Below are 144,179 nucleotides of genomic sequence, written 5' to 3' on the forward strand. Positions count from 1 at the left end.
AATCTCACCTAAAGTAAATTACTTTGTTTTTCATTTGGCAATTTTTTTTTTTTCTCTTTCCTTGCTCATTTCCTCCTGTCGGCTGGCCTGCCTAGAAGGGCAGCTTCCTCGGGCTCGGTCGGTAAACGGGGCAGCGGGCAGCGGGCAGCGGGCAGTCGGGCCTCTGTAAGGAGATCCCAACCCCACGCCCCTGGACATCTGAAACCTGAAGTTGAACTACTTGGAGGCTGGTCGAGTTCTCCCCCCAAAACCTCCAGCCACAGGATCGGGGTGGGGGACACCCCCTGCTTCATTTCAGAGCTGACGTTTGCCACCCTGGGGTCTAGCAAAAACCAGAGGCGAACTCTCCGCGCTCTCCCGGTAAATCCGCATCCACTCCGGGGCGCGAAGCTGAAGGGCAGGGCGTGCTCGGTGGCGAGCCCGAGCCGGGGCGCTCGGGACCCCGCTCCCTGCGCGGGGGGTCCGCGCCGGGCGGCCGTGTGCGCTCCGGGGGCCGCTCCGTTGGCCTCCAGGGCGGCGCAGGGGGCACGCGCGCCTAAGGTGGGCCACCTGCGGGGAAGGAACCGGGCGGTGAGGCCGCACGGGCAGGGGCGCAGACCGGGGACCGCGCGGGGCCGGGGAGCGCGGGGGCGGGGGCGGCGGGGCTGGCGCACGGGCCTCGCCTTCCCCAGCAGGGGGTCCGCAGGGGACCCGACCTCCCAGCCTCGCCGCCCAGGCGTCCCCCAGCCCACGACCGGCCCCACGCTCCCGGCCGCGCGGGTCCCCGCCCCCGGAGCAGCGGCGCCGCGGGGCGGGCGGGCCGGGATGCGCTCGTCCGCTACCTGTCGGCGGGAGGCGAGCACCGGGCGCCCGCACGCCGCGCCGGCGGGACTCGGGGCCGCAGCGGAGCGCGCCGGGCAGCAGTGGGCGCTCGCGATCCTCCGCTGCCCTGCGCGCTCTCCCTCAGGGCCCGGCCTCCTCCGTCCCCTCCTCCTGCTCCTGCTCCTCCTCCCGCTCCTCCCCTCGGCGGGACTGCTCGCCTAGCCTCCCGCCTGCACAGTCCCCGGCGCGCCGGCAGCCACCAGACGCCGCCACCGCCGGGTCTCCGCGGGTGCCCGCGCCCCTGCCTCGGCCGGCCGTCCCGAGGCGCCCCGAAGCTCGTCCGCCGGCCGCCGGTGCTCCGCGGCCCTGCCCATGGCTCAGCCCCAGAGCCGACTTCGGGCGCCGGACCGGCTCGACAGCGGCGCGGCTCAGGTGAGTGCAGCGCGCTTGGGGCGGGGGCCAGCCAGCCTGGGGAGTGGCAAGACGGGGGGGGGGGGGGGGGCGGGGGGCCCTCACCTGGCGTCTGGGACTTGGAGCGAGCGCAGAGCCCAAGGTGAGTCGGGGCTGGAGCAAGTGGAGTGGATGTTGGGGGAACGAGGAAGGAGAGACCCGGGGTTTCCCATCCTTCTCACCTTCTGCTTGCCTAATAAGCTCTGCAAATCTTGAGGGACTGTTTTCTGTTTTTTTCTTTCTTTCTTTTTTCTTTTTTTTTTTTTTTTAATGGACAGACATTCGGGTCTGTGACTTTGTGCATTGGATCCTCTCCCAGCCGGGTCAGGGGGCTCGCTGGTGCCCGCCGCATCTCCCCAGGACGGTGCAGGGCAGCCGGAGCGCCGCGCGCAGCAGAGCCCGGGTACCGCTCCGGCTGGGAACCGGGGCCAGGGATACAGTCAGCAAAAGTCAGTGAGTCGAGAGAGCATCCCGGGGGGGGGGAAACCGAGGTCTGCTTTGCCTTTGCATTTGGCCAGAGTGGAGGAGAAGGTGGGACACCTCCCGAGGGGCGGGGATGCTCGGGAGGAGAGAGATGAAGGCTACGGGCAGTAGGTCGCCTCTTTTCCGAATGGCAGTTCTACACCGTCCTGCTTTTCATTTTACTTTTTACCTATTGTTTTTTTCCCCTGCGTCTTTCTATTTGGAGCACCTTGGGTGGTGGCGGCAGGTGAGGGTCGGGGGAGGCGTGGCGCCCACCCGCGGAGCGAGCGAGTGGACCCCTCTCGGCCCCAGCGGCGCACTCGCACGCCTGCCGTCTCCAGGTGCGCTCTCCCAGCCGGACGCGGACCGCGCGCTGCTCCCCCTTCTGGCCCCAGCCTGTCCCGGGAGCCGGAGGGCCGGCTTCCAGAGCCGGGGAATAGGATGGAGAAGCGGGGATGCAGGACGCGGGTGCGGGGTGCGCTGGGCTCGGCGGTTGAGTGCCGGCGCTCTGCGCCTCCCAAGTCACCTCCTCCGCCGCCGGGCGCCCGCGCTTCCCCGCGCACCCAGGCCGCTGGCTCGCGAGCGGGGCCGCATCCCTCCTCCACCCTCCACCGTGCAGGACCAGACGTTGCCTCGCGGTGCCTCGCCTCGCGCGCGTCTCGCTCCTCCCCCAGCATTATCCGAGGGCTATTTTTATCCACTACTTGCGAGAAGATGCTTTGGGGAGATTCTGGGGAGGCGACTCCAAATCCACTCTCTTCGCGCTGCGCTCCCAGCAGCGGCACCCTGCTAGCTGGGAGCAGCTGCAAGGAATGACCAAGGGATTGCGGGTGGAGTGTACCGGGTCCTCCTCCCTCGGTCAGCGCTCTCGAAACCCGGCACCGCCCTCGGCTGCGCCGCCCGCCGCTCGCCTGGGCAGCCGGTCCCCCGAGGGGTCCCTAGTGTCCCGGGCTCTTTCCTTGGCCGGCTTCTATGGCTGCAGCCCGGGCGCACGCAGGATCCTTTGGGTCCCAACTCGTGCGTTCTCGCTCTGCAGCCCAATCGCACTTTAAAAGATTGAAATGCAATGATCAGCTTCCACTCAAGGGTTAATTCCAGGAATTCCGTCTTAAAAAGGAGCGGGGTGGGGGGAGGGGGAACTTAACCTAACTTCTGCCTGCCTGTATTTCTAAAGCCCATCCTTTGGCGCTTGGAATTATTCTTGCTTTCGGCGTTTTCAGTAAAGATTGGGTGCAGTTAGAGTAAGTCTGACCTCGAATAAGCCTGACCTCGTGAAATTCCAGGAGGTGGACGCTTCGGCTGCAAATCCGCATCCCCGTGTTACCCTTTTTTATTTCCAGGGCTTACGTTCTTTTATTCCCATAAAATTGAAGAAGGAACGTGTTCAAATGGACCATTGTGTTACATAAGGTTTTCTCCAGCGCTGGGAAGAAAAAGATCAGTTTCTTAAGGAGCCTTTCCGGGCTTCCGTGGGTCCCTCTAACTCTCAGCCGAGTGTGTGTGTGTGTGTGGGGGGGGGGGGATCAACAACTTCGTGACTGCGCACTCACTCCTAAGTCCCAGGAGTTAATTAGGACAGTAGCATTGAGTGAGGGTTGGTGAGGCAGCCTGGTGTAGGATGCACTGCAGCTTTAAGATGGGAATTTTTTTTTTTTTTTCCTTTGGGAAACTGGTGAGAAAGAGTGGTACGTTAAACTTGGATTTGAGATCTGGAAAAGCCCAGGGGTCTTAGTTCTGTCATTGGGAACCCTGGTATGAAGCGATGAATCCTCCAGCTTAAAGAGGTGCTTTGCACAGCGTAGATGTTCAGAACCCTTTCCTGGGACTCCACAAGACAGTAGAGGCTTGTGCTTTTGTTGTCAAAAGAGGAAACTCCTTTGCTGGAAAGGCCTTGAAAGAACTCTTTGAAGGGAAAGCAATGTGGAAGCTTTTCTTACCTGGAATCACCGTTTGGTGGTGACTGGAGGGGCTGGAAACATGGACTGCTTTTCCCTCTGCCAGGGCATCTACCCAGGGTAGCACATACCCACCGTGAGTACTGAGTCTGTTCTCTCTGTTGAGGCTAGAGATTGGGGAGAGCAACACTAAAATATATTGATGTCCTGATGGAGATGATGGAGAAGTCCTGATGAGTCAGGGCTCAGACAGCAGGTTGCAGGGCTTGTCTCCAAGCTAGAGTCCTTGTTCAGAGAGACAGTCTTAGTCTTGGAGGGGGTGAAGGTGAAGCTGGGGAGTGGTAATGTTCTAGCTGCTATGTAGGAAATGCAGGAACTTTTCAGGGGGTCATTGAGTTGTTTCCCACAGCTTTGATCTATCTTCCTTCAACTCCACCAATGACCCAGTGTTTCCCTCTGAAACTGCCCTAAGTGGGGAGGCTGGCGAGCCTGCTAGCTGGATTTGGAGCCAGCTTCTTGCCCTAGACCCGAAGCAAATTATCTTTCCCTCTCTCAGGGAGAAGATCTCTCAAGATTCTTCCTCTGAAAAATAGACTGAAAGGTTATTATGAGAAAGTGAGAAAATGTATGTGAAGAGCATTTCGGCAATTCTAAAACCCTGGTGGAAAATGTTCAGGGCTACTTAACGTGCTTTTCCTATTGGTCTATTTTAATGTTAATTTTAATTACAATTTGTGTATGTCTGCGTGAATCGCATATGCTCAACTTTAAATGGAGAGGATTTCATATAATGGTCCAGTATCTCCTTGTGATCACCTGAAATCCATTAGTGCCAGGCCTCAGTGCTTCTCAGAATGGTTAGTTTCCTGTTTTCAGAATCAGAGTTAAATTTTTTTAGAGTTTTTTTTTTCTTTTTAACTTCATGGATTTTATATGTCCTAAGTCATATCTATATATCTATATCTATATAACTATATCTATATGGAGGAAGGGCCTTGATGCTGATTAATCAGAAACGGAAGATAGTTGCAGATGAGCGTATCAGTTGGGGAAAAGTGATACATGATCAGTTCCAGGAGATGACCTGAATCTCCCTTGTCTAAAACTGTCATCAGCATAAAGCACAGGCTCTCATTTTCGGTGGTCCAGATTTGCCCCCAAGACCTAGCTAAGTGCCTAGCCACTTAATAAAGGCTCCATAAGTATTTTTTGAAATGAGTGAATGAATGCTTGAATGGAATCTTCACAGCAACCCTGTGCTGTGCATGGGCAGATGGCATGATTTCTATTTTAAAGATCTGGAATCTGCAGATCAGAAGGAAAGTTAACTGATTCTCTGAAGGTACAAAGGATTCCAGATTGGAGTTCTGGTCTGTCTGTTCTTGTTCTGCTCCGCTGCACTGTTTGCATTGCCTATCCCTCCCCTCATTACCTAAAGTCCTCCTCATCTGTAGTGGACTTCAGCATGTTGGTAGGTGCTCATGGAGGGACTTTTCAAGAAAGCTCATGGAGCTTTCTCTCTCTCCTTATTGTCTCCCCGGGCCCTGAGCCGAGGTCCATAGGATGATCTCACCTGGGACCTGGCATCTTGAGGGACTAGCTAAAGGACACAAGGACAGCTAAGTGTTCATTTACCACCCAGAGTCGTGAATCAAGTGGCGTCAGCAGCAGCATGAATATCTCAGGATTTCCCCGGGGTGCTGTTCCCATGGCATGATCCTGACATGTTCCCTGACACTAACTAAGGTTCCCTTCATTCCTTCTCTTTTAACAAGCCTGGCTTTTCAACTTCTAATCAATTCCTAGAGGTAATCCTTAGTCTTCAAGTAAATTCCTTTTTCTCTTTGAGTTAGCCAGCATTGTAGCCAGCTGATGGACAGCCTCTCCCGATCCATCTTCAGGCCTGCCTCCGGCATGAAGCTTTCTCAGCCTCCTCTACCCACAGGGAATTAAGCTCATAGCATTTTCAGGCCGTTAGAATAATATTTACCGGGCCATAGTTTGTCAATAGTTATGTGGTACCACCAGAGTTCTAGAAAAATGAATACATTATTCTTCCGAGGAATGGCTTGAACATAACAGAAATAGATCCCAGTGGCATCTTTACTTTTTTTCTCCATGTTGCCTGCTTTTTGGTAACTTTCCAGCAGGGGTCGCACACCGAAATGCATTCGGAGGCCAGGCCTGTCACAGCCTGAGTGAAAGGGGCCTCAGGACCTGGGCCTGGGCCAGAAGTGTGGCCACTGGAGCTCAGACCCAACCTAGGGTTGCCAGTTGGACCTCCCGCCAAGCCCTGCCACATCTTATTTTCCTTTTTTTTTTTTTTCCTCCTAAATGGGCTGTAAGTTCACAATTTTAGATAGAACCTACTGAGTTTTAAGTGCCAGCAGCTAAGTCAATATTTTAAAGTAATATGTGGGCCAAGCAGAACTCTTCAGTAGGTAGGCCTTATATCTGTCCCACAGGCCTCCGGTATATGGCCTCTGGTTTCTGGGGTTAGAAGAGAAATTGGTGGGAATATGAGACTCAGTAATATTAGTTACCTGGAATGTTGGGGCAATGTTGTATAGGGTGTGCTGTGTAGATGGCAATCCAGTGAGTTGACCTTTGTGTTTATGGAGTGTTTGCTTGTGTTGTTCCTGTCCCCTGTTTTAGGAGGCAGTTACAACAATCACATTTAGACCTTTAACATGTGCGTACTGAGTTCCGACCATGGACCAAGGATCCTGCTACTCGCCGGTCATCAGTAGGGGATAACAGATGGAAATCCTTGCCCTTGTACTTGCCTTCTAGAGGACGGGACAGACAAAAGCAAAATAAAGAAGTATGATCTGTCCTACATTAGGTAGTGATGTGCTAAGAGTAAATCAGGGGAAGATCCATCTGAGAATCCAGGGTACCTCAGGCGGGTAGCCAGGGATCTCAGTTCAGTCTCTGACTCAACATATTCAAAGCACAATGTCATTGTCTGACATGAAAGATTTCTGCGTGTTGGAGGTTGAACCCTTGATTATATTCTCGGAGTTGCTATTGTGGGTAAACTCCTGATAGCAGACTGTTCTCTTAATTTTAATGAAATTGACTACTGAGCCCATTTATTGAGTGTCCACCTTGTGCCAGACACTGGATTAAGTGCTGGAATACATTCATGAATGAAACCCATCAAGGACCAGTCCTCAAGGAAATTGTAGACCAGCATGGAAGACATTAATAAATGATGACAACAGAGTAGGTAACTAAGGTGAGCAAGTAGCGTAGGAAGGCTGTCTTTACTGCTGAGTTTGTGATATTCGGCACCTTCTTTTTGTTTTTTTTGGACTATATTTATTGGGATGCCTGGGTGGCTCAGCGGTTGAGCGTTCTGTCTGCCCTCGGCTAAGGGCTCAGGGCATGATCCAGGAGTTCCCAGATCAGGATCCAGTCCCATATCGGGCTCCCCGCAGGGAGCCTGCTTCTCCCTCTGCCTATGTCTCTCTGCTCTTCTCTCAGTGTGTCTCTCATGAAATGACTGTATTTATTTATTCATGAGAATATTTTTATTTCATTTATTCATGAAGTATTTTAAAAATTGGTTCTATGTGTGAACCGTACTTATGCCCTTTGAAACCCTGATACACCCTCCCCCAAACTGCCCCAGGCTTTTGGATATTGACTGTCGTCACCATGGTGGCAGTTATGCAGGAAAAAAAAAAATAGGTTTTCTCCTTATAGGGAATTTACAGTATGGCAGTCATATAAATTAGCATGTTTTTGCATACAGGTGGGGTGGTAAAGGCCCTGTGCTTGGGCCTCTGCTTGTGGACAGACCTTTCCTGGAGAACACCTCCCTCCAATCACTGTGTTTATTTCTTTCATTGCAATACTTTGTCTCATAGCAGGATTTGTGGCAGTAATGTTTATCTTGCTACTTGTTCCTTCCTCGGCTGACTTGCTTACCCTCTCTGACTCTCCATCAGAATCCCTGCCCCAGGGGAGCAGACATCTGGACCAGCACCAGTGTTTCTCCCACCAGCTTCTAGAACAGTGTGCCTCCTTCCAAGTGGTTACTCAGAAAAGAAACAACAGGCAACGTTTCTTTCTGGGGGAACTAGGGAAGGTTTCATGAGGGAAGAAATATTTAAGGAAAGAGAGAGGCATGGAGAGAAGAGCCAAAAAAGGATGATAAAACAGAGTCAACATTTGTATAGACCCCCCCCCCAAACCCTCACTGAGGCCTCATTGGTCCCCATTAGGGATTCCCTGTGTGGTCAATCCAGGTGAATAACTGGCATCTTTACACCCCCCTCCCACTTCGCTGAACAGATCCTGGCTGTGCAAAAGCACTCTGGCATGCAAAGAATGAAAGAGATTTTAAAAGAATTTTTTAAAAATGGGGGGAAAAGAAGAGAAAAGAATGAAACATCTAATAATTCCTTATTTCTGTTTAGTGTGATAAGTCTGGGCAACTTTTCTCAGATCCTCAGGAGGAGGACGGACGGGAGACCCCAGATCCACAGCCGCGATTCTCCTCCACCTGCAGTGAGCAGATGGCTCAAGGTGGAACTCCTTAAGTCCCTGGAGGACCAGAGGAGCCCATATTTTTATATAAACGAAGAAATATATTTAGATTTAAAACATTCGCATCTCCTTTCATTCGTGGAGAACTTCCATTTCAGCACTTTCCGAGATGCATTTTGTGTCTTGTTGAATTTCCCCTAGAATTCCTGCCGATTAGGTACACCCTGCAGTAAGCTGTTTTATGTAAATGTCTCCACTCCTTAGTTTAGTAAATCAGAGTCCTGTATCAGCAGTTAAATACAGCAGGAGAAAGGTGATTGCAGATGCAGCTGAAATGAAAAGCATGCTCGCCTCGCTGTGCTCAGAAAAATAAATACTCGAGTGGCGAGGAGCGAACGCGGGCTGGCTGCCTCCTCCAGAAAACTCGCTGGCACTTTATTTAAATTACGTCTTACACCAGATTTTTTTTTCCCCCCAGTGTCCTGGATAGGAAGGAGGGCGAAGGTGACAGGGACAGATTTCTGGGATTAGATTTTGGAGTTCTCCCTGTGGTGGGGAGAGCAAGGCTTTTGAAGTCACATCTGTTTGAATTTGTCATCTCGCCCTTACGGACTGTGTCATCCTGAGATATAGACAATTTTCTGGGCTTCAGTTTTGTCGTCGTTCTAATGAGAATGATAGGAGAGTGCCAATATGCAACGCTTAGCCTAATGCTCAAGAACACGTATGTTCTTGTGTGGCATTGCCAGGTTTTACAACTAAAAATACAGGACATCCAGTTAAATTTGAACTTCAGAGAACCGACATGTAATGTTTTAGCACAGGTGTATCCCAGATTCTAAATATTAAGGGATTATTCCTTGTTGTATGAAATTCAAATCTAACTGAAGGCCCTGCATTTTATTTTTTTATTTAAACATTCCTATTCTTGTGGCGACGGTTCTGAGTGATTACTTTGGTGAAAGTCCTGGAACTTTAGGAAGCTGGAACAGGGAGGGCACAGTAATCTTGATGGTGATGTCATCTTGACCTTGGACCAGGGTGTGGTCCAAGGAGAAAAAGGAAGGGTTGTTTTCTCTGGTGAGCTAAGCAACTGATCAAAGCAAGGCAAAAGCTTATTTGTTTGCTCAAAGAAGCAAAAGAACTGTGAGTCCAATGAGGTCTCACAGTGCACTTCGTAAGTGAGACAGATTCTCTCCCAAGGGGTGACAGTGTGCGCCGGATTATTCCCAACACCCTCTGGAAGACAGTCTTTCCACCCCATGAGGTCACCAGGGTAGCGTCTAGTCCACCAATGCAGTGCCTTATTCCACACAAATACTGCTCCGAGCACGTTCCTGTAGGGCTGGGATTGCAACGACGAGGCCCACACAAGGGCTCCATTGAGGCCACTGAAGGAAACTTTGTGCTTTGAAAACCCACACCTGCAAACGCTCCCTCATCCGCTGAATCCAAAGCTAATAAAACTGTTCCGGGGCATTCCAGACTTTCTCCTCCAAGTAGATGACCTCAGGTGATAAATTGAGTCAGAGAGCTCCCCTAAGACCACTGGAGTAGGTTGTTCTGAGGATGGCTGTGAAAATGTTGCGTTTCCATTTTAGGTAATAACCTGGTGGGGAACTAAATTAACAAGGCTTCTGTTGCATGTGGACTTTCCAAAGCAGTTTTAGGCTTTCCTAGGTACTGAGATATTGCTCATGCCCAGATCATTAGTTTCTGTTGCAGAGAACATTACTAAATCCGCATTTAACCCGAGATGCTCACTAGCCATGTGCTTCTGCGCAGCCTGGACCAGAAAGGGGGCAAAATGACACAACAGTTAGCACACAGGCTTCTGCAACTTGAGATCTGGTTAGAATCCACTTTGCCGCTTCTCAGCCACACCGCAGGGGGCGAATTACTTCTCATCGCTAATAAGCCTCCATCTCCACATCTGCAAAATGGGCATAAATTTAAATTGTTGCAGATGATCGTTTAGTGCACATTAAACCAAATGAGTATGGCAAGCATTGCCACAGTGCCTGAATCATGGTTAACATAAAAAGAAAGGCCGTTATTGGGATGTCAGAAGCCAGCCGTAAGCTCTAGATTGCACAGGGTCACGTCAGAGACCAGGATTGATCTCACGCATCATATTCATGGGAGAGCATCTGAGACTTTTGCTCTTTATTTCTCTAAACTTAATTTGTATAATTTAAGCAACACTTATTTCATTTTCTGAGCCAAGAGATGAAAAACAGGCATGGAGAGAAGGTATAGAAGGGGCTGTTAGGGCAGGCGTGGTAGAGAGAGGAGGGGGATCCCAAGCAAGAGAGAAGGGAAGAAAAGGAACTGGACAAGCCAGGGCAGGGAAACTATTTAAAAAAAAAACAAAAACAAAAACCATAGAGACTTTTAACACTGGGAAACACACTGAGGCTCACTGGAGGGGAGGTGGGTAAGGGATGGAGTAAACTGGGTGATGGACGTTAAGGAGGGCACGTGATGGGATGAGCATTGGGTGTTATACGCAACTGCTGAATCACTGAACACTACATCTGAAACTAAATATGTACTTTATCTGGGGTAATTGAATTTAAATAAAAAAATAATAATAACCAGAAGAGTTCGAAGAACAGGGAAGGCCAGGATGTGTTGTAAAGAGGCAGTCTTCAGGAGACTTGGTCTAAATCCCCATGGTGTCATTTAAGTACATGCCATCTCCCCACCCTTCCCCAGGGCTTCTCAGGACCCCAACTGAATGCCCATGCCCTTGAGGGAAGGACACAAAGCTGTCTTGGCGAGATGCTGGGCGAAAACAGGGAATGGGATATAAAAAGTGAAGCTCAGGCCTCTCTCCCGATCTGTGACAGCACAAAGTCACAGATAAAGACAAAAGACAAAGGGACCCAGTGCCATCTTGTGGAGGGACTGCCCATGGTGCCTTTCATGGTCCTCTCAACTGCAAGGGGGTTTGTTGCTCTTGGTTTGGTTTTAAATCTGCATTTGTTAAGCATCAGCTCTTCTAAAGAGGGTTTCAGGGCGGCGTCTCTCCTGCCCTGTTACTCCCCGTGAAGTGGTTTCATGCTTTTGATCTCTAAGCCCTGTCTGCACACAGCATAGGAACCGACCATTTCCATGGGGATGGGCCCATCCTCCTCAGTCTTTCTCAAGGGGAGAGCATCCTCTGGAGATTGTGGTGACTCTGGCCACAAGAGGATCCCCCTTGCTCCAGAAGGGAGCTTATTATATGACTTTGGAGGAATGATTTTGTTTTTGCAAACCTTAGTTGCCTTACCTGTTCACTGGATTTGTACTTCCTCACGGGCTTTTGTGGTGAGAATCACATGATGTAATACATGGAAAACACCTGTTTGAGCTAGTACAGACTAAACGTCCATAATGCAGTAGTTCATAGCACCTGTTACCTTTTTGTGCTGGTAAGGCTGATTTTATTTGAAAAGCAGGGAGGTCCTTGAGGATCTAGCTGTGTATCCCTTTCCAGCCTGCTTCCTCCTCCTGGCTGATCCCCCTCCAAGGAGTGAGAGGGCCGTGGTGTTCCCAGGTGGCAGTGGCCCCTCTCATCATCCTGCTCTAACTTAGGAAGTGAGCAAGGTGGGGGGAACTCTCTCCTTTTAATCGGGGAAGGAAATCTTTCTGAAAAGCCTGTGCAAGATTCCCGCGTAGGGGGACGGCTGGGTGGCTCAGTCAAGCACCTGCCTTCTGCTAAGGTCCTAATCTCAGGGTTCTGGGATCAAGCACCAGCTTGGTTGGGCTCCTTGCTCAGTGGGGAGCCTGCTTCTCCCTCTCCCTCTGCCCCTACCCACACCTCCCTCCGCGCTTGTGCACTCTCTCTCAAATAAATAAATACAATCTTAAAAAAAAAAAAAAAACCAGTAGGTTCCATTTGCCAAAAATTTGCTCACAAGCCCACAGGTCAGAATTACAGAAGAGGAAATAGAGGCACACAGTCATTTGAAATGGTGGAAGAGAGCAATTAATTGAATACAGTAACCCCGAAATGGTCTCTCTTGCCTTTGAGCAACTATTACACTCCTGTTCGTACCTTGCAGTCCTTGCAGCAGACGATTGGTCCTGCTCAGTTTCATGACTGAGCTGTCTTCAGCTGAAATACAAATCTTCTATTCTTCTCCTTTCACTTTGATTTTCTTTCCCAGCTTTGTAACTTTTACTATCTTTTGCAATCTGCAGTAGTTCTCTACGTTAATCCCTCCCCATGACCCAAGCAAATTTTGCAAAACCTCATCAGGTCCCTGCCCTAACCCCTGATGTTTAGAACCTAATGTCCTGGATCCCCATGACTTAGGGCATTAGCATTTCAGTGCAGGACCCTTAAACACAGGGAGAGATGTGGGGCTAGCCACGTTGATTCATGGCAGCATCGCCTGGGGCAAGGTAATAATCTCTAAACTTCACGTAGTCTTCATGACTTTTAATTATGCATTTTTATACACTTACCTATTTAATGTTTAATCTGTTTCAGTAGATTAAATTGTAGGAGGCTGGAGATGTTGTCCAGAGCTCCCAAAGCTGGATCAAACCTGAACCTGCCTGGCAGACAGTTGGCATCCAAGAAATGATTAAGGATACCCTGTGTTTCGCAGTTGTGGGGATGAAATGTGGTGATTCCTACAGAGTATTTAATGTGCTCAGTGGATGATCAAAGAAGGCTAGCTTTCCTTTTGTTGTTTTGTTTTTTATAATAAAAGTAGTACCAATTCACCTCCTGCAGCATGGCACTCCGGTTCCCATCTTTCAAGCCTCTCCCTTGCTGTTACCTGTTTTACAGGACACCTCACCTTCAGACCACAGCACAGCCACCCCGAGTCCCCTCAATCAGTCAGGATTGTGGACATTCCACCCTGTGTGGTGGGAGTTGTTCCTTCTGTCGTTCTCCCCAGGCTCAGACTATCATTCTCTCAGGCTTGTCTAGGGTGTTGTCCCGATCCACTGCCCCCACTGCGTGATGAATATGCTCCTGGTAGCCCTGTGGACCACCCTAGAGTTGTGCTCTGTTTGAAGGTCAGCATGGCCGTGTGACTTGCTGTGCACAAAGTGAAGTGATGTGTGTCACATCTGGCCCAGAGCTTTGAGAGCCGGCTCATGCCTTGTGCATTTGCTTTTCCCCTCTGACTCGGTGACATGCGCTATTTGAGACAGCAGGTGCTCTGTCTTTCTAGGTCTCTGCGAGACTTCACTGAGCAGAGGCCTGCCACCAACCCACATGCGACAAACAGCTAAGGGAGGAAGTGCTGCTTGAGGAGGGGGTGTTTATCTCGCTTAGCCTAGCGTGGCCTGACTGGGGCCCTGCCTTTTCAGTCGTCCTGGAGCGTGCCTTCCCACACAGGTGACACTGGTGTAATTACTTGCCGGCCCAGCTGCATCCCTCAGGAAAAAGCTTCCCCGGAGGGCAGGACACACCACTGCTTCTAGAGCTGTGCACCCCCTCATGCCGGGTCTGGGATGTCGGTGCAGGATTGCTGAGGGATAGGGGGACCTTCATGGTGAGAAGGGGTGGGAGGGTCTCCTCCGGTGGTGGGGTTGGGAAGTTAAAGTGCCATTATGAGAAATAGAAATAGTTTCTGAGACGAGGCTGGTGTTGCACTTCCTTTCTCTGGAGCTTAGATGGGTGACTATCCTATGTCCCCCACCAGGGAATTAGGGTGTCCGAGAAAATGTTTGCTGGGTAGAGTCACTGCTACCCAGGACCCTGCCTATCTCAGCCATGACCCCAGCACATCCCAGCAGGACCCCAGCCTCATCCAGTCCTGTTCCAGGGACATCTTTACACCTTCAGTCTTGATGCTCGGGCCTGCCTTGCAGGCTTATGATCACCAGCCACTCATCCTTCACCACACAGATTCCTGAAGAAGCAGCAGAAGGGCTGTGGGTTGGCATCGAGCCTCTTGTTAGGATCCTGGTTACACAGGCCACAGGACCTGCTGATTTCAACTCTCCCATGTGTTCACAAGTGCCTTCACCTGCTGCCTTTTCTCACTTGAGTAGTGCTTTATGGTCCTCTGCTAAAGATGGCACAAAGGCTAATTATCTCATAATCGTTGTCCTTTAAAAACATTACATTAAGGGCCACTTTATGCTTTGAATTCTGGCTTTTTCTAATCATTTGCATCTCTCTGCATAGCTATCTACACAACAGAATTTTCTGCTTTCACCGAAGAATGCTCTTTTTCTGATTTGCCAATTGGTGGAATGTTGTTGTTCTTTCTTATGACAATTATTTATTTAAGCAGACTAGTTGTTATAAAACCTAAATTATGGCTATTAGTGTCCTTCTGTTCTTCTCTTCAAGCCAAGGTCATCAAGCTACTGCTGATTGAGCAAATATTATTGAGGTCCTATGTATTAAGGATCGACCTATCCTGTGTCAGATGGGCTAAGGGTTTTTTTTTTTTTTTTTCCTATAATACCTTATTTAATTCTTATAGCCACTCAGGATGATAGAAAAAGCATTCCCTTTCTTTGGTGGGGGCCCAGAGAGGAAAGTGACTTCTCCATGGGCGAATAACTAAGACAATCCCAGTAGATCTGAACTCACTTGCTTAGATCTTTTGTCACCATTCTCTCATTTCCGTATGTCCTTTTCATAGGCTTTATGTCAGATTTTGATTAAAAGCATTGAACTTGATTTTTGTCCAACCACCAGACCTCAGAATGTTACTCAGGGGTCTCTTCCATGAAGCATGTCCCAAACTACCCTCTTCTTGGCTAATTTTGAAGTTGCTAAAATAGTGTCGATTTCATAACCTCATTGAGTTAGAAGTATTTGTTTCCATATCTCTCCTCCTAGACAGTGGGACCCCTGGGGGCTGAGAGGGGACCCATCTTCTTCCGGTGTCCCTGGTCAATGCTAGGGAGAGGGCCAGCATTCAGGAGGCCTGAGGTCTGTGTCCTGGGCCTAGACTCCTGGGCAGTGTCTGGGGAAAGGAAGAAGGAAGATAGTATTCATAAGAGGAAGTCCCCTTGAAATCCAGTTTTCTAATCCATTTTGGTAACTCACATTATTCAATGTCTTTGTCTCTGTGACTCTAAGCATTTGAAGATGAATTATGGAAAGCCAAAACCAGAAATCTCAGTATGATCCTCAAAGCCTCATTTAATTGGAACCATTTTTCCTTGTCAATCCTACTCCTTTCCCATGACATATTGGACACTAATGAGCCTGCTGGTTTAGGATTGGTACCAATCTGGAGACAAGACCCTCCTGCATGTTCAGACCAGTTGGTGGGGGGGATGAAAGTGGTTGTCAAGGTTAAAAGGCAATGTAGCCTCAGTCACTTTTGTTCTTTTGGCACCCCTGGAAACTCATTGTCTTAGAAACATCCTATGGGCTGGCAGATTGCAGGGCCTCAACATTCGTGTTGGCTTCATTAATGTGTTAATGGCCTTGAGGGATGTTAGAGATCAGGAAGTCTTGAAAACTCAGTTCATCATTGGAGCTGTCACATAGGTGCATACACACATGCCTATAAACATGAACACATAAGTACTCGCAATCACACGTGCACACTCATACAGATTTTGGCCAATAGATTCCTTTTGGGAGGGATTGGCTGGGGTCCCTCATGAGAGAACCCTACTAGGGTCCCTGCAAACTCAACTGACATAGCTCCAAGAAGGAGTAATATAGAAAATCCCACGCAGACTCCTGTTTCTCCTTCACTCCCTCCCCAGCTAATAATGCCTTTGTTTTTTCCTTCTGGTTCACCAGGAGTTGGAGAAAGAAGTGCAGTCAATGGAACATGGTAATGCATTCTCACATCATTTTTCATTGATCTTGAAACACAAAAATAAACTATTTCTAAATGTCAGTCTGCTACAGTTCTTTTTAAAATTATTCTATTTATTTATTCATGAGAGACACACAGAGAGAGGCAGAGACACAGGCAGAGGGAGAAGCAGGCTCCCTGTGGGGAGCCCGATGCGAGACTTGATCCCTAGACCCCGGGATCACGACCTGAGCCACAGGCAGACGCTCAACCAGTGAGCTACCCAGGTGTCCCTGCTATAGTTCTTATCTCATGACACATGAATGTGGCCAGATGGTTTTAAGTGTGATGCATGTATGGACATTATTCTGTTGTCTGTGAGTCTTTCTGCCCTGCTAACAAGCAGCCTGGCAGGAGCTCCCTTACAGACCTAACCCCAATGCATTTGCCACACTCTTTGTGCGCCCTTCCCCACAGTTTCCACCTGACCCCTGCAGTGTTGCATGAGGCATTTGAGGGAAGGGACAGGATGTCAGTTTTGTCTCCAATTCCAGTGCCTGGTACATAGCAAGTCTATTTAGATCTTGGCTCTGCTTTATGGGTATCCTGGATGGACAGATGCTTTGGTTTTCTCAGCATGCTAATATTCTTCAGAGGTTTCTTCTTCCTTTATTTAGAGAGATTCTGAGTATTCTATGTGGTAAGAACCAAGTAGCTGGACTCCTGTGGCAGGCTCTCATCCCTCTTCTGTTGTCCTAAGCAATTCTGCTCACTCATATCTCACTCTAAGCAAGAAAAAACCCTGGGGTAAACTCACTCCATACAGCCGGGAAGGTTTTTAAGTTGACCCTTTAGGGTACAGTAAAGGGAAATCTTAGCACACTACATGCAACCCCTCTGCCCCAACCCCAGGCTGAAGGGCTTCTTATAATTGTATATTTTATTGTCACTGAGAAACATCCCATATAATGCTAGTCATCTTGTTTGGTTCCAGTAATGGCCAAGCATCCTTCATAGATTATCCCCAAATCTAATTGACCCACCTTTTAATCAGGTCTTAAGTTCAATTAATATTCATTGAAGGAACACTGAATATGATCTGAATAGAACCAAAGAAGCAGGTGCAGTTAGGGAGATCCTACTCAGGGGAACCGTCTTTTCCTGCTAGAAGCTCTATTGTTTCCCATTATTCAAAAGACCTCAGCAGTGTAGAAATTTAATATATGTTGCCACCTTTAACCTTTGAAGTGTTAGACTGATGCCAGCACAAGTGATGAAACTATATGGTTTACTTTCATAGTAATCATTTTGTTTGGAGTTTTGCATAATAGTGTCTTGCCATGACAAACAGTTTTGTTTCTTGATTCTCTAAAGCCCTCACATTTTAGGTAGATACAAGAGGGCAGAGGATCTTCGAATTTATGACCTGAGTGTTTCCTGCTGTAAACAAGACTTACAGTAATTCTGCGTCCTTACCAAGGTCACACAGAAATCAGGGAAGAACTTGGGGCAGAACCTTACCTCCAGAAGCCACAGCTCAGCATCCTGTTCACTTGTGTGTATAATGGGCTCTTTTTTTTTTTTAAGATTTTATTTATTTATTCATGAGAGACATAGAGAGAGAGGCAGAGACATAGGCAGAGAGAGAAGCAGGCTCCCCGTAAGGAGCCCGATGTGGGTGGGACTCGATCCCAGAACCCTGGGATCACGCCCTGAGCCAAAAGCAGATGCTCAATCACTGAGCCACACAGGTGCCCCTAATTGGCCCTTTCAAGCAAAGAAGACTTTGCAGAGATGCATTTTATGTGCCCGGAATGATCTGTGCGAGCGATATTGAATGCCTGAGTAGGACCTTTCTCAGCGAGAATGTTGGAAGCCGGAGATCAGTGGCAATGATGACGTTTGGCGAGGGTTTTCTTATTAGCGCTTCATGTGTTAAGTTCCATTTAATCTTCATGACGGTCTACAAGGTTGACGCTGTTACCAGCCCTACATTTCAGGTGACAGAACGAGGCCCACAGAGTCACATAACTTGCTCTTGATCTCCAAGGGGGAGAAAGGGATGAACCAGAATTCAAACCCACCCCCTTAACCACCAGCCTCCCCCATCTGAGCTCTTATAATTCATCATGATTCCCGAATGTCTTCCCCTAATGCCAGGTTGTTTCAAATACTTTGTCATAAGAAGTGAATAATATTTTAAAAGTACAAAATGCAAATCATTTTGCATCAACATTCAGAAAGAATAAGTGAGCGGGCTGGTGATGCTTTAACTTCACATGTAGTATGATAGTTAATCTGACGATACTGAAACAAGGTGACAAGAGATCCCGGAGAAGGTTGTGTCAAGTGTGAGGTCTAGGTGTGCTTCTGGGTAGATTACACAGCCCTTCAGGAGCGAGATAATTAGACAGGTCCTCCCTGGTCAAGTAAACCCTGTATAGAGAAAGTAAAGCTCCAGTCAGAGGCAGATAAGACACCCATTTTGTAGAACTTGGAGCTTCTGAATAAAGGAATATTCAACTTGATTGATGTTTTTCACGTTTGTCAAGTGAGGGATAGAAAGACATCATAGTCGCATGTGCATGTGTGTGTGCAGTAGAGGAAAAAAAAAAACAAAACCTGTGCTGTTGTTTTATTCAGGGCCATCACGTGAACAGCAGCTATTTAATTCAGGACGGGATGAAACACGGGTGATACAAAATCAAAACCAGCGATGGCAGCCCGCTTTAATTGTCCCTATGTGCCATTTCCCCTCAGCTCTTCACAGGCAAGGCACGCTTCTTCCTCACTGATCCGCTGGTGCGTTTCACGGTGCCTGTCAATGCCAAGTGCTCACTTCAGTGTCTGTTTTTAAATGATCGTGTTAAACCAAGAACAGGCATAACTCAAAAGGAAAGACAAAATCTTGGGCCAAACATGAGCAGCGGTTTCCAAGATTTTCCCTTCACTCTCCCCAACTTGGAGCGCGTAAGTGATGTCACTGAGAGTTGGGCTCAGGACCTGGCGCTTCCTTCCATGGCTCTTTTCCCTCCTGTCTTTCTAAATCCCTGAGCCCGAAGCATCTCCAGATGCCACACCTGCAGGCTGGTGCAGCTTTACACCTGCCACTGTGTCCCACAGACCGTACCTCCCAACCAGCCCCAGCGTAGGAGCAGACCCCAAGTCTCCTCCCAGATGATGCCAGGACATCCGTTGTCCTCTCCAAGGGATCATATAGGGGCTTCCCTGCTCTTCCTCCATCCATCTCAGTGTCACCTCCGGGCTGTCTCATAGCTGTGGCCAGATCTATGGTCACACTGACCATGGTGAGGACTCTCCTTCTGTGTGTGTCTTCTACTTTACAGGGTGCTCTGAGGACAACGGCTGGATCGTTTCTATATCCCCCATAACTGAGAACAATTTTAGAAACATTGTGGGTGCCTTGCAAAAACAATCACCTCTGGGCAGAGTCTGGACCTCAGGCATCATCAGTGTGCAGGCTTACCTGTCAGTCTTTTTTTCCCCACCTTCACCTTATGTGGCAACTAATACCTGTCTGTGATACTCATGAAAATCAGGAGTTTTCACATAAATATCCATAGCTGGATCTTGAAAACTTCAAAGATCAGGCGCTGGTCCTTGGTCTCCAACATCTGGGCAGTTGACAGAAGCTGGGTCCTTAAGGCAGATCCATGCTTGCTGCAGTCCCCACCAGCCAGCCAACTTTGTCCCCAGATATCACCTGTTACCCCAAGAAATACGCAGCAGTCCCAGGGAAACCTCTTGTCTTTGCTTTTCCCTGTTAAGGGCTGTGGATTATTTGGCCTGGGCAGCTGTAATGAATACCATTGACGACGTGGCTAAAACAACATACATCCCCCGCCCCCCACCATCACCACCCGCCAAGCCCCCCCAGTTGTGGTGGTGTCTGGGAAGTCTGAGATCAAGATGCCCTCAGACTCCGCTCCTGCTGAGAGCTCTCTTCCTGGCTTGCAGGCAGTGTCCTCGCATGGCAGAGAGAACACCCTGGTCCCTCTTCTTATCCCATCACTAATCCCGTTGTGAGTCCTTCCCTTATGACCTCATCTAAACCTAGTTATCTCCTGGAATCCCTGCCTCCAAATACTATCCCATTGTGGATTAAGACTTCAACATATGAATTTTGAAGGAACACAGACACTCAGTCCATATAAACTGGCTTAAGAAATGAGGTAAATCCCCCCTCCACTTTGCGTCTAGGGGAAGAATTTCCTTTGTTTGCTCACATTTATTTCCAGCCCCAGATTATCCTAATGTCCTCTGCCCTAACACAAGAGATGCACAGATTTCCATGTGTCTCATGTCTGCTGGGGTGGGAAACAGGAGACCTGGATTTCCAAGTTGGTTTAGCCTCTGCACTCTTGACCTTGAGGTTCCCATGCTCCTCCTACCTTACCCATCCTGCAGGGATAAGGACCAGACAAGATGATGGCACATGGCCCTTGGGCTTCTGATACCCTGTGTGTTTGCTGGCTATTTCTGGGGGACATGCTAGGGATTTGTGGCTGCTCATCACCTGTTGGGGGTGGGGGGCGGTGATGACTCTCTGGGCTCAGAAGCTCCCACAGTCACATGACCCCTGTTGGGGGTGGGGGTGAGCCCACCTGGAGCAGAGACTGAAGCTGCACACCCCCAGGTACGTCAAGGCAGTGGGCCTCCCTGCCTTCTGCCTACCAGCACGGCCCCTTTCCACTCAGCTGCGCCGAGTAATAAGAGAGGCCCCATCCGCCCTCCTGTCACAGAGCTGCGCCATGTACTGCCTGTGCCAGCGTGTTTCTGCTTCTAATGAAGGATTTATTTAGGTCACTGCTGCCTTCTGTGCACAGCCAGGCAGATTAAACACGTTGAGCAGCTCCTCCTCCTCTTCTCTCGCTGGGGCCTCACCGCTGCACACACCTGGCCACTCCTCGCTCGTGCAGGTGCAGGGGGTGTTGAGGGAGGACCCACTGCATGGCCCCTTCCCAGACAGACAGCCAGGAACCTTTCTGCATGTCACTGTCCTCTCTTCCTTGAGCTCCTCTTTGGTTGAGTCACTGCAGTACTTTGGATCATGAACAAATGTGTTTGACTAATTATCATCCCCAGATCCCATTTATACCCCACAGCCTTTCTTTTTTTTTTTTTAGGGACAAAAATAGCTACCATGATTTGAGGGCTTGCCATGGGCCAGGCAATATGGCAATATCTTCAGCATCCACATAGAGCGTTTTAGTTAATCCTTGCAATTAGTATATAGAGCCAGTGCATTGGATCTAAGGCTCCAAGTTTCAATGCTGTCTTGTGGATTTGAAATTATAGAGCTGTGGTTTGAACCAGCGTTTTTGGCTCTAAATCCTCTGTTAATTTCAGCATGTTCCCTCTAACCCCCTCTGCAGCTAATTCCACCTCTGTAGCCAGGCTGGTCCCTCTCTATTTTGTCTACCATGAATAGTTTCCAGTCCTGGAATTAAAAACAAACTGCCCCAACAATAGGAAGAAACAAAAACCAAAGGAACATTGGCCGTCCCCGGCCCAAGGCCATGGCGAATAGTATCTGAACCTGAATGGGCCCCGGGCATTTGGAACTCATGGGGTCCTTACCATTCTAAGGGCTTAGGGTGGCCAGGCCAGCTCCCCCAGGGAGCTTGTTAGAAATACAGACTCTTGGGCCTCTCTCCAGACCTCCTGGATCAGAATCTGCATTTTGAACTATATCTCCAGGGGACCGGTGTGCACGTCTGAGTTTGAAAAGCACTGTGCTAGGCAATTACAATGGGGCATCCCGAGCTCCTGGGAAGGACACTGTACTCACCCCCTACCAGCAACTATTCATTCAGGTCCTTTGGCCCTAATCTTTCATCTCCTTGGAGAAGAATCTTATGTGAACTGGCTTCAGACTTCCTATGGGACACGTTGCATTTTTCATCCTCATGGTTTTGTGGAGTTCTCAGAGGCTCAGAAACAAGACTGTGATAGAAATATTGTGGCCCCAAATCCCTGTCACGCCGTGCTGCCCTCCCTGGCTTGCCCAGATACCTTCTTCCTTCAGTTCTCCAGAGTTCTGTTCGTTATCCAGGTAAGCTTTTATAAATAGGGAGAACTCCCAGCACTGCTGTGGACACCAGGCAGCATAGTAAGGCTGGAGGAAACAGCGTTCGAAAAGTCCTCTTCGTTCTCAAGGGGAAAATGGACCAATTACACCTCCTTTCCCCAGACAGTCGATGTGACCCAGGGAAACTTATTTACATTATGTGGACTGACCTTGGGTCTTTTCTGCCCTGAACCCTTTCCACCCCATGTGAGGTAGGCCTCACAGCAATTACCATAAGTAAATCCAAACAAAAGCGGGTGTCAACATTTGTTGAAGAGTGTCATGTGCAGGCAATTTCAAGAAAATAAATATTTATGTAAGTCTTGAGATATCACTGTCCTTTCATAGACTGACAGGCACAAGCTGAATCTATTTCCTCCTTCTTGGTTTCCAAGCTGACCTGCCAAGGATGGAAATTTGACACCACCACGCTGTGCTCTTCAGTAGTTGTTTAAAGGTGAAAGTGAAGATGTTTTTGACTCCTAAAGTTGAACAAAAACACTTACTCCGTTGATTGCTCAGAAGTTTGGTTGGGTATGGAAACGGCAGTTCTGTTGTTCTTACTGAGGTTTCAGTACATTCCAGAAAATTAAATCACTCAGCACCCTTGGATGCTTGTTCTTGTCTGGCAGTATAATCTCTCTCATCCTTTCTACTCTTCTCATCTTCGTGGATAAGCTCTCCCCTCTGTCTGGAATGCATTTCCCCTGCTGCCCACAGGGAGATACCACCACTCAAAGGAAAAGAAGCACAGCAGGCTTTAGAGATGGCCCATGGAATGTTCGTTCTCTCACTTCCTAGGTCTGTGACCTTGGGAAGGTCGTTGAACTTTAATAGCTTGATCGAATATCTGTCATGGGGAGAAAGGCAGGCCATTCACATTTGTTGAATGCCTGCTGTGTGCCAAGCCCTGTGCTATATATTTGGCAAGGGTAAATGTCCTTACCAACTTAATGCCAACTTAATGTTGATGGCCTCCATATGGAAGTAGGTTTTGCCCATTTTACAGAGGGGTATTTTGAGCCCTTCTCAAAAGGGCTGCCGTTCAGACAAGGAAGACACTTACCTGAGTTCAGAGAGCTATAAGGATACCATCCTGAATCTGCCCAATTGCAAAAGCTCTTTTTTTTTTTCCCCACTACTGCACATTACCTTTTTGTTGCTTTAAAAAAGGAAGATAAAATGAGAATAACCACCTCCTAGTTTTGTTGCGAGTATTAGAATTCTGAGTTCATTTGTGTACTCATGCTCACTGCCTGGAACACCCTGAGCACCCAGTTAGTAATCTCTTCCTTTCCAACCCTTTCATTATATCCCTTATGGGACTTGTGGTTGAGCATTTTGAGCCTCCTTGCCATCCAAGAGGAGCTACTGGTCTGTGCCAGCTGTGCCACTAGTATTTGTTGAGGGGCTGGAAAGGTGTCCATAGACAGAGGGATTATAGGCAGCACTATTTCTGATGCATTAAATTTACCTCTCGTGGAATATTCTAGTTATTTCTCTTTATCCATGAATGTGTTGCAGTGGTGGGACTGAGGGAATATATTGTAGTTAATTACATTTGAAATCTAGGTCATGATGTGAATTATGTAATAAGAAGACTTAAGGAGAAAATTAAAATATTTTGAAGGGTTATTTCACTGCTTCCCCTCCTTTTTTAATTAAAATATTTTCTAGACTCTCAGGTGATCTTGTCCAGTCACCATTAGAAATCTTGAGACCCTCTTTCAACATCTGGTTTCTGCCTGACTCTCTCGGGATGAAGAAGTAACTACCATCTGATACAGCCTTTTTCATAGACAAACTGTTCAGAATGTCCTTCTATTGAATTAAGAGCCTTTCTCAGTACCTTGGGCCATTTGCTTAACCTTCTGCTACATCAACGTGTTCATTCAGCAAATAGGATCGCTAGCACCCACTGTGCACAAAAATCATACCAGGCCCCAGGGGATGCAGCAGAGAGGAGTCAGGACACCATTTGGGAGGTTCTGATATTGGCATTGCAAACAAGCAAATATAGTTCTGGATAGTACATGAGGAATATAAAACAGGATGATGGGAAAGAATATGGTTAAAAGAGAGCAGGTAGGCCCGTGTTGTAGGGAAAGCCAGTGTTTGAAATAAAATCTGAATGACAAGAAAGAGCCAGGCCCAGAAAGCCTAAGCCTCAGGATGCTTAGAAGAGAGGGAGCAGCAAATAAATGCCGGAGCCCAGAGCTGGGAGGTGTTCAAAGGAACAGAAAGGTCAGTGGGGTGGGAGCTTGGCTTGAAGAAGCAGATTGAGGCCAGAGGGATAGGCAGCTCCCATCCTGGGGGATCCCTGGGCCTGGAAAGGAATTTGGATTTAATTTCGAGTGCAAGGGAACCTCCATCTGAAAAATCCTGTGGGCTGTCCCTGTGTCACCCATGCCTGGCATGCAGTGAACACCTGCGTGGTAGGGCCCAAGGAAGCCTAATGTTACTGATGGGGAAGACTTTTGCCTTTTTACATTTTTGCAAATCAGAGCTTGGCTTATCACTGCAGGACCAAGAAAACAGCATCTTTGATAAAGGGGAGTGAACGGAGAGGGGGCTAGATCTCTCTTTGGAACCTTTTAATCCATCTACAAAGGGAAGAGGAGGGTTTGTTTTGCTCATCCTTCCAAGAAACCCTGTCCCTCATCAAAAGATCGTTACCAGATATGAATGTTTGACAGGACCAGAGAAGCATATCGTCAGGCCCAGCAACTACATGTACCCTTACTCCAGGCATCACCAAGGAGTGAAAGGGGCAGCGACATCCCTGACTTTGTCTGCTCAGGTGGAGTTTCCTAGCTCAGCCTCTACCTTTCTGGACAAGGCCCTGAATGTCTCTGAGCCTCACTTTCTTGCAGGGAGATCAGTTCTGTTCAAGACTTGGCAGTGAGCATCACAGGGGCCCAGTGTGCGAAGTTGCCAGCCTAGTGTCTGCTCAGTAACAAGTGCTGCAGATGGGAGCTGCCATCATTGCTTTTGGCAAAGCAGGAGGCCTGGGCTCCAGGTACAGTTGAGCATTCTTTCATTGCCTGTGCCAGCTCAGGGCTTCAAACTTCCAGAACGTTCCATTTGTTCAATATTACCTGGTTCGCTCCTGGAGAGAGGATGATCAGTTTCTCCTTATCCTGCCTACAATTTCAACTTGGCTTCCTCCTACTTTGTGAGTGGGGTGAAGGGATCTGACTATTCAGAGAGCACTTTCTCCACTTAAATTAAGAATTGCAACTCTGCTGAACTCTGTGTACCCCTGCGCTCCCATTTCAGCTGCAACCAGCCACATATGGCCTGAGATGCGCTGTAGGAGTAAATGGATACGCACTGGATTCTGGGGACGTGGTGGAAAAAAAAAAAAAAAAGCAAAACATCTTCTTAATTTCATATAGGGATTATGTGTTGATGAGATACTGTTTTGGATGTTTGGGTTAAGATAAAAGTATTTCTTTTTCTTAATGTGACTCCTGGGTCATTTGAACACTTATAATAAAAACTATAATAATCGATGCTTTGTCACAGGGCGAGAGATGGCTAAGTGTCAGAGACACTGAAATAAATGGTGGTTACTGCCACCTTTAGGAGGGGTGACTGTGGCCTTCATGAGCATCTCTTGATTGCCTAGAAATGCTGGGATTTTTCTGGGAATGTAGTAAAACTCCATGTTGTGCTTTTATTTATATAACTCACCAGCTGCATGACTATTATGGGGCAAGGGCTGTGCTTGGTGTTACGGAGAGGAGAAAGTATTGGCAAAAATGGAAAGTTAATCTTATAACTCAGTTAAAATGTCAGATAAGTAGCATAAGTTCCATAAATTTTGATATTTGTCTGATAAATGAAAAAAGTGCCTATGTGGCTCACATTAATATTTCTATTGATGAATGCCTCTAGATACAGGTCACCTCAGTCCAGTCTCAAGGAAACCATTTGAGGTGGTGCACTTGTTACCATTATACAGGTAAGAAAACTGAAACCAAGAAGGGTCGAGTTGCTTTGACCAGAGGCAGGATTTCTGACCCCACAGCCTGGCAAATCCCTGTTGCCTTCCCTCCTGAATAGAACAAACAAATGAATCTGACCCTGTGCTATTCAGAAGTCCCTACCCTTTGTGTGAGCGGATTCCAGACTCGCTGGTCTGGGACTGTCATGGCTCGCTAGGTTTTTGAGGACCTGCCTTCTTTAGGACCCCCAAAACATTGTCCTCATTTCCTGTGAAGGCCCCATGCTAGGGAAACAGCAGTAATGGCAGACAGATGAGGACAGAACTGGAATTTCAGAGCCACAGGGTTTAGGCCTAGATTTTCTATGTGACCTTAGGCAAGCTATCTCGGGCCTGGTGGCCACGGCTCTCATGTGCACTCGTGTCAGGATCCGTATGGCCATGGTGTCCTGGCTCACGGGCTCACCTGAGCCTGAGAGTCATCTCTTTCCTGAGAGTGTTAGTAAAAGGCCCAGAAATTTTGGCTGTGTCAAAAGTTCAAATTACCAGATTACCATGGGAGGAAGTTGGCTGGCAGTGACCACTATGTGTGCATAATATGTATTTTATAGATAGATAGATATCTGTATATGTGTGTATATATACATATGCATGTTTTATATGTATATATATAAAACTTAGCTAAAGTTCCATACATATACATGCTATACATATGTATATATACGTATATTTATATATATATAGCTCATACATATACATGCTTCTCTCTCTCTCTCTCTCTCTCTCTCTCTCTATATATATATATATATATATATATATATATATGGTATGTGTGTATGAGACTTTAGCTAAGGTTTTTTTTTTTTTTCTATATACCTCAAATAGTTTTGGAATGTAGAAGGCTTTAGACATAAGTAAATACATCTTTAGAAAGTATTAAAGAGAAGTGAGGAGCATTTAAACTACTAATTGCCTGTGTGTTTTTTTTGGTGTTGTTTTTTGTAAAAAAGTATATATATATTTAGGTTCTTTTCTGCTGTCTGTTGATAATTCCCCTTTAGGGGGAAAAAAAAAAAAGCTCAGATGTGGGCTATACCAAGCAGGATGCCTCATAATAGAGAAGCATGAATAGTTAGAGCAGCTGAATTTCAGATCTGGCCTCTGACTGTGTCATAGGTATTGAAGGATTGGGATCTGTGATTGCTTCTTGAGTCTGGAATCAGAGCTATGAGATGGGATCAGCAATAGCCATCACTAAGAGCAGTGTGATCCAGGAGTACCTGGGTGGCTCAGTCAGTTAAGCATCCAACTCTTGATTTCATCTCAGGTCATGATCTCAGGGTCATGAGATCGAGCCTCCACTTAGTATGGAGCCTGCTTAAGATTCTTTCTCCCTCTCCCTCTGCCTCCCTCACCTCTGTCACTCTCCTCCTTTCTAAAAAGAAGGAAGAAGAAGAAGAAGAAGAAGAAGAAGAAGAAGAAGAAGAAGAAGAAAACAACGATGTAGTATAAAGTAGTCATTCTCTCCTGCACTTCACCCACCTTACTCCTTGCACATGTGCACACACCCATACAGGAGCATACACACATGCACAAACATACACAAGCATGCATTTGCGCAGGTGTACGTACACACCCCAAATATGTAAAAGGAATCACAGTGGCATCCATTTGCCTTTATAGGTCGAACCCACACTGAGAAAGAAATGAAATTTTACTAAAACATACTAAAGCATTCAAGTGAGTAAGGAAGAGTTCTATGAAATTGAGCTTGTTCAATCAGTAGAAAACTTTGGACCACAGCTGATCGGTCATCCATCCTTAAACATTTTTTTCTCTTTTTCTATGTATTTTTCCTAAATAGTTATATTAGCTGCTTGTGCAAGTCGCTTTTCCAGTATTCTGTAATTCTCTAAAAAATTCCAGTTTTTAGTTGCCTTTTTGGGTTAATACATTTTAATATACATTTTTTCAAAGCAGCTAATACAGTTGATATCTGAGGGAGGTAGAGCAATTGGTTTGATTATAAAAAATGGAAAACCACAAAAATTTATTTATGCATTCTGGACAAGTTTAAACTAATATAGTGAATTTTAAACCTTGCATAAAGAAGACAATGGGCGCTCTTGATGGAGAACATTTTTGCTGGCTCTATCAAGCCCCCTGTTCCCAAGGCAGCCTGTCACTAACTCTTCCCTAACTGTGCTCGGACAGAGATGACTTATAAGTACTTTCAATGTCCTCTTTCCAGGAGACGGTCAAACACTTCTTGATGATTGTAGTTGTTAATCAGTTCCCTGAAATGTGGGCGTGACTCCTCTGTCTTTGGGAACCCCCTGCCATCTGGCCCAGCAGTGGCTGTGTCCTTGTGGGACTTTGATGACTAAATGTTATAAATTTCAGGTTGGTAAAGAAGAGAAGATATAAAGGAGGCAGTTTGTGGAAAGAGCTCTGCATTCAGAGTTTTGGATTTGGGTATGAATTCTGAAGTGGACTAAATCTGTGTGTCCATAGGCAAGACTTCTATCCATAGCTGTCCTGCTTCCTACCTTGCTCTATAGGGTCACAGCGCCAATCAGCTGAGCAGACTTCATGAGTGGTGCAGCTTTGCACATGGGAAAGCCACCTCACCTGTTTGTCCTTCTAGGCTCACTTCAAACATTTACTCTACCATGAAGCCACCCCAAGTTGTTTTAGGCAAAATGAGGGAATGTGTGCCCTCATACTACCCCACCTAAAGTATAATCACAGCAGATATAGCACAGATGCCTACAGTCAGGTTATATCAAAGAACCTTTGCCACAATTATTCTGCAATACCGACCACCCCCAAACTCAGTGGCTTACAGCCACAAAGGAGCCAGGATGGCTGTGTTGCACACCGTGGCTTGTGTGGTGCTCTGCCATACGTGTCTCTCCTCTTCCTATGGAGCCAGGGCACATCTTGCTCACAGTCAAGGTAGAAGTGCAAGAGGGCAAATGCAAACACGCAAAGCTTCTTGAGGCCTAGGCTGGGGACTGGCACGTTGTCATTCCCACTCCCAGGCCTTTGGCCAAACCCAAATCAAATTGCTGGGGAGCACACTCCCCCCACAGTGCAGCCGAAACGAGAATTGGATGCACGGAGGAGTAAAGAATGGGGACTAATCATTACAGAATGATCAGTCCTGTTAGATCAGGAGCCCCTGGTGGGAGGTGGGCAGGAACAATGTCTGCTTCCCCATCACCAGCTCCTCTGCCTGGGGCTGGCAGGTAGTAGATATTTCCGTGATGTTTGCTGAGGTCCAAAAGACCTCTCCGACCCTTTCCTTTACAGCAGAGGTTGGCAAACTGACCGGCAGGGCCAATCTGCCCGGTTTTTTGTTTTGTGCAGAGAGCTGGATAGATATAATCGTTGGGGAAAAAAATAAAAAATCCAAAGAAAATAGTATTTGATGTTGCATGAAAATGATATGAAATTCCGAGTGCAGCATCCATAAATATTAAGTTTTAGTGGAACACAACCACCCCCATTCCTCTGTGCACTGGGGCCACCTGAGCAAAACGGCACATCCCGGGAGTTGCCATAGAGAGCTCTGCAAAGCCCGAAACCTTTCCTGAGCGGCCCTGGGCCCTGTACAGAGTGTCAAAGCGAGGGAGCCCCAGGGAGGGGACTGCCCCCCCTGCTCCCCCTGCCCTCCCTGCCCTCCCTGCCCGGGACTCCGGGACTCCGGGGTTGTCGGCTCCACCAGGCCCGCTGTGGGGTGTACCGGGGGCTAACATCTCTCCCCCTTTGTTTCCTAGTAACCGGCGGCCCGCGCCCCCCATGTGTCCCTGAGCGGGAGGCAGCGAAGCCACCATGGTGTCCCGCACGGCCGCGCTGCTCCTGGGCGCCGTGCTGCTGGCCGCCCAGCTCCCGCTGGTGCCTTCGCGCCCCGCGGCGCCGGGGGCCGAGCCGGGCAGAGCCGCCACCCTCCAGGGCGAGGGCCGGGACGGCGCGGCCCCCAACGGCTCGGCCCAGCAGCTGCCGCAGACCATCATCATCGGGGTGCGCAAGGGCGGCACGCGCGCGCTGCTGGAGATGCTCAGCCTGCACCCCGACGTGGCCGCCGCCGAGAACGAGGTCCACTTCTTCGACTGGGAGGAGCACTACAGCCAGGGCCTGGGCTGGTACCTGGGCCAGATGCCCTTCTCGTCCCCGCACCAGCTCACGGTGGAGAAGACCCCCGCGTACTTCACGTCGCCCAAAGTGCCTGAGCGCGTCCACAGCATGAACCCGGGCATCCGGCTGCTGCTCATCCTGCGGGACCCGTCCGAGCGCGTGCTGTCCGACTACACCCAAGTGTTCTACAACCACGTGCAGAAGCGCAAGCCCTACCCGTCCATCGAGGAGTTCCTGGTGCGCGACGGCCGGCTCAACGTGGGCTACAAGGCGCTCAACCGCAGCCTCTACCACGTGCACCTGCAGAACTGGCTGCGCTTCTTCCCGCTGCGCCGCATCCACATCGTCGACGGCGACCGCCTCATCAGGGACCCTTTCCCCGAGATCCAGAAGGTCGAGAGGTTCCTGAAGCTGTCACCGCAGATCAACGCCTCGAACTTCTACTTCAACAAAACCAAGGGCTTTTACTGCCTGCGGGACGGCGGCCGGGACCGCTGCTTGCACGAGTCCAAAGGCCGGGCGCACCCCCAAGTCGACCCCAAACTCCTCAATAAACTGCACGAATATTTTCACGAGCCAAATAGGAAATTCTTCGAGCTTGTGGGCAGGACATTTGACTGGCACTGATTTGCAATAAGCTAGGCTCGGAACCTTTCCTATTGTAAGTTCTGGTGTACATCTAGGGGAGAAAAACAACAACAACAACAACAAAGAATTTTAAAAGGGCATTTAAGCTATAATTTATTTGTAAAATCCATAAATTACTTCTGTACAGTATTAGATTCACAATTGCCATATATACTAGTTATATTTTTCTACTTGGTAAATCGAGGGCATTTTGTATTGTTTTTCATGGTTGTTAACATTGTGTAATATGTCTCTCTATGAAGGAACTAAAATATTTCACTTCAAAAAAAAAAAAAAAAAAAGTCCTGGAGACCCTGTCTTTTTTGAATATAATTAACTGGCCCCTGACTCAAAATAGCCATCTGTGTTGTACTCATTGCAGAATCTATATTCTCTTGTTACTTTAAAAAGAAATGTTTTTTTTTCTCCATGGCTATTATGCTTCTCTCTCGCCCTCTCCTTTCTTCATTGTTCATTTTAATTTTTAATGTTTCTCTGTGGTCATCAGATTTATTTTTTACTCGCATTGTGAGATTTGTCTTCACCGAGATCCCCTATTATTGTAGAGGTGGCAGGTTCACCCATTCCCGACTTCAGCGGGTCCCTGAGCATGGATTTTTTTAACCCCCTCAGAGTGGACCGAGCAATATTAAGACTGGAGAAATAGTCAATACCAACAAGAAGCTCCCTTGTCACACATCTTTGCCTCAAAGCGTGCTTGCGTACATTTCCGATCTCAGCAATGGGCAAAATCTAAAATAAAGGGGATTGAAGCACTGGCCTTCAGAATGGTCTTGGGGCTGTGTACTTTGCCCCAGGTGGCAGCGGTCTCTGGAAACCCACTTTGAAAAGAGAAATTGCAAACTGGGTGTGTCCCCATCTTGCAGGTTCTGTGGAAAGCCGACTCATGGTGTAGACTTTTGCTTAGGTTGGGAGTTTGTTCATCTATTTCCTGAAAGATCGATATCCATTTATAGACACATATTCCATATGCACTGAGACATAAATATGTGTGTGTTTTAAAATCAACTCTGAATTTGTAGTCCGGAAATGGAAAGGAAATTTAAACTCCCAAGGGTCAAAACTGCAAAGAGAAAAGCACAAAGTGGAGGTAGCGCCTAAGGAAGCCCTTGTACCTGCACTGGGGGGAGAGAGGCCTGATTTCAGTTTCATTTCTGCACCTGAACAGCTGACCACTTTGTTGGAGGTGGGCCCGCAAGCCCCCTGAGTCGTGGTTTTCTCATACGTTCTTACTCAGTTGGCCTTTTACAGAATTAAATAGACTGGATGTTTTGTTTTTTTTTTTCATATTATGAAAGCAAAACATAATCATTATGTAAAACAAAACAAGAAATACCAAATAGCCAAAGAAACCCGTTTCCTAACAAGAGTTTATCTTTAAGGCAGAGGAGTGAAATGGACATTATATACAACTCATTGAAAATGCCCCCAAACAATCCTGGGAAGTAGGAATTATTATGGCGAGTTCAAGGAGGAAGAAATAGGCATGGAGAGGATAAGGAGCTTGCCAAGGTCACACTGACTCCAAGCCAAGGCTCGGAGTCCACTCAGAGCCAAAGTACAGATTTGTGGTGTTTTGGTTTTATCCTACCCTACTCTTTCTGAACTCAAAAGGAAAGGCCCAGACTCAGAGACAATTCTTCCTGACTTAACCTGACATTCCTTCCCTGGTGCCAAACATCTCCCACCTCAAGAGGTGTGACTGAGCCCAAGGAGAGGGGCAAGAAAGAGCTTGCGCTTTTCTCAGCGGTGCGATCAGGGAAGTGAGTCACCTTAGAGGCAGCAGCTGCAGCCTGACCTGACCTTGCTGTGGCCGAGGCCCCACCCCTGGCCATACAAAGACAGCAGGAAGAACGCCTCCCTCCTCTGAAATCATTAAGGTTGTCCTTACACAACCAGATCCCCCCAGGGGGTGTGGCCACAACATTTCTAACAGGCTTCCCATTGACACGGCACTTTGTAATCTGGAGAATGCTTCCCTCCGCAGTGCACCGTTGGATCTTGCTTTATCACACCCATGAAGAGCTTAAAGTGAGTTTCCAAGATTGCCCAGGAATTTGGTGTGGAGACTCCAGTGTGAGTTTTCAGAGTTTCCAAAGCATCTTTTTTTGCAAAATACCTATGGGGGTCTGTGCCCCAGTGGGGATGCTATGCTTGAAGCATGCATGCAGTGAGGGCATCAGAGATGCTGGGCAGGCATGGAGGAAGGAAGGACCCAGCACTGGGACATGATCTAGTGGCTCAGGCTAGCACAGTTCCTGGTAGGGGTGGTCCAGTGTAAAAAATGATAAAGTGGGTATAAAGTCAATAATTGTAGATTTGGGGTGCGGGATCCTGACTGAGGATGTGTTCATGGAGTTCTACATGGACGAAGAGGTCAGGAGTCCTAGCGGTTCTCTGTTACTCCCTTTATGGCAAAAGTCCAGCCAGTCTTTCAGAAGATACAAGGACTTGTACTCCAGTAGCCCAGGCATTTCGATCTCATCTGAGCACTTCCAAATTCAGAGAAGACCCCACATTGGACCTGGGCTTGCCTTCCTAGGGGCACAAATGCAGTGACTCTGGAGCCAGATGGGCTCCTGATCCCTCTCCAAATGCCGAATCAATTCTATTAACAGAGATGCCAGCTACAGGGAGTGAAGTTCCTGCCCCGATCCGCCCAGGCCCAGGGGCAGCCTGGGAACCACCAGGTGGGGCGTTCCAAAGAGGCAGCTGGGAGCAGCTGAGAGCAAAGCCTCAGCTATTGTATTTGATGCTTCCGAGGTGGGACAGCCCCTTCCTGCCCCCTCTGTCCAGTAATCAGGTAGTGCTGAAATCCCATTGCCACTATTTAGTTATCAGCTCTCAACCTAAAAATGTGCTAGTTTAGCAAAAATGTCCATGTGCCTCTGAGCACAGGGAGGCTTGTTCTTTCAATCCTGGAGACTATCACTCAACTGAAGGGAGATGTAGGGCAGAGGAGTCCCATGCGCAGGGTAGGGTGACTGCTACTCAAAGAGGTGGGATCCAAGATCACCACCGAGAGTTAAAGTGTTCACTCTATGTCTTTTTTCCTTTGAGCCCTACTGTGTGCTTAGCATGGTGTTAAGCCCTCAGGAGTGAAAAACAAAACACAATAGGCACTAAGAGTCACTAATTCTTCTGGGTTTAAATAAAATGCTTGGAGAGGCTAGGAGGGCAAGAGAATGACGCTAACTGCCCTTGGACTGGCCAGACACTATGTTCTGTACTTTCTCGGGTCATTTGGGAACGTCGCTAGGAGGAGTCAGCTATCCCCAGCACAGAGACAAGGAAGCAGATGTAAGAAATGGACCTACCCTCATTGTTGGAGAAATAAGAGAGGGATATCACTCGCTCCAGGGTGGTAGTTGTTCCTGAGATGGGGAATGTGGCATTGAGAGTCCTAAACAGAAGGTGAAAGATGGCAGAGGCATCTCTCAAGATGTCACTACTCAGGAGTAGGAAGAGAAGAAGGATCTTCCCAAAGGGCATGGTCATTAACACCCGGGCCACAGGGAAGCTTCTTGGAGGAATTGCCATGATGCTGGGGAATGGAAGGAGGAGGGTGTAACCAAAGCAAGGGCATTCCGGACAAGGGCCCTGAGGAATCAAGACAGTGGTGATGACAGAGTTGGGGGAAGGAGAAAGGGTATGCGGGCAACACATTGGGAATTCACTATGCATCACTTTGTGGCCTTGACATCTGCTTTCCAAGTGGTGGAAGTTTTCTTAGCAAGCACCCGTGTATCTCTGTCTCTTGCACAGGCATATCTTCACAGAAAAATAACTATCATTTCTTGCACACCCCGCTATTTGCTTAGTGTTTTAAATACGTTGCTTCTAATCCACAGAACAATTATGAGAAGTAGGAAATGCCATGATATTGATTTTACAGAGGAAGAAACTCAAACTCAGACCACAAAGGGCTTGCCCAGGATGCCAGAGCCGGTGATCTGTTAAAACTGGAACTTAGTCTCCGATATCCTTGCTCTGCCACTTTGTGATCCGTGCAATATTGGCTGAGGGGAGGGAGAAGCAGAGCATAAACATCTGTCTATTACTCAGCACAGAGCATGTAAGAGAAATGATGGGCACCCAGGATGTGACAGTGCACAGATAGGTTATACCAGAAGGTCTTCAAGCAGGAGTGGCTGGGGACTTGATCATGTGCCTGTTATAGGCACATGATGAAGCAGGCTCCTTCCTGGCAGACATTTATTTAGGAAGCCTGTACTTGGACTCACAAAGGACAGCAGGGTGGAGCTCTCCAAATGGCAAACAAGGAGTGAGGACCACGGCTACAAACACTCAGCAGAACTTCGAGCTGCTTGGCTGAAATATCTAGATGTAGGAAAATGGCCTTAGTTCTACAGTTCATGCTCATATCAAGATATTTACTCCCTTTCCTCCAAATTCCCATTAGGTCACCTGAGAGAAAAAGCATTTAGAGCCAGGAGTCCTGGGTGTGTATCCCACCTTTGCCAATTACTGGGCATGTGGTCTTGGGTTCAAATTCTCAGAACCTCAACATCTTTCTCAATATAAGTGGGCTGATTCCGTTTTGGGGGGAATTCAATGAGATAAAATAGGTAAAAAAAAAAAAACCCTCTAAAAAAAACCCTCTAAACTCTATGGGGATATGTATGGGTTAGTGGTTAAAAGCATTTCGGATTTTAGGAAACAAACCAAAACTGCTTTTGAACCAGTCTACAGACCCCCACTGCCTTTGTCTCCCTGTCCACTTCCAGCTATGGGGCTGTACCTACTCTTGTTAGTACCCCAACCAGATCCCATTCTTAGTAAGTGTCCCACCTCCAGCTGCCAAAAGAGTTGGTGCTCAGGGCTTCTGGAGGATTCCCCTGAAGGAGCTGCCTTACCTGGAGGTGCTTGGGGACTTGAGCTCACTCAGTTTTCCTGCTTTCTTGGGGGTTGCCTGTGACTATGATTAATGCACATGGGAAGGCTTGTCAAATAGGGTTGAGGGATAGCAGTCTAGCCTGCTGGTCCTGCGGTGGAATGACCTCTGTGCAATTCATGCTCCAGAACACCAAGCAGTATCAGGCCAATGCCAGACTTCTCCTGAAACCACACTTTGCTTAGCTTCTTTCCCTAGTTTGTCCTGTGTCCTTCATCGCCTTACCCATTTCTTTCATAATCCCATTCTCAGTAGATGACTTGCCCAGGAAGACAGGGAGCCTCATCCCAGGCTTTGCTTCTAGGGCATCCAATCTAAGATAGGTAACTTACAGAAATGTTTTAGTCTCTGTACTTCATGTGGATAATATGACCAACCCACCAGATAATTATAATTCTTTCAGTTAAATAAGAGACCAGAGGGACTGAATCTGTGTTATTGGCTGATACACAAAAAATGCTGAATATAATAGTCGATACAATTGTTACGAAGTAATAGTTTCTTTTTTTGGCTTATCAGACTATCAAAATAGTGTTAATGCATCAATAACAAACAAATTCCACCTTCCTAAAGACTTCCTTGTTCTCATAAATATGAAGGCACTGTTCCATCTTATTTATATTATAGAGGATTGTTATCTCTACTGTTCATCAAATAGTTTATGTGGATCTTTTGTATAGATAGTTCTTCCTCTTGATTGAAAAACCTTGGCACCTAACACAGTGCCTGGCATGGAGTAGGTAAGAAATACTTGTTTGTGGATGGAATCATAACTCCAGTCCAGGAGTCAATCTGATGTGAAAACACCCACTACCATGTCCCAGTTTTGTGGTCTGGCTGGCCTCCTGGGAATACCTTCTCTAGCACTTCACAATATACTGCCTCATTTAAACCTTACAAATCTCTGAGCAAATAATCAATCCAAACTCTATGTTTTTGCTGACCAGATCCCCAGCAAATAGGGCACTGCAAATGTTTACGGACTAAATGACTCATGGAGGTGCCCAGGCTCTTCCGCTATGCCATAGTGCCCAATGAATCCTGAATATTACACTAATAGAGAATCTAGTATTCTCCAAGACAGACCGTTACATCTCCAAACTGGGATATTAAAATTCACACTTCCTGTACCAAACTTCTCTTCCTTAGCTTCCTCCCATGGATACAAGGTCTACAACAGGGTGTCATAAAGAACAAGCCTCATACCAATTTCTCGTGTCGGCACACTGGAAAGAAAGAGCACTAGCCTTGGATTCTAAAGACCTGAACTTAGGGATTTGGCTCAGCCTTTTCCATAACTATGTGATATTGGGTGTTTTCCTTAACTTCTCCGAATTCCAGGTACTTATTTGTAAAATAGGATAAATGATGATGACTTCTTTGTAGAGATTCTATGAGTATTACACAGCTAGTGGACAAGTGTAAATAGTGAAAATAAAAGAGATCCTAATTCTATACTCTTCTAATATTGAAAAGTAACTCAGATCTCAAGATTGGTATCACCCCCTGTAGAGGGTAAGATAATAGGTGAGTGTTTACCAAAAGCTAGGTAGGTATTATCTCATTTAATCTTCACATCAGCCTATGAGCTGGGGACTACTATTAACCTTTTATGGCTGGGCAGTCCGAGGCACAGAGATATTAAATGTCACACGGCTAGTAAATGGTAGAGCCAGATTTTTTCCTTGAGTAGTCTATCTTCATAGCTAGCATATTTCACTTCCAGGCTACTTTCTCTTTTAATGCAAGAGACTTTCTTCAAAATATCTGCTCATGGAAAGAGCTAGAGCATGAAGAAGACAAAACTAGAGATCAGGAACCTAAGACAAATACCAGCAAAACATAGTAGGTGGAATTCACGAATGGCTGGCTGTGCTCCTGGCCCTTATTAAACATATTCTATGTGGTTCTCACCCCTTGAAAATTCACAGGACTTGCAAATAAGTTGGGATATCTACTCTCTTAATTAGGTTACTTCATATGGCAAAGACAATGGGGTGTGACTGTATATGATATAGGAGACTAACTTAGTGGACTGGAGAGAAAGTCTCCCACTGGCTTTGAAGAAGTCACCTATACCATGTTGTGAGAGGCATAGAAGGGGGTCGGGGGGTCAGTGTGCCAAGGGACTGTAGGGGCCAGTAATGCTGAGAGTGCTCTATTGTCCCATCCACCTGCCCCTCCAACCAACATTGAGCCAAAAAAAAAAAAAAAAAAAACAGGGATCCCTGTGTGGCGCAGCAGTTTAGCGCCTGCCTTTGGCCCAGGGCGCGATCCTGGAGGCCCGGGATCGAATCCCACGTCGGGCTCCCGGTGCATGGAGCCTGCTTCTCCCTCTGCCTATGTCTCTGCCTCTCTCTCTCTCACTGTGTGGCTATCATAAATAAATAAAATTAAATTAAATTAAAAATTAAAAAAAACAAAAACAAAACAAACAAACAAAAAAACCCAAAGCCCTTAGCCTCACCTTTGCAAAGAACTTCATATTCCAACAACCTGTGAGCTTGGAGGAGGGCCCCAAGCTCCAGATGACAAAGCAGCCTGGGCTGAAGCATTTAGGAGCTGCCTGGTGAGAAGGAAGCAAAGCTAGCTACAACTTGTTCAAACTCCTGCCCCATGGAAACCGAGATGCTAAGTGTATGTTGGTTTACCCTGCTAAGTTTGTAGCTATTTGTTATGTGTACATAACTAATACAAAAGCAAGTCATGATGCCACTCGTCATGGCTTAAGCTCACTTTTTCTTTTCATTTTTTTTATTACATAACAATTTTTTTTTCTGTAGTTCTATTGCTCCTTATAAACACGATCAGTGATTTTGACAAGCATTAGGATGTCTCTCATTTTGATTCATAGTTCATCATTATTCCATAGGATAATTTACAATAATTTCACAACTTTTCCACAAAGAAATATTCATGTTGGTTTCAATCTTTTGTTATTGTAACATTTCTTCAGTAGATACGCCTGTATATTTATCTTGGAGTATATTAGCTACATAATTGTCATTAGAATTGATTTCAAAAATTTGTAATGCTGATGCAAATCATATATATATATATATTTAATATTTGATAAGAAGTTAAAATTTATGGTTCCAAAATTGATTACCAATTTATACTCTCACCAACAAAGTATGAGGTTTCCTATTTCAGGAGACCATTTCAGTGAATAAAATCAAACTTAATATCTTCCAATTTTATAATTGAGAAATAATTTCATTGCAGAGTTGCATTCCACTTATTAGTGACATTTCCCAGATATATATATTGATTTTTATATATATTATTTGCAGACCTCAGGACTTAAGAATATGACCTTATATGGAAAAGGGGTGCTACAGATGTAGTTAGCAAAGATGCAGTGATGAAGGGGGTGCGGTGGCCTCCTAATTCCATTGATTCCTGTGCTTGTAACATGACAGTCAGATGGAGACAAGGAAGGAAAAAGGGCTGCAAAAGGGAAACCTCCAAAACTGTCCTCAAATTTCTTATAGTTATGGAGAAGCAAGAGGGATTCCTCAGTAGGTTCCAGATAGAACATGGCCAGTCCCTATAAACTTTGGAACTGTGTATGAACAGCAGAAAAGCATTTTTATTGTTTTAAGCCACCTAGTTTGTGGTACTTTGTTATGGCAGCCCTAGAAGCTCACTTTTTCTATGATTTCTCTTGAAAACAAACACAACGCAAGGTTGTTACCCAAGGAATGCGTGTCAATTGTATGACAACCAGATCCTTCAAGTAAGACTGTTCAGAGAACATTATTATCAACATTTTGGTATGTTGTAATGGCTCCACATTTTTCCAACTCATGAGTATGTGTGTATCTGTGTACGTATATTAAAATTAAGTTATGTCTTTTTGATAATTCACCCAAAAACTGGAGGAAAAAAGAAAACCAGTTGATATCTGTTGATTCAGCTCAAAGTGATCTTAGAAGTCAGTTAAGCCAAACTTCCCGTTTTATGGATGAAAAATGTGAGGGTATGGAGAAGTAGTCAGTGGTCACACTCACATAGTTAATAGCAGAAACCAGATGGTCACTCAGAACAACTTCCTGGTACCTGTTCAATTGCTTATCTAACTCCCCACCTGACAGTTTGCACCCTAAGTGGAAGATAGTGCCTCACACGGTCATTTGCATAAAGCAGATATCTAGTTGATAGTGGTCCAGGGAAGTTACATTCCTCATTTAGTCATGTGTTTGTTGTGGTGGGAAAAGCAATAAAAACTAAGCAGACCTGGTGTTCCAGTCACCTACAGATGTGCAAAAAACCACTCTAAAATGTAGTGGTTTGATGCAACAATCGATTATCTCTTCAGGTTCTGGGGGTATTCTGGGAACAGACTCTAGGTCTCGCTCAGGTGCTCACCTAGAGTCAGGTAGTAGCTAGGACTGACATTGTCTGAAGTCTGGCCTGGGCTGTACATCCAAAGGCTTCTTTCACTGCATGTATGATGTCTCAATTGGAATGACTGCAACACATGAGGCTGCCTGGGTACCACTGTTTCTCTTTCTCCATGTGGCCACCTTGGACTTCCTTGCAGCATAGCAGACTTAGGGGCATTGGTGGGACTTCTTGCATGGCAACCAGCTGTCCCAAGAGTAGGTGTTCCAAAAGACCAAAGCCAAAGTTGCAAGGGTAACATATCAAACTACTTCCACATTCTATTGTTTCAATAGGGCCAGCCCAGATTCAGTATGATAAAGGACTACATAAGGAGCTGAATAATAGGGGGTGTGGTTGTTGGGGGGCCCTCTTTGGAGACTAGTTACCATACTTGGCTGTTCCTTGACAATGAAATGGACAGAACACCTACCTAATGGATCTCTGGTCATACTTAAAAGGGAGATTAATATAGGTATGAGCTTTCATGAACCTTAGAGTCCATTATACTAATGTAAGGTGTCATTATTGTAAGTCCTTGGGCCTGCTATATAATTTCAACGATTTTGACCTAAGGCATTTGACTATTTTCAGCCCAATCTTTTGATCATATGTGATGGCGATTAAGTGATTTTGCATAAATCATTCATTCCATAAGTAGGATGCCGACATGCACACTGTTTTGCTTTCACTCTTTTTTTGACATAGCCCAACCAAACCATCTAAGGAAAAAAGATCTGCTCAGAACAAACAGTAAACTGGGGTCAGTGTGGAAATTTTTGTCTTTTGTGGGTACAAACCCTGGCAGACCTAGAGGACCTCTTGGATAATTTGTCACACATGAGAGAATGTTGCTGAGACATTTAACACTGCATGTTAAAAGCTGTACACAGTATTTAAAAAAGAATGCATGGTAGACTCCATTTCCACTTTTCTTAATTTGGAAGTTCTATCTTTAGCAGCAATTTGCATTTTCCACACAATTAAAGACTGTACCTAGTTCTGATTTGCACTTCAAGTATCCAATTCAGCTGCGATTTACATTTTTTTCCCCTCTATTTGTCTGTTTATCTGCTTCCCAGTAAGAATACTGGGTTTCTAAATCTTGCTATAATCACATGTAATGTGGGTGACTCTGGACAAATGTGATTAACCATTGCAGAGGGTCAGTTTGCTAGTATATTAAATGGGAATAAGATTTTATTTAAGGAATTACTGTACATCTTTTTTTTAAAGATTTTATTTATTTATTCATGAGAGACAGAGAGAAAGAGACAGAGGCAGAGACCCAGGCAGAGGGAGAAGCAGGCTCCATGCAGGGAGCCCAATGTGGGACTCAATCCCGCGATCCCGGGTCTCCAGGATCAGGCCCTGGGCTGAAGGCAGTGCTAAACCACTGAGCCACCCAGGGGTCCCAGGAATTACTGTACATCTTAAAGGCTATGAGCACATCTAGGGACAGAGTAGGCATCTGATACATGTGCATCTATTGTTCTTTTAATTCACCCTTTGTGGGCCTGTCCAATGGATCCGTGAATAGAACTAACTGCTGGTAATAGAATCATCCTTCAGCTATTACCTTCCAACGTGAACACCAAAACCGACACATCTGAAGGCAGTGAGGTTTTCTGTGCCTCTAAACAGTTTATTTGCCACAGGCAAATAAACACAATGTTTGAGACAATTACCCAGATAATAAAGGTCTGTTCTTTTCCTGAAATATTCAAATAATGAAGAAGAAAAGTTTGAACACTCTTTGTTTCTTTCTTCTCTATATATAACAGATGCATTTACAAAACAGTTGCATTCTCTTCCACAGGTCCCTGGGTGTGGCTACCCGTTATCCTTGAAAAGAGTTCCTTGATCCTCCTTTTATCTTGTGTTCTAGACTTTAGACCCTTCAGAGATCAAGTGACTGCATCTTGGGGGCACATCAGAGCTCTGTCTAAAGCTCTGTGGGAAGCTGAATAATGGCCCCTGAAGATGTCCACACCCTAATCCCCCAGAACCTGTGAATATATATATATACCATAAAAGGAGAATACAAATCCAATCTTAGGCTGCATTTAATTGCAAGCAACCCAACTATGTTATTGATTCATTAGCAGCATATGCAGAAGGATTTCTATAAAAGTGCTAACTCTATGCGTCATCATTGCATGACAATTCCAGTGATTTCCAATCACTGCATTATTTGACAGTTTATATATGGGAAATAAACATTATACTTAATATGAAGCAGACCTAATTACACCCACTTTTCATGTGTCTAACTTCTGGCTTCGTTTCAAACCAAACAAATCGTTCATAGTCATCATCTGAGCTACTGTACACAGTTTTCAAGTTCTCCCATCCTGAGAAGGACACTATTGACTGTCCAGATGATGCTGTTCCCAAGCTACTGGGAAGTGTTTAGCATCAGTCTAATCTTTCCAGGGTGAAAATTAACCCATGGCCTTGTCAATTCTGTTTGATACAAATTCACCATCGCAGGTTGAGGTTAGCTAACCAAATTGTTTGAAATAAATGCTAAAAAGATGAGGTTCTTGATAAACAAAGGCAGATAATATGCTTAACCTCTATTAAAAGTAACTGAAAAAAGAAGAAAAAAAGTAACTGAAAGAACAAATTAAGGGTGGGAGGCACATTGAAATACTAGGTTTTTTGTTTGTTTGTTTTATTTTGTATTTATCCATCAGTCATATGGGCAAAGTGATTGAGTGGGTATCATTATTTCTCATATGCCAACTTCCTAGATATTGAATGGGGAAAAAGTTCTAGAACTAGAAATAAGACTGCTCTACATTTAACTTCATAGAGAGCTAATTGTGCAGATATGCATAGTCTGATAGAGAATTTGACACATTAGAGTTTACAGTTTGATTTCTATAACAGTTCAGTAATTTAAAAGAAGCCCCAAGCAGGGGAGCATTTCTCCTAAGAAGGGTTTCTAGGTATAAAGTGTTCAAGGGATTTGGGGCTGCTTGAGGAAAATGATTGTTTATTGAGTGGCACTTGGACACGGTTGCTTGGGGGGAGTCCACACAACACAAGCAAAGGGATTATCATTCAGAAGAGGAGGAGGACGGAGAACTTTGGGGGAGAGGGGGATCTGAACGGGACTTAGAAGCCTAAAAGATGTCACTCAGCAGCATGGCCAGGAGTCTCTGAGTCAGAGAACTCTGAAGGGCAACAGCTATCTGGGGACTTGTAACTACAAGTCTGTCTCTTATCAAGGGCTAACAGTTGCTGGGTGAGGCTTTCCGGGGCACACAAAGCAGGCAGTGTCCAGTTGGCTAAAAATCTGCTTGTTTGGGTTATGTTAAAAAATAACTGGATATGTAAGAATTTGAGTTAGGGGTCAGCGGGCTTTTGGACTAATGAGTCTCAGCCTGCCATGAAGATGTAAACATTGTAGATGCCAAAGCACACAGGCTATCTTTGGGCCATTTTTTATAACAATAAGGTCCCAGAATGTCTGCCTTGCTGACAAGTGGGCTTCCGTTAACCCAGAAGATCCAGCAAGCATTTGTTTGTACCCATTTCCTATTGACACTAACAAATTACCATAATCTTAACTAATGACCTAAGACAATGCACATTTATTATCTAGCATTTCTGGAACATGGAAGAGTCCAAAGTCCATCTCAGTGAGCTAAAGTCCAAGTATGGGGAAGGAGTTGTCCCTTTTGGAAATTCTAGGGGACAATCTTTTTTAATGTCTTTTACAGCTTCTGGAGGCTGTTCTCATTCCTTGGCCAGTGGCTCCCCATTACTGCTCTTCTTCAGACACCTGCTTCCTTCTTATAAGGGCCTTTATGATTACATTGGGCTCACCCAGATAACCCAGAATAATCTCTCTACCTCAAAATTCTTACCTTGATCCCATCAGCCAACTCTCTGTGCCATGTAAGATGCCATATTCACAGGTTCTGGGGGATTAGGGTGTGGACATCTTCAGGGGCCATTATTCAGCTTCCCACAGAGCTTTAGACAGAGCTCTGATGTGCCCCCAAGATGCAGTCATTTGATCTCTGAAGGGTCTAAAGTCTAGAACACAAGATAAAAGGAGGATCAAGGAACTCTTTTCAAGGATAACGGGTAGCCACACCCAGGGACCTGTGGAAGAGAATGCAACTGTTTTGTAAATGGAAAGGTGAGGATAGAATTCATGGTTTGAAGGAGTTCTTCCAGCTTGGGGCTTCTTTCTGATTCTCAGCCTTGGGGCAGGTTGAGAGATGGGAGCTGATAAAGTCAGGCTAGTGTTCAGTTCACTCAGTCTCTTTCCTTCCCAGACCATCCCATCCTGTCTTCTCTTTTCAGTTTGGATCTTTCTATCTGTACCCTGAAATCCTGCTGTATGTCCTTCATCTGGACATTCTTTCAACACATTGCATGAGGCTTCTGATGTACGAAAAATGGAGACAAATGGCTCAGACAGTCTCTGTCCTGAAGGAGCCCACATCCCAGAGGAGGAGACAGAGATGAGAGGAAGACCACAGTTCACTTGTAAGCCCTGCTGGAGTGGTGGACGGAAGACAGGGTCCAAAGGGGGCATGATAGTCACCTGGCTTGGGGAAGGTATCACAGGACAGGGGATATTTGATCCAAGGCTTGACAGATGGTCCTGAGTTTGCCTCCATGCCACCAGTGGGCACAGCCCCCATTCTTCAGTAGATTCCTGAAGGTTGTCTTAAATTCCATCTCTGCTCCTCCATCAGTGTCTTAATGATGACTTATACATACAAGGCAACAGGGAGCTTTTTAAAAAGTTGAACTAAGTGGGTACCTTGGTCACTCTGTCAGTTAAGCATCTGCCTTGGGTTCAGGTCATGATCCCAGGATCCTGGGATTGAGCCCCACATCGGGCTCCCTGCTCAGTGGAAAGTCTACTTATCCCTCTCCTCCCTGCTCATGCTCTCTCTCACTATCTCTGTCTCAAATAAATAAATAAATAAAATCTTAAAAAAAAAAAAACTTAACTAAGAAGATTCCACTTCCAACAGATTCTGAGTCACACTGAGGGGCTTGGGCTTTGGGAATCTGATTTTTCTCTCTCTCTTTTTTTAAGAGCCACAGTTATTCTGATATACACAGAGTGATTCAATGGTCATTCTGTGATTTGGATCAGAGGAGGGATACCTGAGAGTGTCTCTTTGCTTGATGGAGTTGAGGCAGTGCTCCATGATGGTGGAATCACAGTGTGAGTCAGGGTGCTGGATTCGAATCTCTGTGTCCACAATTGTGTGTTTCCTGTTCATTCCTGAATCTTCCAGGCCTACCACAGTGCCTGGTTTATGCTATCTCTATTTAATGAATGAATAAATGAATCATCTGTCATATAGAAACTGACACCAGAGAGAACAGGAAGGCAAACTTTGAAGATCAGCAAAAGAAAGACAACTTGGGCAATGGGGAGCATCTCATGTTTCACCCTCATTATTCCCTGCAATCTGTGCATTGTCCTCGTGGTCAGCTATAGAAAGTGAGGCAGAGACAGCCAATAACTTCCCCAAGGACAGATAGACAGAGACAGAGTTGGAATTCTAATCCAGGTCTATTTGACCACCAGCTCCATGCTTTGGCTATCGCACCTGTTCAGAATGGCATACACTTGGGGTGCCTGGATGACTTAGTCAGTTAAGCATCCAACTCTTCATTTTAGGCCAAGTCATGATCTCAGAGCTGTGAAATCAAGCCTCATGTCGGGCTTTGCACTAGGCAAGGAGCCAGCTTAAGATTCTTTCTCTTATCAGTGAGGGTGACAAAACATGAGAGACACCTGACTCTGGGAAATGAACAAGGGTTCATGGAAGGGGAGGTGGGCGGGGGGTTGGGGTGACTGGGTGATGGGCACTGAGGGGGGCACTTGGTGGGATGAGCACTGGGTGTTATGCTCTATTTTGGCAAATTGAACTCCAATAATTTTTTTTAAAAGATTCTCTTCTTCTCCCTTTGCTCCTCCCCAACCTCACTTAAAAAAAAAAAAAAAATGAGGAGCACAGATGTACTGATTGGTGAGTGGAAGAAATAGTGAAATAGGGAAGGGCTGACAAAGGCCTCAGTCATAGGCAAAGTCTCTGTGCTGTGAGCACTGCCCATATCCTCCATGCAAAATTGATAGATGCTGGGATTTCTAAACAGTTAGGGTTTAGATACCTGAAGAGGTAAGTCATTTCAGGATTTATGAAAGAAAGAGGAGAGGAAGGAAAACAAAAATGGGAAGGGGGGAGGAGGGGGAGGGGGAAGGAGGTGGAGGAGGGGGAGAGGGAAGGGAGAGATCAGGAGGGAAGGAGGAAGAAAAAAGACAGTAACCAAGTGGGGCACTTAATTGACTTTTTGTTCACATCAGTATTTCATCCTTGGCCAGCAATTATGCACTTGGAGTTGTTTACCATCCTGGAGGGATTTCTCAATAGTTCCCTGTGAAGGATTCCTCCGTGCTCCTCAGCGGAGAGCCAAGACTCCTCCCAGCTGGGAGGCTCCCTCTCTTTGCCTGCGGTCCCCCTGAACCCTTTCCAGAACCTGCTTCTCTGGCGGGCAGCCAGGGGCTCCAACAAACACTGTTTTCTCAGCACAGAGACCAGGTACCTTTGTACAGACGGGCGGCTGAATCTCTGGAGCAAATCCAGGAGAGATACTCATCCGAGCTGGTGTTTCTCTAGACAACACAGGGCTGTGTCCAGTTGGCTGAGAATCTGCTGGATTTCAGAGTGCGGCACCAAGTTTTAGTTCATCTATTCATTGGCTCTGTGATTTGAGACAAATACCTCCACCTCTCTGAGGCTCAGATTTCCTTCTCTGAAAAAGGTCATACAGCTAGAGTTCTTTAAGATCTTGGCATGTTCTAGAACACTGTGACCTCTCTCGAGTGAGAACAAGAGGGGAGTTTGGTCTGTTCCCTCCCCTGTCTATTCTTTCGCTCCCTTCCTCCCTTCCTGTTCCTTTCTCCCTCTTTTTTCTTTCTTTCTTTTTTTTTTTCTTTCTGTCATGTGCCAAGATTCTAAGTTAACAGGCTGCTTTAGCTGAAATTAGTACCTTAGATTTTTTTTTTTTTTTAATCATCCTGGGTAGGAGCCAGAGAAATGATCTCTGAGAAGCTGTGACCATGTTGTGATGCTCTTCGACGAGGTAACTGGAGGATGCCTTCGCAGCCGCTCCCTCTGTCCTGAGAGCCATCTATACACAAATCTTGTTCTCAAAAAGTCACTCCTGCCATCCAGGAGGTTTAAGTGGGGGCATTCAGCAGTGATTTGAGAGTGCAAGCCATTTTTCACTTCACACGAGACCTTGATCAGTCATTCTCTAGTGGGGGAGGCTAAGTCTTCTCTGTCTTGGTCTCCAGGGAAGCCTGGCCAGGACCAGCAAGAGGGTATGGATGTAAGCTGTGTGCAAACTACACTGTATCACTGGGGAAAGGGAGATGGTGCTTGAAAGTCTGTTTTCAGAGATTTTCATGCAGGAAAGGAGACATGGAGAAGAGCAGCCCAAGGAACTGGTTTCATGAGAGATTCTGTGGCATTGGGGGAAGATAAGGGCTTCTTTGGGGCCTAGCAAAATATAGCTCCCGGTGCATCTTCCAGTCCCTATTTTCCCTTGCCATATCGACAGCAGGGACAAGTGGCATGGAGACTGCAGGGCTGAAGTCCCTGGGTGCTCTGAGGATTTTGTGTGAGCTAGAAACAATTTTTTGCTTCCAAAGTAATCTTTGAGATTCAGGGGCGCTGCTATTGTAGAAACCTTAAGTTGTATGATACAACCTGAGTTTAAGCAGACAGACAACCCACAAGGCAGTGACGGTGGGCTGTTCACTGTGAGCAGGTGAGAGGCTCCTGTTGGGGGTGAAAGAGAGAATTGGAAGATGTTGGTGAGAGGAGCTGAGTCGTGCAATCAAGCTATAGGGTTTGATGAACAAAACGTAAATATCATCTTGCTTGGACACAGAGTACATGTCTGTGGTGAACCTTTACATTGTGAACCTTTACATTGACTCCTTGGAGGTGAGGAAATTGAAGCTGGGGTTTGAGCCCAGGGCCACCTCCCACGACAGCAAATTCTCCCTATCACACAACACTGAACCTGTCCTCCATTTTTCTCTGCTCCGCTCCCTGCGCCTGCATGTGCATCATTTTAATATATGCATTTAATATATGCATAATCATAGCACATTATGTATCTCACTATCACTACATTAGAGGCAAGGGACCTTTCCTGCCAAAGACCCTAACATATTCATGGCATACGAAGCAAAAGTTAATATTTGGAATACCTCAAGCTTAGGTCCTCTTCCTATGAGAAATACTTGGAGTTGAAAACCCTTGAGCTCTTGTTTCAAAGCCACGGAGCTAGTAGAATTGAGAGGGTTTCAAATGTGGAGGAATTTGTTTTTCCTTGGCAATCTCATCACTCAAACAACCTCTAGTTTTTAAATGCTACACTTCTGTGATGTACTCTAGACTGTCATTAATAAACATGAACTTTTTAAAAAGATTTATTTATTTATTAGAGAGAGAGAGAGAGAGAGAGAGAGAGCGCTAGTATGAGTGAGGGGAGGAGACAGAGGGAAAAAATCTTCAAGCAGACTCTGTGCTGAGTGCAGAGCCAGACCTGATGTGGGGCTGGATCCCAGGACCCTGAGATCATGATCTGAGCTGAAACCAAGAGCAGGACACTGAACTGACTGAGCCACCCAGGAGCCCCCATGAGTAGGTTTTTGAGGTTTACATAAATGTCAGTAAAGAGGGGATGGGAACGGATAGCAGAAAGCAGAAAGCAGAAAACAGTTGAATGTGTCAGGAGCTCCAATTCCATGGCTGGCTGCCATCTGCATGGTGTTCACCTTACCTGTGCTGGCTGTGATCTTCATAGGAGATCCACTCCCTGCTTGCATACCTTGCTGGCTGACCATTGATGGAAAGGAAGTTTGCTTTTTGTTTTTTTTTTTTGTTGTTGTTGTTGTTTGTTTGTTTGTTTGTTTCTGAATGCAGCATTCAAGGTCTTTTGCAAGTTTGGCCTGACTTTACTCTCCTGTCTTCTTTCTCTACACCTCCATGTAACTTAGCCACATTTCAAGCCACGAGAGTGCCAGACACACTATCTGGGAATCCCCAACAGACCGTAAGTTTTCACATCTCTATTTCATTTTTACTAGAAATATTTTCCTCTTCTTGCTGCAGTGATCTATGTGACTTTCAGAGTCCAGCTGAGATACACCTTGTGGATTTAACTTCATAGATAGAAAGATAGCATCTTCACATCTCCCAAGTAGATTTTAAGTGTGAGCCTGAGTCTTACCATTCCATTCCATGTCCTGGTCACTTTTGGCCAGAGTCCCCAACCAGGCAAAACCCAGCACTCTACCTGTGTCACCTTGTTTTTCTTTTACCTCACATGGCACTGACCTCATAGCAGGTGATCAACACATGTTTCTTGAAAGAATATCTGAATAGCTAATAGAGAGTGGCTAAATAATGTTGTTCCTCTACCTGCCAACATTTAATATTTCTTTCTCCACATCTGGTAGAGGATTTGCTTTGGAATCCAGTGGTGCCAAGGACAGGACAGAGGGAGCCATTTGCCCTGGGTGCCGTCACTGATGGGCACATTGTCTGTACAGAGTTTAAAAACAATAGTGAAAGAGCCCAGATGTCCATCGACAGATGAATGGATAAAGAAGATGTGGTTTATATATATATGATGGAATACTACTCAGACATCAGAAAGGATGAAATCTTGCCATTTGCAACGACGTGGATGGCACTAGAGGGTATTATGCTGAGTGAGGTAAGAATCAAAGAAAAGCAATTATCCTATGATCTCACTAATGTGGAATTTAAGAAACAAAAGAGTGGAGCATAGAGGAAGGGAGAGGAAAATAAAACAAGACATAATCAGGGAGGGAGACAAACCCTAAGAGACTCTTAACTCTAGGGAACAAACTGAGGGTTGCTGGAGGGGTGAGGGGTGGGGGATGGGGTGACTGGGGGATGGGCATGAAGGAGGGCATGTGATGTAATGAGCACTGGGTGTTGTATACAACTGATGAAGCACTGAGCTCTACCTCTGAAATTAATAATGCAGTAAATGTAAATTAATTGAATTTAAATTAAAAAAATAGTGAAAGCAAGTAAAAATAGGTCTGGTTTTTATCACTAGCCTATATTGGCAAAGCTAACCCCCATCAGTGATAACATATTCCCCCATAGAGACCCCTCTCAGCCCCTCCCCCACTTGATAGGCCACCGCCCAGATCGCTCCTAATTTACTCCCTGGCAGAGTGCTGTACTCCTGTCCCCTGTTTTGGCAGGGCTTTCTCCTTTTTCTCCCTGAAGGCTCAGGGTGTGATCCTGGTGTGATCCTCAGTTCATCCATCAGTTCATTCTTTTTCTCATTTGACATGTATTTATCCAGTTACTAGGACATGAGAGGTATTGGGGTATTGGTGCACAAAGATGAACAGGAAGGAGGCAGTCCAGGTCTTTTGGAGCTTGAGTTCTAGTTGGGAGCACAGAAGATAAAATGTCCGTAGCGTGCATGCACACACCATTTTAGGGCTGACTGCTGTGCTGAGGATAGAATTCCAGGATGATGTGATCACAGTGGAGGAGAGGTGCCTTTAGATAGGGTTATCCATGCCAGTGACCGCGTCTGGGGCCAAGTAAGATGTGGGTTGAGGTCTGAGTGCTGAGAAGAAGCCAGAGACTTCTGAAAAGTTCCGAGGATGGAAAAGGTGCTGTAGGACAACCCATACGAAGCACCTGAAAGAGGTCGGGGACTTCATTTGTCTGCTGGCTTCTAAACCCCAATCTCAGGTCCATCTCTTAGCTCAGCTTTATTCTGCACACACTCCCGAACTTTTGTCTGGGTGCAGAGCAAAGACTGGCAAAGAAACAGAATGTGCTCTGTCCCAGTGCCATTTCTCTGCGGCTGGTACTTGGTGGTAGAACTGAGCATAGGAGCACAGACAGAGGGTTTAGTGTCTCCCCCCTCAAGCATCGTCTCCAGTTCTCCATCATAAGGCCCAGATGAACAAAGGATGGAGGTTCAAAAGCTCCCCATCACATCTGGAATTGTGGCTCATAGATTTTGAATCCATTCAATCACAGAACCCTCTGACATTATCTCATGTAACATCTTGATTCAGCAGATAAAACAAGTAAAGCCCAGAGAGGTTGAGTTACTTCCTTGAGTTAACAAATACATTATACTTCCTAAAGCAGCAATCAAATGCTGAATGGTGTGAATGGTACTTCATGCCGACTGCCTCTTCTCAAGAGTTCTAGGTGTTAGAGAAAAGAAAATGAGGTGAGGGGACTTAATTAGGTGGCTTTTAAAGAGAGTTTAAGAGGAAAATCTCTCTCTTTTCTGTATTTCATGTTCTCAAGATGTTTATGCCTTTTAAAAATACACAAGCCAACTTTTCGTAGGCACTTTGAGGGGCCATTAGTCATGTAGGTTAGATTTTGCTTGAATATTTTGGAAGCATCAGACCCATCTACATCATATCTGGCACAGTGGCCTACACTTCAAAACGTGATAATTTGAGCCTTTGGGTCAGTAACCCTGTGTGTAACTGGTTCAGCATCAGCCCAAACCACAAACCACACCAGAGAGAGTGAAGTCAGAACATCAGGCGTACGTGTACCAATAACCACCAACCTGCTGCAAGCTAAATGTTCTCCTTCTGTGGCTCCATGCTGTCACTTCAATTTGAGAAGTGGGAAACTGAGACGCCTGGGTGGCTCAGCGGTTGGGCGTCTGCCTTTGGCTCAGGGTGTGATCCTGGGGTCCTGGGATGGGGCTTCACATCGGGCTCCTTGAGGAGCCTGCTTCTCTCTCTGCCTCTGTCCCCGTCTCTCTCTCTCTCTCTCTCTCTCTCTCTCTCTCATGAATAAATAAATAAAATCTTTTTTTTAACCTACGAGGTTAAAAACCTTGAGGCCAAACCTACGAGGAGAGTAGGGACACTTGTCATCAAGGCCTGTAGTTCTAGGAACAGGAGGTAAAAAATGTATGCTCCCAAAAGGTAAAATAATTACTATGCAAAAATACATATAATTGCTCAGATACTCTGGGAATATTTTTAAGTTAATTATAATAAAAGCAAATGGGGATCCCTGGGTGGCTCAGCGGTTTAGCGCCTGCCTTTGGCCCAGAGTGTGATCCTGGAGTCCGGGGATCGAGTCCCACGTTGGGCTCCCTGCATGGAGTCTGCTTCTCCCTCTGTCTGTATCTCTGCCTCTCTCTTTCTTTGTGTGTCTCTCATGAATAAATAAATAAAACCTTAAAAAAAAAAACAAATGACTATTCCACCTATATAATTATTAGATACTTAAATATATGTGTATATGTATATATGATTTATATGTATGTAATGTTTAACACTGTTATGGAACTCTTATAAATTAAGACATGCTCAGGCAGCTGGGGTGGCTCAGTGGTTTAGCGCCGCCTTCAGCCCAGGGTGTGATCCTGGAGACACCGGATCGAGTCCCACGTCGGGCTCCCTGGAGTCTGCTTCTCCCTCTGCCTGGGTCTCTGCCTCTCTCTCTCTCTCTCTCTCTGTGTCTCTCATGAATAAATAAACAAAATCTTTTTTAAAAAATTAAGACATGCTCATATAATCAAGTTCAAATGGTATAAACATTCTGGAAAGCAATTGAACAATAGGTATTAAGGTCCTTAACAATGAGTAGTCTTTTGCTGCCTAATTCTGCTGTAATGAATCTCTCTCCTGTTTTAAAAAGATTTATTTTATTGAGAGAGAGAGAGCCCACACAGGGGTGGGGGAGGGGCAGAGGGACAGGGAGAGAAACTCCAGGCAGACTCCTTCCTGATGGCAGAGCCTGTCGTCGGGCTTGATCCCATGACCCCGAGATCATGACCCGAGCCGAAACCAAGACGCAGATGCTCAACTGACTGCACAACTCAGGTCCCCCTCAATGAATCCCTTTTAAGGAAATAATACTCAAAACCAAGACTTATGAGCAAAGACAGCATTAAAGCAATATTATAATAGTGATACTGAAAGCAACCAGACTATCTATTAAGACATATATATGCTATATATTTATATATATAATAAAAATGTTATTGATCATAAAATATACAAAATGAGAGATCTTGCTTGAATAGTTTATGAACAGCAGCCCATCTGGCATGCAGTCTGGCACAAATCCTGCCCTGGAGAAGACAGTCTCTAACTGTTAATATTCCAAGCCTTGGGGTCAGTAATAGTTTGTATAACTGATTCAGCATTAGCCAAGACCACAAACAAGGCCAGAAAGGCTAGAATTAGAGCACTAGCAGGGTTTTCATTGATGACTGCATCTTCCTGGCTGAGATATGGTTGTGCAGAAATTCTTACACAGTCCACAGTGCTAGAGGTGGATGATTGAATTTTTTGGTAGCCAGGATTAATTCTGAAAAAGAAAAAAAAATAATAATTCTGAAAAACAATAGAAAAACAAAGAAAGAATAACGAAGGACAACAATGGAACATCTTCCAAAGACATTCACTGTAACTTTGTTTCTAATAGTTACAGCTTATGAACATATCAAATAAGAGCAATCTACATATCAAATCACAGGATCTGCTTACATGTGGCAGAGATATCACATGGTGTATCATGTCATGGAGGATTTTTCAGAAAGCTACATAAAAACACGGGGAAATGCTTATAATGTTAACTGGAAGATGCAGATGCAAGTGAATATATAACTGCAATAAGTAAAAAAAAAAAACTTTTCTGTACCCTAAGAAGATTATAAGTCACTTAGAAAACTGGTAACTAGCTGATATGCATGTGGGAGGTGGTTTGCAGATTTCTACCTTTCTTTCCTTTTCTTTTTTTTTTTTTTTTTACTTCTTCTTTCCTTTTCTCTACTTTCTCCTCCCCCCCCACCCCATGGCTTTCTTACTGGTCATTTAATGAAAAATTTAATAACATTAAAGATGTATTATTCATCTTCAGAGGAAGCCTGAGCACAGTCAACTGAGGACAAAATAAGGCTATCATGCTTCCTACGACCCACTCAGGGAGGGTGTGTAGCCTCACAAAGGTACACACATGGGGAATGTATTTTCTCAAGAAGTGGTGAGGACAGAAAACATAAGTACGTTGTTAAAAGATCTGGATGATTTTTTTGAATGGAAGGCATACAAAGGATGTTGAGCCCAGCAGCATATTTAGGGGAAACACTTTAGTGTGAATTTGATTTTTTGCGAAATGTCTCTCAAAATATTAGTCAGAAAAGCTTCAGTGTGAAAGTGGCAGTGTCCAGATTTTTAGGTCTCCATTAAGATCTAGTACATCTGTAGACTTGAAGAGCTACTGTTCGGAAAGGTAGCTGAGACCCTTTTGTCTGATGGCAAGGGATGGAACAAAGGGTCCATCACCTGGATAAAGAAGAACTTTCTATTAGTTAGGAAGTGTGTGGCAGTCAGGGTACCAGTAAGAGACAGATAGAAGACTTAAGTTGGGATAACTTGAGCTGGGCTTATCTATGAAACTAACTACAAAGGTATGAATGGCCTGTGGGGAAAACCTAAAGAGCAATGTGATAACTTGGACCAATAAGAAGGATAGGATAAGACAATTATAAGTATCCACATCTTGAGAGGAGCAGTGACTTCCATCAGGTACCCGTCTGTCCTATAGGCACTTAGGGCAGCACTCAATGAAGCAAGCAACCTGACTTCTCTCCTCCCGCCTACCAATATTCTGCTGGATGTTGCCTAAATATATTGGCTAAATCCAACAAGAAGCAGGAATAAATTCCATAGAGATCAGCCTCATGGAGAGAAACATTGGGTAGAGAAGGAGGAGTCAATCTAGAGCCAGACAGAGGGTAGACTAAACACAGTCCAAGAAAGGAAAGGCTAACCTCGTGAAACACTTTGTTTTTCATCATTGCTGCTTGTGAAGAGAGGCCGAAGGACCATTTCTTTGGGAAATCTAAGCAAAGTGTGGTGTTTGGACCAGATGGCTTAGAATTTTCCATTTAATTCTGATACTTTGTAATTCTAAGGCATCTCAACTGAACTAGAAGCACATAAATAACCAATACAAGTGCAATTGCTTATTATGGTCACTAGCCTCAAGTCAGGAAAATTGAGTTATTTTTCCCTTTTATAGAGCAATAACCTTTTCTAGCATCCATGATGACTTTCCTTAGAAGATTTTTGCAAAGCAATAAAACCAATGGTATATTTAATTGAAGTGTAAAGTGATGTTGATGATCAACAGGCCCAACCTGGGATGAATATGTAATTAGAGTTCTTTAAGTGTCACCCAAAGTCCACAGTGTATGATAAGTACATATTAATAAGAACTAACATATATTAGGTGCTCACCATGTTCCAGGCACTGAGCCATTCACTTTATATTAACTCATTTGATCCTGCCAGTAGTCTTTTGAGCTATGTACTATTGTTGGTTTCTCCTTCTCTATGCACAAAGCAGCCAGGGAAAGGTACTGCTCAGTTACCTCATTCTAGGATGTGCAATTTGCTCATAGTCCCAGCTGCTGACCCCCCTGAATCCACTACCATGTCTGATAAAACCACACTTCCCTTGGGCTACTTCCAACCCAAAGACCAAGAATGAAGGGTATTCCACTTCCATTCCAATGAGATGCAAAACTCCTCCAAAGGGTCACTGGCCCAAGAGTACCTTTTAGCTGAGCCAAACCTTCCCTGAAACTGTTACAAAGATCCTTCCTCTCTTCTTCCTTCTCTTTTCTCATCTTTCACAGATATCAGACCCCATAGAAATCTGCAGGTTCTCCTTACTTTCTCCTACTCCCTCCCTGTTATAGATTGAACTGGGACTCCCTCCACAATTCATATGTTGAATTGTAATGTGACTACATCTGGAAATAGGATCTTTAGGAGGCAATTATGATTTAATGCAGCCGTAAGGGTGGACTCCTTAATCCAATAGGACTGTCCTTTTATGAAGAGGGAGGAAGAAGGAGAAGGAGAAGGAGAAGGAGAAGGAGAAGGAGAAGAAGAAGAAGAAGAAGAAGAAGAAGAAGAAGAAGAAGACGAGGAGGAGGAGGAGGAAGAAGAAGAAGAAGAAGAAGAAGAAGAAGAAGAAGAAGAAGAAGAAGAAGAAGAAGAAGAAAAAGAATAAGAAGAAGAAGAAGAAGAAATTAAAATGATATAATTAAAAAATAATATGGAAGAGGAGGAGGCAGGGAAGAGAGAGATCACATTTCTCTCTCTGCCATGTAACTACGTGGCAAGAAGGAGATCATCTGAGAGCCAAAAAGGGTGTTTCCACCAGAAACCTGAATGCACAGCACATTGATCTTGGATGTAGAAGTCTCCAGAAATTGTAAGAAAATAGATTTCTATTGCCTAAGTCATCCAGTGTGTGGTAGTTTATTATGGCAACCCCAGGCTGACACTAATACACTCCCTCAATAAATGTCTTCACACGTCTAACACCACATTGGCACCAGGTTCTCAGTGGATCCAAACAAGCACAGGCACCACCAGGAGTTTCAGGGGCTTGCCTAAGTTCATAGACCCTGGGTTTGGCAAAGCTGGGCCTCAACCCCAGGCAGTTGGACTCAAGGCTCTACCTGCTTGCTCACTGGGCTACCCCACCTTGAATCAGTGATTGGCTTGACTTGCCTCGGGGCACTTTCCGGGGAACAAGTTCTATCCTCTTTTAGCCAAAGCATTTCTGCCCTTACCTATTTTGTCTGACTTGAAGGCAGACACTCATCTCATCTTATCCGAGACTTCTTCACTCCAGCAAACATCTCTAGTACTTTCTATCATTCTTTGTGAGGACACAGGCCTTAGATGCCTCCTCAGTCCCCCTCCTGCTCTCCAGTGGCAAGTTAGACAGAATTGAGTGTAAATGGGCTCCAAAGTTCCCAGCTGTGAAATCTCAGACACACTGACCATCGTGAAGCTTTGTTTAATTATATGGAAAAAAAAATGAGACTATCCATTCCTAACTCCTGGATCACTTGGAGGATTGAGTTAACATTTAAGGACCTAGGACATCAGCTAATACATAAAGCCATCTATAAACAATAGATCTGGGCAGCCCTGGTGGCCCAGTGGTTTAGAGCTGCCTTCAGCCCAGGGTGTGATCCTGGAGACCCAGGATCGAGTCCCACATCAGGCTCCCTACATGAAGCCTGCTTCTCCCTCTGCCTGTGTCTCTGCCTCTCTCTCTCTCTCTCCTTCTCTGTGTGTGTGTCTCTCATGAATAAATAAAATTAAAAAAAAATATATATATATATAAACAATAGATCCCACCCCAATTTGGACCCATCTTTTGATTTATTTGAACTGGTGGCTGGTAAATCTGTTACCCAAAAGTGCATAAAATATTTTCAGTTGAGATGATGGCCTTTTCTACTCCTCTCTCATGCTGAGATTTCCAATAGACAAACTCAGGACATTCTATTCAGCAGCTCTGCCTAGTGTTGACATTTCCCCTTATGTTCCTGTGAACCGAAAAGAAACATGGTTATTTCCTAGCTTGGTCATCTCATTCCCAGAATTTCCCATGAACTTGGTAATCAAGCCCTGACGAGTGCCTGAGTTAATGCACAGCCTATGTGAGAAGTGGCTTGTTCTGGGGATGTGGGGGTGGAGGGAGAATGACTTCCTTAACTATTTCTCACTACTATCTAATCTTCCATGAAGCACATACAGCTTTCCACCATTTCTAATCATTCTTTATCTGAACCCATGTTGAAAAGTTTAAAACCAGTTGTTTAGGAACACCCAGGTGGCTCAGTGGTTGAGCATCTGCCTTTGGCTCTGGTCATGATCCTGGGGTGCTGGGATCAAGTCCCACATGAGGTTACCCACAGGAACCCTGCTTCTGTCTCTACCTATGTCTCTGTCTCTCTCTGTGTGTCTTTCATGAATAAATAAATAAATAAATAAAATCTAAAACAAACAAATAAACAAACCCAAACAGTTATTTAAGCTATTTTTAAAATCAAAAATAAGAAGTAATGTGCTGTCCTGAGAATCAAGTGACCTTCAGAGTAACATAGGTGAGAATTTCGTCTGCTGCTAAGGAGCTGATTTAGATGATTTCCTTAACTTTTCTGTGTTTGTTTTCTGCAACTAGAGAAGAAGAATGATCTTCCTTTTCCTGAGACCTCGTGTGCGGCTGAAATGGGGTTAGGAACCTAAACTACCTCGGTGCCAGCCTGCAGAGGCACTCGTGTGAATGGTCATTGGTGCTGTGCATGTGTGAGCCCAATATTTTCGTGACTCTGGCACCCACACCACCTCTTCGCCTTTCAAGATGTTAGTTATTCAAAGCTCTTCAGGGTTTTTGAGAGCTTCCAATAGACAATCTCCACTCTTTTATTTCTAAGAAATTCTAGGTTGTCTTGTTAGAAGTTGGAAGTTCCACTTATGATTACTATCATCAGTAGACACTGTTAGAGGTGTTTGTTCATTTGTTTGCTTATTTCAAGTAAAAAGAATTGTTAATTCTCTCCAATAAATGTGGGCTTTGTTGAGAAATCAAATTTTAGTTCTCACATAATATTCTTTGGGCTGTGTTTTATTTCCTTGCTTCACTGATCTTTAAACTGATCTTTTGGAATTTACGAGAACACCTGGAAAGCCCCATTGGATTGTCCCTTGGTTATTACCTGTATTGCCAAATACCTGTGGCAGTTACTGTTTCCTGTCACTCACTATATGTTCTGAATGAATGACACTATTTTCTGAAGTACAATGCACTTCATCTAATTCTTTTTTTTTATAAGATTTTATTTATTTATTTATTCATGAGACACACACACACACACAGAGGGAGAAGCAGGCTCCATGCAGGGAGCTTGATGCGGGACCCAATCCCAGGTCTCCAGGATCAGGCCCTGGGCTGAAGATGGTGCTAAACCACTGAGCCACCCGGGCTGCCCATAATTCTTTTTTTTTTTTTTTTTTTAAATCCAATTATTTCTCAAAAGTGATCTTCTTGAATATGTCATCATGTCTAAAAATCGTTATTTTAGTTTTTTTTTTTTTTCTTTCTCTAGATCACTCTTCACGTGTCTCTTTTAATGACAAGTTCTGATGTTGGCATGCATGTGTATGTGCTTGTAAGGCATCATTATTCCTTCATAAGACCAAGCTTCCAGATGGTTTTGGCCGTTGAGTAGATCATGATCAGATGTGCCCTTGACTGGGGTGCAAGGGCTCTGTGATATGTTATAATGGGTGCCTTTTATGTACCATAAGTTTGTGCTGATGGTTCTTCTACATACTGTAGTATGACAGCTCAAACTTCTTTTCCACATGTGTCATCCACTGAAAAATAAACTGAAAAATAAATAAAATATTTATTTTAGGCCCCTGAGAAGAATCTGTAAGTGCCAATTCCTGCCTTTGCCTTTCTGACATCCTAGCTTCTGAGTGGACTAGGACATCCATCTAGAACAAGACACGTCCTGTGTCTGCACTATTTTTGCTCAAGGCAGGACAGGTGTCAGCAGCCTCAGCCCCTGACTCCAGCAGGAGTCTAGAGAAGTGGTAGTGATCCTGGAATTCTGCTTCTATCACTTGTTAGCTCTTTGAACTTAGACAAGTTAGTGCATCACCAGTAAAATGAGAACAGTACCTATTTCAAAGGCTTACTTTGAGGACAAACTGTGGTTCTGTTACATGTAAAGTGCCTGACACATAATAAACCTCAGTAAATGTAACTTATCATCATTATTATTTTTCCTCTCCTTCCAGGTGGCCCCTGTTATTACGCTGAAACCCATCTACTCTGTTCCAAGCCTGCCCTCATTTTTGTGCAAAGAATTATGATTGACACATGGGGGTCAGACTTCATGGGGCCATGCTGAACCTCATCACTTCTTGGTGACTTTAAAAATTTATCTCATCTGCAACTTACTTTCTTAGGTGTAAAAGAGGTGTCATATCACCATTAGTGGTGCTATTAGTGGTGCTGTAAAGATTACATGAGCTAATTTTGTTGTGTTTAATAAAATTCCTAGGTACCATTGGTACTCAATTTTTTTTTTTTATGAAAATTAGTGCCAAACTGAGCACACATAGGTAAAAGTTTTGAACCAACAGAATATTGGATCTGGGGGAGGAGCAAGATGGCGGAAGAGTAGGGTCTCCAAATCACCTGTCTCCACCAAACTACCTAGAAAACCTTCAAATTATCCTGAAAATCTATGAATTCGGCCTGAGATTTAAAGAGAGACCAGCTGGAATGCTACAGTGAGAAGAGGTCGCGCATCTATCAAGGTAGGAAGACGGGGAAAAAGAAATAAAGGAACAAAGGCCTCCAAGGGGGAGGGGCCCCGCGAGGAGCCGGGCTGAGGCCGGGGCGAGTGTCCCCAGGACAGGAGAGCCCCGTCCCGGAGACGCAGGAGCTGCACCGACCTTCCCGGGAGAAAGGGGCTCACGGGGAGTTGGAGCAGGACCCAGGAGGGCGGGGATGCCCTCGGGCTCCCGGGGACAGTAACAGCAACTGCGCACCCAGGAGAGTGCGCCGAGCTCCCTAAGGGCTGCAGCGCGCACGGGGGACCCGGCGGGACCCGGAGCAGCTGAAGGGGCTCGGGGGCGGCTCCGCGGAGGGGGCTGCGCGGCCCCGGGAGCAGCTCGGAGGGGCTCGGGCAGAGGAAGAGGCTCCGTGCAGAGGGGGCTGCGCGGTTCCAGGAGCAGCTCGGAGGGGCTCGGGCGGCAGCTCCGCGGAGGGGGTTGCGCGGCCCGGGAGCGCGAATCCACCAGCGCAGGCTCCGGAGCACAGGGCGCCGGGACACAGCCCAGGATCCGGCCTCCCCCGGGACAGGCAGAGGCCGGGAGGGCCCAGGACAGCGAGGACGCTCCTGCCCCAGCTGAGCACATCAGCGGCCCCGCCCCGGAGCCTCCAGGCCCTGCAGACGGAGTTCCTGCCGGAGCTGAATCCAGGTTTCCAGAGCTGCCCCGCCACTGGGGCTGTTCCTCCTGCGGCCTCACGGGGCAAACAACCCCCACCGAGCCCTGCACCAGGCAGGGGCACAGCAGCTCCCCCAACTGCTAACACCTGAAAATCAGCACAACAGGCCCCTCCCCCAGAACACCAGCTAGACGGACAACTTCCAGGAGAAGCCAAGGGACTTAAAGAACACAGAATCAGAAGATACTCCCCGGTGGTTCTTTTTTTTGTTTGTTTGTTTTTGTTTTTGTTTTTGTTTTTGTTTTGTTTTGCTTTTTGATTTGTTTCCTTCCCCCACCCCCTTTTTTTCTCCTTTCTTTTTCTTTCTCTTTTTCTTCCCTTTTTTTTTTTTTTTTCGTTTTTTTTTTCTTTTTCTTCCCTTTTTTTTCCTCTTTCTCTTTTCTTTCCGTCTTTCTCTCCTCTCTTTTTCTCTTTTTCCCAATACAACTTGCTTTTGGCCACTCTGCACTGAGCAAAATGACTAGAAGGAAAACCTCACCTCAAAAGAAAGAATCAGAAACAGTCCTCTCTCCCACAGAGTTACAAAATCTGGATTACAATTCAATGTCAGAAAGCCAATTCAGAAGCACTATTATACAGCTACTGGTGGCTCTAGAAAAAAGTATAAAGGACTCAAGAGACTTCATGACTGCAGAATTTAGAGCTAATCAGGCAGAAATTAAAAATCAATTGAATGAGATGCAATCCAAACTAGAAGTCCTAACGACGAGGGTTAACGAGGTGGAAGAACGAGTGAGTGACCTAGAAGACAAGTTGATAGCAAAGAGGGAAACTGAGGAAAAAAGAGACAAACAATTAAAAGACCATGAAGATAGATTAAGGGAAATAAACGACAGCCTGAGGAAGAAAAACCTACGTTTAATTGGGGTTCCCGAGGGCGCCGAAAGGGACAGAGGGCCAGAATATGTATTTGAACAAATTCTAGCTGAAAACTTTCCTAATCTGGGAAGGGAAACAGGCATTCAGATCCAGGAAATAGAGAGATCCCCCCCTAAAATCAATAAAAACCGTTCAACACCTCGACATTTAATTGTGAAGCTTGCAAATTCCAAAGATAAAGAGAAGATCCTTAAAGCAGCAAGAGACAAGAAATCCCTGACTTTTATGGGGAGGAGTATTAGGGTAACAGCAGACCTCTCCACAGAGACCTGGCAGGCCAGAAAGGGCTGGCAGGATATATTCAGGGTCCTAAATGAGAAGAACATGCAACCAAGAATACTTTATCCAGCAAGGCTCTCATTCAAAATGGAAGGAGAGATAAAGAGCTTCCAAGACAGGCAGCAACTAAAAGAATATGTGACCTCCAAGCCAGCTCTGCAAGAAATTTTAAGGGGGCCTCTTAAAATTCCCCTTTAAGAAGAAGTTCAGTGGAACAGTCCACAAAAACAAAGACTGAATAGATATCATGATGACACTAAACTCATATCTCTCAATAGTAACTCTGAATGTGAACGGGCTTAATGACCCCATCAAAAGGCGCAGGGTTTCAGACTGGATAAAAAAGCAGGACCCATCTATTTGCTGTCTACAAGAGACTCATTTTAGACAGAAGGACACCTACAGCCTGAAAATAAAAGGTTGGAGAACCATTTACCATTCGAATGGTCCTCAAAAGAAAGCAGGGGTAGCCATCCTTATATCAGATAAACTAAAATTTACCCCAAAGACTGTAGTGAGAGATGAAGAGGGACACTATATCATACTTAAAGGATCTATTCAACAAGAGGACTTAACAATCCTCAATATATATGCTCCGAATGTGGGAGCTGCCAAATATATAAATCAATTATTAACCAAAGTGAAGAAATACTTAGATAATAATACACTTATACTTGGTGACTTCAATCTAGCTCTTTCTATACTCGATAGGTCTTCTAAGCAAAACATCTCCAAAGAAACGAGAGCTTTAAATGATACACTGGACCAGATGGATTTCACAGATATCTACAGAACTTTACATCCAAACTCAACTGAATACACATTCTTCTCAAGCGCACATGGAACTTTCTCCAGAATAGACCACATATTGGGTCACAAATCGGGTCTGAACCGATACCAAAAGATTGGGATTGTCCCCTGCATATTCTCGGACCATAATGCCTTGAAATTAGAACTAAATCACAACAAGAAGTTTGGAAGGACCTCAAACACATGGAGGTTAAGGACCATCCTGCTAAAAGATAAAAGGGTCAACCAGGAAATTAAGGAAGAATTAAAAAGATTCATGGAAACTAATGAGAATGAAGATACAACCGTTCAAAATCTTTGGGATGCAGCAAAAGCAGTCCTAAGGGGGAAATACATCGCAATACAAGCATCCATTCAAAAACTGGAAAGAACTCAAATACAAAAGCTAACCTTACACATAAAGGAGCTAGAGAAAAAACAGCAAATAGATCCTACACCCAAGAGAAGAAGGGAGTTAATAAAGATTCGAGCAGAACTCAACGAAATCGAAACCAGAAGAACTGTGGAACAGATCAACAGAACCAGGAGTTGGTTCTTTGAAAGAATTAATAAGATAGATAAACCATTAGCCAGCCTTATTAAAAAGAAGAGAGAGAAGACTCAAATTAATAAAATCATGAATGAGAAAGGAGAGATCACTACCAACACCAAGGAAATACAAACGATTTTAAAAACATATTATGAACAGCTATACGCCAATAAATTAGGCAATCTAGAAGAAATGGACGCATTCCTGGAAAGCCACAAACTACCAAAACTGGAACAGGAAGAAATAGAAAACCTGAACAGGCCAATAACCAGGGAGGAAATTGAAGCAGTCATCAAAAACCTCCCAAAACACAAGAGTCCAGGGCCAGATGGCTTCCCAGGAGAATTTTATCAAACGTTTAAAGAAGAAATCATACCTATTCTCCTAAAGCTGTTTGGAAAGATAGAAAGAGATGGAGTACTTCCAAATTCGTTCTATGAAGCCAGCATCACCTTAATTCCAAAGCCAGACAAAGACCCCGCCAAAAAGGAGAATTACAGACCAATATCCCTGATGAACATGGATGCAAAAATTCTCAACAAGATACTGGCCAATAGGATCCAACAGTACATTAAGAAAATTATTCACCATGACCAAGTAGGATTTATCCCTGGGACACAAGGCTGGTTCAACACCCGTAAAACAATCAATGTGATTCATCATATCAGCAAGAGAAAAACCAAGAACCATATGATCCTCTCATTGGATGCAGAGAAAGCATTTGACAAAATACAGCATCCATTCCTGATCAAAACTCTTCAGAGTGTAGGGATAGAGGGAACATTCCTCGACATCTTAAAAGCCATCTATGAAAGGCCCACAGCAAATATCATTCTCAATGGGGAAGCACTGGGAGCCTTTCCCCTAAAATCAGGAACAAGACAGGGATGTCCACTCTCACCACTGCTATTCAACATAGTTCTGGAAGTCCTAGCCTCAGCAATCAGACAACAAAAAGACATTAAAGGCATTCAAATTGGCAAAGAAGAAGTCAAACTCTCCCTCTTTGCCGATGACATGATACTCTACATAGAAAACCCAAAAGTCTCCACCCCAAGATTGCTAGAACTCATACAGCAATTCGGTAGCGTGGCAGGATACAAAATCAATGCCCAGAAGTCAGTGGCATTTCTATACACTAACAATGAGACTGAAGAAAGAGAAATTAAGGAGTCAATCCCATTTACAATTGCACCCAAAAGCATAAGATACCTAGGAATAAACCTCACCAAAGATGTAAAGGATCTATACCCTCAAAACTATAGAACACTTCTGAAAGAAATTGAGGAAGACACAAAGAGATGGAAAAATATTCCATGCTCATGGATTGGCAGAATTAATATTGTAAAAATGTCAATGTTACCCAGGGCAATATACACGTTTAATGCAATCCCTATCAAAATACCATGGACTTTCTTCAGAGAGTTAGAACACATTATTTTAAGATTTGTGTGGAATCAGAAAAGACCCCGAATAGCCAGGGGAATTTTAAAAAAGAAAACCATATCTGGGGGCATCACAATGCCAGATTTCAGGTTGTACTACAAAGCTGTGGTCATCAAGACAGTGTGGTACTGGCACAAAAACAGACACATAGATCAGTGGAACAGAATAGAGAATCCAGAAGTGGACCCTGAACTTTATGGGCAACTAATATTCGATAAAGGAGGAAAGACTATCCATTGGAAGAAAGACAGTCTCTTCAATAAATGGTGCTGGGAAAATTGGACATCCACATGCAGAAGAATGAAACTAGACCACTCTCTTTCACCATACACAAAGATAAACTCAAAATGGATGAAAGATCTAAATGTGAGACAAGATTCCATCAAAATCCTAGAGAAGAACACAGGCAACACCCTTTTTGAACTCGGCCATAGTAACTTCTTGCAAGATACATCCACGAAGGCAAAAGAAACAAAAGCAAAAATGAACTATTGGGACTTCATCAAGATAAGAAGCTTTTGCACAGCAAAGGATACAGTCAACAAAACTCAAAGACAACCTACAGAATGGGAGAAGATATTTGCAAATGACATATCAGATAAAGGGCTAGTTTCCAAGATCTATAAAGAACTTATTAAACTCAACACCAAAGAAACAAACAATCCAATCATGAAATGGGCAAAAGACATGAACAGAAATCTCACAGAGGAAGACATAGACATGGCCAACATGCATATGAGAAAATGCTCTGCATCACTTGCCATCAGGGAAATACAAATCAAAACTACAATGAGATACCACCTCACACCAGTGAGAATGGGGAAAATTAACAAGGCAGGAAACCACAAATGTTGGAGAGGATGCGGAGAAAAGGGAACCCTCTTACACTGTTGGTGGGAATGTGAACTGGTGCAGCCACTCTGGAAAACTGTGTGGAGGTTCCTCAAAGAGTTAAAAATAGACCTGCCCTACGACCCAGCAATTGCACTGTTGGGGATTTACCCCAAAGATACAAATGCAATGAAACGCCGGGACACCTGCACCCCGATGTTTCTAGCAGCAATGGCCACGATAGCCAAACTGTGGAAGGAGCCTCGGTGTCCAACGAAAGATGAATGGATAAAGAAGATGTGGTTTATGTATACAATGGAATATTACTCAGCTATTAGAAATGACAAATACCCACCATTTGCTTCAACGTGGATGGAACTGGAGGGTATTATGCTGAGTGAAGTAAGTCAGTCGGAGAAGGACAAACATTATATGTTCTCATTCATTTGGGGAATATAAATAATAGTGAAAGGGAAAATAAGGGAAGGGAGAAGAAATGTGTGGGAAATATCAGAAAGGGAGACAGAACGTAAAGACTGCTAACTCTGGGAAACGAACTAGGGGTGGTAGAAGGGGAGGAGGGCGGGGGGTGGGAGTGAATGGGTGACGGGCACTGGGTGTTATTCTGTATGTTAGTAAATTGAACACCAATAAAATATAAAAAAAAAAAAAAAAAAAAAAAAAAAAAAAAAAAAGAATATTGGATCTGATCTTTTAAGAATCCCTCCCTTGTGGTCACATGCTGGGGATCACTCTTGCTTGCCTGCAGCAGTCAACCTGCATTCTCTAGCATTGTATTAGGTTTTGGTTTTGGTTTTGGTTTTTATAGGCCCCTGTTCTAAGAAACAGAGCCCTCACTTTTCTTCAGAGCCTGGGAGTACAGAACAGATATCACAATCTCTGTTCTTATTGCTTTCCATAGAACATCACAATTCACATAGGGGCACTAAATGCATTAACATGTGGAAAAGTGAAACTCTGCTAAATAAATATTCATAAAGCACAATTTGCCAAATGAATATCTGTGCTAAGTGAACATGCATAAAATAAAACCTCATTGAACAGGTACAGAATTTAACCAAGTTATAAAATTCATTATCCAGTGAGTACACTCATCCATTAACAAGTTAATCAGCTTTCCCTGCTTTAAAAATGAATTCATAACCAAAATGGCTTATTATACTGATCTTTCCTCATTGAAGACTATTAATATAGGAACATCGAATGTGGAGGGAAAGAAGGTAGCTAGCATTTATTTTTCCTTTTGGTTTTAATTGGTTTAGTGACAAACTGATGCTTCAGTGAAAACCCTATGTCAGTTGAACGGTAAGGAAAAGATACAACATGTTTTAGTTTTGCTGGTTTTTGTCTCTTTTTGACATTTCCTAAATGCCAATGAGCATGTCTCATTTAATTTTTTAAAGAATTTATTTATTTATTTAGAAAGAGAGAGAGAGCAATCACATGGATGCATGAACCGGGACAGGCAGAGGAAGAGGGAGAGAAAGAATCTCAAGCCGACTCCCTGCTGAGCAGAGACCAGGGCAGAGCTTGATCTCATGACCCTGAGATCATGACCTGAACTGAAACCAACAGTTGGATGCTCAACTGACTGGGCCACCCAGGTTCCCCTCTCATTTAATTCTCCCCCCTGGTGGGGGTAGGAACCATTAACCATTTTAACTGGCTTATTCAAGGTTATGTGGCACAAGTCCATCTCAGAGCAGGGACTGGACCAAGGGCTGTCTTACTGGAAGCCTGGACTCCCTTTATTTAACACCCTGCCAAGCCGCCATCCTAACTAGGAACAGCCCTAACTGGTAGGTGTTAGACAAACTCTAGGAACAAATCCCTCTTATACGTGTTTGACTAAGTTCACAGACTTGCTGCTCAAACCTGCAGTCTTAGGATAGTGTTCTTGGCAATTTTACTCTTGTCAACTCAGAGCACTGATTTGAACGCAGCTTCCTCACACTGGAATTTCTTTGGGTTAAAGTGAAGGGGAACACAGAGGTCCTCTTCCTTAACACGAGCTAGAAATCAATCAGGTTCATCTTGTTGAAGAGCAACAATGCAAGCATTTAAGGAATGTCAAGGTGATTCAGGTCATAGGAATTCAGAGCTTGGTATCCACCACATGTTCACTACCCTCATCTCATAAACAAGGAAATTGAAACTGTCTCTTTTATTGGCCAATTTGAGAAGCTTGGAAGTAAGAATAAATACTTCAATGGTGTTTCAAGCTGAAGCCATAATCATGATTATAGGATGAAGTGTGACTCCTAGAATTCGTGTGTTGACGTCTTAATATCCAAGATCTCAGAATGTGACCTTATTTGGAGACAGGGTCTTTATAGAGGAAACCAGATTAAAGTGAGATCATTAGGTGACCCTAACCCAATGTGACTGGTGTCCTTATAAAAAGCGAATTTTTTGACCCAGAGACATATAGAGGGCAGAGGTCGTGAAGATACAAAGGCAGAAGATGCTGGATGAGCCTGACCAGGCTGCCATAACAAAGTACCACCGACTGGGGGTGAAGGTGTAAACAACAGTAGTTTGCTCACAGTCCTAGAGGCAAGAACTCTGGGGTCAAAATATCAGCAGGGGGGTTTGTCTGAGGCCACTCTCCAGTCTCATAGTTGGCTGTCTTCTTCCTGTGTCTTCACATGGTCTTCCCTTTGTTCTAGTCTCCTCTTTACAAACTGTTGAATCAGGGTCTACCCATATGACCCCAAGGTAAGTTAATTACCTCCCTAAGACCTTATCTCCAAATAGGAAGATAAAGAGGTCCTGGGGATCAGGACTTCAACATTTGAAATTTAGAATACATGATTGACCCCGAACAACAGTCAGTCATCTCCAAGCCAAAGAGAGAGGCCTGTGGTAGATACCTCCCTCTTGTTCAACAGAGGAATTTGACCCTGTCCTTGGATTTCTCACCTCTAAAACTATGAGAAAATAAATGTTGGTTGCTTAAACCATGGAATTTGTGATACTTTGTTACTGCAGCCATCAAAACACCAATACAACAATGTTTTCCTGCAAGTGTCTGGATGGAGTCTTTGGTCTCCATGTGCAAAGGTATAGAAATTAAGTTGAGTCAAAAAAAAATGAGGTTGCCTATGTTTGCACCCAAGTGTGTGTCTTGTGAAAAATTGTCCCTGCCTCCTACTGTTTAATCTCTCTTCAAGTCACTCCACTGGGTTTTGAATATTTTATAAATGCCCCAATTAATGTGGTAGAAAATAACATACATCATTTGGGTGTAGTAAGTATCCCAGACAAAATTAGTGGGGATTCCAGATTTACAAAAAAAAAAAAAAAAAAAAAAAGCTTAAAAAATTTAAATGTTAGAATAAGTGAAAGCACTTTAAAACAGAACACTTTTTCTCCTCCCCTAAACATGCTTCTCAAAAGACAATGCAGCACCTTCTTCCCTCAATCTGTACCACCTCTTGTCAACCCTTCACATCTTAGCCTGAAGCATAGCAATGTTGCCCTGCACGCGGGACCTAGTTTCTCCCTGCTAAATCCTGACAATATCTGCACTCTTTAATATGTGTTATGGGTTGAATTGCTGTGTCCCCTCAAATCCTGTTGTTGAATCCTCACCCCCAGTTCCTCAGAATGTAAGCCGCACCTAGTTAGGCCGGTGTCCTGATAAAGAGGGAACATTTGGAGTTGGAAAACCTATAGTAAAGACCATGTGAGGAGACATAGGAAGGAGAATGACATCTATAAGCCAGGGAGAGAGGCCTGGGGCACATCCATCCCTCACAGCCTCAGGTGGAACCTACCCTCGACAACCAATTTCTATTGTTTAAGCCACTTCGTTGGTGGTGCTTTGTTACAATGGCCCTGGCAAATTGGCACAGAAGGACTCAAGGATCTTGTCCCATTCTGCTCTTACCTGCCCTAATCCAGTCTCCCGTTCTTCTGCCAAAGTGCCAGTTTTATCCCCTGCGGACATTGTCCTCTACCTCTGACCTCCAGCCACTCCTGGCATAGTGCTTGTCCTAGAGCAGGTTTTTCATAAATACTTATGGAGTGGATTTCACTTGCAAAGAGCACAGATTGGATCAAGGAATCTTAAGAAACTCAAGGAAAGGTCTACTGGTCTCGCCTAGGTCACACCTCAAGATGAAGGGTTGCACAGAAGTTGGTTCTGCATCCTAAAAGCAGTGGTTAACATGGTCTTTGCTGTTTTGTTTTACATTTTCTTTTGGTTCGTGATAACTCTTCTGATGGGAAATGTCTGTAAAAGATGATTATAGGGATTATGTTTTATTTCCAAATACCATGGTGGACTGTAGTTGATTTCCTTTCTGGCATCTTGGAGACGTTGAGGCCTGAGAATTTCCGGGTTTTAGGTTACCACAACTTACGTTCTCTTACCCTGATTCCCTGATGGCTATGCCTGAGTCATATCGTAGGTAGGATAAAGTTGTACAAAGCTTATCTCCCTGAGTCTCAGGAAATTACACTGTTTGAAGTGATTGCATTTTTTTGGAATTGGTAAAACTTGGCTCATCTGAGTTCTGACATTTAGAATGATGAACTTCTTGATGATTCTTTTGCAGCAATAAAGCATATTTTCCCATGTTGTAAGGTAGGATGATTCTTTTCTGAAAAAATTGTTTTCATATTTGTATCTTGGGGGATATCATATATACCCTTATGCTACACTGAAATGCAGTGGTACCCTATGGCTCTACAGAGGTACATAACCTTGAAGAGATTAGAGGTAAAGAACCGTGATTGTTCTGGGTGACTATTCTTTTGGAGCTCTGATTTCTTCTTGGAGGTAGCTTGTGTTAGTGGAGAGATCACACATGTTGGCATAAACATTTGAAGTCAGAGGAGTTTTGTTAGATAGGAATGTTCTACTGTAACTGCAAATCATAAACACAGTGCTGGCTTGTGATTCTCAGCCTACTTGTAGGTGGGTGCTGAGCACAGTGCTTCAAGATAGACGTAGGATTGAATCACACTGTTTCACTTTGCTAGGGCTGCCATGCCAAAGCACTACAAACCGAGTGGCTTGAACAACAGAAATTTATTGTCTCACTGCTCTTGGATGGCAGAAATCCAAGATCAAGTTGCTAGCATGATTGCTTCCCCCTGATGACTGCATGAAAGAATCTGTTCCACACCCTGCTCCTGGTTTCTGGGGCTTTATTGGCAATCTTTGGAGTTCCTTGGCTTATAGAAGCATCATCCTGATCTCTGCCTTCATCTTCACACGATGTTCTCTCTGTGTGCATACTTGCCTCCAAATTTCCTCTTCATATAAGGACACCAGTCGTACAGGCTTAGAGCACACTCCAATGACTTCTTTTTAACTTAATTGCCTCTGTAAAGACCCTCTCTCCAAATATAGTCACATCTGAGATACTGGGCGTTAGGACTTGCACGCAGGGATTTTTGGGGAAGGAACACAATTCAACTTTTAACATCTGGCATTACAGTGACTAGCTCCGTTGCTGAGAAAGTCCCTTGACCTTTCTTGCGTCTCAGTTGCCTCATGTGTGAGAGGACGCGAGTTCTACATACCTCCCAGAAGGATGTGAGTATTTCAAATGTAATACAGAAAAGCTTTTCGTGACTGCCTCTATGCTACTTGTGGTTCCAGGCCAGGATGATGACACCATGACATAGTAGGGCATGCACGTCAGACCACGGGGAAGTTGTCACGGAGCCTGTATTTCTAATTATAATAAGGGAAGTGAACAACTTTTGGTAAGTGCCTATTAAGTGCCAGGGTGGCACTAGCTGAACTTGTGGGGAGCTCAGGCTGCTCTGGGTCTGTCTACAAAGGACTGAGTTGATTGGGCTGCAAGCAGCTACCTGCTTACACTGGACATATTCCTTCTCTTGACTGGACTGTGAGGAGGAAGAAAGTGCATTGCAGTGTCATAGCGACAGTCCCAGTCCCAAACTATGGGTCAAACTTAGGAATGGAAGAATCTTAAGCAGAAGCTAAAAGAGCCCTTCTCTGGAATCATGCTAGGGTCCTGAGGTTTGCACCAACCCTCCCGGGACACCCAAGGGTTTGTAGGTTTGAGGCATCCTGGAAGGTGTCTCTCTAGCAGGGCAGCATTAACTTGAAAGGACAGTAAGGATGGGTGCCCTGAGTGTGGTGTGGGTGCCTCGGGACACACACCGGAAAGCATGGGCATGGATTCTCTCACTCCTCATGTCAGCAACTCACTTACAAGCACTTTATGAGGGAGGCTGCTCAGAAAATTCCAGAAATCATAGTGGGATGGAGGTGTCTTCTGAAAGGGACTGAGGTCAGGGGATTATGCTGGAAAGTGGTGTCAGTAATGCTTATGGGAGTGTATCTGCATCCAAAGCTGAGAAGACTGGAGGGATTTCACTTTTCTCACCTAATGTCAACGTCACAAGATCCCATGAGGCAGTCATTATTTCCCATTCTAAAAATGGGGACATCGAAATATCTCCAGACAGGCTCTTTGCCCAAATATTTCCCAGATGATCGCTGTATCTTCTGCATGGTCTAGACCACATGTACCCACTACTTATCCTGGCTTGTGCTCAGTTATTTTCTTTCAACCACTTCTATTGTGCTTAGAGCTGTTTTGAGAAAACAATATATATGAAATCAAGAGCCCACTATGATAATATGGCTTTAAAAAGACACATCAAAATAAATGTATAGTTATTAAAAATTAAAATCCTTGCCCAGCAATTCCACTCTTAGGTATATACCTAAGAAAATGCAAATATATATCCACAGAGAATTGTGCATATGAGTGTTCAGGGCAGCATTTTTCATAGTAGCCCCTAAATGGAAACAACTCAAACGACCATCAATGCATAAGTGAATCAATAAAAGGTGACGCGTAAAAGGAAAAGTTTTTTAATCCACAATAAGAAATCTGGGGTACCTGGGTGGCTCAGTCCACTAAATGTCTGACTCTGACTGTTGGTTTTGGCTCAGGTCATGATCTCAGGGTCCTGAGATTGAGCCCTGTATCAGGTTCAGCACCAACTCTGCATGAGATTCTCTCTCTCCCTCAGCCCCTCCTCCTGCTCATACTCTCTCTGTCTCTAAAATAAATAAGCATATAAAATCTTTAAAAAAAATTAGCAGTACTGATTCCACAATGTGGGTGGGCCTTAAAACACTATGTTAGGTAAAAGGTCTCATATTGTATGGTTCCTTTTACATGAATTATCCGGAACAGGCAAATCCATGGAGATAGCAGATTTGAATTTACCAAGGGACAGGAGGAATGAGGAAAGATGTAGTGTGGACAAGGAATTTTTATGGGATTATGACAAAGTTTTGAAACTGGACAGAGATGGTGATCACACCAAATTATGAATACACTATGCCTGAATTGTTCACTGTACCATGGTTAACAGTATGTCATGTGAACTTTGGATCAGTTAAAAAATCACCATTGATGTGTCATAAAATTGCCGTGTGTATTCACAGAGGCATTAATCACATACTTTGGGGAACACGGGCTTCAGGTCCCTTGCCCTGAAGACAGGGCCACGGTGGTTCCAAACTTTTATTTTTGGCTCCTAAACTCTGCCCTACTTTGCACGATGTGGCCACAGGGTCGGAAATGGACTTCCCCTGCTTTTACTTCAGCGGAACATTCTCAGACAGCGAGCTGTGCAATTGCACAGGATAGGAGATGGCAGGGGCAAGAGGGCAACAAAGAAAGAATGGGTGCCAGACTGGGGAACCTTGCCCCCAGTCAGATCTGCACGCGGAGCCCCCTCTGTGGTTGTCGCCTCGGCTGACCCTGTCACTTTCAGGTGCAGAAGGACCGTTGTCAGGCAGTTTGGAGGCAAGAAGGAAAGCCTGTGGCCCTGTCCTATCTGGCTTGTCAGGCTGCCAGACTGCTGGAATCACTCTGGACACACACTGACAAGCCTTGTAATTCCAAGGGCTGTGGGCTGCTGGGGGTGGGGCGCAGAACTGCAGTTTTAGCAAAAGATCCCATCACCTCGTGCCCCAAACTATTACATGTCTTTGCTTTATAGTAAAACTTTTCCAAAGGGTTTCTCAGCCCGTCCAGCTCTATTTCTTCCTGTCTCCCCCATTCCTCAGCCTGTCCCCAGAGTCTGTCCCCAGCCATGCAGATGTTGTCTGCATTCTGGCATTGACCTTGAAAGGTGCCTTGTGGGAAGACCCCGTAGAGCACTCTTCAACCTTATCCCCACACCCCCTTGTTTGCAATGCTCCCCTTCTTAATGCCCATAATACCTGTCTCCTGAGGCTTGTCTCCCCCTCTGTCTCCTCCACTGGACTCCAAGCAAAGCGAAGCAGGGAAGATGCTGGCTTCTTTCTGAATCCAAGTGCCCAGCAGTGCCTGAATCCTTCCCCTGGGAGATGGAACTAATGATTGTCTCATTTCTTCCAGGTGGAAGATCTGGATTCCATTCTCCAAGATGCAAAACACTTTAAAACAGAAGCAGTGGACTGTGTCATGCTTTAAATTCCCCTGGATAGCATCCAAACTCTGAAAATTTTAGTTGGAAATCTTCAAATGCTCCGTGAAAGGCTTGCCCTGACTGAATCTCCTGCGTAAGAAGGAAGTAGGTGTCTTCAGTTCTGGAAGCACCAAGACGGAGAGCCACCTGGGAATCAGACGGAATGGGGTTTTTTTTTTTTTTTTTTTTTTTTTTTTTTTTTTTTTTTAAATTTATTTATGATAGTCACAGAGAGAGAGAGAGAGAGAGGCAGAGACACAGGCAGAGGGAGAAGCAGGCTCCATGCACTGGGAGCCTGATGTGGGATTCGATCCTGGGTCTCCAGGATCGCGCCCTGGGCCAAAGGCAGGCGCCAAACCGCTGCGCCACCCAGGGATCCCTGGAATGGGGTTTAATTTCAGCTCCATCACATAGTAGATTGGTGACCAGGAGTGACCAGAGCCCTGGTTTCCACATCTGTAAATCAGTGAAAACAACACTCACATAGTAAATACTGACATAATACGCACCTGCCATGATTAAGCTAAATCAAATGAGGTTATGTGCAGCCACTTTTGCTATGATGTGATATGCACTATCATGCAATAAAAAACCCTGGGCTCAAAGGAAAAATGGAATTGTTGGCACAGCACTCAAAAACCTCATCACTGACACATTTTAACCAGAAAGATAGGAACTAATAAAAACTATAGCAGAGTTTTACATGCAATAAGGGGATAAGGAATAAATATTTCAATAAATATGGCCCTTGACCTTGAAAAAACTCAGAGTTTGGAGCTTGTGAGTGATTGAAAAGTATATAAAATTGGGTGGACAGTTGTAACCCGGGATGTGGATAGGAGATTATGACTCATGGCCCATGCGAGGGCCCCGGGGGCTGGTAGGTGTCTGAGGTGTTTGATATCGTGTATCCCCACATGGCCCCTTTCGTGTGGATGCAGTTTTCTTTGTTTATCTAGCATTTCTTATGGACAAAATTCCACAAAGCAAACACAAAATGTGTGTTATGCTCAAATTGCTCCCTAGTACCTCAGTTATGCTGGGAAACATTTGTGTTACAAAAATAAGCCTTGTATCAGAGCTGGCTGTAAGTAAAGTACTAGTAGGTGTCCCTGGCCTGCAGTAAACATTCATTAAATTATTTGTTTTTCCTTTCTTTTTCACCCTCTCTTCCCCCATAAAATCTGATATTTTTGAGGTATATTTATACCCCCACAGACTGGAATCCATCAGCCAATCAATAAATATTGTTGAATGGTTAGAGCAGGATGGGCCACAGCATTTGGGGAAAGGCTGCCGTGTTTGACAGGGACTCAATGACAAGGGACAATAAAGGAATCCTGATATGTGAGGGCCCCAGAGTTAGTGCAAGGCCAGACCCAGCTCACCCTGTGCTGGACCAACCCTGTGTATTGACCTCACTGGGAACTGGGCTGGCAGGTGGAGGGGCGACTATTTCTCACAGTGGGAAATGGAGGATTTCAGAAGTAAGAATTGGCCATGCCATAGCTCTCGCCTGGGCTAAAGAAGGAGTCTTAGCGAGGTGATAGAGTCATGAATCTGGTAAGTGACAGTCAGGACTTGATCTGAGGAAGAATTGGCTGCAAGCCCAAGCTTCTTCCTTCCTATCACTCTTTATTTATCCATGCCTGCAGCAGAACCGGCCAAGTCTACAAGGTGCTACCATGGTAGAGTAAACTTTCTACCTGGCCTTCCACCAGTCATCCCATCTGATCCTCAACACCCTCATATCATGTAAGATCGTTATCCTCCTTTTGCAGATGAGAAAAACAAGCTCAGAGAAGGAAAGTGACTTGCGCAAGGACACACGTGAGGGTGTGGAGAGCCGGCTGCGTTCTCCTGCGGAACAGGGTGAGGATAGAGCTGGCTGCCTCTCCTTCAGGGCAGGGGAGGACGGATAAGGGATGGATAATGAACATCAAGTGCCGTCTGCTTTTGGCGGAGGGCACTAACTGTATCAGCACAGAACATCATTCTGCTCTTGCCCTAATAGAAGCATAAATATGGCCCTTCTCTGCAATGAGCAATTTTCTTGGCTCTGCTGACACAATGGGAAATATCCTCGGTGAGAAAATTAAATATTGGTGTCTCAGGACTATTAGAGAAACAAATGGCATCACACCCTTCCTCCTCCCGCTGCATCCCCATCTCTCAGGCTGGCATAAAGCCCTGCACAGGGGCCTCGTATCCCAGCTACCAAAGCAGAGATTTTTGAGATGTCTGGAGCTTGGTGTTGGAAGGTAATTCATTCATTTACCATTTTCACACACTTCTATTGGAATCAGCATGAGGTTTTACCAGCGATTCGCATGTGTGAGCTCCAATCTGGGTTCTGCATCTGAGCAGCTGTAAACTTGAGCAGGTTACTTATTCTCTGAGCTCTGGGTTCCTCTGGACTTGTTTCTTCATCTATAAATTGGAGACCACCATCATCACTATAAGCATCATCATGGATATACCTCCTTTACTGGATTGTTTCGAGAACGAACTGTGTTAACCTCCCAAGTCTAGAAAATAGCCCGCATATGCTCAAGAATGTGATTTTCTTTTCCTTCTCAGGGGGATCTCAGAGCCTGTGCTTAGAAGGCAGAGCCCTGTCCTCATGGAGTTCTTTGTCTGGCAGGCTCAGGGACCCATGTGCCTGTCTTCCAGCCTGCATCTCAGAGAATAATCAACTTCTGGAATGGAAAGAGCCCTTAATTTTAAAAGTCTGTTTTGCAACCACCATAGGAAAGTGTTTATAAATTTAGCATCTAAGTACTGAAAAAAATACAATGACAAAAGACTGCCATAAATTAATAACAATTTAAAATGCATCTGGATTTTATTCCACAAAACATCGTTACTATGCATTTGAAGAAAAGTATTGGAACTTATAAGGGCTGGGAATTCTATTTGAGGTGGAGACAAACCACGGGTTTGAGAGTTCAGAAGCATGCTATACCTTCATCCCCCTGGCCTACAGACTGAGAATTATGCCACAAAAGCAGTCCTGGAGAGACACTTGCCTCCCTTGCCTTTGAAGAAAAAACACAGTGACTGAAAAATTCTGTGATGAGGAGACAAGACCCCAAGAGAAATGAAGTGTCCAAAGCTGTAAGGTGACACCCAGTGAGAAGACAGTAAATCCAGGGCCTCCATAACATGCACAGAGTGTTCGCAAGCAATTTAGGGATGGAGGGTGGAGGTGCTCCCCAAATATATCATTATGCGTCAATCACACAGATGGGAAAGCAATAAATACAGAAACTAATGCACTCTGATAAGATCACCAGAAAATTAAGCAGCCATTCTAAAGTGACTGTGACATACACTTCTCTGTTGGGGGAGGAGAAAAACATGGTGGCAATACATTTGACACCACATTTGTTAATTTTTGCTTCTGGTTTGGCTCAAGATGTACATATTTGGCAAAGTCTGACAACAGAAGTTCTGTTGAAGTAGAAAGCTGAGCTTTTGAGGGTAGGAGTATAAAATTCATCTGGACATAATTGTTTAGTTTTCGCTCTGGACTGATGCTCACAAGCATGCATGGGCACAAAAAGAAGTACCTGATGTGGTTTCTGGTAAAGATGGTGGTAAAGATTCAATGTTCCAGGTGTGGGCTCGTGCCATATATCAAAAGATCCCTTGCAAATGTTAGACCCTACATATTGAAGGCATCACTGTCACTTCAAGCTATAGTCTCCTTTGGATACAAGAATAGCCTCCTAATTGTTCTCACAACCTTCACTTCGCCTCCCCTTGCCCCCAACCCCACTGTCATCATCCATCATCTTTGCAACAGCCAGAGGGAGCTCTTAGACTTTCTCATCAGGTCGCAGACTCCCCTGCTGGCCTGGCTGCAAAGCCCTCTCTATTTGGGATAATCGGGGTCCCCACTTTCTCTCTGACTTTGACTTGGACCTCTACCTCTCTTGCTCACTGGTTTTTCTTCTTTGCTTCAAACATGCCAACCTTGGGCATCCTTCTTATCATTTGGATATCAGCTTCAGAATCACTTCTGCTCAAAGGCTTTTTGTCTAACCAACAGATGCTCATACAGATCATCTTCTTGTCATTCCTCTTTATTTCATAGTCATTCTAGCAATGGTCTCTATCTGAACTTTTTCTGTTTATTTATTTGCTAATTTATATATTGTCTGTGGATACCCTACTACAAAGCAGGCTCTGTGAGAACCAGGAAGGACCTGGTCTGTCTTGTTCATACTATGTCCCCAGTGCCTGGAATGTAGATGGTGTGTGATAAACTTTTGCTGAATGAATGAGTGAATGAGTGAAATAACTTAGTAGAGCCACAAGGCTTTGGAATGGTCTGGGGAAATCTGCAAAGCTTTTATGAAGAAGAGAAGTTTGAAGGCCCATGGAAATATGAATGGTTAACTAAGTAAAATGTGTTCAGCTCCTGCAACTGAGTCATTTAACATTTGCTATACCACTTGGTCTGTCACAGCTGCTGCAGGAGGAGGTGGGCAGGTCATGCACTATATCCATATGTCCACTCCAGATTGCATCCTTACAATCCCAAGATTATCAACCTAAGTCAACAACATGAGGCTGAGAGAAAAGTGTTGAGAGGGAAATGGGGCCTTTCTTCACAATGGGTTGGCTCCCAGGAGTTCACAAAGTGTTTCCACACCCAAATCAGTCTCTGCAACAGCTTTCAGACGTGGTGACTCTCCAGTCGTCAGGTGAGCACGGCATTCAGGCAAACACAGAGGGTCTGGAGCTAGAACAGGGTGCTTAGGTCACATTCCAGCTACTTGTGTTATGACTTTGGGAATGTAATTAAATGACTTTGCCTCTCAGTCGACTCTTATGTAAATGGATAGGTATATAATAATTTCATAGAGCAGAGGAGGAGATTCAGTAAATCAACCCACATAAGGTGGTTAGCATGGTGCCTGGCACATGGAAAGTATACAATTCAAATTAATTATATTATTATAATAATTTTTGTACTAAACCAAGGCTCAGAAAGTAACTTGACTTCCTTAAGATCATATAGTAAAGCAAGTGGCAGAAGCAGGAGTCAAATTCAGATCTGGAAGACTCTAAAGCTGAGTGTTGCCACTGAGCCACATGGCTGCTCTTCTCCTAGGGACTCAGTCACTAACAGCCAATTCTGTATAATTTATATACTTGTACCATGCCTTGACATTTTAATACATGCATATTCATTTTTCTCAATGGTGCAGTAGGCACCCAGAAGGCACATTGCAGGAATTTCTGATCGGTGCTCAAACACATCTTGTCAATTCATAAACTTTGACTTAAACTATGTCTGAAACCATTTATTCTTTTTATTGTCCTGATGATTCCAAAAGTGAATATGCCTCTAAACCAACATTCTTGGTGTCCGTATGTCATACATTGCCTGATTTTAGTCTTTCAGGGTTTTTTGTTCCGTACTGAATAGATCAGTCAATCAAAATAAGTGTCCAGTGTGCTCTTAGCCATTAGGTAAAAGCATCACTATCATTTGATTGTCTAGAAGAGTAACTTGTATAGCAACACAGATCAGCCCTTGCCTTGAGAGTGCTTATAATAATGAACCTGAGTTGAGCACACAGTTGTGCAGCAAACATTAAAATGCACTTAAGAGACAGGAATGGCTCCACCCTCAAAACCTAGAGTTTCTTGAGGAAATGGGTATCCATGAAATAATCACAAGATGGTGTGGTAAGTCTCACAGTAAAGGGAAGAGTAGAAAAATCCCATAGTTAGTAATGCTCAGAGCAGGCACCTGGAGAGGCTAGGGGAGAGGAAACGAGCCAGGGATAGCCTCAGGGGTGGGCTCTCTGAAGAAGCTAATGTCTGAATTGAATTTTGTAACATTCATAAAATTACACCATCTAATGAAGGTGGAAAGGCTATTCTGTAGCTAGAGGTGGAAGGTATTCATAATCAGTTTTGAATGGCTGGACCATGAAGTGTCAGAATGAGTCTCTGAGCACTCTCTAGACCATGCTAGCGAACTGGAACATTTCCCTGCAGGTATAGCAGAATTCCATGATCAACGAACGGTAAAGCAAGGCAGAGACACAACAATAGCAACATTTATTCATACTTTACTATGAGCCAACACACAAATTTATTATCGTATAGTTCTGGAGGTCAGAAGTTTCAAATCGATTGGCAGAGCTGGTTCTTCCTGGAGGCTCTAGGTAAGAGTCCATATCCCAGTCTTCACAGCATCTAGGGGCTGCCTGCATCCCTTGTCTCATAATCATACACCATCCCAGCATCCACCTCCATGATCACTTCTCCTTTTCTAACTTGGACCCTCTGCCCCTATCTTATAAGGATATTTATGATATCTTGGGCCCTCCTGGATAATCCAAAAACTATTCACATCTCAAAATTTTTAAAGGTTTGTGTTGTTTTAAGCCACTAAGTTTGTGGTAATTTGTTACAGCAGCAATAGGAAGCTAATACATGGAACCAGATATTAAAGATTGTCTTTATTTTACTGATGAAGAAACAATCTCGGAGGGGTTAATTTGCCCAAGGTCACAATGTTAAAAAATAAGGTAGAATTTGTGTAACAAACATTATAAATCCACTCTCCAGTACTGCTTATTTCTGCATGAACCCACAATTCTCTTGAGTGAATTGAATGGAGGTTCGTTCTTGTCAGTTTCTTCCTCTCCTCGTTCTTTATGAAGCAAGCTTTATGCGGTACTCATGCCCACCAATATGTCATTCTTTACAAAATAAATGAGAACGGAGAGATCTTTTACTCCTGCCAAAAAACCTAAAAGAGAGGAGGAAAAACACGGGTTATTAACATCTCAATGAGATTAGAAAATCTGAGTTTAAAAATTAGATTGGGTGATAAAAAGCACATTCTTCATAAATATTTAACCTCCATCAGCATGACGGTAATTAGAGAGCTGAGCAGAGCTCACTGCTGGCAATGGGCTGCCCCCATCTTGAGAGGGAAGGCCTCTTTTGCAGCTTTATCATCCCTCTTTGAGAAATAAATGATTGGAGTCCGGGAAAATGAAATACTGCATCAGCTACCAACATTTTATATGAAATATCCCCCAAAATGATGCTTTTTAAATTGTTGAACTCCCAGCAAATCTGCCTTCTATTTTAAGGCTATAATGGACCTGAAAGCTATCTATAGTCATCTCAAACATTTCTCCCATTTCATTCTTCTATATTCCTCTGCAGTGGATTGATTTCAATAATGGTCCCAATTTGTTCAAGTCTCTTGAATGCATACCCCACAGTAATGCCCTTTGACATTGACTCTGACTCCAGGCTTAGCCATTAGCTTGCTTTGGTCAAAAAGTGGTAACAAACATGAGGGAAGACTTGAAAAGCACTTGCACAATAGGAGTTGCCCTCTTCCTACTCTTAGAATTTTGAATGTGACAAGCTTGGACAAGCCTATTAAATGATAAAAAGCATGTCGTCTGGTTGCCTTGTCACCCTAGATGGGAGACAGCCAACTGGCACATATGAAATTTGGCCATCTTACACTATCAAGCCCCAGAAAACTACCAGCTGGCTGCTGACCATGAGACCAGCTCAGCCTAGCACAATCATCTGGCTGAACCCAGCCTAAATTGCCAATCTGCAGAATCAGAAAATAAAACAAAACATTGTTTTAAGTCACTAACTTTTAGATTGGTTTGTTATACAGAAAAGCAAATCTAATATACTCATCTGCATTCAAGCATACTCTTGCATCTTCACTGTTAAAATAAGCACAATAAAATAATACAAGGAAAAGGAAACACAAAGCTCATTCTTGCAAGGCAGCTACTTTACAGCAACTAATCTACACCACTGAAGGGGACAGCACCATTGGTGGTCACTAGGTATTTCTATCATCTTCCCTACCTACTTTCTCAGCCCAACTTCACTTTTATAGCACATTTCTTAAAAAGGCTGCCTACTTACACTATACTATTACTTTAATTCCCACTCTCAATTTACTCCAGTGTGATCTCCAACCCCACTACTTCACTGAAATTGTTTTTATTGAGGTATTTGTTAGGACTCTATCATTTAGTGACAACCAACAGAACCCCAAATTGAATAAACTCACAAGATGAAAGGGAAAGTTATAATTAGGATATAGAGTATCTCATAGAACCCACAAATGGAATCCAACACCACCTCAGCTGCCAATGGAAAGACCCCTTGTTCTCTGTGAGTTCCACCTTTGGGACTCTTCTCTTGTTTGCGTTTCTCTTCTCTGTTGCTGCAAACAGATAGTGTCTATTTGTGAGCCTGTAACACAGAAGAAATGGTGGCAGTTTACTGTCTCTGGGTTGCATCACTTTGGTTCAAGACAACAGCTAGGCCTGTCATCCCCCAGATGGATTCCACATTCCCAAGGACCTTTTCAATTGGCCCTACTTGAGTGAGGCACTGACCAGTTGTGCCTGGTCACCAGGGTTTGGTGTCATACTGCGTCACCATGCAGAATCTCTCATGACAACCACATAGATAGAATGGATAGAGGGAGGTGCAGATCTCAGAACAGGAGAAGATCCAGAAATGTGGTGGATACTAGGCAGACAAAGCTATGAGTGTCCATTATAATTCATCTCTTGGTTTCCAGTCACATATTCTTTTCACACATACAATTTTAAAATTTCTTCACTCAAAATGTACAAAAACCTTCCTACCATGAGTTTTGATAGCAACTCTCAGAGTTGCAGTTTTATTCTTTTTTATATAACTAAATAATTAATGTCTGTCTGTCCCACTTGTTTATATATGCATGAAGGCAGGTACTAACTTGTTGCAGGGAGTTTGGCCCATGATAGGAACCCAAAACAATATTTATGAATGACTGAGTGAGCACCAAGTAATTTTTAGGTTTGGCATCTAGAAATAATATTGTGGGTGACTGTTTTCTGATCCACAGTGTGTGTGTGTGTATGTGTGTGTGTGTGTGAGGTGAGCAAAGTAAGACATCACTCAATTCACATGGCTAATATATGGTAAAACCTGGACTTCCATATGTATACTTTTGATTTCAGAATCCACATATTTTAACTATTTTCTTCTATAGATTTTCCAAACATACTGATACACAATAATGGAGGAGACACAGGATAATGACAATAAACTTCACCAAGAAAAACAAGAAGGAAAGTTATAGTTTATGCTGATTATTGATCCAGAGTATAAACCACATTCTGTGTGACAAATATAGTGAGATCAATGGCAGAATAAATGGAGCTCATGGAGATGAATTTTCTGAATCATGTCTTTGATTAGGGAATGAGATTCAAGTTCTGCTATATGGCTGTACCCAATTCTGTGCACTGGGAGATTTCCTTTATATATAAGCCTTCAGGGTTTGATGCCAGAAGTCTTTATCATCCACTGTAGAACATTGCCCTTACTTTGAGCCACATTTTCATTGATTAGAAAGCAGATGTTAAAACTTTAGTCTCCAAAATGAGAGGCATAGCAGAAGTTCTTTGGGAGAGAAATGCAGGTTCTGATTGTCTTAAGTCATCTGATGCCTCCCAGATATCCCAAATTCATATTCTTATTATCATACACGATGTCCTGAGATCTCAGATCTCTACTTAGGAGTAGAAAATCCTTTCATTAGTAAAGGTATTTTCTTGTCCTCATATTCAATTTTTTGCTTTAACTTAAAACAGCTTAAATTGGAGAATATTCTCTTATTGTATCTTACAGGATGCTATCAATAACTGCACACAATAACTTTATGATGACCTGATAAAATACTTTTAAGCTTTAGTTTCAATACATACATCCAAGATCCCAAATCAACAGATAATAGTTTATAATATTAAATTAGTACAACAACAAATATGACAAGCCTCCTAGTCCAGAATGAATACTTTATCATTCTTCCTCCTACCCATGACCCTACCAATTCTGGCCCCTGCTACTTATAATACTACTTGTGGTAAATGTATGATATAGTGGTTTACACCATGAAGTTTAGACTCCAGAGTACATGTGTTAAATCCTAGTTCCACTACTCACTAACTGCATGACATTAGGCAAATGATTTGACCTTTATGTATGTACCTCAGTTTCCCTATGTTATGAAGTTACTAATAGGGTTAATTTGAGCATTTAAGATTAAACAGTGTGTCACATTTTCATAATATATGTTAACTATCATAGCATAAAATCATTTATTTGTCAAAATATTCTTAGAAATTAAAAAATCAAACTTGAACTAGCTGAGGCATATAGAAAGGTTTATTATAATGTTATAGGTTTATGGAACCTAAGGCCAGAATGAAGCTAGAACATGGGATAAGTGGGACCCACAAACTCACACACCATTATACATTTTTCTTGCTGCAGAAAGGCTTTCCCATTTTATGGCTTGAGAGAAGCCAAATGGCCACAGTCAACTTTCTTGGTTAACTTCTCCTCAGTGTAAGATAGCAGCCAAGCTTGGCTTGAATACTAATTAAATACCATTTGCTAGCTACATAGTCTTATGGGTATTGTTTAGGCTAGGTACTTACCCTTGACTCAAACAACTGTGGCCAGAAGTCAAGATGGAGTTATACCAGTGGTCATCTTCCAGCGTAACCATGTAGATTGAGTAGGGAAAGAAGGAGATTTTTCACAAAGGAGCAGAGGTATAGAGAACAGTGTCCAATAAAGAGGAAAAGAACAGTAGCTTTCTACCCCAGACTCAGATAATATGTGGTGAAATCTAAGAAATAGTTTTCAGTATTCCTTTTAATTGATTTCTCAATAGTGACACAATTAACCAAGTTCCCTTGAAATACTATGTTTATTTGGAGGCTGTGATGTACTTCTTCCTCTCCTTTTTTTTTTTAAGTTTTTCATTATCCTTTCTATGCCTGTGTTCTATGTATCCTTCTCCACCATCCCACATTTGAATGCTGATGTTTCTCAATTTTTTTTTTCCTGTAAGTACTTTTGTCTTTGTTTTTTTTTTTTTTTAATTTCTAGGCAATCTCATTCACCACCAGTTTCAAAAGTCATCCATATGCTAATGATTCCAGATTTATACCTGCTCTTCAATTTTCTCAGAAGCATTGTAACCTAAACATGTCCAAGAACTCCAGGTTCCCCTTTTGAACTTGTTCTTGATCCATTATTCTACCACTTGGTGTTTTATGTATAGTCTCTCCAGAAATAGGCAGAACAGCATACTTGACTGCACTGAGACTTCTATTTTATTGAAAGCACCATTTACAGCAATTCTAGAAGCAGAAAGGGAATTCCTGAATTCAAAGTAATAATTTAGTGGAAAAGATTGCATCAAATGTCAAAGAGGTAGTTCATTTAAGGTCATTAATGTAGATTTGTGTCTCCAAAGCTGAGATGTTACCTGATAGCGTAAGTAAATATAAGAGTTGTGAAGCTTAGTCATTTATAGATTGTAAGTTTTGAAAAGTCTTACATAAATGAATATGACTGTGTGATATTCAGGGATGCTAGGAGATATAAACTACATGATTAAGAAAGTTGCAGAACTGGGATTTTAAGCCCTGTTCATCCAGCTTTAAGGGAGATATAAGAAAAAAAAGTGATGGGGTTTCAGAGAAAGGAAGTTCACAAGAATGTCTAAGCCATAATTGAGAAACTTCTCTAATCCCTGAGCCCAGAAAAGGGTGTGGCCTTTAATAGCAGCTAAAGCCTTGTGTATTGACTGAATAGGGAGCCACTACATCCTGGAAGTCCCTGAAATCCATCATAGCAGCACAGGGGTGCCAATGAGTCTAGGAAAGGGGGGTCCTGCAGACAGCATTCAGACTGGTACTTGAGGTGGAAAAGAGATTAATCACCACTTTGGGGTACGTCTCTTTCTGTGACTGAGTATTTGATTTACTGAAAACATAAAGGAAACTATTTTTGGATAGGAAACACTAACACATTTTCTAAAAGTGTGTACTTTTATTGTAGAAAAATAGATATGTGATTATTGGGGCAAAATGAATTTGTATTAGGGAAGATGAATTTTAGCATTTAAATGACATTATTTGAATCCTGAGATGATACATTTGGAAGGTAGCCTAGAAATAATCCAACTCCAACCCCTTATCTTGCATTTGTGGATACAGTCAAGGGAAGTGAGGCATGGGACAAGTCTGTGTGCAGAGAGAATTGTGGTGCCACCTTAGACCTCAAGAATTAATGCACAGACTTTCCTCTTCTATCAGCTTATTACAGCAAGTGATATAGGTTAGTTACATCTGAAATGTCTAGAAAAGGAGTCCATCCTAAAAATAATCATGTGTCCTTTAATTTTGCTTATTTTCCTATAAGATAGAATAACTGATAATTAATGCATGTTCATTAATACAACTTAGGAAATATAAAAATATGATACCAAAGATGTCAATGTAATGGCAATAATAAATAATAATAAATACTCTGCAGTTCCTTTTTTGTTTGGTAGTTTGTGACCATCAAATTCCCACTGTTATGTGTGTTAATTTATGAAAATAATTTTGGGGGGGAACTTTAAAAAATAATAACTCATCTCTAGTGCTATCACGTAAAGATAGTCATTATTATTATTTGGGTGTGTATTGTTTCTCCTAAAGATGTAAGTCCAAAAGCATAAGTTAAGAATGTTGGCTCTCCCTTGAGGGAAATCTCAGCCTCCTGCCTAGAAACTGTTGACTTTGGCTGTGTATTCTGATGTCTGTATGGTGGTTTCTTCATCTGTGATGCCAAGGTACTAACGGGGTTATGAGGATTTAATTGTGAAGCATTAGTACATTCCAGGGACAAAGCATGTTGAGCTTTTTCAGCTATTGTTATTTTAATATATGTTTTACAATCTATACTTGAAAAATACAGTATATGTTAATATCCATAATATGTCTTAATATGCACGTGTCTAATATCTATAAGCAATTGCATGTTCTACTTCAAGTTGTAATTTATGAGAAGAAATTTTCGTGATATAACATTCACATTCAAATATCATTTTTAGGGATGCCTGGGTGGCTCAGGGATTGAGTGTCTGCCTTCAGCTCAAGGTGTGATCCTGGGGTCCCAGGATTGAGTCCCATATCGGACGTCCCTCGAGAAGGCTGCTTATCCCTCTACTTATTTCTCTGCCTCCCTCTGTGTGTCTCTCATGAATAAATAAATAAAATAAAAAATATACATCATTTTTGTAGGTAAAAATAAAAACATATAAGTAATCAACACTCTGTTGACATTTAAGGTCTTTCAAAATTTTTGCAATTACAAATAATGCTGTGATGAATATGTTTATATATACTGCCTTTTTCAGAAATATACTTTTTCAGTATACATACTGTTTCATTTCAGAAATGGAACTATCATGTCAAATATTATAGATATTTATAAAGCTTATGATGCATATTGCTAGATTGCTCTCCCAAGGGGTTACAACAATTTACACAAAAATTAGCAATGCATTAGATTTTTTTCATCTTTTAGTACCCTTGAAAGCATTCCATACTGACATTTAAAAAAAAAACAACTTTGCAAATTTGATATTTAAGCAAAGAGGTTTCATTGTGATGATTTCAATTTTGTATGACTTTGATGACTGGTGTGTTTGAACATCTTCATATTGCTTTTTAAACAAATGCATTCCCATCTCTATGGAAGAGAGATGATTTTCTCATTTATAGACATCCAAGCATTTTTCTTATTGATTTATTTGAGCTATCTGTTCAATATTGATAATAACCCTTTACCATGTTTGCTACAAATATGATTTCTCAGTAATAAATCTACATGATCTCTTTCTATACCCTTGGTTTCTTTGTTTATTACTTTGTTTTAATTTATATTTGCACTGATTTGAATGTTCTGATAAATTTATGTACTGAATGCAAAATTGTTAAAATTTAGGAATTGTATTTCTGGATATATATTTTTTGTTCATCAGTTTGTTTAGGCCGAGGTCAGAATCATACCATTTTGTTTTTTATAATTCTATAGTATTTTAATATCTCATAAAAGATTGTTTCTCTCACAATGGATTTCTGATTCAAAACAATTCTCTGCTATTTTTACATACTTTTTTTAACAAGATAAATTTGGATTAATCTTTCCTAGTGGAAAGTGGACAATCTGTTGTGATTTTGATGGAAATTACATTTCCCTTTAAATCTATTTGAAAATAAATAATAGTTTAGAGTCTTTAGTCCTCTGATCCAGAAATATGATCTATATGTTGATGACTCAAGTATTATTTTATATTTTTCAATAATATTTTTTAGTTTTACACAAGTAGCCCTGCATATTTCTTATTGAAATTATTTCTGAGTAAGTATTTTATTCCTCTGGCTATGGTTAATGGGATATTTTCTGATTACATATTTTTAAATCTAGTTTTTGCTGTATATATGTCTACTGTTTGGTTTACTGAGCTTTCATTGACCCCTGCAGTTCTTTGGGTGGTGCCTTTCATAAAAAGTGCCTATATCTTTTGCTGTACAGCAAATTTTCCCCAATCTGAATGGTTTTAGACAACAACTTTCGTTATCTCACATTTTCTGTGGATCAAGTGTCTACATGCAGCTCAGCTGGGTCTTCGGGTTCAGGATCCCTCAGAGGCTTTAATCGAGACAGGACAACCTGTGTCATCTCAAGGTTTGACGGGGGATGAAAGTCTCAGAAGCTCACTTGCTCAGCTTTTGGCAAGATTTAGTTCTTTGTGGGTGGTTGGGCTGAAGGCCTCAGTTAACATGCTGGTTGTTGACTAGTGGCCACTCTCAGTTTATTGCAACCTAGTTTTCTCCATAGGCAGCTTGCTTCCTAAGAACTAGAAGAGCCAGATAGACAGAGAGAGGGCAAGGGGGGGAGGGGGATGCCACCAAGATGAAAGTCAAAATTTTTATAACTTTTTCTAGGAAGTGACATCCCATCATTCTTGACATATTCTATTGGTTAGAAGTGAGTCACTGGGTCAGGTCCTACCCACACTTAAGGGGAGGGGATGACACATGTAGTGAAAACCAGGAGGGTGGGAACCATTGAGAGTCAATTAAGAAACTGCCTACTATAGTACCTTTTGAATGATTTAATAAAAGAATAAACCCAACCATAATTTTAATTCTGATTAATCTGCTACATTTACGGCTGGATGATCAAAACAATAGTTCACTTTCTCCGTAAAACTCATAAAGATTGGGCATCTCCATATAGGAAGTCCACAGCTGTTGTTGAAACCTTAGAGGCTGTTCTTGCAGAGCTTCTAGCTGGGCTGACCACAATGTACTCAGACCATGCCAAATCCAGAGGATGGCCAGCATTCAAGTTATCATAGTGGGCCAGGACACTACTCTATATTGTTCCCTCACCCAATCTTACACAGGGAAAAAGGAGTTTAGGGTACATAGTTGAAGAATTATGCATAACATTGCAGCGTATATAAAGTGGAAATGGTGTTTCCCCCCACCTCCAATCCCCAAACCAGAGCTGGATTGTACTTTATTAGTGAAGAATTAAGTTGCTGTCTCTTTCATTTCTTTTGAAATAGAGAATCGAAAGTTCAAGGGGTCTCTCCAGTGTTCAGAAGTTTGCAATCCAGGACTCTATAAGCACTACACGAAATGATACTAATCGCTTAAAGGAGTTCTTTGAAACTGAGTGCTTTATTCCATCTTCAAGGAGAAAGAAATGGAGTCAATGATTCCCTCTTGCAATAATAGATACTTTCTCCTGAACTCAGTTGAAAGGAGAAAATGAAAGAAGTGTTAAGTGAGAATTGACAGTGCTCACACTGGACTGCCCAAGTAGGGTGATAATGAGCTGCAGAGTCTTAAAAATGTCTCTCCTTATTATCATATTCATACCGTCATGGTGCATATTTCCTGAATCAAACACAGACACCTCACCCCAGACTTTTCCTTTTCTCTTGAAAACTAGGTGGTTGAGTTTAGGGATAATGAGAGTGACTTAAATTGAGTAAGAAAAGAGGGTGCGATGGAAGGAATACACTGGGAGTGTGGCCTCTGGACCTCGGTTTGCATCCAGCTTCTCTGCTCTAAGCTCATTGTCTGTGAAACGTTGGACAACTTTGTCTGGAATATATACCCATAGACTGAGATGGTAACGCATTTCTCAGAATTCATTCATTCAATAATTCTTTCCAGACGTTTACTGAGAACCTATTATGTTCTAGGTATTATTCTTCTTTCTGGAAATATGGCAGTAAACCACCCAGTATCTTAGTTAAGAATGTAAGTAGACAGATGCATACATGGATTCAGTAGCAATATGTGACAAATTAGGCTAATGTGATAATACAGATGGTCAGGCAAAGTTTTTCTGAAGAACAAAATTATGTAAGGTGATAAACATGGTGCTTAGCGCATAGTAGGTGCTCAAAAATGCAAATTTCAGTTTGTCCCTAGAATCATTATGCTATCAGCTAAAGGATAGCATATGAGAAGCATTAGATATCCCACTGATATTATTTTATATTTTGTAAAACTCTGAAAACCTTAGAAGCAGCCTTGGAGTAGCCTAGCCTCTTTTACTTTATAAATGGGGAAACTGAGGCCAGGAGAAGGGAACTTACTGAGCTCAGGTAACAGAATTTGATTTTAGTCCAGAAGATGTAGCCCATAGAGTCAAATGGGTTTTGTATTGATGCATCAGCCTCTGCTCTGGGCAGCTTGAAGATATTAAAGTCCTGGCATCTGTGAGATTGGCTTTTCCCAGTTCTGGAACCAAAGAAACCCTGGCCTGGAGTCTCCTCACTTCTGGCTGAGGACTTCCACAGCCTGTCTATCTCCAGCCCAGGGCATTAGGGGAGCAGCCATGGGGGTGAGTATGTTGGAGAAATACATTAGAGACAGTGGAGAGAAGCATGAGAGGTCCTCCTGTCACAGTCCTGTCCCTTTTCATCCACTCTGTCCACCAAGCCAACACCACAGCATTCTAAAGCTCAGACCTGACCCATTGCTCACCTGCCCACCTACTGGCTCCTCTTCATCAGAACAAAGCCAGATTCTTTCTGCAAAGAGGTGACTCATGGTCTGGCACAATTTGGGAAACCAAGCTGGCTGCCATTTCAGGAGCATATCATGTTCCCTATGCCTTTTGCACTTGTTCTAGTCTATGGCTACAATATCCCCTTTTTTCCCCAATTCCTCCAAAAAATGCCTGTTCATCTTTTGACACTTGGCTGTGGAATCACCACCTTTGGTCAGCCCACAGTACTCCCACTGCCTGGCTGGAGCTTACCACCATGATGATTGCTATCCTTTCCCTCCCAGTCCTATCACAGTGCCTGCTGCCACACACCCCTGCACCAACTTTTGTCTCTTTCCTGGTCTGTCTCTTCCAATAGACCATAATTAGTTCCCCGGCAGGGATGGTGTCCAGTTTACTATGGAATCCCAAGAGCCCTACCCTATGCTTGGCATAGAGTGAGGCACCAATGAAATATTTGTTGAATAAACCAAAGGATGGATGATTGGTTGGTAGCTACAGCCATCATTAGGTCTGGTCACTGCCCAGAGGAGTCAAGGCAGAGCATGATCGTTTTCTGTAGGACGAGACCTTGTATTGTATTGTTTTCTCTAGGATGAGACCTTGATCCATGGACCTCTAGCCAAAATCATGTTGGATTTCTTTGATCTGAAATGTTTGACCCTGTCTTAGTCTCTCAGGGCTGCCATAACTGAGTCTATTCCTTCTTAGGGGGACACCTAGTCATGACCTACCCCCTGTCTAGTTCTTTCACTGATCCTTTCTATATTCATTTGCTAGAGCTGCCATAACAAAGTACCACAAAACTGGGTGACTTAACCAAAAGAGCTTTATTATCTCATGGTTCTGGAGGCTAGAAGTCCAAGATCAAGGTGTTGGAAGGTTTGGTTCCTTCTGAGGGCTCTGAGGAAAAGATCTGCCATAGGATTATCTGCCCTCTGTACCTGTCTATGTCTGAACTTGCCCTTTTGCATTGGATTATGGGCCCACTCTACCCCAGTATTATATCTGCAAGGACTCTATTTCCAAAACATATCACAATCTGTGGTAGTGGAGGTTAGGACTTGAGCATATAAATTTTGGAAGGGATAAACTATAACAGAGTCTGTAGCAGGTTAAGTAACATTCCTCCAAAATTCATGTTTAGCCAGAATCTCAGAATCTGGACTTAGGTGGAAATAGTGTTTATGCAGATGTAATGAGTTAAGAACTGCTTAACAGTCACTTTCTGTTCTTTAGCCTACAGTTTGTGAGGTTTTGTTACAGCAGCCTGAAGAAATTGTTACAGACTCTAACAAGGGCCTGCATCTTAAATGAGAGAAGTCCAACACAGATTTTGCCAGAGTTCCACAGAACAGGATCTAAGTCCTAGAGAAAGAGAACATAGGAATCAGGTTCCATGGTCAGGGTTCGCAGACGGAGTATCAAACCCAAGAGGAGGATAGTGTGGCTCTGGTGTCAAAGCATTGTGCTCATATCCTAACTCTATTACAGAGTGGATGCACCTGAGAAAATGACTGAACCCCTCAAGGAGTTTGATTCGATACCAAGTGAGGACAGCAACTTCTGCTATGACCAGAGTGAGGAATAAGAGAGATAATGTGGGGGCACCTGGGTGGCTCAGTCAGTTAAGCATATGACTCCTGGTTTCAGCTCAGGTCATGATCTCAGGGTTGCGAGATCAAGCCCCTCGTTGGACTCCACTCTCAGTGCAGAGCTTGAGATTCTCTCCTTCTCCCTCTCCCTCTGCCTCTCCTCCTCCTTGCATGCACATGTGTGCATGTGTGCATTTGCACACTCTCTCTCAAATAAGTAAATAAAAAAAGTCTTAAAAAAGCAAAAGAGATAATGTGTGACAAGTGTTTAGCAAGCATATGGTCAAAGTAATAGGGATAGACAGGAAACCAGAAACCTGTTCAAAGTAGCCTGGCCATGGTGGAGATGTTTATATAGTGTCTGCAGCGTGATGGCCACATGGGCCTCCAGCACCACAGAAAGAAGGACCCTGGGCTCTCTCCAGGACCCAGGAGGGTGAGGAAGGAGCTCTTTATACCAGCAAGTGGGTCAAGCTCTTCTAACTGTGTGGGGTGGCTGGGTATGGGCCAAATCTTCAAGAGGCTGTCATACTTTCTGCTTCTGGGGAAGGCGGGAGAGGTGCCAACACTCTCTTTACTGAGCTCTCCACCCTCTACCAAACAGCAGAAGAGCAAACAATCCTCCTCTTGCAAAACCTAAAACAATCCTTTTGTCAGATTAACGGCCCTTCTTCTCTTTGTTTACTTGCATGTGTCCTAAACTCCCAGGATGCTCTGTTTCCATGCACATTGTTTAACCAAGAGAGAAGCAGCCTCCATAGCAATGATTGGCCTGGGGTTGAGGCCCTTTGTCAGAAACACTTTGTCTTAGGCCTGATGGGGTCTGATTTCATCATTTCTATGTAAATGAACCTCCTCTGGCTACTGAGCCATGAAGTAGTCAGAGGATTTCCCAGGAAACCTTTTTTAATAAGAAAAGTGCTAATTTGTTTATTTTACCTCATTATGTCTTAACCCCTCTCCTTCCCTCTTTCTGGTCCCTCATTTCCCTGGAATTCTCTTTAACACCACTTTGGTCCTGCTCTACTAAGGCTTCAGGGAATATAGGAAATTACTAGACAGGGTAAGGTTTGGCACCAGATTTTACTATTTGACAAATTTAGCTAACCACAAATCCCCCACCCAGTGCGTGATAAACAACTTGAAATTCCTTCCACACTCAATAGCCTTTGCCACCACCACAGACAAGCTCTTCCAGGCAAGATGGCGAGAAGTGTCATGAGGCTGCTCACTCACCCCTGGAAAAAATGATCCGAATGAGAAACTCATCCCAGGGAAGTCAGGCGGCTCTCTCAAGGGCCCTGAAGTCAGAGTCAAAACAACTTCACCTCTATCCACCATGTGCCCTTAGGCCTGCCATTCTCAACTGGGGGCACTGACAGAAAATGGGAAGAATTACCATTCCAGGCTGGTAGCCTACCTGCAGAAGGGAGTCTCTCTGCCTCTACAGCTGAATAATGGAGCCCAGGCGCCGGATGCACCTGAGACCCACTGGTTTCAATCCAGGGAAATGGGCGGTGCTAACTTGTCATGCCAATAATAGTCACAATATGCTACACTTTGCACATTTACATATCAAGGATCATAGCGTGTTGGTGACTACAAAGTGTTTTGCAAATGTGTTCAGCAGGGTCAATATTACCATGACCATTTATAGACAGGGGACTGAACTTGCCCATGATTACATGGCTGTGTTGGTCAGGATCATCCTGGGTCCATGTGACTTGGAAACCTCTGATCCTCCAGCCACCGTTCCATCAGAAGGCAGTGGAGGAGAGCGCTAATGAACTCAGATCGGGGCAGGTAGCAGTGGCCTTTGAATACCTCCCTCCGAGCCCTTCCATAGGACACTGGCCAGCCATCAGTTATTTTTGTCAGGATCCTTATCTATGAAATGGGAGTTCTTTCGTTCCAGCTTCCTACAGACATTTAGTGAGTGACTACTTGGACCAGGTGCTAGAGACACAGGAAAAGCACAACAGACTCCAGCTCCTGAACTCTGGCTCCTGGGAGTTGGAGGAAGGTGGAAAATAAGCAATCCTTAAGTAAAGGAGGCTGTGCATCACTTGGCTATTGGGGCTGTGTGAAAGGTAAGGCAGGGAAGGGAGATCGGAGATGCAGGGCAGGGAGAAAGCCGGGGTGCAGTCTTGTAGACAGTGTCTAGGGAAGGCCTCAACCAGAGGCTGGCATCTGAGCTAGGAGGGGGAACCGAAATAAATACCTAGGCAGTTGTAGGAACAGCATTCCATGCAGAGGGAATGGCAAATGCTCTGAAGCATACCTGGCAGATTTGAGGAGATCAGGGGAGGCCTATGTGGTGGGGCAGAGGGGCTATAGTCAGAGACAGGAGGGAGATGGCCAGAGCTGCCATGGCTGATTTCACTCTACGAGGAGGAATCACCGGGGGCTCTGAAAGAGTGACTGGTGGGATGTGACTTATATTTTCAAAGTATCATTCTGGATTTTAGGTGGAGAAAGGATTATAGGGTAGCAAGCTCAGAAGCATGGAGGTTACAGCTGCGAGCCAAGCAAGAGATGATAGTGGGTTGCATGCAGGTGAGGTGATGGCTGGGGAGCAGTGAGTGGTGGTCAAACTCTGGATATAACAAGATATTAATTGAATGGACTTTACAAGGCTGTGGTGCAAAGAGTAAATGAGTTGACACAGATAAAACATTTCCAATAATATCCCAAGTAAGTGTTAATTGTGTTTCTCCTTGATAGAAACACTATTCTTGGTGACAGCACACTAGGAAATTATTATAAGGTTTGTCCTTCCTCCTTCCCTCTCCCTTCCCGCTTTCTTCCCTTCCTCCATGAATTCACGTGTTCCTTCAAGCCTGATATTTGTAAGGATTAGCCATGTGGGGTCTGGAGTCCTACAGACTTGGATTTAAGGCCTGGGTATGCTATTTAACAGCTGCACTGTCTTGAGTAAGACTAAGATTTTCAACTTCTCTTCTTAGTCCTTTCATCCCTAAAGTGGGCAGAGCAATGGTACCTACCACAGGGGATTTATTTGAAGATTGAACTGATCTGTATAAAACCCTTAGTCTAGTGCTTCATGTTGTAAATTCTCAATAAGAGCTGTTTTTTTTTATCATTGTATTGTATTATTGAATTTGAGTTAGCAGCTCCTAAGTTTTATGCTATATGTAGAAGGTGTGACACTATATTTAACACATCAGTCCTCTGATGGCTCATATACAGAGAGAGCAGCCCAGAGAAGCAGTACAGAGTAGGAACAGAGAAGTCATACAAAGACCTGCATAGCAGAAGAAAATATGGCATGCTCCAGGGTATTACCCAGTGGTACCTAATCCAGCCTATGAATTCAAGGAAGGCTTCCTGGAGGAAGTGATGTTTAAATTCAACCCTGAGGGATCAACAGAAGTTAGGGAAGTTAGGAATTGGGAAAGGGTTCTTCACAACATTTAGGCAAAGGAAACAACATGAGCAAAACTCCTGAGGCAGGATAAGGCATGATCCAGTCAGAAATGGTAAGTTGTCTGAGAGATCAGTAGAGAAGCCCTCTGTCAGTCAGGTGTTTATCAAACTGATGCAGTAAATGAAATATTCAGAAATTGTGAAATTGTATCTCTTCTTTCACTCACAATTATTCTGTTTGGTAGAATGGAGTTTCAAAAGGTATTCATGATTGTAGCACCTGTCTTAGTAAATGTCCAAATAATGATGTCAATTAGGAGAAAATAAAACTTTTTTGATCCACCACCCTCTCCCCAAGACAGCTTCTCCTCCTATGTCTCATTGCCAGTCCCCACCACCATTTTGCTAATAGCTTCAGCACCATCCTGCAGTGAAAGCAGGTCTGTTTTCCAGCTTTTTCTCCTCTATCTCTCTTTATGCCACTAGGACACACACACACACACACACACACACACAGAGGCACATTTCTTCATCTAACTGGACATAGAACTGTGTCACTTCTACCTCCATAATGTCTCCTACCTTCCCCCTGTCTTTCTAACCTCACTGCCATGATCCATGGCTGTGACGTCACTCACCTAGAGGGCTGCAAATGCCCAACTCATCTTCTGGCCCCTTCTGCTCCTCAGACAGGCCAGTGACTAGAAGACTATTGCTATCAGATTCATCTTATATCAGGGTTCAGCAAACTTTCTCTGTAGAGGGTCAGATAGTAAATATCTTACGTTTTATGGCCCATAGGTTCTGTATTGCATCAACTCAACACTGCCGCTGTAGCCAGAGACAAGCTAGGAATGAATGGGTGTGGCTGTGCGCCAGTAACACTTTATTTACTAGGTCAGGCAGAGGCCAGATTTGACCTTGCCCTACAGCAAAACTTAGCATCACCCCACAACTGCTTCCCGTGCCTTCCAAAGTAATGTGTTTGGCCTGAAGTTAAACACACTTAATACCTCTTCTCATCTACTACTTCAATCACTTTTCTTCTGGATGGCTCCCCACCCACACCGCCACCACTCCCCACCTGTCACTTCCTCTCCCCATAAGGCTCTACCTTCCTGTGCCCCTAAATACTCTCTATCTTCTGAACATGCTCCATGTTCTAATTTGGGTCCTCCAAAATTGGCTTATTAAAATCTTGCGGATCTCTCAAGGCCATCTCTGTCCCTGGTTCCATCTCCCAGGGGTCTTTGTCACCACTGGAGTTCATCCTAGAGAGCCAGAATAAAGTGTTGGGCATTAGAGTTCCTCTTGGTTAGCCTCTGTGGGAAAGGAAGTTCTGTCACCTTAAATGGGATGCCAAGATCCCTTCCTCTTGCCTGAAAATTCTTTGTCACTCTTCCCATTGAGAATCAAGGTCTTTGACCCTCCCTTTTGAATCTGGACAGGCTCTGGGACTACTATAACCATAGAATATGGTAAAAGTGAGTCTGTGTCAGTGTCCAGGCCCAGGCTTAAAAGACTGACATCTTTTACTTTCTGCCTGCTGGAACATGGCTTCTGGGAGCCCTAAGCCGCCATATCCAACTCTTACTACTCTGAGACTATCCACTATCATACTGCAGGTGCCAGATGTTGGCGTTCACGTCAACAGTATTAGATGAACTCAGTCGTGCCTATCTAGGCACCAGATATGTGGGTAAAGTCATCTTGAACCCCCCCACACTAACCCAGCCAAATATGACTTCCATTAGCACCACATGAAACAGAAGAATTATCTGACCAAACGCAACCCAAATTCCTCACTCACAAACCATGAGTTTAAAAAAAATGGTTGTTTTTTTAAGGCATTGTATTTTAGGTTAGTCTGTAACATAGCAATAAATCAGCAGGACATAAGCTTCTAGATTAGCTACACTGTTCTCTTCAACTCTTTTCCAAGTCAAAGGGCTTTTCACATTCCCATTTATTTTGAAGTTTCTTTTTTTCCTGCCTGAAATTCTCTTCCATTGTTATGATCTCCTTATATTCTTCACTTTTTTCCTACTAGAATTTTTATTTCATCTTTTGTGCACCCATGTAGAATATTACTTCCTCTGTGAAGCTTTTCAGATTTTTCCAGCAGTTATTCACCAATTCTTTGACACTCTTCCAGTTCACAGTTTTAAATTCATCATGGTGGCGATCGCCATGTTTTCTGAATTTTCTTTTAATGTGGTTGCCTTCCCCAGTGGGTTGTGATCTACTCAGAGGCAGAAACCATGCCTTATTCATCTACACAGCATGGTTCTTGGAGTGGTTGCTGACAATTAGTAGCCACTTAATAAATATTTATTGAATGAGTGAATACAAGAGATGAAATTTGCATTCTGGTAGTTGACATGTGGATTAAAAATGTTGAAGGAGACTTGCTCATTTACCGACAAATCTAATTCAAACTTTCCCTTTCCTCATTCCAGAGGAAAAGATGAATAAGCATAACTTAATTCTAACATATAATGTATGTTAGGAATGGAAATTGAGGCCAAGCTGTGCTGTGATAACAAGTAAACCCTAAATCTCAATGGTTTAAGATGGTGAAGTTTTTTCCTCACTCATGTCATAGTCCAATGCAGATTAGGCAGTTTTCCTAATTCAGCTTTTTGAGCTTCTATCTTATAATTCTGCCAATATTGGAGTTATTTCCTTCTAGGCAAGCAGATAGGAGAAAGGAACTCTGGAGAGCAACTACCACTTTTAATTGCTTGAGACAGAGTGACACATAACTTTTGCTCACATTTCAATTGGCAGGCACCTAGCAACATGGTATTCACCTAAATACAAAGAGGAATGGGAAATGTAGTCTTTCTGTGAAGTTGGAAGATGAAAGGGTATGGCAAATGCATCTTATCTCTCTTAAAGAGACTGTATTAATTTTTGGGAATCAACAAACAGTGTCATAATCTAATGGCTCAAAACAATTATTTACTTTTATCTTATAGTTGTTGTGAGTCAGCTGAGTACTTCTTCAGGTCTCAGATGTAATGGCTGGGATTCGATGGTCTAGAACAGTAGTTTTTAACTGGAGATGACTTACACCCACCACCATCACTATCACCAGAAGACACCTGGCAATGTCTGGACATATTTTTAGTTGTCATTACCCATTAGTGGATACAGGCCAGAAATGCTGCGAAACATCCTATAATACATAAGACAAAGCCCTGCAATAAAGAATCATCTGGCCCAAAATGTGCATAGCAGGGAGGTTGAGAAACCTTTAGGTAGTGTGATCTAATTCAGAGGTCTTGGGCAGTTCAGTGTAAGGTCTCAGCTGGGATGGCTTAACTCTCCTCCATGTGACCTTCCATTTTCCAGGAAAGTGGCAAAAGCTTCTTTCTATGGCAGGTCTCAGGGTTTAGAGCAGCAGAAGAGAACAAGTTCCAATATGCAAGCATTTTTAAGCCACTGTCTGGTCTGTTTGTTAATGTCTCATTGGCCAGAGCATTTTATCTCTTGAGGGGAAGAGCTGGAAATGTGGCCATTTTGCTATTCAAAACAAAGATCTTGAGTGAAATTTGAGTTTTGTCTCTAGTCCATACTCCAAAACTCTGTTTAACAAATATTTGTGAAAATTCAATGCATTACAACAGTGTATATTTATGACTTCCTCTTTCCTGAGTTCCTCAGAACATTCATAGTGATTTGTGATGTTCAGAGTGTGGGTCCCAGTGTCAAATTTCCTGGATTGAGATCCCAGGTCCACAGCTTCCTGCTGAACATAGTGCAAGTAGCATAACTTCTCTGTACTTCTGTTTCCTCATCTGTAAATTAGGAATAATTACCAAAGTAACTCCTGATAGGGGTTTTGAGAAGATACAACTAAATAATACATGTAAAATGACTATGCACTCTCTAGAATATAGTAAGAGCTCAATAAATAGAACTAAATTACTGGGAGACAGTGCTTTTTGTTTTGTTTTGTTTTTTTATTTTTTTATTTTATTTTTTGTTTTGTTTGTTTTGTTTTGACTTGGGAAGGAGACACACATGGATTCTAAGTCTTTGTTAAGGTGACATGACTTTGTTTTTTTCTTTCCTCCTGCTTTTTCTTAGGTCACAGATGGAGAGGTAGCAATGACAACTCATTACTGCTAGCTTCTGATAATTTGAGTGCTGGGCCAGCACAATGATTCTCATTCAAGTCCTTGGTGATTTGGAGAAGTGAAGTCTAAAAGGAACGTATGGGCACCATCAACCATCTGAAAGCCAGCCAAGTGGAGGGGGATTAGATGTGTGCACTGTCACTTTGGAGGAGAGAAAAGATCTATCTTTTGGATGGAAGTTACAGGGAGTCTGAATTATACTGAATATAGGGAAAAACAATTTACTGAACCTAAGAGAAAACAATCCCAGAGTGTCAAATGATGGGTTGTTCTTGTGTCTTAAGCTGGTTCCTCAAAAACATGATGATTGGTGTGAAAGTGAAATAGAGAAGTGGGGAGTAGGACAGGATGGAAAGGAGACCAAGGAAGTATATGATATCAAGTGTGGGATACCAACCTTTGGATGGTGAATTTGGCTCACCTTCACAGGGAAGCCAGAAATAATGAAGATCACATCCCAGGGGTCCTGAATTGGGGCCAGAGAGCTGGAGTGTTTATACTTCTACATTCAACTTGGTTATGCCCTGATCATGGCATTCATTCCCAGACACTTCTGGCTCTTTGGACTTTTGTGCTTATTGGCAATGAGAGTTCTTATGTCTGAAGGTGCCCTCCAATTGCTGCTGTTGGGAGCGAAGGCACACTGGAAGCTGGTGAACACAAACATGGTAAAAGGGATCCAAAGGAATATGGCGGAGCACTGACATCTTCTGTTAAGCTTTGTCTATAGGGATAGTCCATTTCTGAGAAGGTCTAAGCAGAGATGACAACTAAAGATACGGCCTCTCCACACATATTTTTGACTCTGAGAGTCACTTAACAAAGGCTTTCTTTAGAATAAAACATTACTATTGCTTGGCTGTATTGGGCCACCTCCAAAAAGAACATGCTTGGAGAAAACCTTCTTCCAAATACCTGAGCCTGGTCACCAGTTGATGTATGTTAACCAGGCCTTCTCTGTGGTTATTCAGTGGATTCTGGTTTCAGATAGACTTGGTTTCTTATCCCTGTTCTCTAGCACAGTTTGTAATATACCCCTTTATATGGAAAATGAGATAATGCCAAATAGAGCATAGAAAAACAAAAGATCAAAACTTAGTATCTTCTGTTTCCTAGCTACAGGACCCTGAGAAATTACTTATGCTCTCTGTACTTCAGGCAATACTCTCTGCCACAGAACATGAATTTAGGCTACATAGACGTAAGGTCCCTCTGGTTATAGCTGCCTGTGATTCAAGGAGGCAAAGATGGGAAGAGAGCATGTAGGGCCTGGAAGTTTAAATGTAGTGACATCTATAGAGTTGACCTTACTCCAGAGGCAGAGAAACTTCGTTGCTCACAGGTGGAAGTGACAAACCATAACCTGCCTAGAATGGCGTTTATATTATTTGGTTGATGGCTGGATTTAGAATTTGTTTGTTTCTCTTTAAGATTCTTTCCAATCCTGAGGTTTGGAAATCTGGAAATGATGAACAAAACCATAATGCTAACAAGGGTTACCTGAGAGGTGCTGAGTTTGTGAGGGAGGAAAAGCAGCCATGAATCAGGTAAAATATTGTGCAGTGAGCTGATCTTCCCATCAATGCTGGGAGGTTATAGTGCCACAACTGAATAGCTCTTTGAAATAGTTTACTAAATTACTCTGTTGGGTACCCCTTATTAAGCAATCTGCTTCAGAAAGTTCTTTTTTTTTCCCCCCATGGCTGGCAAAGTCTTACAATTTCATTATGCTGGGGGGCTTGGTACTGTCTCTTTTGAGAGATTTGTCTGCCTGGCGAGTGGCCCGAATTACCTTCCTTGTTGGGCCTTGATAAGTGTCTCTGAACGAAGGGAAAACAATTTGTACAACTCTTCCCGTCAATTGGAAGCTGAACTGTGGGACTGAACAAAGCTTCCCTCCATCCCACAGTGCCAATTTACCCTTATCAAGTGCAACAGAGAAAATGTGGCGGTGCGTTACTGTGAGAATAGTAAAGCACTCCCAACAAAATGAGAAAACAGTTATTGGACCAGTTTTATCAACCCAGAGCTAGCTCTGCAGCAATTTTCATACAATTACGCTGTGTTAGAATCGCCTCACCATATGGCTGGGCATTGATCATTTTGCTGTGATGTTAATTTAATATGTAGTGTGGATGTTTTCTTGTTTTGTTAATAAAATTTTTATTTTGGTATTCTGATTCTATCATAGAATGTATGAGTATTGACAGTTTTTTTTTTAAATGTTGATATTTATAAAATAAAAATCTCTTTCACAAACTCCACACTATTTGAACTTCCATAAGAAACCTAGAGAGGCTCAGGCTACCATTGTTGAGTCCCAGAGACAGAAAGGATGTCTGTGTTAAGAAGTTCCTAATTTGCCCTAAGGTCAAACCAGTGGTAACTGTCATGTCAATATCCAGTCCAGATTTTTCCAGCAAGACACCCTTTCCATGCTGGAACACTGACCTTCCTTTAATAGAATTGCTTTATAGGGATCTCTTTAGGACAAGTCCAAGAGCTCTCCCAATCTACTGGAGAAAGGAGGTGTAATCATGAGTGGACATCTGTCCCTGATGTGAGATCTGGGAAATCATGTACCCTGGAGGCCAGAGGCCAGCTCAGACAGATAAGAGAAAGTTACCAATGTAATATAAAGGGGTCATAGAAAAGACTGGAGAGGACCACTGAGAAGCTTTAGTTTTGAAATTGTGTTTCTCAGATCTGCTAAGATTGTGTGAAGGCCTCTCAGAGCCCAATAAGGGACTTCTGTGTTTCTATTTTCTGCTTCAGCCAAAGCTGTCCCATTGTTCCCTGGTTTTAAATATAGGGATTTCACAAACAGTTCCCTTTGGAAAGAAGGTCCACTATGGGACAAAATGTGTGAAAAGTTTGATCTAATCCAGTGCCCTCTCTTTCTGGAGGTGATAAAAACCAGCTTTAGAGGGGGAAAAAATCTACATCCTATAGGAACCACAGCTACATTCCATCTCCTAACTTTCTATTCTGCACACCTTGGCAGAATAGACCTTGTTGGCAAGGTCAATGGATTAAAACAAAGACCCAAAATCTCACTAGTGTTAATGTCTAGGCTTACATTAGCCCTATGCTGTAGACTGCATTTGTAGGTTGGGGGTATAGGGTTGTTGGAAAATCCATATATTAGAGAAAAGCAGAAAGTCTAAATTGCTGGGGAGGGATGTTTAAGTGCTTGTTAACTTTCTAAGGACTTTTTCTTCACTAATATTTTATTATTAATTCAATTAAAATTATTATTCATGGTTAATTTCCATGGCTTCTGTCCATTCCTGCCATCCAGCATCACCTCTTAAGTAGTTTTTCTCTTCTACTTCGCCTACATCAAATTAATCTTATACACAATCATTAAAAAATACCTTTCTAGGATGCACATCTGACCACTTTACTTTCCTATTTGGAACCCCGTTTTTTTCTTGGACATGATGACATCCTAACATCTTAGTTGTATTACAGAATGGCTTTCCCTCCCATATATGCACTATTACTTCTCTGGCTTCATTCCCCACTGCTAATCCCATTGTTCCACACATTCCAAGCACAGCCATCTATTTTTCCACCACACACTCATCACTACTTCACACATGGACTCCCAGGCACATGCAGTTCCTCTTATGTAAAATACCCTAATGGCCCTTCTATACCTGGAAAACTTACACTTTAAGATTTATACTAAGGGTTGCCTATATCATGGGAACTCTTTGGGTTTTGTTTTGCCTATACTTATATATGTTGGATAGATATTCTCTAACACATCCGTATGTAACAATTGTTAAACTCCAGTAAAATCTGTACCTTTGACTATATCTCCTATTTGTGAACATTTCCAGGACAAGGGCTACATTTATACTTCCTTAAACCTCATAACAACTAACACAGGACTCGGTGGATAATAGGTGCTTAATAAACATCTGGTGGTCTTAAATGACTCTATTTCTTTTTCTTAATTAATGTATACTGTATTATTCGTTTCAGAGGTAGAATTCAGTGATTCATCAGTTGCATATAACACCCAGTGCTCATTACTTCAAATGCCCTCATTCCTTAATGCCAATTACCCAGTTACCCCATTCTCCCTCCGTCCTCCCTCCAACAACCCTCAGTTTGTTTCCTATGGTTAAGAGTCTTTTATGGTTTGCCTCGGTTTCTGTTTTCATCTTATTTTATTTTTGCTTCCCTTCCCCTAAGTTCATCTGTTTTGTTTCTTAAATTCCACATATAAGAAATCATATGGTATTTGTCTTTCTCTGACTGACTTATTTCTTTTAGTATAATACTTTCTAGTTCTATCCACTTCATTGCAAATGGCAATATTTCAGTCTTTTTGATGGCTAAATAATATTCCTCTTTGTGTGTGTGTATGTGTGTGTGTGTGTGTGTTTGTGTGTACCACATCTTCTTTATCCATTCATCGTTGATGGACATCTGGACTCTTCCCATAGTTTGGCTGTTGTGGACATTGCTGCTATAAATATTGGGTGCAGGTGCCCCTTCAAATTACTTTGTTTTTATCTTTTGGATAAATACCTAGGAGTACAATGGCTGGATCATATGGTAGCTCTATTTTTACTTCTATTTCTGATCCCATGTCATTTATCGAGTCTCTTTGAATGAAATAAAACCTGTAGTACAACTAAGATGTTAGGATGCTCAATGACTTAATATGCAAATATGATTTGTGAAATGAGAAAAAAAGGATGCCATTTGTTACATCCTCTAAACTTACTTGTCCAGAGAAACTTTTTTTTTTTTACCCCCAGAAACATCTTTTAGCATTAATATTCTGTAGAATATACTTGGAGGATATTGTCATAGTCCAGGGCTAATTATCTCACCCTGTTGTGGAAATACATACTAATCAATATGCTATACTCTACCAATTTATAGTAATGACATTTCCTGGACTGTATTTAGGAGTCTTTGAGGAGCTGTAAATCCCTCTTCTTCTTTTCCCTCTTCTTAGTAAGTGTGAATCGTGATTTCCCCAGTGACCATCCCTCAGGTGGAATTTCTCTCTCTCCATTCAACTTTGGGCCTAATTAAATGTCTGCCATGGTTTTAACAGATTCTACTTAGGAGGTGAGCACTAGTTCTTCTTGAGAAGAGTTGTTTCAGCAAATATAAATGAGCTAGGAGAACAAAAGCAAGAGTTGTGTACAGAGGCACAACACAGTGCATTTACATGACATTTCTACGTTAATGATTGGTTCAGATCCATTCATCATGTGTTTATTGAGTGCTTGCTTGATTTTAGATTCCAGGCTAGGCTTTTTTGATACCAGGATAAATAAGAGCAGACCTTAACCTAGGGCAGCTCAAATTTTAGTGGAAGAGACAGACATATCAGCAGACAATTTCTGAATGTGAGAAACACCTTAGTAGAAGAAAGCAAATGACAAAGAGACTGGGATGATTTACTCTGGGGGATGTTGTAGAAAACAGTCTCCAGAGCAAGCAACACTTGCAGTTTTTGCTGAAAAGTAAGTGTTTTCTCTAAAGATAAGAAAGGATGTTTTTCTTTAATGCATGAGACAGGAGGAAAAAAGGATCAAGGACAAAATCCTGGGTTAGGCTAACAATTAAGTGGCCAGCATCAGAAGTGAATCCAGGCAAGGGAACTGAGAAGGAATATTTAGAAAATTGAGAGGAATATTAGGGAGGAAGATGTCCAGATAGACAAGTTAAGAGAAAGTTCTACGAAGAAAAAAAGGGTCAAAAAGCACCAAATGCTGCTGCAGAAAATCCAACAGTCAAAATCATTGGTTTAAGGTTAATATATTCAATCTTGGGCTTGAATACTTTGGGGCTTCCAAAGACAACAATTTGGACTTCCATCAACTTTTTCCACAGTAGGCATCACTCAATGAAAACCTTAAATGTACTTATGATAACACAGTATAGACAATTGTTACTGAATAAAAGCAAACTTTAGTTAACAAAAATATTTTAAAAACCTGAGGATGAGGATAAAGGATGGAGGGAAGTTTTAAAAAGCCTTGGTGGGAACTGGGAATATAGAGACCTGATATTTTTATCCTGGATTCTACCTTTCAGCAACAGTATGGATTTAGGGAAATCATTTCATTCTCTGGACCTGAATTACCTGTACAGTGAGGAGACTTAACTAGAAGGGCCTCAAAGGTTCTTCCAGACAAGCAGAAGTCCTTATCATGCTTATGTTGAATGACAGAGATTTCATGCTTCCATGTCATACCACAACTTCCAATGTACCCTTTTTCCTCCATCATATTTTAAAGAAGAAGTAGAATTTCAGACAGGTTGGAGATTTCCTTGGACAAAACAACCTAGAGGAGCCTAACTAGTCAACGACTGGAGAAGGGAGAGGAAGCAGGACCATTTTTCCTCCCTTATTTACACAGAGGAAGAATCCTGACTCTTGCATGATTCCCTGTGTGACCTGGAGCAAATTTCTTCAATTCCGTGTTTTAGTTATCTATTGCTGCATAACAGATTTTTACTCCAAAATGTTGTGACTTAGCCCTGGGTGGCTCAGTGGTTTAGAGCCTGCCTTTGGCCCAGGACGCGATCCTGGAGTCCCGGGATCGAGTCCCACGTCGGGCTCCCAGCATGGAGCCTGCTTCTCCCTCCTCCTGTGTCTCTGCCTCTCTCTCTCTCTCTCTCTATGTCTATCATAAATAAATAAATCTTAAAAAAGAAAAGACTCTTTAAAAAAAATGTTGTGACTTAAAACTATAGATGGGTATTTTCCCTTACTGGTTCTGCAGGTCAGGAATTTAGGATAAGCTTGGTGGCTAGTTCTGGCTCAGGTTTTCCCTAAGGTTGTCAGATGTTGGCCAGGGCTGCAGATGACTTGACTGAGGTGGTGATTCACTTCCAAGCAACTTTCTCACATGGCTGCCAAGTTGGTGTTGACTACTGGAGAGGTTTTAGGTCTTTTCCACGTGGGTCTCCCCACAGAAGTGCTTGAGTTTGTCCTTAGTACATAATGCCTAGCTTTCCTCAGAATGAGCAATTCAAGCAATTCAGGCTGAGTCTTTTAGGACCTAGCCCCAGAAGTCATGTGCTGTTATTTCTGCTCTATTCCACTGGTCATACAAGTCAGGGCTGATTTGATGTGGGAGGGGACTATACGGGGCAGAAGCATCAACAGAAAGCATCACTGATGGTCGTGGTCACCTTAGAAACTCACTATGGCACCCTTGCCGACATCATTGTCTCACGGCACAGAGCAGGTGCCCCTTACTTATTCTCATGCATATGGTGCAGGATATGCCAACTCAGGAAATGTTAGTGCTCTCTGCTTCTGATTCTCTTATTTATTTATTTATTTATTTATTTATTTATTATTAATTGATTAATTAATTAATTTCAGAGAGAGATCGCAAGAGAAAGCATGAGTGGGGTGGAAGGGTACAAGGAGAGGGAGAAGTAAGCTCCCCACTAAGCAATGAGCCCAGTGCGGGGCTGGAGCCCAATGCAGGGCTCAATCCCTGGACTCTGGTATCATGAACTGAGCCAAAGGCAGATGCTTAACCACTAAGCCACCCAGGTGCCCTGATTCTCTCTTTCAAAATAGAATTGAATACATTGGATTGTGAGGAATTGAAGAGACTTTTCTGAGAACAGATCCTTTCTGGCTGCTGAATGGCTTCATGGAGAAGGTCACATTTGAACTGAGGTTTTGGGAGTATGTAGAGTTTTAACAGTCAGGAAAGATGGGGTTGGAGTGGGATGGTGGGGAAGGTCATTCTAAACAAGGCCTGGCATGGACAGAGACTCAGAGGTAACCAGATAAAAGGATAAGTTTGGGAAGTAGAATTGTTCTGGAATGTAAGATGTGTGAGCATTTGTTTCTTTATAGAGCAGGTCACACCAGGCCACAGAGGAAACAGGAGGATGAGGTTAGAATTTGAGTTTAAGATCCTACTGTCAGGTTCTCAAACCCCAAACACCAAAGGCAGGATTAAAGACAGAATTTGGGGCAGCCTGGGTGGCTCAGTGGTTTTAGTGCCACCTTTAGTCCAGGGCCTGATCCTGGGGACCCAGGATGGAGTCCCAAGTTGGGCTCCCTGCAAGGAGCCTGCTTCTTCCTCTGCCTCTCGCTCTCGCTCTTTCTGTGTCTCATGAATAAGTAAGTAAGTAAGTAAATAAATAAATAAATAAATAAATAAAATCTTTTAAAAAAGACAGAATTTGTTTTCTGAGCTGATATTCCTCTTTAGAGGTGGTATGTGTAGTAAATGGGGTTTCCCAGCTTTTAGTCATTTTTAGGAGGATTCTATAAATTTTCTCATAAATATGGGTGTGGCAGGCAGCCACTAAGGTGTTCTATGATCACCCCCGCCTCTTGGCAACTCTCTTCTTGTATGTGGGCTGGAACTAATGAGCAGCCCCTAAAGAAGAGAATGTGTTGCCATCCCATGAGATACCCTATGGGGAAGCCCAAGTGGTGAGGAACTGGTCTTTGGCCAACCAACTGCTGTGTGAAAGACATTGGAAGCTAAGCCTGTCCCAGTGGAACCTTGAGAAGACAGTGGTCCCTCCCAGTGGATGCCTTGATTTCAGGCCTGTAAGACACTCTGAACACAGGCATCCTCTGAGCCACATCCAGATTCCTGACCCATGGAAGCTGTGGGGTAAAAATGCTCATTGTTTCAAGCTGTTGAATTTTGGGATAAGTTGTGATACAGCAGTTGATAGCTAATACATATGTATTATCCATCCAATGACCTACTTGGAACATGTCTTCAAATCAACTTACCTTTTTATATAAATAGATTTATTTAAAAGGAAAACATATATTGCAAGTGTAAGAGGTGGTATCAATTTCCAGAAATAGAAGGTTAAAAAAATAATCCCATTTTCCATATGCTTTGAGGAAGACTAGCTAACTGAAAGAATAGGATATGTCAGGCCCTGATTTGAATTCCATGTTCATTTCCTGCTAGCTGTATGACATTAGAAATGTTCCCTTTTGCTCTAAGGTTTAGTTCCTTCATCTATGCAAGAGGAAATTTATCTTTATCTTTTAAAAAAAATTTTGGGGTCCCTGGGTGGCGCAGCGGTTTAGCGCCTGTCTTTGGCCCAGGGCGCGATCCTGGAGACCCGGGATCGAATCCCACATCGGGCTCCCGGTGCATGGAGCCTGCTCCTCCCTCTGCCTGTGTCTCTACCTCTCTCTCTCTCTGTGTGTGTGACTATCATAAATAAATAAAAAATTAAAAAAAAATGTTGAGGATGAAAGAGACAGTTCTCAATTATGCACCCAATTATGATGATGTTGATGTTGATGGTGAAGATCATAATGGCCATTATTTATAAAAATCCCTAGCCATGCAGCAAGCACTGTGTTAAATGATTTCATATTGCTCTCAAACCTTATGACATGCTCATAGACATTTTGTCACCCAACAAACTCATCTGTAGAGGTTTAACACCTTGTTTGAGACGTCACAATTAGTATAATGGTAGAATAAGAACTGAAGTGTAAATTATTTTCATTACTAAGTTCTTCCTCTCCACCATGATAGACTGCAGACTACACAGAGCTAAAAAATATGCAGCCAATGTCGATTCCCTCCTCTTGCTTAAGAATCAAACTTCAATTTTCCATATCCTACTTAAAATAACATCGAGTCTTGTTTTTCTCAGCCAGATTCAGCTCTGTCTTTCAGATCACTCCCTGTTTTCTCATGGAGCAGTGGTCACGATCCCATTTGTCTAGGTTCACAGCAGCTCGTCAAACATCACCCAGGGTCAATTGGAGCTGCCTGTAGTAATGACAAAATCCATGCCTTCAATTTCTTAATTAACTAAATACAATGAAGTCTGTAAATTGATCAAAGTAGGGTCTCATATGGAATTAATTAGAAAATTGTGGGGCGTACTTGGTGATTCATTCCCACTTGATAAACCTTACTGGGAATTTTATGGATGATCCAAATTAAACCCAGCTGTATTATAAAAAATTCATTTAGAATGTGATAACCACTTCAGCCTTTTTTCTGATTGGAAGCATAGCACACAGCATCCCAGCCTCAGGGTGCTGTGTGAAGAAGCCTCTCTCTGGCATTCTGGGGTAACGAAACTGTGAGAAATGTCCAATGGCAGTACCATGTATGGGCTGGTAGGGAGCTTTTATAAACTCTTAGCACCCTTTCTGGGTAGAGGCCTCCAAACATTACTATTGACACTATCACTTTATGTAAGCAGTGCCATCCATCCCCCCATCTTATGGGAAACTAAATAAAAGCATTCTTAGAAGACTTTGAAATGTTTTTGGCCTGCTACAGACAGATATGCAAAACCAGAATGCTTAATATGGCTCCAAGAAAAGTTCCACAGTTTCTCTGACCCCGTTTCCACATATATGGAAATTCTGAGACCACCACTCCATTTAAGCCAAGCATGCATTGGTTACATTCATAAAAAGAATCTATACTCAGCTGTCTGGTCCAGAGCACTGAACCTGGTCCTCGTGGAAGACCAGTGGATAAGGCACCTGTCTTTACCTTCAAGGAGCACTTCAAGGAGCATACCGGTGAGTGGAGAATACGGATGTAGATGGGCAATTTCAGACAAATGAGTTTGATATTAGTATGTGGAATGGTAGCAGCATATGGACAAGTGTGACTATTTCTACCCATGTGGCCTTCTACCCAAGCTCTACTTGAGGTGCTAACTCTTGAGCTGAGCAATGAAAGAGAATACACTATCATCAGGTAAAGTTAAGGGAGCAGCATGAACCTGGAGGACACATCCAGTGCATGAGCGGGACTGTGAGTGGTCCAAGATGGGCAGAACATTGTATTTGTCTGGGTCCTGACACATTGGAGGTGACAATCTTCCTATAATAGCATTTCCGTTGTGTTGGTTCAGCTAGAACCTTTGTGAGAGTGAATTAAAAATGCAACTAGTATAAAAAATGCAATTAGCTCTTTTACATTGTGTTCATATATGCAAATTAGAGAGGAAACTTGATATAATTATGTAGGAAATTGAGGTTAATAAATACCAGTTTGGGCTATAATTATCTGTACATTCCTGGACAAGGGTGGGTTAGAGCCTGCATTAACAGAGTAAGAGGAAGGAAGCCCTGTGTATCAGACGCTGGGCTATGTGTTTTCCACCAAATTTATGCCTGACTCCTCTGACCATCATGTTGAAAAAGCCCTCTTATCCCCAGTTTACAGATGGTTAAGTCAAAACCCAGAAAGTCAAATCATTTGTTGAAATTGGCATGGCCAGTGCCTGACAAACCTGGATGGCACCTGACTTGATTTGACTTTAAAATTCATGCTCTTTCCTTTTCTCCCACTTTATTCTAATATTATTTGAGGTTTTTCATGCTTTCAAGTTGTACTGGATAGCTTGATGCAAACTAACATCTGAAAATTTGTTGATTTTTGTTGTCTCAAAATACTTAATATGACTGTCAATTAATGAAGTTATAGCTTGTACAACTTGTAACACTATTTGATTTTCACAATCCTAGCTTTTTAGTTTAGAAACAAATAATTAATTTGAGGCATGAAACTTAGCCCGCTCATTTTTATCCTTCAAAATTGGAAACCACCAAAATGTATAATAGGGAAAGTTGAGTAAATTATGCTATACTACTATTATGGAGTATTAAGCAGCAAATGAAAATGTTGTGTTCAATGACTATAAAACATACCAAAAAATGAAACAATTTTCTCTGAATGCATTTAAAACATTTTATATAGTAGGCAAGTATTTTAATAGAAAATTATACTTTATTGTTACTTTTAATTGAGCAGACATAATACAAAGACACCATCATTAGATTTTATATAGATTTTATATAGATTTTATATTCCACCATCATTTGAAATTGGGCCATTTTGCTTTAAGAACAAAGTACAATAAATATCTCTAAATAATAATATGAGTGCATGATTAATTGGCCATCTGATTTATACAGGCAAGGTGAATCAGTTCCAGGATATTTGTAGTAAGAACAACAAAGCAGACATCGGAATGGGTCCCAAAGCCAGCAATTACTCCAAGACACCTCTTATTTTCAGACACAGTTTCTGAATTTACTTTTGTCACTTTTTCTTTGCCCTTTTTGGTTAATCTTTTTTTTGCACAGACTTGTGCTGTGCCCCATCTGCTATGATTCACCCTGTTCTAATTATACAGTAGGCATCCTGTCTCTATGAACCAGAATTTTATCAGGTTTTTTATATATACATATATATAATTAATCAGGGCTTCCCAGGTGAAAGAGGCAAATGCAACATTTTTTAAAAAGACATTATTGCTGGAAGTAATTCTCACAGGTCTGGAAGCACCTGATATTCGTGGTGATTTGGGTCAGACGGGAAACTCGTGTACATTAAGTATCTCCATTTCCTGGAAGGCTGCTTGATGCAGGGCAAGACTCACAGCCCTAGGAGCAGGACTCCTGACATCTTGCCACAGTCTGCCTTTTACTAACTGTGACACTTGAGTATGTCACTTAACCCCTTGACTCAACTTTCTCTTCTTTTAAGATAGCACAAAATCTCTGATCTTCCCTCCGGGTCCGATCCTGATCGCTCCTTCTTAACTGAATCGCTTTTTCCTTAGATTCAATAGAACCACTTATCTATTCAACGGGTATTATTGGAGCACCTATTTATAGGCGACCCAAGGTTTGGAGATACGGAATCCAACTATAGTTCTGCTACTCAATAACTAGGTCAGGCCTGACAATTCATATCTATGTTTCTACTTTCTTAGTGAATATTTATGTCACATCTACTAGGTGTCAGGCACTGTTCAAAGCACTCTACAAGCGTTAACTTGTATTCTCCATTTTACAAATAAGGAAACTGGGGCACAGGAAGTTTCAGTAACTGAATACTGTGGATCAAGTCATGTCTTCCCAAATTCATATACTGAGGCCCAAATCCCAGGACCTCAGAATGTGACTGTACTCAAATGTAGAGCCTTTAATGCAGTGATGAACTTTAAACAGAGCTGTTGAGATGGGTACCTTTACAAGAACAGGAGATCTGGATGCACAAGGAGATGCCATGTGTTCATGCAAACAGAGAAAATACCTTGGAGGACGAAGGGACAAAGTGGCCAACGAGAGGAAACCAAGCCTGCCCACACCTTGATCTTGGACTTCCAATCTCTAGAACTGTGAGAAAATACATTTCTGTTGTTTAAGGTGCTGGGCAGTGGTGTTTTGCCATAGCTGCCCACAGACTGACACGCCTACCCAAAGTCATGGAATTGATAAGAGCTGGAGATTGGATCCAGAGTCTGTGAACATAAACACAATGCTCTGCTGTATCTCAGAGATATGAATATGCCTTCCCATATTACCAAATATGAGTAGAAAAAGCCTACTGTTCGGAATGAAGTACATCCAGGTACTAGTTAATCCCGGCCTGGAGAGTCATTAGCTATGTGACCTTGGTTAGGGAACAGAAACTCTCTGATCTTCAGGGGTCTCATCTGTAATGCTAAGGTGATAATACCCACCTCACTGAACTGTTAGGTGGGATAGAATGCGCAGTGCTGTGTAAAGCACCTCCTAGGGTATGCGAAACAGACAGAAGATTTAAATGTCACTTTCCTTCCTTTCCACAAGGTAATGAATGCAGAGTAGCAGAGATGTCAAAATTGCAGGGGAATGTCCACAGAAAGCATTAGTAATAATACCTAGCTTGTATGGCATGCCTTCTACCTGCCAGGCAGTGTGCATATACCTCTGCTTCCTAAGAAGTAGCCCATGGAGATTTTTTATAATTCCTCCTCCTTTTAAAGATCAAAAAAACGGAAGCTCAGAGAGTTTCAATAACACACTAAGGTCATAGAAAGTACCCAATAGAGGGAGGAGTTGCCCATGGTGGTTCCTATGCCAAAGCCTGAATTCTTGCAGCCTTCATGCTTCCTGTTAGACTCCTTGTTAATGACTTCCTAACAAACCCATAAGCTTCTAGAGGTCAGGAATTATATTTATTTTGTGTGACTCCCATTCTAACCAGTATTAGAATTCACTTTGAATTCATATTCCATGAACAAATAAGCATAAGCACATCACAGGTGTACCTACCTCTGATCCTGCTGGGTTCCTCGGAGATGATGGGTGAAGCTCAGGGACCTGGGCTGACTGTTGGATTCTGTTGGACCTTCTGGAATGGCTGTGGCTCCCATCACACCAAGTATAAGGATACACACACATTACTATCCAGCAGGCTGCTCACCGAACCAACAGGGGCCCTTCTGTGGCTCCGAACAACTCCAACACATTCACAGTCACACTGTCCCTGAGCTCCCCTGACTGTTAGGTCCTCTAGTGGGCAAGAGAATATGAAACTTCCTGACTCTTCCTGCCCCCAAATCTTAACTCTTACTTTTTAACATTCAGGGCCTCTGGCCTCCCACCAGATCAATATACCATGATCTCTCACAGAAAATCACTTCAAAATGATGCGCCCTTGGCAAGGCAAGAGCTGGTCAGATTCTCTGCAGATCAATGGCTGCACTCTCAGGAGAGCGGGGTGTGCTGTTTCCTTATTACAGTTCGAGGATTGCACTTAACCTTACAACAAGGGTGCCCTTGAATGCTTAAGTAGGTGGCTTTTGATCTGGGTCCTGAAAAGTAAGTAAGAACTTTGCAAGAAGGGACAGGAAGGCTGGGAATTGAAGAAAGAAAGGCCACCATGTGCAAAAACATGTAGGGGAGAGTCTAACAAACAAAAGCAAAGCTGGTGATTCACTGAGCACCTACTTTATGCAGGTACTCTGGAGGGAGGTCTAAATCCTCCCCAAACTACTGGACAGTGACCACTTTTATCTCCATTTTATAAAAAGAAAATCTGAGGCTCAGGGAGGTCATGTAACCTTCTCAAAATAACATAACTGGTCATCGACAGAGAGTTTGAATGGCAAATTGGCTGATCCAAAGCCCACTCTTTCTAGAAAGACAAGAGGCTGTCCTATTTAGCCCCCAGACTCCAGTCTCAGATACTTGCTTATGGGAATGGAATTAGTTGGTTGGTTTGTTCATTTGTTTTTCAAGTGGTGGTCTTGGAACTTGATAAGTAGCATGGCCAGGGGTTCCACGTGGGGAACCCCTTCCAGAGAGGGTTCATGCCAGGAGGAGCTATGGCACCTCTGTTCTCTGTCTGTGGTATTGGAGAAGGTAACTACTTTTATGAGGATCAGAGGGGAGAATTTCAGACTTTGAGATGGAATTTTAGGACAAGACACCACAACAAATATCTTCACATGCGTGGCAACTAGATTCCCATTTAGTTGGAATCTATTCTCTCAGTTATGTATCCTTGACTCACCAAATATGTACTAGTCCCTGGACACCAAGCATGTGTTAGTCACTGGGGCACCAAGTGGGCAGGTTGCCTCTTGCTCTGTCCCCAGAGGACTCGCTCTCAAGTCTAGGGTGGGCAGGGAAGGTGGGCAAATGAGTGCCCAGAAGTGAGAAGCCTGAAACTGCTTGAAAAAGCAGTGAGTGATGCTGTCTTAAGTGGGGTTGCCGCGGGGAGGGGTCCCACGGTGCGTTGGATCCACAGGTTCCTGGAAGGACAGAGGGCTGCCTGCCATCTGGTTTCAGAGCTGCCACAAGATCCGGACAACAGCCTGAGGACCTGGAAATAGGTGCGAGGCGAGTGAAGGTGGTCTAGTCTGGGTACTTGAGAATAAAAGGTCACCCAGACGATGCATTCCTGTCTCATGGGCCATCTTGTGGTTGTCTTTGAAGAAATTGGCTTCTCATGAATGAGAAAGTTCAAACTTGCCAGACGTGTAATCCATCTGCTAAGGTGTCAGTTCAGGTAAGATATTGGGGATTCAAAGAGACTCTATTTGATGCGGCTCCTCAAAATCACCTCCTGCTCCTGTTAAAGCAATTTTTATAGAACATTTACTAGGGGACGCAGGCATATGCAAAGGTCCTCATACGCAGGAGTCCCCTTGAGAATGTATATTCCATAGGTATGGATTTGTACTCTCTTCCAAATTACTGCCTCAGTTTCTCTGACCCTCTTTGCTTCTGATTATCTTCCCCAATCTGCCCAATCTCTCGGTCTCTGTCTCTGTCTCTGTCTCTCTCTCACACACACTGTCACACACACACGTCCACCTGATTGTCTTGCCTCCTTTGTTCCTGCCTCCCTCTGTCCGCCTGCTTCCATACTTTCTTTGCCATTATTTGTAAGCGCAGCGTGGCAGTGCCCTGGAACCAATTTCCTGCAGCTGTAAAGCTCCCTGTGCCAGTCACTGATCACAATCTGTCCCAGATCATGGCAAGTCAGGAGCAATCCTTTACATGTGCACAGGGATTTATAGTTTTCAAGGGAGTTCTGAATTTTTCATCAATTTTCTCTGTTAATTCATGCCACAGCTCTGGAAGGGAGAGATTCAATAACCCGCCTGTGTTTACTAAGGACCCACCAGGCATGGACATAAGGAGTGAGTTAGAAGTGCTGAAGAGCCAGCTGGAAACCTGTTAAAAAGTCCAGTTCCCACGGTTCCCCACAGAGATTCTGATTTAGGAGAGACCAGGAATCTGCATTTAACAAACTCTTTAGGGGATTCTGATGATGGAGTCCTAACTTAGAGAAAAGTGGTCTGGGTGCTTCTCCAACTTTCAGGTGTACAAGATCATCTGGGGATCTTGATATAAGGCCATTTCTTATTTAGCAGGTTTGGGGTGGGGCCTGAGATTCTACATTTCTTTTTTTTTTTTAAGATTTTATTTATTTATATATTTATGAGAGAGAGAGAGAGGCAGAGACACAGGCAGAGGGAGAAGCAGGATTCATGCGGGGAGCCCGACGTGGGACTCGATCCCAGGACTCCAGGATAACGCCCCAGGCTGAAGGCAGGCACCAAACCGCTGAACCACCCAGGGATCCCCAGATTCTACATTTCTAACAAGCTGGTGCCCAGGATGCTCTGGCCAGGGCCACACTGGGTGTAGCAGGAGTCTAATAGCTATTATTCTCTGTTTCTCCCCCAGATCTGGAAATCATAGCAGTAAGGCCACTTCCACAAATTCGTAGAACTAGTAAGTGGTAGATCTGGACTCGCAGCCATCATCCTATTGTTGTTTTAATACTTTGCCCAGAGACTCCCAATGGGAGGACTAGGAAATGATGAGATCACGTGAGAAGCACATGAGAGGATGGAAGCAGGACATTGAATTTTGCAGGCTTTGGGACAGTCTTGCTCATGCTTCTGACTGGACCAGCCAGCCCAGCTGCCAGCCGGGCTCCCACCACTGCCTGGCATTCCCCAGGGCTGGTCACCACTCTCCTCAGGGAGCCCAGGGCCATAGGAAGATAATGGCTGATGGGATCCCATAGGCCTGAGTTAAAATTTGGCTTTGCCAGTTCCCATCGTATAGGTATGGTATTGATGTTACTTACCAATGAGGACATTTCAGTTCATTTCCCTGAGCCTCATGAAGTTTCTTTTTCATAAAGCAAAGGTCATCTTCTGCCTCCCAGAAAACCATAAACATAATACAGGGCCCTGATATAGTAGGGTAGGTGGAACTCTGAGGTCTTCCTGATGTGGGCAAGGTGACAGCAGGGGTTGATGCCCAAGATGGTAGCAGAGTCACGACCCTAACTCAGACCCTCTGACCCGACTCTTCTGCTCTTCTCTGTTTTGTGCAGTCCCTGGTATTGGTGAGCTCTTGAAGGGCAGCGACTGTGGGGATTACATGTTGTAAAAGCACTTATGAAGGTAGCTGGCCTACGGAACAGGGCGGCATCATCGCCACTGCCCTTGCTGTGATGCACTTGCATTTCCTACAGGTGCCTGGAACACAACAGAATCCTGTTGTTGGAGGACACGTGGTAGCCATGGAACCTAATCAGGTGACACTGAATGACTTCAGGACCTATTTCCACTTAATTCTGGGCACCGGATGAATTGTCCTTGGGAATACATATGACTATTTAGACATCTGACTCTTACAGTCTTGAATGGCCTCTTTTCGGATGTCCTGGAAACTTGCTTCTTTGTGTTCACATCTTTTGCTATCAGTGCTTCTCACTGCCAGACAGCCCTGCCTGGAGTTTGACCTTCCTTCAGACTGTAAATCTCCTGCTCCCGGTGGGCCGTCTCCTTCCTCCGGCCCCTCTCCAGGCAGAGATGCTGCCCTGCTGTCCACTCTTACCTGAAATGCACCTACAATACAACTCTTCAGACACGGGCGATAGCGGAAGCTAAATAGGGGTTACTATTCATTCTCCTATGATCTAACGTCTTCCGATTGTGTAGGGTCATTCCAGGCACCTCAATGCTGTCAGGTTTTTCTGCTGCAAAATAGGAATGATCACATCAGTCCAGTAGGAAATAATGATGGTCAAGCAGCTTGATCACTTTATAATCAGTCTCTGTGCTCAACTCCATGGGGGTTCTCTCCTTGAAGCTCGGGAGACAGGTCTTATTAATATACTCATTACAGATGGGAAACTGAGGCATTAGAAATAAAGTAACTTCCCCAAGATGACAGCAGGGCTACATGCCTGTTGGCAGTTACCTTCACTGGTATTCCTCAGGCAATCAGTCTCATTGCTCTTAGAACAAAAACAAAATCCCAGCTCCTTAGTGGGCGTTCTGTGTGACCCAGCCTGTGCGCATCTGTGCGGCTCTCACTCTTGATATATCTCCCCGGTGCTTGGGATGTGATATTCCCATGGAACTCTAGGCAGATATTTCCTCTCCCTGCCTTCTCACCTCCCACCTGGTGACTCATCTCTTAGGGACTCTGCTCTGGGACCACAGCAGCTTGGTTAACCTTTCCAGGGAAGCCTTCAGTATGGTGCCCATGCAGGAAATTCCACCTCAACAGATACAGTGCTCCTGACCATGGCTTCTTTCCCATTTCCTTATCTGCCTTCCACTTCATAATGAGCTTCCTGAAGGCTATTTTGTTTCTCATTTTATCCCTAGCGCCTAGCAAAGTGCTTGACCCTAATAGTCATTTCCTAAATAGCTGAATAAATGAAACTGCTGTGGCTTCCCCACCTTGACCCTGGCACTAGACTCTGAGCTTAGACATCTCCGGAGTCATGTGACATGCTGATACCATTCACGTTATGTTTACATGTGTTATTTTTCTGAAGCCCAGAAACCCTATTCATCTTGTTTCTTCCCATGATGTCACAAAATGGTGTTCAATGAATAAATCCTTATAATTGAGTCAGAGAATATAAAATTTAAATCATTCATGATCATTGAGTATAAATACCTCTCTTCACAGATGAAGGACATACGCTTATCGAGTTAATGAATTTGCTTATAAAGCTCAGGTACACGTGGCACCTGAGTGGTTTAGCTGGGTAAGTGTCTGCCTCAGGGTCCTGGGATACAACCCTGCATTAGGCTTCCTGCTCGGAGGGGAGTCTGCTTCTCCGTCTCTCTCTGTTCCTCTTGCTCTCTTTCAAATAAATAAATAAAATCTTTTAAAAAAAATTTTAAAAAGCATAGGTACAAGGAGGAAGAGAGTTAACAATGTCACAGACTTTGCTGTCACACTTATCTGGGTTGGAATTCTGACTCCATCACTAATTAGTTTTATAACTTTGTATCATTTCTTTAATTTCATTGAATCTCAATGTTCTCATCTTGAAAAGTGGGCTCCTAAGAAGTAACTCACCGGGATGCTGGAGTAATTATATATTAAACACATCAATTGAGAAGCTGCTTCTGAAAGTCCCTGGAACTGGCTGCATAGGGCAGGCTTGGTCCTCATCAACCCAGAGAGCTTCATTTCCCTGCTCTGCCCCTCACTAACTGGGTGATCTTGAGCAACCTACTTAACCTCTTGGTGTCTCAGCTTTCTCATCTGCAAAATGGGGATGATCATAATTATACCTATCATTTGATTATTATGAAAACAAAAGTTCTAGTTACTAAAAGCATCTCCCACCCAGGAAAAAGTAACTACAAGACTTACCCTATTGGAACACTGAGCAGATGCTGGCTGTGAAGGCAGAGGCTTAGGGATAATTTTAGACACAGGTCTTACCATTTGTGTTCTTTGATCACTGAGCATGGGACTTAATGTGAATGGTGTGGCCACCTCAGTGACTGGCCTCTCTCAGGAGAAGTCACATCATTTTTCTACCTGACACACTGTGTATGAGTCAGGGAGACAAGATGCGACAGATGTGTTCTCGCTGAGAAACCAACCCAGAAAGAGTCATACTGCATGGCCAGGAGTGAGAAGATAGTTTGCTATTTTGTGTGTGTGATTGTTATTGCCATGTCTGTTTCTAACTCAGCGTGAGGGGAAATATTCATAGAGGAACCCTTGTGGATCTTGGGAGATTGACCATGTGGAGTCAGTGATGCGGGCCAGGGAGTAATAGAGCCTTTACAACTGCTTCCTCCATGTTGCTCGGCAGGATGCCTCCATCAGGACCAGATGCACAGGGACCCCAGGGAGTCCTAAGTGCCCATCAACTTTCCCAGCCATTCTTTGTCTTCTTGGGAGCCTTCTTTGTGTATCCATGTAGTCACATTTTGATTCATTCAACAAACACTTTTTGGTCACTGCTGCATGCCAGGCACTGGGCTGCCATAGTGCTAAACAGCAAGAGCCATCACATCAGGGTACATACAACCCATAGGATTAGAAAATTTCAGAGCTGTATAGGAAGGGCAATTATAACTGCAGAGAGGGCTGGGGATGCTTGGGTAAGCATGGACTCAGCCTGGGCAATCATCTGAGAAAGACTTCTTGGGGAAGGTGGAATAGGATGGGATTTGGTACCACTCAAGACACCAATATCACAACATGGCAGAAGGCTTGGACATTACCTACCTCAACTTCCCCATCGAATGGATGGAGGCACAGAGGATGCCAGAGGAGAGAGACCACTGCATGGCTGCAGTATAGAGGCTCTGAGCACTTAGGGTATCCAAAAGTCACCATCTGAACTACTGGCAAATGACCACAAATACCAGGGACACTTACATGGATGTTGTTTTGCTCTGATGTAAACGTGGTTCATATGTGGTTAAGCAGAAGTAAGGCACTTTTGAGGATGCAAAGGGACACATTAATTATGAGGAGACAACAGGCAACAAACAGGCCTGTCTTCAAAGGAAAGCATGGAGAGGCAGGAGGCAGGCAAACTCAAGTCCAAAAGCATATTTTCACCCACTGCATGTGACCTTGGAGGGTTGGACTGTGTGACTCTCAGGGGAATGTAATGCGTAAAAGCATGTGCACTATTGTCATCAGATGTCCTAGGTTTAAAGTTGCCAGATGTAGTGGAGAAAAATACAGGGCAGTCCAAAATATGCAAAGAACTCTAACAATTCAACCATCAGAGAACAATCCTATTTAAAAAGTGCATCAAAAACTTGAACAGACACCATGTCAAAGAACATAGATAGCTAGAAAATAAGCATTCAAAACATGGTCCACATCTTACATCATTAGGGAAATGTAAGTTAAAACAACAATGAGATACCACTGCACACTTAAAGTGGCTAAAATCTGAAATATCAACAATATCAAATGCTGTTAAGTGTGTTGAACAACAAGAGTTTCATTCATTGCTGGTGAGAACACAAAGTAGTACAGCCACCTTGGTAGACTGTGGCAATTTTTTTTACAAAGCTAAGCATCTTACAAATATGATCTGACAATCATGTTCCTTAGTGTTTACCCAAACAGTTGAAAACTTAGGTCCACATGAAAACTTTATTCGTAATTGCCAAAACTTGAAAGCTGCCATGACATCCTTCAGTAGGTGAATGGATAAAGTGTGTTTCATCCAGACAATGGGATGTTATTCAGTGCTAAAAAGAGGTAAGCTATCAAGGCATGAGGGATGTGAAGGAAGCTTGAATGCAGATGCCTAAGTGAAATAAGCTAATCTGAGAAGACTACATACTCTATGATTCTAACTATATGGCATTCTGGAAATAGAAAAACTATGGGGACAGTTAAAAGATTGCCAGTTGCCAGGAGGAGGTATAAATAGGCAGAGCACAGGTTTTTAGGGCACTGGAAATACCCTGTTTGCTACCATGATGATGGATAAACTTGTCATGCATTTATCCAAACCCATAGAATCCACAGCCAAGAACAAAACATGATGTAAATTCAGTTTTGTATTCTCTCACTCTGATCTTTTTCTTCAAATTTTGTGATGGCCTAATAAAACTTGTAACATGTAGTTGTGCATCTCACTACTTTTGTTTTTCTTACTATTTCTTGAGGGAGTAATTTAGGAGTGAGTCACTGCCCCACACATGCAGGCTTGTCTCATATAGCCTAATCATCTTCCCCCAACCCTGTTTAATTGATACTATTCATTCCATCTTGCAGATGAGAACACAGGTTCAAGGAGATAAAAGTTACACAGCTGGAACATGGCAGAGCTAGTTATCAAATGCCATCTAGCCTAACTCCATACTTTCCCATGGCATCATGTGCCAGCACCCCAAGTCCAGAGGTAAATGGGAATTGTCTTGAAATAAATCAACAGAGTGTGTGATGTTATCCACAGCTACTTTATCCTTCATGGCCCTGCCCAAATATCCACTCTCTAGACTCACCTTCATGAGGCCTTCTAGATGCCCATCTGTCTAGAACGGCATTGGCCTTCAGAATTCACTGAAAGCATGCAATTGTGGATTTAATTAGATTATCTATATTTTAATTCATTTTTTTCTCAGTTTTATATTACCAATAATATTTTTAGTATTTCTGGGACCAAGCCCATGTCACACAACCCCAGATCGCATTTTCCTCTATTCTAATCCCAAATCATAAATTCAGGCCATAGGGAAGAGATTTTGTATATCAGGGGAACTCCTTGTCTAATGTCTTCAATTTATAAATGAGGATGCTGAGACTCAAAGAGATTAAGTAATTCAAGCAGGGCCACTCAGCTAGCTCATTCATTCATAGGCATTATTCATTCAGTATCTATTTTATGCCAAGTACAATGGGAAGGAAATAGGCAAAATGAGAATAAATAAGGAACTAAACATGATAATTTCCCAGAGTGACAATCACTATGTTGGAACAAAGCACAACAGAGGATGTGACAGAGAGCAGGGGATGCTGAGTTGTGTAGAGTGGTCAGAGATACCACACTGAAAGAAGTGATTGCACAGAGACCAGAATGAGAAAATGATGTGGAGTTCTGGGGGGAAAGCATTTCAAGCCACAAATGGAAAGATCTGTGGTGTCGAATAATGCCATTGTGTTCAAGGAGTAGAAGGAAGACAATAATTCTGGAGGTAAAGAGCTTACAGTCCAATGACAATATAAGGAGAAAGCATTTGAGGGTTTTAGCAGGGGAGCCAAAAGGTTCTAATTTACATTTGCAACAGTCCTCTGGCTGCTATGTGAAAAATGAGTTGGAAAGAAGCAAGAATGAAACATAGATCAATTAGGAAAGCATTTCATTATTCTTTTCTAACAGCTTTATTGAGGTATAATCAATATACACAAAATTGCACATACTTAATGGACATAATTTGATTAATTTGGACGTATGCATACATCAGCAAAATTATCACTGCAATATCCAGGTAGTAGACATATCCATCACCTCCAAAAACTTTCTTGTGGTCCTTTTGTGTGTGTGTGCATGTGTGTGTGGTAAGAAAACTTAACATGAAATTTACTCACTTAATAAAGTTCTAAGTGTACTACTGGTAACAATAAACACTATGCTGGACAGTGGATCTCTAGAACTTATGCATCTTGCATAATTGAAACTTCATGCTAATTGAACAATTTCCCATCATCCCAGCAGCATAACCTCCCTACTCCCACCCCAGCCCTGGTCATCACCATTCTGTTCTCTGCTTCTGTGAATTTCACTCTTGCAGCTTAACTTATGTAAGTGGAATCAGGCAGTATTTGTTCTTCGGTGACAAGCTTATTTTACTTAGTACATTTTCCCCCAAGTCTATCCATGTTACCACAAAGACAAGATTCCCTTCCTTTTTAAGAAGAAAGTTTTATTTTGTTGAGGTAAATTTCTTCTATATCTACCTTGTTGAGGGTTTTTTTTTTAAATCATAAACATTTGCTGAATTGTGTCAAATGCTTTTTCTGTATCTACTGAATATCATGTGGCTTTCTTCTTTTATGTTGTTAATGTGGTATATGACATGCATTGATTTTCATATATGGAAACATCCTTCTATCCCAGGGAGGTTTCCACTTGGTCATGGTGTATATTCCTTTCACTGTGGTGTTGAATTTGATATCCTAGTATTTCGTTGAGGATTTCTGCATTTATGTTCCACAGGGATGTCGGCCTCTAGTTCTCTTTTTGTGTGATGTCTTTGTCTGGCCTTAGTATCAGGATCAAGCTGACCTCATCAAACACATTTGGAAGGGTTCCTCTTTATTCAGTTTTTGGCAAGAGTTTAGGAAGGATTGGTTCAATCTCCTTACTCATTATGGATCTGTTCAATTCTTTTCTTTCCTTATGATTCATTCTTGGTATGTTATTTGCTTCTAGAAATATTTCAATTTCTTCTAGGTTGTCCCATTTGTTGGCACCTAATTGTTCATAGCAGTATCTTGTGATCCTTTGTATGTCTGTAGCATCAGTTGTAGTGTCTCCTCTTTCGTTTCAGATTTTATTTAATTGAGTTAAAAGAACCGGGTTTGAAATTTCATTCTTTGGATGCCTCGACATTCTCTGTCACCTTTCCCGCATTTCTTACTGCTGTCTGCCCTGGTTTGCCTTTTATCTTAAAATATCTGTCTATAAAGCTATTCACCAGGGATATTGCATTTTACCATAGAGATGACCCTGGGTAAGTAAGAAGGTGAGATGACCCTCTTCAGGTCTATGTGCTGGATCAGATTTGGGATGCATTTCTGAATGAAAGGTAGCCTCTGAGGTATTATTGTGCACAGTGTTCATTCCTGGAAAACTGCTGTTCTCGGAGCACATAGGCTACACCCTAGTATGCCATCTTTCCAAAACAAATCAAAGCAAAACAAAGAGACAGGGGAGAGCAAGGAAGTTCCCAGGGGCACATTGCTCCAGGCTCCCACTCCTTAGTATCCTTCTGGCACAGTATTTAAACACTGGCCAGACAATGAATTTGTTTGAAGAATGACCAGTGGCCACGGTGTCCCTATGCATATTACCCATGAATATACCCCTCTCACTTTCCAAGCATATGTTAATTATTTCCCTATATTCTTCTGGCATCTGCTGTGTTGAAGAGTGAACAAGTGTGCCTGCAGTGGGAGGGGCCTCAGCTGCCAGTAGATATTTGCACTCCAGGCAGAGGTTCTAGCTGACTCCAAGGAGAGAATATCAGCTAATATTATCATGTTATTGAGAAACGTATTTTTTATAGTCTCCTGGTCTGCATTCTTTTGCTTTATCTTGATGTTAATTTTGAGTTTACTGAACTCACAACTGAGTACAGTGAGGGCAGGGACTCTAGTATTTGGGGCCAAGAAAATGATCCTGAAGAGAGATGGGGGAAATGTATAGGTCTCTGATTTCTTGGCACCAGAGATCTTGGAGTCAGGAAGAAGCCTCCAAAAATGCAAAGGAAGTTTGTAGTCAGAATGGCATATCAGGAGGAAAAAATAAAATAAAAGCAGGGGGAGAAAATTAAAAACCCAGATAAGGAAATGAGATGACAAAGAGAAGGCAATTCTACTCAAAGCAACTTACTTAGTCCACGCAATGGCTCAGCAAGGATATATCCCTTGTCCTGGTCCTGCAACAGAGACAAGGGACTCTCTGAGATATGAAATTATCTGGTTGATTAATGCAAACAGCGAGGTCCAAGGGCATGTTTTGAACTCAGGTATTCCTGTGATGTGCCCTGCCCTAAGAAGGGGTTATGATATAAAAGGAATGTGCAGGAATAGAAAGCAATGAGCTCCATGTGTAGGTCACACAGGTAGGGGAGCCTCTCCCTGGAACCTGTCCTTTCAGAATAGACAAGCAGATTGGTCAGTGGATGAAGGGCCCTGAAGCCTTTGGTTTTTCCTTGCCTGCACAAGTAGTTGAGGTTTAGCAAGGTTTTCTGGGACACCTGGGAATCTTTAATTTGTGGGTGTCCAGATACTTCTGGGTGACTGAGTAATCATTTTCTATTTCTCTGAACTCTCTGATTTCTTATAGTAATATTTTCCAAATCCTTCCTGATAGGAACTGAATTAATCAAGACTCCGCTGATCACAAGTTACAGAAGCTCATCTGAAGCAAAAACTAGGGATTTTATTTGCTCATAAAATAGAAAAGTCCAGGAAGTTGACCGAGCTTCACATATAACTGGATCCAGGTATGCAATGTTGTCATTTAGATGCAACCATTTTCTTCCTCTCTAGACACGTGTTCCTAAACACTAGATTCCTTCTCAGGTGGACCATTTTTTAAAAGATCAATCTATTTATTTAAGAGAGAGAGAGAGGTGGGAGGGGCAGAGAAAGAGGAGAGAGAGTCTCAAGTAGACTCTACACTCCATGCAGAACTCCAAGCTGGACTCAATCTTACCCATGAGATCATGACCTGAGCCAAAACCAAGAGTCAGCCACTCAACTTCCTGAGTCACCTAGGCACCTCTCAGGTTGACCATTTTAAAGCATATCATGGCTTATTTGTCTCCAGGTTTGCCTTCTCAGTAAACCTGTCAAAAAGAGTATGTTGCTCCTCAATAAATTCTGGAAAGTCTCTGATTTGCATAGCTTCTAGTAGCCCATTGTTGTTACTATAATCAATAAGGCAGAGGGATCAAGGGATAGGACATACCGATTGGCCAGGCTTGAAGCACAAGCCCTCATCCAACCCTGAGCCCATACCTGGACTACAAGCCTGCTCCTCAGTCACATGACCATTCCAAGAGTACAAATGCATGCATGGATCTCAAGCCCACTTGGAGCACAAGCCCACACCTAGACCATGAGCCCTTGGACATGGAGAGGGATTAGATAGATCTCTTGCCCCTGAATTGATGGCACGTGGAAAGGTGGGAGAGATAGCTTGATGAAAGTCAGGTGCTGATGTCAGACGATAGTGGAAAGGATTCTGGAAAGAAGTACCAAAACATAAATAAATAAATAAATAAATAAATAAATAAATAAATAAATAAATAAATCACCAGAAAACAAAAACAAACCAGAGAGAGAGAGAGAGAGAAACATGAATAGATACAATTGATGCCCTTTGTAGGAAGTACATTATCTTTTTTTTTTTTTTTTTTTTTTATTTATGATAGTCACAGAGAGAGAGAGAGAGAGGCAGAGACATAGACAGAGGGAGAAGCAGGCTCTATGCACCGGGAGCCCGACGTGGGATTCGATCCCGGATCTCCAGGATCGCGCCCTGGGCCAAAGGCAGGCGCCAAACCGCTGCGCCACCCAGGGATCCCAGGAAGTACATTATCTAAACCTGCATTGAGCCTTTTCTAAATCTTTGCTATTGAAAGAGCAGTCTGGGAAACAGCAGCTGCCAGGTCATCTGGGAGTTTGTTATAAACGCAGAATCTCACGCCTCACCACTGGATCAGAATCTGCATTTTAACAAGATCCCTCTGAGAGCTGTGTGCACATTCAAGTTCGAGGAGCACTAATCTGAACTTTGTCAATCATTATTTTATCGATAAGCAAGTATTCCTCAGGAGGAAGGGAAAAAAGCAGTTTGGAAATCAGGAGACCTTGACAGTAGAATCCAGGCTCTGTTACTAAGCTCGGGAACTCTGGGCTGGTTACTTTTGCTTTTACATCCTTTGTTTTTGTTTTTTTCATCAGGAACATGAAGGACTTGGGCTAGCAAAGCGCCAACCTTTTGCCAGTTTCTGACCTTTCAAAATTTTAGACTTGCTAAGTTTCAAAAGGGCAGGTAATTTGGAGGTTATAAAAACCGTAATAAAGGGCTTTCCGCAGCTGTCAAAGAGGAAAGAAATTTCAGAGGTGATCTTTGGAACACAGAAATGCAGATTTTCCAGTTTCAAAACCAAGCAGGATCTACACTAGTGAGTTTAAACTACGGGTCCAAAGAACCACAGAATTCCAAGGAGGCCATATGAAAGATTGAGAATCCTCAGTTAGACCCTGCTGATCAAGGAGAAGGTCTACAGAAACACAGAGAAGAGGGAGCAGGTAGCATCTACTATAAGAATCCAGACATCCATCCTGGAGGAGACAAGGCACCAATTATGCCCTAAAATCAATGTAGGACTGGGTTCTGGGAAGCCTAGAGAAAGCTTTGAAAAGTTCAAGCCTACCTCTCCTCACTGCATTAATTGCTTTTCAGAATATAAAAGAAATTAAATAACAACAGCGCCAATTAAATAATAGCAGCTTCCACTTCCTGTGGCAATTAGTGAGATAGATCGCATGTAATTAATCCAAAGTCCCCAGAAGCTACTTCCACCCTTTGGAAATCAGCTCTCAGCTGTTCGCTTTTCAATGGAACACTGAGGATTTCTAGGTGCCTTTTATGTTCAGTGTGTTATTAATATCCTCAATCCCTCTATGTAAACATTAATTGCTTGCCTGGCAGCTCATACTTGAATCTGAATACTTGGTCTATTGAAACCAAATCCATCATCACGCTTTGCTGGTAACTGACCTCACCGGTGGGGCTTTCATGGGATCCTCCGTGAAGGTGATACACACTCCCCATCTCATCCGGAATATTGGTCAAAACCACATTGCCCTCCAGAAGAAAAATACATTTTATTATTTTTATTATTTTTATTTTTTAATTTTTTTGAAAAATACATTTTTTAAACAGAAAGTAGACAAAAAAGCAGGGCTCTATCCTACTTGTGGGTGCTGCTTGTTTGTGAACAAGCATCCCGGGGAGCAAATTAAAGAGCTAATGACTTTGGTAAAACTCGCTTGAAATGGCAATATGGAAGTGGAAAACCACTAATAGCTTTGCCCTGCTTTTATTAGAGGAGCTGAGGACAAGACCAAGGAGGGAGTCAGTCGGAGTGCTCCTTTCCTGGCTAGGTAGAGAGCACTGAGCTCTACGAAGAAAAGTGACCCTTTAGGGGTTCAGGGAAATCTTCCCTGGATGAGCTAACTTTGTACTCCAACTTTGCCCCTTGCTGCAACACCCTGCTCTTCTGAGTGTCTGTTGTCTTCTCCAGTTCACTCTGGCATCCTTCAAGGGACCAAAGGGGTGGAACACACCAATCAAAGAAATTCAAATCTAGGTAATATATGCATATTTTTAATAAAAGAACTATGTACAAAGGTGTTGGCAGGGTTCAGGAAGGACACAGTCAGAAACGGCAGTATCCTGGAACTGGCAGGAATGGGAATGAACAATCACCCCATGAGACTGGAAAGTGCAAGAGGATGAGGAAAGGGCCTAGGGTAGTTGGAAAGAGGAGCTCAGGAGAGGACCCCCAGCCAGGAGCTGTGGCCTTGGAAGAGAGATGAAGGCAATGCTTGTAAGCTATTGCAGGCAAGGCTCTCGGGCAATGAGCACCCTGCTTCACACTCCCTCCCACTGTATGGAATTCAGTACTTTCTATTAGATAAAACCAACTGGAAGACAAACAGCATGAACCCAGCAATGCCATGGTCAGCCCTCCAGGAGGCAGGACCCAAAGGAAAATAGGAGATAAGGTCTCTTGGGTGGCGCAGTCGGTTAAGCATCATGCACTCTTGGTTTTGGCCCAGATCTTGATTTCAGGGTTCTGAGATCATGACCCTAATCAGGCTCTTCATTCAGCACAGAGTCTGCTTGAGATTCTTTCTCCCTCTGCTGTTCCCACTCATTCTAAATAAATAAATAAATAAATAAATAAATAAATAAATAAATAAATATGTTTAGAAAGAAAAAAGAAGAAACTAGGAGACTGTCATTATTGAGAAGGTCAAATGGAAGATATTCAACACAGTGGGCTAATAGGTATTCAAACCTACCAAATCCCAAACTGAACTCTAGAGTTCCCTACTTTCCCCAAACTTTCACCTCTCCATCTTCCCTGTCATAAGAAGGGCACCACCTGCCACCCAGCAAGCCCAAGCCTCAAACCCAGCTCCTGGGTTGAACCTCAGCCCTGACTAGCATTCTCCCTCAGGGACGTATAGTTTGATTTGCAAAACATACTTATATCATCCCCATCTCCACTCTTTCCACTCTGGACCAGCCACCATCTCTCTTGTGAATTATTGCAGTTGTCTCCTGGTTGGTTTCCCTGCTTTTGCATCTTCTCTAAAATCTATTAGTGAATAGATGGAATTCTGGACTTCTGGAATGAAGTCCAAACTCTTTGTGTGTCTTTGTAGAGGTCTCGGTTCTGGCCTGGTCCCTATGCATCTTTCCACCATTATTTCTGACCACTTGTCACCTCAGCCACTCAGTCCTGGCTATACTGGCCTTGCCCTGCCTTCCATGAAGGTTCAGTTTATTTCTGCATCAGGATCTTCTCATCAGTTATTCCTTTGCTTGCAAAGTCCTTTCTGGAAACACACTCTCTGCTCCTCTTGGTCTTTGAATATCAGTTAAAGGTCACCCTCTCAGACATACTTTCAGGCCCACTAGCTAAAGTCATCCCTGAGTCACTGTGCCATGTCACACCGTTCCAGTTTCTTGTATATTCACTCATTCCTTTGTTTACTTATTTGTTGTTGTTGTTGTTTAATTGGTTCTCAGGATAATACAAGGCCTTGGAGGTCAATGGCCCTTTCTCTCTTGCTGGTCTAGGAGAATTAGAAGGACTCGGACAGGTATTTCTGGTTGAATCTTTGAGAACAGTGAACATCAAACTTTTTTTCAAAAATATCCAGAATACAAGTGAAGGAGAGAAAAAAGAAGTCTTTTGACTTTTGGATACAGATGATCTGAATATAAATCTGAGCTCTAGCACTTAGAGCTCTGAGAAACTGTGGGGTAATTACTATGTTTTTGTGACTCAGCCTTTTCAACTATTAAATGGGGATCAGCAAACATAAACCTCAAAACTAAGAGCTGAAATATTACATATTTCTTAGGGCTTTGAGAGGATTAAATTGGAAAATGCATATAAAGTACCCAGCAAATTGCATGACAAGGAGGTTAGACTCTATCAATATTAGCTCTACTTTTATTTGAAACAAAAATTGTTGGTGTTGTTAGGGTAGAGAGACAAAAAAAAATTACAAAGAGAAACTGTATATTTCAATTTACTTGACAAGTAAATATTATTCAGGATATGCCTGTTTACTTACCATTACAGAACACATACAAAACAGATGTTCACTTGTTGCAAATGAAAGAATGAATGAACAGGTGAGTAATATAATACTGTGATAATGTAATAGAATGGAAAGAAAGTTTGTAATCCAACCAAAGTAATGTGTTCAGTCAAAAAAAAAGTTTATTGATCACTAACTATGTGCCAATCATTGTTCTAGGTAATGATGGGATAGCAGTGAACAAAACAAATGCCTTCATGAAGCTCATATTAAGAAAAATAATTGAGAAGAAGAAGATAGGGTGTGTTGGAGGGTTTTAATATGTATGTATGTATGTATTTATTTATTTATTTGGTTTGTTTATTTGAAAGATTTATTTATCTACTTGAAAGACAGAGAGCATATGAGCAGAGGGGCGGAGAAACAGACTCCCTACTGAGCATGGAGCCTGATGCCTGGCATGATCCCAGGACCCTGAGATCATGACCTGAGCTGAAGTCAAGGGTTGGACACTCAACAGACTGAGCCACCCCTGTGCACCTGGAAGGATGTAATTTTAAATAGGGTTGGCATGGAAGGCATCATTAAGAGGAGATTTTAGAAAGTGAGGGAGCCAGCTGGGGAAGTATATGGGGAGCAGTGTTCCTGAAGAGATGAAGAATATATGCAAAGACCTGAGATCAGAGTGTGCAGATAAAAGCCTGCTTAGGTGGGGTCAGGGTGGCAGGTAAGATTGTGGTAGGGAATGAGCGCAGAGAGGTAAATGCGGGCAGAGTGGGTAAAACCTCCACAGGGCCATAAGACTTCTGGCTTCTACTGTGGGCAAGGAGTAAACCCATGGGGTGGGTGACTAGTGGAATGCTGGAATTGAACACCTTTAGCAGGACCACTCCAATTGTTCTGATGAAAATCAACCAAGGGGGTGACAGAGTGTGAACAGAAACATAAGTTAGGAAGATTTGGACCAGGATGGGAGAAAGGGTAGTAGGAAAAAGTGGTCACATTCATAATTTGCTGGCAGATAGGCTGTGATTACAAGAGGTAAGTCTAAGAAGACATAGGGGTGAAGATGCACATTTAGTTTAGCGTCCATCTTCATGATCTCTCATTTGGTGATGAGCCAACATTCACTTTTCCTCTCAAAGATTTTATCTTTGGACTTGGTTGCTATAAAATTTTGTGAAACTTATCCTTCAATAGAGAGTCAGAATGAATATAGCATGACCCCAAGTAATCTTGGTCTAGCATGCCTGGACTGGATAGCAGTATTTCTCAAAGTTTATTTCTTGTAAAATTCTTCTCCATGAAATGTTAATGAATGTTATGAAAAAAAAGTCAAATAAGTTTAGTAAGGACAAAACTAAATAATGACTTTGCTACCATAATGACTTTGCTACCAGATTGATCACAGCCTCTAACATATAACAATGCATTGTGCATCTTCAAGGTCACAGTATTATCACTATTATGGGCTAAGGTGTGTTTTCCTTCCCCTTCCCCCAAATCTATATGTTGAAATCCTAATCTCCAGTCCCTCAGAATGTAACTGTATTTGAAGACAGCCTCTTTAAAGAAGCGATTAAGTTAAAATGAGGTCATATGGATGAGTCCTAATCCAATCTGACTGGTGTCCTTATAAGAAGAGTAGATTAGGACACAGACAAACAGAGGGAAGACCATATGAGGACGCAGGGAGAAGATGGCCATCAATAAACCAAGGAGAGAAGTTGAAGAAGAAACCAACCCTGCTGATACCTTGATCTCTGACTTCTAACTTCCAAAACTGTGAGAACATAAACGTCTCTTGTTCAAACCACCCAGTCTGTGGTATTTGGTTAAGGCAGCCTTAGCAAACTAAAACTAAAACTAAAACTTCTCTGTTCCTGTTAGAGAATTTCCCTAAGGTTGTACGAGGCTCAATGCTTTGGCACTAGGACCACTCAGGAAGTATCCGGGGCAATAGGCAGGTGACTAATTGGAAAGAAAGTCCCTGAAAAATATCAGAAGTGACTCTCCAATAATTTAAGGTAAAAGAATCAAACAAACAAAAAAAATTCAAGAAGCAGAAAATGAGAGCATATTAATGGAGGAGGGGATAAAATTTCACATAAAATGTACACTATGTGTCTTATTTACTTACTTTGGGAACGATATGATGAGGATTTCAAACTAAGTTAAGGAGCATCCCAGCCAAGGGTGCACAATGAATTCTGATAACCAGAGAGGATGCTACACTGTAATCTGACTTGTGGCATTCGTTCACTATTTAGCCACTAAGATTAGGATGAAAGACTGATTGGAATTTGAAAGAAATAGAGAATTACAGAATCCATTTTCATTTTGAAATCTAGCACTTAATGTGCTTATGATACTCTCTGCCCTTTTAACTGCATTTTATTTTCTTTTGAGATAGGACTGCTAACAAAGTTCAGAAAAGGTGTGCATACATATATGTGTGTAGGGGGTGATGAGTAATATGCCACCAAAATCTATGTCCCATAAAAATATTGATGAGAGAAGTTGCAGAAGGAAGCCCCAATATGTGTGCTACTTGGAGAAAAATTATATATAAATGAATTTTCTCTTTAAGAACTCTTTAAGAGTTTTTCATAATTTACCAAGAGAAGGAATTAAACATTCTTCCTAAAGTGCTTTAAAAAAGTGGAATGGCCCTCAGAGATAATTAATTTCTTCCCTGTAGACTTGTCCTCAACACCTGATGAGGTGTTACAAAAAGAAATTTCATGTCTTATCCCAGCACTTGCAGATGGTATCATTAATGACCAGACTAATCACAGAATGAATCACAGGAAAGAAATGAATACAGAACTACTAGGGGGTTTCTAGGAAGAATCAGATGTTTAAAATTGCATGTATTAAGTTCTTTTCAAGCAAACTTGAAGTTAGTTGGAGAGACAGTAGCTGAAAGAACATAGCTCACTAGTTAGAGAATTTTAATATAATGTTAATCTGGGTGACCCTTACCTCTGAGCATACATTAGGTAGGTATATGTAGATATGGATGTTAGGAAATCTTGACCAGATATCTCATACATTAGATGCTTATGATATAAGTCTTACTGCCTTTTCTCATACCTAATGAAGAAACCTCATGAGTGTTAAACTCCCCTCTTCTCACCCATCTGTAGGACTTATCTTTGATATATTCTAGGAAATTCTATATATAGTTCTCTATATTATTCGTTTTGGCCTTAGGATAATAAATGAAGTAACTTTGGAACTTTCAGGAAGCTTCAGAAATAAACTCTCGTTTATAAAAGAAGGATATTAAGACTTTTCCTGAAGTGTTCTTATAAATTTGGAGGAAATGTATAAAAAATCATAATACACCATCATCAAGAATTATTATAATCTGGGGATCTCTGGGTGGCTCAGTGGTTTAGCACCTGCCTTCTGCCCAGGGCATAATCCTGGAGTTCCAGGATCAAGTCCCACTTGCACATACATGAGTAAGGATCTAGCAACTGGGACAAAAGGCTGACTCTCTTTAGGAGGAGACTGAAAAGGTGCGAAAGTGTAACCTTCCCTTGGCCACCATGATTGGTCCTTGGAGTATATTTTCATGATAACTCTGGAGAGTAGGAGAATGAAGAAGAATATAATAATTGATATTCATTTATTTATTTTGAAAAAGCAGCTTTTATGATGTGAAGCAGAAGGTTCTTGCACTTACTCTACAGTTTAATATGACTTATGTTTCTTTCATGTGAGAAACATGGACACTTCATACTACAGTGCGTAGGATTTCCCAAGACATTAATGTGCCCTTGGATCTCACCACAGGGTAAGTGCAAGAACTTTCTGCTTTAAGATAAAAATAAACAAAGTGCCTTGCTCTTATGCTAAGTCCCTGGCTAGAACCAGCAGTAACAAACAGAATTATTAAAATTGGCCCTAGTCCACTTTTGTCCTATGTTCCTCAGCAGAAGGAAACTGGGAGATAGAAGAGGCATATTCCCTTTGTGGAGTCTGCTAAAAACAATTAACCTGTGTGTGTGTGTGGGGGGGGGGTTGGGGTGGGGTTAGGGTTGCAGCTGACAGCACAAATCATGCATTGTACAACTTCTGGGAGCACCATTCACCATTGTCATCATTGTTGATGTGTACAGTTATAATGCATGTTTTAAGTAGATTGAAATAAAATGACTTGAGAAACCAATTCTTTTGTCTAATTGGCACAAAGTTGCCATATTGACTACTTTGAAGCCTGAGTGAGGAGAAAAATCTTCCCAAAGTCAGCTAAAGGGACACAAATTAGAAAGAAGTGGCCAAGCACCTTTAGGGATGAGTTCCCATAAAGTACAAGGGCAAGCCCAGAGAAGGTGCTACTTGTTCTGGTGTCTCTGAGTAGAAAGATGTACATATTTGCAAAATCAGGATATGTAGCCGATAAAGTAAGTCAAATATTTTGTGATTAGAAATTTGATGGAGAGGGAGAAACGGTTCCAGACTGTCAAGTCAGATGAGTGAGTACAAAATGGAGCATATGTTGTTGGTACCAGGGAGTTGGAAGCAAAACAGAATGTGGGGTGGGGAGGGTTAATTAATACCTTATGTGGAAAATGGCAAGTTTGTGTAGAACCTGCCCTTTTATAAGACCTGAGATATGTCTTTCCACTTAAAGGAGAAAGAGCAAGTCTATGTATGTACTAAGGGGTGGTGAGGAGTATGGAATCCTCAAAGGATTTTGTGTAGGAACCCAAAGACGAATGTCATAGCTGTTGGATAAAATGTTAATTCTATCCCAGTGATAGGTAACTAAGAGTTACATTAAGTTTTCACTTTCAGATCTTCATAGCAGACATCACATACCTCTGTCATTTGTCACCGTCTTGGCCCTTGTCTTAATGTGGAGTTCCCTTCCATGATCAGTTTCTCCCTTCTGACTTTCTCATGCTTGTGGAAGACTCAAAGCAAGACTTCAAGTTAAACAGGGTGTAAATTCAATACTGGAATCACATTCTAGAAGCTGTAGTAAATGAGGATAGAGGATCATACACCCTAAGTTCCAGGAAAACACGACAGGAGGCAGCATCAGCTGAGCAATTCCAACACAATGAAGGATGGATTAGTGGTAGCTGGCATGAAAGAGTAGGGAAAACGGAACTTTAACACAATGTAACTGAGGTAAGGGGAGAAGAAAGGAGAGACCTAAGAAGAAACAAGCTGAAGTGGGACAATTTTCACAAATTGGAGTCACTAGGCATCTTTCACAATGGGATTTTTGGTGGAAGACCTCAGAGCACTGCTTACAAGACTATATAAGGAACAGTTAGCTTCCCATGTTTGCCCTGCTCCCAAGTACAGCCAGGCAACTGTCAGGAGAAGAGAGATTTTCACTCTGGAGATGGTAATGTCTGGAACAGCCTAAGGTAGAAGGGAGGTACCTTATGGAAACAAGGGTATTATGGGAAAGTCAGCAAGGGAGAAGCAGGATGCTCAACCCGGCCCTTCCTCATCTGAGAAAACAATGACAGGCAGTCTTCTACACCCTGGCAGGAGCTGAGAGGATGCTTGGTTGAAGAAACAGACCAACAGAAGACCTATAGAAGCTGTCAGCTGGAGGTCCAGTAATGAAATGGCTGTGGTTGGCCTGATCCACTGGCAATAGAGCCTTCCTGGAAACAATAGGCACAGACACACAGAGCTTTCCATCAGCTTTCTAGTCTCAACCTTAAACATGACCAGGCACCAGCAGACATTTGAGGGCAGCCTCTAACATAAAGGGATGATATCGTTTTTTGAAAACACAATTTTCAAAAGAGGAATTTTATCAAAGTAGAAACATGCAAGAAGCAGAAGAACATCTGTAATTTAGATTCTTAGATATATAAAATAAGATGTTGCATATGGAACAAGATCAGGAAACTAAAAATATGAACATGCAGAGAACAAAATTCTACAGGAAATTGAATATTATGGCAGTAGTAGTAGTAGTAGTAATAATAATAATAATAATAATACAATGAAATGGTTAGAAAATAAGGTTAAAGAAATTTTCCCAAAATCAGAACAAAGAGATAATTAGATGGCAAACTTTAAAGACAGTATTAGAAATTTAGGGAATCATAGGAGGTTCAAAAGTTGATCAATTTCTGGAGAGAGGAACCAGACAAAAAAGAAAGGAGATGTTCTTTAACAGAAAATGCTTAATTCATTAAAATTAAAGGGTGTGTGTGTGTTTAATTTTATTTATTTATTCATGAGGGACACAGAGCGAGAGAGAGGCAGAGACACAGGCAGAGGGAGAAGCAGGCTCCATGCAGGGAGCCCGATGTGGGACCCGATCCCGGGACTCCAGGATCACTCCCTGGGCTGAAGGCGACGCTAAACCGCTGAGCCACCCGGGCTTCCCTAAAGGGTGTGTGTTTTAATAGTAAAATGAGCTTACTATCGTTAAAATAAATTTTTAGGCCCAAGATGGAACTTCTCCTGCACAAGATACCATGTCAGCAAACCGAAATTCAGATAATTTTCATGTCCCTGTAAATTCTCTGCATGGCCAGAAAGAAGGACATCTGGTCAGCCAATCTCCAGACCCCAAGCCAATACTGGGTTTTTCACCCCAGACAAAGCTGACCATGTGATCCCAGCCAGATGTTTTCTATTTTTTTTCTCTTCCTTGTTCTTTACTCTTTATCTAATAAAAGGTTCCTGCCTTCTGCCCCATTTTGCAATTCTCCAAATCAAGACTGTCCACTTCATGAAGTGTTCAATGAAATTTGTATCACCTTAAATTGTCTTTTTCAATTATTTTTTAACATCACTATCCAAAACAATGGGGGAAAATCCACAATAAAGCACTCCCTTGTGAAATTTCAGGAAATGGGGATTTACAAAATACCTTAAAAGATGTCAGAAAGAAAAAAAAAAAAAAAAAGATGTCAGAAAGAATATAGGGGATAAACAAGGAGGCTTGGCAATCAGAACAGGGTTAGACCTCTCCAAGCAATATTAGAAGCAAAAGTCTACTACCTTCAAAGTTCTACAAGAAATCAAATTCTATCCCCAGTTGATCTATCATTTAAGTGTGATGGTAGAATAAAGATATATTCAAGTTTTCAAGGGCTCAATTAGCCTCTCATGGGTTTTTGTCTTATGAATACATCAGAGAGAGTAAACCAAAAAGAAGTCAAGAGTTCCAAGAAATAAGATAGCCACACATATTAGAGGGGAAGAGAATTATCAGAGCAGTGAGAAGGAACCCAAGAAAACGACTGTGTAGCATGAAAGTCTTAAGTGACAAGTTAGAGAGCTTCTGGGCTGCTGAACACCTCAATTCCTGGAGGGTAACACCCCCAGAGAGGGTATGGAAGCTTTGTGCCCCTTTCTACAAACCTTGCTGTGTGCATCTCTTCCATCTGGTGATTCCCAAATTGTATCCCTTTAGGATAAACCTGTAATCAAGAAGTAAACTGTTTCCCTGAGTTCTGTGAGCTACTCTCAGAAAGTGCTTACATTGAAGAGAGGTCATGAAAACCTCTGGTTTATAGTCAAATCAGGTCAGAAGCACAGGAGACCAACTGGACTTAGAATTGTTCTCTGAAGTTGGGAAAGGGGAAATTGTGTGGGATTGAGCCTGTGGGATCCCATGACCTGATGCTAAAAACCAAGTGGATAGCCTCAGGATGGAGTGAAATTGTAGGATCCCTAGATGGTATGCAGAGAGCTGGAGAATTGCTTGGTATGGAACACCCACACCTTTGGAGCCAGAAGAAAAGTCCTGTGAACAGTAGAGCAGAAATACAGAGTTCTCTCTTTTCACATCATGTTGGGTGTTTAATTCATAGTTCAAACTTAAACACTAGAAACACAAGAAAATAAAGAAAAAAAGTTTTTTTTTTTAAATCCTGGAAAAGTTAGCTGTACTTTTTTTTTTTTTTTTTTTTTTTTTTTTAGTTAGCTGTACTTTAATGCAAAAGGAAATGCAACCAGAGTAACACATAGAACAATGATGGATAAAATTTGCATATGCAAAATAGTATATGCAGTAAATGCTGGTTAGTGGCTTATCCAAAAGAGTTGCTAGAACTATATTGGGTGGATGATGGTGCTAGAGGTAGTGGAGGTTTATGTTTGGAGTTGAGATGTTTTAACATTCCATCTCTCATGGTAGAAAACCAATAGATAATATCAAAGGCCAAATATGAAATCAGAGATAGTTTGTTATGCAAAATATATGTCTCTTACAGAAATTGGTTTATACATATTTGCTGTGCGTAGATATGGAGATTTTGTTGGTTCATGGGTGATTTCTTTTGGAATATAGTTTGAAGCTATCAAAGCAAGCATTCTCAAAATTTAAGAGGAGAATATTAGCATCATATGAGAACTTTAAAGAAAAATCAAGCTGGAAGTCTTATAGAAATAACTTCCTTTGGAGCAAATAGTGACATTTTAGTGGCTTTAAGAATCATTGGGGGCACTGAGGAGGTATTGATGAAGAGGCTGCAGACATCCCTCTGTATGAGGAAAAGAAAAGATTGAGTATGAAATCTACAGCTTGGGAAAGATTTTTAATTTTGATCAAACTGGTCTCTTTTAGAAGCAGATGCCCTTGAGCATTGACATTTTGGAGGACAGTGTATGAGCCCCAGGGTATGAGGCTGCAGAGGATCTGGGCATTCCATGCTGGGTGCAAATGTCACTAGAGATTTAGCTCTGTGACTCTTTTTATTAAGCTTGTTATTGTTTTAGTTGATGCTGCACATTTCAACATCCATAGCTTTTGAGTGGTCTGCCCTTAATCCTAGTTTTCTCATAAATCTGCTATTTTTAGGCTTTTGGGTAATACATTTGACATTATAGCAGAAATGGCTGTGCTTAGAAATATGGAGATAAATGCCAGAAGAAACAGCTAAAGCAGATGAAATTATTGCCTTCAGAGAGCAGTGGTTTAGGGAAGGGAAGTTTGTGGACATGGGCATTCTCTTTTCTTTATAAGCCTACTCTGTAGAACATAAAAATAACTTTTAAGTACATTAATATTTTCTGATTAAAGATATAAGCAGTTATATGTCTAACCAGTATAATGGATGAGTCACATGTTAAATGAGTTATATGTCTAGCAATATAGCAGATTAGATAAACTTGTATCCTCTCATTACACACCACTCAGAAATGCTGAATACATCATAAGAAGGAGGCTTTGAACACACAGTTAAGTGCTTAAGAAAGTTAGAAAGTAAACCAGGAACTAAAAATAGATAAGAAATTAAAAACCAGGTGGCAGGTGTGAGCTTCCAGGGGAGTTGAGTTGAAGAGTTGACTGGGGTTTCAGTAAGGGGAGATGCTAAGATTGAGAGCTACACATAACACCAAGACACTCAACTGACAACTGACTCCCTTCACAAATAAATTCTATCTATTTATTATCTATCTATCTATCTATCTTCATATATATATGATATATATATGATATATATATCTCCCATGTTTTGTTATCATAGCTTTTATGCAAGTTTGAAGGTTATGTTCATACTACCCCCTAAGCTAATAAATTAAACTAAAATGAACTAGTGCCATCCCGAGGTGCTTGGTGAAAGCCAACACAAAGCTTATTCTTAACTAAGCCACTCAAGAGATTTGCACTTAAAATTCAACTGAACATGAGCTCACAGACCAAAATTACAAAATCCACAAAGGAAACAATTCAATATTTAGTCATTCCGCATATATTTATCAAGACTAGTAGTATGTCAGGCATTAGTCTGGGCACTGAGAAAACAGCAAAGATGAAAAACAAATATTTCCAAAGGAATGTTACATAGAAGTGAAGGAGACAATCTGAAAAGCCACGAAAAGCCCCAGCAGAATTAGATTTTCCTGAACTTCCGACAGTTGAAAAGTGGAATAAGGCTACATGGTGGGATGCTTGGATGGTTCAGTGGTTGAGTGTCTGCCTTTGGTTCAGGGCCTGATCCCAGGATCTGGGATCAAGTCCTGCATTGGGCTCCTCGTGAGGAGCCTGCTTTTTCCTCTTCCTGTGTCTCTGCCTCTCTCTCTCTCTGTGAATAAATAAATCTTAAAAAAAAAAAAGGCTACATGGTACATACATGACAACAATGACAAACACTAAAAGAACACAAGGGTGGATAGCATAAAATAACTAAATATAAACCAAAATGAAAAAATACAGTCACTGAAATAGGAAGACTCAACCCATGGCTTAAACAACTGATTTGACAGGGCTAAAGAATTAATGATGAATATGGAAAAAAAAATTACACAGAATGCAAGAAAGACAAAAAGGTGGGGGAGATGTGAAAGATTGAAATTAGGAGATCATGAAAAGGTCCAATTACTATAGGATGGAATGAAACAGAGGCATCATTCAAGAAATAACAGAGTGTTAATAATTTTTCAGAATTGTTGAGGCTTCGTGTTACAAACAAACTCTGACATTCTCTCTCCGACTTGATAGATCTGTAGCATTCTGTGCATTCTAATTACCATTGCAACTCACATTCTATTATGATCGTCTGTTTATAATCACTTTTCTCTCTTCTTTCTCAGCCTCCCTCCCTTCCTTTCATCTTTCTTTCTTACCACCATTCCTTGAGTACCTGCTACTATGGACAATGCAGTGCTGAGCTTGGAAGAATTGTATGTTCCAGAGGGGAAGAACAGGCATGTTATTTAAGTAGGTTCTGGAGGGGAAACTGAGGAAAGAGTCAATTCTTGGAGGTATGCAGATCTAAGTTCAAATCCTGATGCTGGCTGGGACTCTGTGGTTTGTTCCCTATGGACTTCTACTGCCTTATCATAAAATTAGGAAAATAAAGTCTATCATCATCAGTCAAGGTTCAGGCAAAAGACAGAAACTAGTGCATTTAACAGAGAGTGTGGTACAAAGAATTATTAACTAGGCATTGAGCCAGTGAGACACAGAAAGAAAAAGAGTAACCTTCAAGGGTGGAGGAAGGAAGGGAGGTCAGTTAGTTCATATGGAAGCTTGTGGTAGGACACTTGCAGAAATGGAAGTCCCTCGGTCCCTCAGGAAGGGGCATTGTCTGTGCCGGCATGTTTGGAGCTCAGGGGAAGGCCTGAAAATCTAAGACATGAGCCTGTTTCCACGTGTGTAAGGGGAGGAACATGGAGAGGATGCAATGAAGCTGCTTTTACTGGAGTTTGGAAAGCTGAAAACCAGGAAATTGGACCCAACCACTAGCCAGAACAAACCACAACTGCCAAAGTGAAGACCTGTTGCTGGGTGATGCAGACCAGAACAGGAAACTCCATAAAGCAGCAAATATCTCCTTTCCTCTTCCCATCTGCCTTAGCATCTCCTCCTGGCAGAGCCCAATAGGCTGTAGCTGGTGAAATGGAAATATGGCCAGTGCCATTGGCTCTATAAAGTCCCAGGACAGAAGAATTGGTTTGAGGTTGAAAGCCAATAGGTTGATCATTGGCCCACTCTAGCCCTTGACTAACTTGGCATCCACACACATGCATGTATGTGTATTTATACTTTATATGGCCACAGAAACAACCTTATGATGCTATTAAAAAGACATTTTTTTTTGTACAAATAAAGGCATTGCCTCCTTCTCTCTAGAATGAGGAGACAGAAAGTCATAACAATTGTATCCATGTCTAGGGGACAGTCACAGCCCTCTCTTTCTGGAGTATGATCATTAATTCACAAATTTGGTCACAATCTCATCTGAATATTTTGCTACCTGAAGAGTCAATTGTGTTGGTCTCCAACAAGGTTAGTTAAAGGAATAAAATAATAAACCTGATCTATAATAAAATGTGTATAAAATGATAAAATATAAGAGGAGAGAAAAGAAAAAAATTAAGTTTCATGTGTACGTGTGTATATATGCATGTATGTTTACACTTACGCTTGTATTCACACTTATGTACACACATACACACCCTTGTTTCTATAACTGGGCACAAAATCATGGTTAATAATTTTAACATTTTTATTCTATCATCCTTTCTGAATTTTTCTTGACCTCATCCAGGGTGTTAGCTGGTCAATAGTTTTATCCTGCAGAGTGATCCACACCTTTATTCCCGAAGGCTCTGAATCCCCACTGGCCTCATTTGGGTTGCTGTGGTTTCCTGGTAACTTTGACTGGACATGGAAATAGGAAGAGGAGCCCTTGGTAAAGCCTCCAAGGTTCCAGATGCAGATCTCTTTACCCCTACTTCTTGCTAACTGGGATCAGTCATCTGTGCCAGTGGGCTAATCCTTAGCTTTTTCTCACTTCCTTCATTAGGCTATGGGTAAGGATGAGTGGAGATAATATAGACATACCAAATGTCAGGTAGGTAGTGGGTTCTTAGAAAATGTAAGCCCCTTCCTTTGAGTGTTCCTTCAGACTCTACTCATTTATTTTATTGAAGATTACTATTGGAGCCTTTCTGAAAAGGTGCCAATAAATAACCCATTTCCTTGCCAGAGTTCTGAACAGTTCAAGAAATGTTTTGTTTTGTTTCTAATGGAGCCCTAATTATCACTGTTATTAATGACTGAAGCCCAACTAAGGGATGTTGCTCTAAGGATGAGTCAATCTTACTTCTGACTGAGCTCCAGGATACAGTGGCATATTTGCCCATCTAGTCCCTGCAGCTCAGGGAAGCAGCTGGGCCAGATAAGACTTGCAACAGGAGGGGCAGAAGGGATCATGTGCTCCTGTGGGCAGCCAGCTCCTAAGAGGGAAGCAGAGGTCAGAGCCAGACAGGGCCAGTGGATTCTTCCTAAACTCACCAATTAGAATACTTCAGTCCACCACCTCCATGGA

The 144,179-nt window shown here is 43.0% G+C and overlaps 1 protein-coding gene and 1 long non-coding RNA gene across 4 annotated transcripts; both read left to right on the forward strand.

The window, feature by feature from the left end:
• Nucleotides 1-1,090: 1,090 nt before the first annotated feature.
• Nucleotides 1,091-31,420, forward strand: HS3ST1 (heparan sulfate-glucosamine 3-sulfotransferase 1). Of its 2 annotated transcripts, XM_049108622.1 has the most exons (3): nt 2,646-24,942; nt 25,824-25,890; nt 29,655-31,420. In XM_049108622.1, the coding sequence occupies exon 3, from the start codon at nt 29,710-29,712 to the stop codon at nt 30,637-30,639; it is 930 nt and encodes a 309-aa protein (XP_048964579.1). In that variant the 5' UTR covers nt 2,646-24,942; nt 25,824-25,890; nt 29,655-29,709; the 3' UTR covers nt 30,640-31,420. The 2 variants fall into 2 exon arrangements, with proteins under 2 accessions (XP_025293272.1, XP_048964579.1); XM_025437487.3 differs by lacking the exons at nt 2,646-24,942; nt 25,824-25,890 and adding an exon at nt 1,091-1,233.
• A 15,348-nt stretch (nt 31,421-46,768) lies between these two features.
• On the forward strand, nt 46,769-58,480 carry LOC112653886 (uncharacterized). 2 transcript variants are annotated; one of them, XR_007409932.1, is made up of 4 exons: nt 46,769-47,092; nt 49,023-49,078; nt 49,485-49,744; nt 58,072-58,480. It is a non-coding gene; the product is annotated as an uncharacterized LOC112653886 (long non-coding RNA). The 2 variants fall into 2 exon arrangements; XR_004814465.2 differs by lacking the exon at nt 58,072-58,480 and adding an exon at nt 55,718-56,766.
• The last annotated feature ends 85,699 nt before the right edge of the window (nt 58,481-144,179 follow it).

Source organism: Canis lupus, chromosome 3 (genome assembly GCF_003254725.2).
Source record: "Canis lupus dingo isolate Sandy chromosome 3, ASM325472v2, whole genome shotgun sequence".
Taxonomy (NCBI): domain Eukaryota; kingdom Metazoa; phylum Chordata; class Mammalia; order Carnivora; family Canidae; genus Canis; species Canis lupus.

Coding starts and splice junctions, on each gene's coding strand:
- HS3ST1 (XM_025437487.3), top strand. CDS start 29,710: ATGGTGTCCCGCACGGCCGCGCTGCTCCTGGGCGCCGTGCTGCTGGCC.